Genomic DNA, 144,179 nt, shown 5'->3' with positions numbered 1-144,179 from the left:
ACTGAATACGTTTAAGAAAAAGTATACCATTTTGTCGTCTTTTGGTTAGGCTTCTTAGTTTTTCTTTATTTTCATATCAAATAAACAGTCAATTTAAAATACCTTGGAATTAATTTGTAAATGCGTGGTTCTTGTGTACAATAGTTTTGAATGTATGTGACTGCATGTGTGTGTGTGTGTGTATGTGTGTGCGTGTGTGTGGTGTAAGTGAGGGACCATATGTAAAGAACACAATAGAAAATAAATTTAAGGTAAAGCCCCATACACCCGGTCAGTTGGTGATGTGTGTGTGTGTGTGTGTGTGTGTGTGTGTGTGTGTGATTTGGATTGTTAATGTAGCTTTAACAATTTTTCAGTCATATCGCTCCGATGTCTGCAGGATTTAAACTTGCAATCTTCTGGTTACAATTACACATACACACCATGGTAGCTGACCAGCGTGATATGATGAGAAGATTTGAACTCTGCCCTTACCTGCTTATGGTTACAAATCCATAGACTCATCAAGGTAGGAGACACTGGGTGATCCAGTAACATAATATTTAAACTCACACCATTGATAAGACAAGTCCAAATAATGAGTATGCTAATCACTGAGCCAACACTCAAAGAATGGATAGTGCATGACTTAGAACCATTAGCAAAGTGTTTTTCTGTTTTGCTGCATACAAATATTCAGCACTACATAAGTATAAATTGCCATTTTTTGGTATGATATGGCATATATTGACATCATTCAATCATTCAATATATTTTGGTATATATTGCCATCTTACAGCATGGTATGGCAACACCAAACCAAATCATCATGTTGCTAGGCCATAAAACACCAAACCAAATCCTCTTGTTGCTAGGCCATAAAACACCAAACCAAATCCTCATGTTTCTAGGCTATAAAACACCAAACCAAATCCTCATGTTGCTAGGCCATAAAACACCAAACCAAATCCTCATGTTGCTAGGCCATAAAACACCAAACCAAATCCTCATGTCGCTAGGCCATAAAACAACAAACCAAATCCTCATGTCGCTAGGCCATAAAACAACAAACCAAATTAGATTTTATAAATTCTAAAATAAAAGAGCCTTACCAAAGTAAGGTTAACGATGTAATAGTATAAGCAATGATCAAAATATATTATGCATACTGCTATCAAATTCAACATTATGAAATTAACATATATTACATTAAATTGATCAAGAGTTACATGAATAACTGTGTACACTGTATACGCAATATTGTACATTGTGAAATTGAGTCAGTATTACACATGTAATACTGTATATGGAGAATTTAGTGTATAATATGCATGTAATAATGCATATGGGAAGCTTAGTGTATACATCAGATGCAAAATTGTATATGGGGAATTTTAGTGTATATTACATATGCAGCACTGTATAAGGAGAATTTTAGTGTACGCTACACATACACTACTGTAAAAGGGGAATTTTAGTGTATACTACACATCGAATAATGTATATGAAGAATTTCAGTGTATACTACACATGCTATATTGCATATGAGGAATTGTAATGTATACTACACATGCAATACTGCATAAGGAGAATTTTAGTGTATAGTATACATACAATACTTGATATGGAGACTTTTAGTGTAAACTATACATGAAATATTGTATATGGTGAGTTGTAGTGTACACTACACATGCACTATTGTATATTGGGAACTTTACACTACACCTACAATACTGTATAAGGGGAATTTGAGTGTATACTACACATGCAATACTGCATAAGGAGAATTTTAGTGTATAGTATACATACAATACTTGATATGGAGACCTAGTGTACACTATACATGAAATATTGTATATGGTGAGTTGTAGTGTACACTACACATGCACTATTGTATATGGGGAACTTTACACTACACATACAATACTGTATAAGGGGAATTTGAGTGTATACTACACATGCAATACTGTATAAGAATTTTAGTAATACTACACATGCAATACTTTACATGGAGAATTTTAGTGTACACTACACATGCAATACTGTACATGGAGAATTTTAGTGTACACTACACATGCAATACTGTATAAGAATTTTAGTAATACTACACATGCAATACTGTACATGGAGAATTTTAGTGTACACTACACATGCAATACTGTACATGGAGAATTTTAGTGTACACTACACATGCAATACTGTAAATAGGGAACTGTATAATACACACGCAACACTGAACTTGTGGAAATTCAGTTTACAGTAAACTACATACAATACTGTATATGGGGAAATTTGCATATGGTATTAACATCGTATATGCATATGGTATTAGCATGGTATATGCATATGGTATTAATATGGTATATACATATGGTATAAGTATGGTATATGCATATAGTATAAGTATGGTATATGCACATGGTATTAGTATGGTATATACATATGGTATAAGTATGGTATATGCATATAGTATAAGTATGGTATATGCATATGGTATTAATATGGTATATACATATGGTATATGTATGGCAATTGCATATGGTATAAGTATGGTATATGCACATGGTATTAATATGGTATATGTATATGGCATTAGTATGGTATATGCATATGGTATAAGTATGGTATATGTATATGGCATAAGTATGGTATATGCATATGATATTAGTAATGATATATTCATATGGTATTAGTTCTGACACTTTATTAGTACCTATCTAATGTGAAAGGGAGCAAAATAATGTATATGTGTATAATGATCTGAAAGCTGACTTAAAAATGTTTAAAAACATGCAAACTGCTGCCAACACGCATATAGGAAACCAAGTGTTTTGAAAATTCTAACACAAGTGCATTTGATGTCTGAATCACAAATGTGCAGTCTTATGGGTCACAACAAATTTGCTGTTCAGTCGAAGACTGTTTATGAAAAACTAAGTTGAAAATAAATCCATTAACAATCAACTAATAAATGTTACGAGTTCTTAACTGTGGAACCATGTAACACTTGCCCATTTTGGGGAGAATATCAGAAGACAACAAATCATGACTGCAAAAACGGCGTGATTAAAATTTATTTGGGGAAAAGGTTGTCATCAGTTGATGAGTAGTTCTTTTCTCTTAAAATGGTGCAATTTATATGTTCTACACAAGCAATCATATCAATTAAAAAGAGATTCTAACCTTTGGATGTATCAAATGCAAGATAATTTACAAGTGTATTAACATGGTAGTCATATGGAAAATCAGAATCTTACTATTCTCATACATGCCAACCCCAAAACTAGGTAAGTATAATTATTGCTGATATAAGTGGCCTAAAAGCATAATCAGAATGTAAAACTAGTGTAAACTATATTACCTGCCATAATTAGTGTAGATTTCATGAAAAATGTACATTCGTTAGGTACTAGACTGGTTCCAATACACTTCAAAATTAATGTCACAAATTTATTTTTCTTTCACTTTGTGAGCACCAGAAATGCTTAATCCATATACTGTTGAGTGAAAGATGTAATTAGATGAAAGAAGGCATTATGCTTATGCCAAAGACATAATGATTAGCATGTATTTTAGCGACCTTGGCCATCTAACGTCCTGGGTGTTATATATGCTATATTGTTTTAATAACGCTATATTGTGTTTGTGTTAGGACTGGCCATTTTATATATTTTAATTTGTATCTATCTTTACTTTTTTATTTACATACAAGTAAGAAAAATGTTGAAAGTCATAATAGTTCTATAAAATTATGTGTCTTGGTCTAGTAATTCACTTCTAAAATGTGACGAGACCGGAGTTTTTGTTTACAGTATTATATATATTGACATATTTTCTTCATTGCATCTCTGTATACATAAGTATTTGCCCATTCCTTTCCCCCCATAGTAATTGTATACTGTGAGAGGGATTAGAAATCACTCAGCACTGTGTCATGGTTAACGGAACTAAATACAAAAGTCTTGACAAAGCTGGATTCAGTAGTGATGATAACACTTCTTGTTCAGCAGCTTAATTACCCACCAGATGTAGTAAATACCTAATAAAAGAGAGAGATAGCTAAGTCACCAATAATGTCAATAGGGCTGTATAAAAGGGGGTTATCTCCCTTGGATTTACCGGTGCAAGATACTTGTCAAGTTTATTAGGTATAACAGTACCAATTGAACAACCCAAAGTGGGCAGAGCTTAAAGTGTAGAGAATATTGTATTTAGAAATATACAAAAACACTAGCTGTGATTGGTGCATTATGTAAGAGTTGTACTTTCTGTTAGGCTTTTAAAAAAATGTTGTCAAGAATGTGAGATGATGTTAATTCATATCTAGATCATATTTTATATTTTTTGATTTTTTAAAAATGTTGTACACATGGCTGAAACTGTCTCTTGTGACTAGATAACTCTTAACCCTGTCTAGTTCCAGCAGAGTTATATATCTTAAATGCAACATAGTACATGTACCTGGGTTTGTCCTTGTCAAACTGACACTCTAGCATTGTTCTGATACTTTGTGACATGCATGCTGAGGTAGGATAGAAAGTATATTTATTTCACAAAACCTTTTCATTGAGGTATATAGAAAAACAACTGGTACCATGATACCATCAAGAAGTTTACTCCTCTGGATTTACCACTGCTTATTTGAAATCCGCTGGATTTACAATTGCTTATAGAAGTTTATAAGCACATTGATCATAAGGTTAGAAAGGTACAATAACTCTAAATAAAAGAGGTTCACTCCCCAGGATTTGCCACTGTTTATAAACATTTTGGTAATATCAAGTGTTAGAATGGTGTTAGTCTTTTCAAAGACCAAATTGGTCCAGGATAAATGTACCCTAAGTACATTTACAGCATGTTGTCACACCATTGGTGTTAGAATGGTGTCAATCTTGTCATCAACTATCTTGTTTACAGGATAAATGTACCCTAAGTACATTTACAGCATGCTGGTCATACTGAGTGTTGGTCTTATCAAAGACTGTCTTGGCTACATGATGAGTGTACTGTAAGCATGTTTACAATATGTTGGCAATACTGGCTGTGAGAATGGTATTAGTCTTGCCAAGATACTATCCTAGCTGCAGGATGAATGTACCATAAGTATGTTTACAATATGTTGGCCACACTGACTGTTAGAATGGTACACTGGACAACAAATTTTTACAAAAGTCATGTTACTGAAATAAAATTAGTCAATTCTTATCAATTTTTATGTGCTGAACACGAATATGACAGTCAAATTGCAAAATTGGCTCTAGTTTTTTTGTAATCTGCAAGAAATTAATGTTTACATAACGAAATGCATTCCAATAGTAAAAGGTCAACTGTAATAGCCTACCTATAAAAAATCAAGTCATTGACTACATCTTAGATTTCTTCGCCTGTCTCTTGTACAGCTGTTCGGGAGCATCTCTGAGGAGTGTCCAGCAGTAGTCAGCCAGCATTGTAGTGGACCATTTTCCCTGGTATCTTTGTTCCATTGTTGCGATATCTTGATGAAAACGTTCGCCGTGTTCATCACTAACAATACCACAGTTGCTAGGAAAGAAATCCAAATGGGAATGAAGGAAGTGAATCTTTAGAACATATTGCAGCCAAGTTTCTTATACTTCATCAACATGTCTTCTACTAGTTCCTTATAGTTTTCTGCCCTAACATTTCCGAGGAAGTTTGTAGAAACTAGGCGAAAAGCATTCCATGCTTGTTTCGCGTCACCTTCCTGCAAGTTGTTGAACCGGTCATCTTTGAAAAGCTCTCGAATCTGAGGACCCACAAAAACTCCCTCTTTAATCTTTGCTTCGCTGAGTCGAGGGAATTTTTCATGCAGGTATCGGAATGCTGGCAAAGTCCGGTCAATGGCTTTCACGAAGTTCTTCATCAAACCTAGTTTGATGTGAAGGGGTGGTAGCAAGATTTTCTGAGCCTCAACCAGAGCTGGGTGTTGGATATTCTTCTCTCCAATGGCTACATTCTGCCTGTGAGTCCATTCCTTCCTCATGTAGTGCATTTCCCTTGCTCGGCTATCCCACTCGCATAAGAAACACATGTATTTTGTATATCCTTGCTGCAGTCCCATTAAAAGGGCAACTACCTTCAAATCACCACAGAGGTGCCAGCTGTACTTGTTATACTCAATGGAATTCAGTAGCTGCCTTAAGTTATCGTATGTCTCTTTCATGTGGACAGCATACGCTACTGGAATAGATGGAAGAATGTTTCCATTGTGCAAAAGCACAGCCTTGAGACTCAGTTTCGAAGAGTCCACAAATAGTCTCCATTCTTGTGGGTCATGAGTGATTTTTAAAGCATTCATGAGGCCCTCAATATCGGAACAGAATATCAGATTACTTTCCTTTCTGAAGAAAGGCTCCAATTGCTGGTGGCGCTTTCGATATGCAGTAATTGTGACATCTTCTTCTAGAAGATTCCATTGTTGGAGTCTTGATCCTAGCAATTCTGCCTTGTTCTTTGATAAGTCCAAATCACGAATCAGGTCATTTAGTTCTTCCTGTGTTATTCTGTGTGGGGTTGATGATGCACCACAGTGAAAATCTGGATCACTGCATGCTGATGGACCAGGAGAAGAACAGGTCGACTCACCTTTGTCTTCGTCAGATGAATCAAGAGAATATTCTGCTGGAGGTTCTGGAATAGGAAGTCCCTCACCATGTGGAACTGGTCTCAATGCAGACGGAATGTTTGGGTAGACTATTCTCGACTTCTTTCGCTTCGTTATTCCGCCAGAAAGAGGAGGAACCAAGCAGAAGTAACAGTCATTTAGGTGGTTGCTTGGCTCTCTCCACACCATTGGGACTGCAAACGGCATTGATGACCTTTTGCAATTCAACCACTGTGAAAGCTGTGTTGTACATGTAGCACAGCATATATGCGGAGCCCAAGGCTTGTCTTGGTCACCAACCTTGCATCCGAAGTAAAGATGATATGCCTTCTTCACTTGAGAATTGATACTTTTCTTCTGGTTGGCAAATGTCACTTCCCCACAAATATAGCAAAAATTGTCCGCGGTATTAACACACTTTCGAGGCATTACTGTTCTTTATTGTACGTAAATGGATAAAATAATAAGTTTTATGTAACAGTAGCTTGAACTGTCTCGCACAACGTCTAAAATATTTTAAATGCTGAACCTATCTGATTGGGCTTTATATAGTACACTGCTTACGTCAGCTTCAGCAGCCGCCTGGCATTAGTATAATAGGCCTACACATGTATAGTACACTGCTGACATCAACTTACTTCAGCAGCCGCATGGCATTAGTATTGCATTGCATCAGAAAATGATGCAATCAACTGTGGATGATGTGAGCATGATGGTATTATGCAATGTTACATCATTATTCCGGATGTTGCTGCAGTCCTACTGGAGAAATTTACACAGTGAAACATAGAAAATGAGGTATATGAATATCTTCAAAACGAGAGCCAATACAAATTTTTCACGGTTATATTCGTGTTCGGCACACCAAAATACTACAGATTAGGGCCTTTTCAAGTCAGTAATGATTTCACTGTTGACCAGTGGTATTAGTCTTGCCAAGAGACTATCCTAGCTACAGGATGAATGTACCATAAGTATGTTTACAAAATGTTGGCCACACTGACTGTTAGAATGGTATTAGCAGCAGAGAGACTGAGCCCACCAACTATTCCGTCCAACAAAACACTCTATCGAGAACACTTTTGATAGAGGGTCTTATTTCACAAAATAAACCCTCTATTCAGAAAACTATGATAAATAAGCCTTCTCTGCTGACTAGAAGAGTTATTTCATGAAAAATAACTAACTATATAAATACTTCTTGACTCCGGGTCTACTAGACGAAACATTCGGTGGCTCAGTCTCTCTGCTGCTAGAAATGTAAAAAAATTTTAATCCTTCAGGATTTCTGCTGTAAATTAAAAATTTAAGTTAACAATAATGGCCAACATTGGAGAAGCACATTCCGCTAAACTAGCTCGAGAGCGACTAGAAGCAATAAAAAAAATTTCTTCCTGTACGAGATAGTGTAAGACAAAAGTTACAAGCGCGGCAACAAACACAAGTTGAATTTGCGACAGGTGCAGAAGAATTATTTAAACCCGTCACAACAGCTACTGAAAAAGCTGCGGCGGTCACTGAAAGAGCTTTATTGGGAGATGAAAAGGGTATTCTTCCAGTGCTAAAACAAACCGCTACGCAGGCTGAAAAAAATGCTAGAAGAACCAAACAAACAAAAAAGATTTTACGAGATCTTCCAACTGATATAGTTGCAGCTCAACCTCCACCCACCGTTGTAGCTCAACCTCCACCCACCGCTGAAGAAGGTACTGAAGTCGCCAAAGCTGCTGCGCCCAAAGCAGCAAAGGAAATTGTTGAACTAACTGCAAAATTTAATCCGGTTTTTATTAAAGCCTTTAAAAACATACCAAAAGAAAAATTACCTGAAGTGATATTAGATGGTTTATATAGCAAAGATAAAGTTTTAAACGAGAAATATAAGTCCACGACTGATGACAATTTTGTTAAATGGGCGTATCGTATATAATACAACAAGAAAACGGTCAAATCTAACGATTCAACATACGCACAACTTATAAAGGCAGTGAAGAAACTTGACAAAAGTAGACAACAAGGGCTTCCACCTCCCTATTCGCTGCCATTGGAGGATCGTCCAGATGAAAAAGATGATGATATTCTCAAAGATCTTGGCTTATATGGAGCTACAGGTAGTGGTCTTGGTGGTCACATTACTTGTCCTGATAATATCATCAATGATGTATCACGGCTAGAAGTTCTCTTAGGAGGAAGGCGTGCCGGAAATAACTCACTAGAAATAATTAATGAAGCAGCTGATATCTGTCAGCGATTATTTCAAGGCGGCATCATAGATACTCACATCTATCGAGAACTTATTGATGAACTCGTGGACAGCGATTAGAGAAATAACAATTAAATAAAATGATCGTCCACAATTCTCATCGTAGACCAGTCATGGTCAGGGTGGTAAATTCACGAGTACCCGTATACAGGATGACTTATGGAAACGGACTAGGCGATGTTGTCAGGGGTTTATTCGCGAGGATGGCACCTAAAGCAATACCGATCGCAAAACAATTATCAATGAAAGCTATTGATGTTATCAAAGATAAAGCTACTGGCGCTGTTGGTAGCGCTGCCAGTAAAGCATTCCTGGCAATCAAGGACAGACTAGCACGACTGATACGTAGAAAACCTCCGCCGGTAAAATTACCAGCCACCGCAGACATGCCAGCAAATGTTAGTAAAGTAATAAATGAAGCCGCAAATCAAAAACTAACGGCGCTGATAAATCCTGAACAAATAAACACAAGTTTGGTGGCGGGACGTGGTCTTCGTTTTAGACGATAACTTTTACAATAAAATGTACAAACATGAATCCGATCCAGCATTCGACATAGACGAACCGGTTCCTAAAAATGAATCAGTGCGTGATTATCAGTATTACTCTTATGACGCACGAGAACCAAATAAACGAGAACGAATTGAACTTCAGGTTCAGGATACAAGTAGATATTTCCTGCCCGCTGAAGCATTTATTGAAGTAGAAGGTGAAATTATAAAAACCGATGACACAGAATACGGACCCAATGTTAAAATCGGTTTTCTCAATAACGGAATTATGGCCTTGTTTGATAGTGCTATCTACATGATTGATGGAAAAAATATTGAATCAATTCAGAAGGATGTCGATGTTGCTACAACAATAATTGGTCTAGCAAGATATTCTGATGATTATACAAGATCAGCTGGTCCATCAATGATGTTTGTCAAGGACACTTCTAATCATCCTAACAGTGATCAGTACAATATTAGACGACCAAGAAACTTTGCCGATAACGCTGATGCTGATGTGTGGCCGGTGGTTCGTGGTGCTAATGCAGAATTTAATTTAGGTTTCGCTACACGCAGACAAATGTTGAAAGGTAGTCGTAGAAATTGTTCATGCGCCATTCCGCTGTCGCATATCTTTGGATTTTGCAGAGATGTCAGAAAGGTAATTTTTGGAGCAAAACATACGGTCGTGCTTGTTAGAAAAGCCGACGACAATGATGCGCTATGGCGACCTATAGGTGACCCTGGTAAGGTAAATATAACAAAACTATCACTGTGGATGCCGGTAATGACTCCTGCAATTGCTGAAGAACAGCGACTGCTTTCTTTTATGGATCAAGGTGGTAAAGTGTTGTTATCGTGGCTTACAACAACCACAGATAGTATTCAAAGTACCAATAACGGTTTATTCACGTGGCATATAGCATCACAGCAGGGGTTGCCGCGCCGCGACATATTTTCATTGCTCTTCAGGATGTTGCACGGGTGGGTAATGAAACACGTTCGCATATGATATTTGATCAACTTGGTATCACTGACGTTTCTCTGAGAATAAACGGACATCAAGAACCGTCTGAGAACATACTGTTAAATTTTGGTAATAATCATGTTGCACGTGCATATCAACGATTGACGAAATATCTAGCGCGTGATCTAAATATCGATACTGGTTTGCAAATATCACAATTGGATTTTATCTCTCATTATCCAATCTATTACTTCTCGTTAGAGCATCTTGTTTTGATATACACTTTCGGGCTACCGTGAATAGAGACGTAGGAGTTATAGCTAATTACAGAGCAATCGCGGTCATACTTTCCGATAAAGCAATGTTGCTTGAAGGTGCTGGCGGCCGAATGATACTCGTTGATGCACCAGTAGAAAACTTGTAGTTTTCCGAAAATATGTAACAATTAGATCAATCTCGTATTAAATAAAATATCATACAGTCATGTTAATGCCACTCTGACTCCTGGTCAGGTGAAGAAATTACAATCGAAGAACGCAGGCACATGTGGGACAACGATAACACTAAAAAAAGATCAGATTACTGGCGGTCCAAACAAACTGTCATTGACTAAAACCCAACTAAATCATTTCAATAAAGCAAAATAAGCAGCGACTGGAGTTCGACTTGATTTCTCTCCTGCAGCTGTCAAAGATATGGTTAAAACCGGCGGTATATTTCCTCTTCTCGCGGAAATACCAGCACTGATAGCTGCTGCTGCCCCCGCAGTCGCAAAAGCAGCCGCGTTAGGAGCAGTTGGAACCGCTGATGGAATGGCACTAAAGAAAGCCACAGGAAAAGGATACAAAAAAAGGGACGCGGGCTAAGACTTCCAGGAACTCCGCCATCATGGTACCCAAAACGGTTCTGAATAAAAATGCTAGCATAAAAACACAAAGTGTTTTCACTCCAATGTCAAATTTTGATTTGCTTGATGCTGTTAAACAATTAAATATAAAGAACTTCAGAGGCGTCTTTATGCGAGATCAATTACCAACACGACCGAATAATCCAGAAACCGGAATTATTAATCTTGATAACAGTGATGGTCCAGGAACTCACTGGGTTGCTTACGCGATCGATCCACGTGGAATTATCTATTTTGATTCGTACGGGCTAGCACCGCCAGTTGAGTTTCTTCGATATACAAAAAACATCCCCCTGACAGGGAAAGTTTGGTATTCAACGTTGCCAACACAAACACTGACCGATCCTCCGATATGTGACCGTGAAGTATTAAATGTTCTTGATGCGATCTCGAAATCAAAGATTTCTCCTCACAAAGTCGTGCATGAATACACGTTGAAATCACAGATGTGATTTCCAAATTTAAACAACCCCATAACTAATAATGGTTGATATTTACGGAAGAACAAGCAGAACAAAGGAAGAAAAAAACGATATCGATTTATCAAAATATGCGACCAAAGATGAAATTGATAATCTTTTAACGTTAACCGGAATAGACCCAGATGAGGTTGTAATTTTTCAAGATCGACATGGCAAGCTAAAAACCAGTAACATTAAGTGGAATGACATAATTCGCAGGGTCATTGGAGCTACCACGGACAACATCGTTGTATTCACTGACAGCGGCAGAATCAGAGATTCGCTGATATCAATTGCGGCGCTTCGAGATGATGCACGAAAAGCCGCAGGGGAACGTGTAGCGAAGAACGGTGATACAATGACAGGTGAACTCAGCATGAACGGTAACAAAATAACCGTTTTAAGAGATCCAACATCCCCGGAAGATGCCGCAAACAAACAATATGTAGACACGAATGTCCAAACAAGCACTAGAGCCATTGACAGTAAACTAACCACGTTGCGGGCAGAGTATGATGTTCACGTAAACGCGTTTACAAATCTCCGTAGAAACTCTAGAAAAACTAATGAAACCGCAGATGAGTTCTTTGGTACTCCGCACACCGTTGATATGAAGCTTTCTGATATCAAACAAAATCTTACTAATAACGCCAACGATATCAATAAGATTAATGTCCGGTTAGGTGTAGTTAGATCAGATAGAAGTTTTTCAAATCAAATCCAGATAGTACAAAATGACATTAACACGATCAAACAAACACAGCAAGATATCGTATCGGGCATTCCTGAGATCGTTAACAAAATCAGTCTGATTAAAGTCCCCACTGGAGTTACCCCGGGGCATATCACCAACATCGTATACACGGTATCATCTGGATTTGCAACATGGTCTAAACAAAATAATACTATCAAATATACAGCAACAGCCACTGGTGTGTATAGACTGTCTGTGTTCAGTGCCGCTAAATTTGAAATCTTCACAACATATCCCTAGAGACATTCCACCGACAAGTATTCCGGGGTTGTGACTATCATATTAAACAAGGAAACCGAAGAAACATTTATACTGGAAGCCGCAGACAAGAAATTAACCGCAACATCTTACTGGTGGTGTTTGGAATTTGTAGTTGAAACGCCTCAATTGGTTACCGCGTAAAATAATAAATGCAAAGTGTTTCGGCATCAACGACAACAATAAATGCTCAGCAATATAGGTATGATCAAGTACGCGAATGGCAATCAACGCTAAAAAACACTATTGACAAATGCGCAACAAAGACACAAAAATACAAACGTCGTGTAACCGTGTTAGACACAATAGTGTATTCGGTATCCGCGGTAGTTGCATCCACGGGTGTGTTATTATCAGCGCTAACTCCGGTGACAACTGCAATCGCGATTACAATTACAATTCAGCATCAACGACAATTGCAGGAGTTGCTAATATAATTGCGAAAAAAATATCCTCGTGAGCGTTAACAAAATTGCACGAATATGAAAAGTTAAACAACGCGGCCACAAGCACCTACTCGAAATTGTCGTCGTTGATATCATCCAGCCTTGACGATACAGTTATATCCGATTCCGAATTCACGTTGATGTCCAGCGCATACAACGATTACACAAAGAACTTTGATTTGAAAATGATGAAGATAAATAATGACGGAGATATTTCAAGAGATAGCCGCAAACACAGCTCCGGTAAAAACATCAATGATAACAATATCTTCGACGCAACCAGAGTTTAATATTAATTTTCCAACTGCGATTCCAGTAAAAGAAATCGCACTGGCACAATTACGAGTATATCACAGTTGGCCCAACATCAGGTCGACATCATTTCACGGACAGTTGGAAGATAATTCATTTGTATTTTCGTATCAGAATAAACCCGACGGTACTCCAGATTGGGACGTCATTCATTTACCAACAGGGTCTTATCAGATAGAAGAAATCAACAAGGAAATACAGCGTCAAATGAAGCGTATCACCGGAAAAGAAGCAAAAATATCAATAACCGTACACGAGTCAACGTTGTCAACGATCATCGAAGTCGCTTCACCGGGTTACGCCGTAGACATTTATAACAGTTCAATCAGAACAGTATTAGGATGGCCTGAAAATCCACCACCGACAACACCGATGCCACCAGAACCAAAAAAGTCTGATTATATCACTGACGCGCAGTCATATCACGGAATTACACCGTCATACAAACAACATCTGGATGATATAAAACGTTCATTGTTTGGCCGGATTACCCCCTTTAAAGATGGCGACGATATTGAGTGGAATTTTGAGATAGCAAAATTTCCAGGGGGAGAATTATCTCCTCTTCGTCTAAGCGAAATTACTGAATATTTTAAAATTATTAATCAATTACATAAAACACAACTAGCGCATCTACGGCAACGCTTCCAAGAACATCTTGGAAATGTACACATTTCCGATATGAGTTCACGCAGCGAAATTATTAAACAAATTGAGATATTAAATCACCTTGCCGCAGATATGGAATATATTAACCAGCGAGCAATTCAGGTAGTAATTTACAGTAACCCCGTCATTAAACAACTATTTTTGGTCAGGTACTCGCTGACCGAAGCCACATTGCCGAATTATAAATTTCCAGGATACGTTTTCCCGGTCATCTTGAAAAAATTTGTTACTGATATCGTCGATGAATACTTCGATGACATACTTGACCAACACAAAAAATACTGCCACCGCCAACTACCCTCAGACACGATAATTCCACAGCCAGCGATGGCAGACATATTTCTCCGGGAATCGTAAATATCACTGAAGTGGTCGCGGTCAATCTTGTGTGTGACGCAATCGATGGCAGTTACAACATAGACACAACAGTATCAAATCGAGCCCAGCAAGGGTTTATACTATACTCATTTACTCCTAAAGAACCACCTGGGTTTTTTATTGTACAAGAGCCAATCAATCCAGTATTTCTACAGTGTTTAAATCCAATGCTGACAAGGATAAATTTTAAAGTCACTGACCAACAGGGTAGACTTTTGGACCTGAGAAATGAAACTATTAGTATTAATTTGCTGGTGAAATCGTGAAACGATTTTCAAGTCCTGAAACGATTTTCAATTAATAATATCATATCATAATAATGTCCAAAAAATCTTCGATTTTCAGGTCAAAAACTTCCCAGAAATACAAAGTATTTCCGACAAAAATATGATGATGATGATGAAAATGTCTCTGACATTTGCACCGACAGTGATGAAAATGTCTCTGACATTTGCACTGACAGTGATTTTATTGTTAGTGACAGTGATCTCTCTGACAGTGATTTTATTGCTAGTGACAGTGATGAAAATGTCTCTGACTGACGACAGTGATGTCGGCAACAATAATAGTGCCATCACCATCAGTGGCAACGCCAGTGTCACAATAAATTATATTAAATGATAAAAAAAAATATAGCATGTATCAGCACGTGAAATGTTCCATATACGACAAACAAACACTTGAAGAATATATCAAAAAATTATTCAGCGGAGCGTCGTCGATTTCATCAGTGATGAAATTAGGTGAAGTTAAAATAGTTATTGATAAATACGGCAATGATGATTTTTTACTGACAGAATCGCAGTTGAAACAACTACAAGAGAATCATATCATAGCGATCACATGTTTTCCAGACAAAATCATGAATTATGCTCACTCGTGTATTTCACGGGATCATCTTGATAAGATACTGCAGTAGAAATGTCAAAGACATTTCCAGAAATTCTAAAGAATTTTCAAATATTATATATATTTTTTTAACACCGACAATTTCGCTGATTTTATAGGGTATTTGCTAGTAGCAACCAGAGAAAATGACAATTTCACTGATTTTGATAGGTATTTGCTAGTAGCAACCAGAGAAACTGTCCAAGTTGCTAATCTTGATAGGGTATTTGTTAGTAAAAACCAACGAAATCGGACAATTGCATAATTTTATTATATATATATTTTTTAACACTGACAATTTCGCTGATTTTGATAGGGCATTTGCTAGTAGCAGCCAGAGAAATTGTCCAAGTTGCTAATCCTGATAGGGTATTTGCTAGTAGCAATCAGAGAAATTGTCCAAGTTGCTAATCTTGATAGGGTATTTGCTAGTAGCAATCAGTGAAATCGGACAATTGCATAATTTGGACAGTAAAAAAAGTAATATTTTTTTTTACTTTCGATTTCACTTCCAAGTAAATCAAGGTATTTGACTTCGTCAATGACGAAATCAAGGTGAGGTATTTACTTCCTCGTCAGTGACTTCGTCGTTGACGCTGTCAGCTGACATACAGTGTTTCAATTTTCGGACGCGATTATTTATTATCTTTTTAGTTTCATACTCGGCTGCCAGTGCCAGCCTGATCTTTTCAATTGCACGAGACAATGGAACAAATTCATTTATTTGTGCTTCTTCTATGCTGGCCAGTGATTTATACAAATTATTTTGAATCATCTTTATGAATCGATATTGAGCAGGAAGAATATAACGCCCTGCGCATTTAGATTCATATAACGATTCAAAATCAGACAGAATTGTTTCAGGATTTAGTGATATATTAAATCCTTGTTTTTCTAATTTTTTAATGGCATCAATCACATTATTGATATTTTCGTGATTCATATTTATATATATTTTTATATATTTAAAATATAAAAAAATAAACAGCAGTCATTGATGAGCGGTTAGTCTTATACTGGCTTATAGGTCTCCACGAGGTCCTTTCAGACTTGAGATTTTTTACTTCCTTGATTTTGTCATTAAAACACTTTGTCAAGGTGATTTTTTTATTTTTCAGATTTTTTTTTATCTCAGTCTTACAGAGCTTTTCTTATAGCTTCTCGGCATCCTCGTGATCGGTTCTTTTAGCCATATTTTGTTTTTGACCGTAGAGCTTATGCATCCAATGACTACTGTTTATTTTTGGGGGCTCCAAGCGAAAGTGAAACTGTCTGTGTGCGTACCCCCCCCCAAATCTAATTCCCAGGGGTAAAACGTACCCCCACGATTAGACGTGGAGGACATATGCACACAAGGCCCCTGCTGGAGCCCCCATCTATTATAAAAAAACCAAATGGGCCCGTCGAACAATATGTCCGTGACGAGGATTCGAACATGGCATTTGATAGCGTCGGGACGAAAGTCAAACGCGTTACCATTGTGCCACTGTCTAATCTGATAATATAGGATTTAAAAATTATTATATACCAATCTACCTGTTGTGAAATTTATACAGGTAGGTTATTTACTTCCTTGTGCAGAAAATCGTCTGCTCGTTGTGTTACCTGTAAAATAATATACCTCTGTAGTGGTAACAGACAGTTAACAAATTCTGAATTGAATTTTAAACACTGAATTTAAACACTGATTTATGAAAATACTGACAAAGGCGAGACTGACGCAGTGTGTATACAGTTGGATGTAAAAAAAAATACCGCGCTCGATAAAGTTACCTGTCAAGGAGTGTTGCGCAACACTTCCTGACAAGGGGAAATAATTGTATAATTGACTTCAAAAATCCTTCGGATTTTCACGCAGTCGCTGTAGAGTTATCTCTGTTTGGAAAATCCTCGGATTATAGTAAATTACCTAACAATAATGAAAAACAATTTTCTGCTTATTATATGTTTTTGACAACGCGGATTTATGTATTTTTTCTGCGACTCTTCGTACTGAAGACCTACAAATACCAAAATGCTTGCCAGGTGCATATGTCGATTGAAATATTATTTCTTCATTTGTATTTAAATTTATGGAAACAACCTTCTTGGCTCTTTTATTGTAACAGCCAGTATTACCAGCCCTACAATTTTCGCTCTGCGTCACAGCTCTCAGATTGGACAAATTATTATTAAGTTTCTGTCCATCAATGTGATCAATTACAAAACCGTCTTTGATCTCTCCGCGGAAACACTCGAACACGAACTTGTGATTATAATGGTTTTTACCCCCAGCCCTAAATCTTAGATAACCAGAATTACTAACAGCACCAACTGGTTTTTTCAATCTGCAATGTCTAACTATTCCCTCGCGTGATGCTTCATAATTTTTAACGGTTGGATGTCGAACAAATTCTTGGCTATTTATATAATAATATATTTGTCTAATTTATAATTTGTCTGAAAACTTAGTTATATAATCACTCTCGGATTTCAGTGCATCTCCGTTATTTGTTTTATTGTAGTATCGCTTGAGTTCACGGTATCGCTTTCCTCCGCATCCCGCACATAACTGTGTTTTACCTCTGACCCCAATGCCACATCGCAGGCATGGTATGGGTCCTGTGCTTCCTCGTTTGATGCTTTGTATATGTTCACCGCAGAATTCCTTCCTGCAGGGCTTATTACAGACTGTTACGGATCCAACTTTTAACCACTTGCAGTTATTCATTTGTATATATATATATATATATATATATATATATATATATAATATTTCTTATTTAAATATTTGTCTTAAATATAATATGAAGGAGTTATTTGGCGCCGGGAGATTCGATCTTGACAGACTAAACAGAGACTCACGACGACGGAATCTAACTGATCTATTTAATATTATCAGGGAGGGTATAAAAGAATTCCGCGACGACGGCGCATCTCATGTATGGTCGTCATTTAAAATTATCCGTGACAAACTCGACCCTGTCCTTGCTAACGGAAAGACCATTCTGTTAAGTAAAGATTCCAAACCAGGAATGCTGACCGGGATTGATAAACCATATTACTCTCGAGCGTATCCTGTAACCGCAGTCATTTATGGAATTTATCTGGTAAAAAAAAACAAAAATTGATAAACTCACCCCGATGAAAATGACTTCGTCGTTGACAAAGTCAATGACTACGTTAAATTGTGTAGCCGAGCGAGTAATGGAACATTTTAAAAACGCAAAACGAGGAAACGGTTTAACCGATCTGCGACGTGAAAAAATAACAGCATGGGCTGAGCAAGTCAAGGATACTGGGGCAACAATAAATGATGTTGCTGTGCTATTAAGTAAATTAAAATTTTCAATAACAGTAAAAACACTAACCGGGGAAATATTATATAATTCGAAGCATTATAAAAAGTCAGGATCACCGATTGAAATTATTGATCATAACTCTCATGCCTGGACTGATGCAGTTACAATATTTCCACGAGATCGTGTTGTCAAATTTTATTCCGGAAACATATTTGATGTTATTTACACGCTGAGTAAAACCGACCCTGTGTCAGTGTGGTTATTTAAGAGTTCCGAAGATAGCGAATATGATCAATTTGTAAAACCCAACGGTGAATTATACCGGACGGAGTCGTTGCAACAACAAATGAAAAAACTCGCAGAGAAATATATGAGAAACGCAAGCGTTTCTGAAGACATTGAGCAGTTATTGGTTAATTCTTTTACAGTTCCAAGTGTTGCCGCTCACGCCGCCAGAGAAAGAAATTCGTGGAGACCAACCAGAAGTCAGTTTCTTTCGGATATACAATTAAGTTGTGTCGAGTATGGACATGGCGGGTTGTGGAATACCCGGTATGACTACCGGGATATGATTTCCGTGGATATGATTGCTTGCTACCCAGGAAGCTTTCTCGGGAACGGCGAGTGCAGCGAATACTTTAAGCGATTTGGACATCCCACGAACTTGATGACACGAGTTGCTATAAACGGTCCTTTACCCGACTTTGATTTGACAGGATTTGCTCGTGTGACTTCGTTTGAATTCGCCGTGGGACTTCATCCGTGCTGTTATGTTTGGTTTGGCAGACACTTCAGTGAAAAGCGCTGGGTACCAATAGTGTTATTGCGATATATGCTTGACAGCCGAATACTGGTATCGTTGACTGTCAGTGAAGCAATCATATCATATCAACCACAGACCTCAGTTTGGTTGCCAACACCGGAGCGTGTCAGTGTAGATGAAGTTATCGGCGAGTATGCACGAGAGAGTCCAAATACCCCGATGGATGTCATTATTAAAGAAGCTCCTAAAGTTCTCAAGATCAAACATAGCAATAGTGAAAAAATAGCAAAAGATCTTGGATGAAGAATAATCGGTAAATTTACTCAAGGTGCTGCATATGATCACAAACTACATCACTCGCGACTGATTATCGATGATGCTGAATTGGATTTTATAATTGCTGACGCTGTTGCGAGAAATATATTTTGTAATCGGGAGAATGTGTTCTTGTCCGACGGGAAAAAGTTGGGCACAATTGTAAGTTATATCAATGGAGAATCGCCTCAGTACACACATTTAAGATCTTCAATGCTGGCTTATGTTTCTATAAATTTGCTATCAATGATAAATCGATTTCCTGACACCGCAGTTAGAGTTGCAACGGATTCATTTTATATCAATAAAAAATATTCAGAATTATTGGCTCGTTTTACAAGCACTGATGAATCATGGAGTTCGTGGAGAATAAAAGCGGAGATGTTACACGAATATTGTGAATCTGCTGATGTTGCAATTAAGGATGATTATTGTAAATCAGAAATGTCAGAAATGTCGACGACATTGACAAAGTCAATGTTGCCATCTGTGTATGATCCAATCACTAGACACAAAACCGTTTATTTAAACGGGCCGGGTGGGTCTGGTAAAACAACTCGAGCGATTGAATTATTTGGAAAATCGGATATGATTGTGCTAACACCCACACACAGGCTTGCCAGAGAGATGAAACAGCGAGGAGTCAATTCTTGTACTTATCACAGCTTTTTCAAATACAGCGGTGGTGTGTGGACGTCAGATCGAATGGGAACAAAATATATTCTTGAGAAAATAATTTGGGATGAGATATGTACGGTGCCGCTGGAAACATTAAAAACATTTCTTGATTGGCTGCTAACGAAAAATACTGCAGTGATTATGTGCGGCGATCACGGTCAACCACCTCCGTTTGTCGGCGCATCTCCACATGATTGGTTAAAAGATTTTGTTGATTATTACGAAGAAGTGTCTGATGATCATAGAGCACTTGATGCACGTTGAAAGAATTTAAAACATTAATCAGATTACAACCGAATAAAATTCAATGTGAAATTATGCGCGAGATGATTCCTGAAACTTCGATGAGCAACTTTTGGAGCTCGTGGAAACCAGACGATTTGATAGTAGCAAGTAGAAAGATAGTCAGAGACACACTTCAACAACAACTATTTCAATTACAACAAGAAAAGTTTCCAATGCTGCCAGTGCTGTTATGTTATAGACCAGCTGATACGCGGTTACAGAATATAGATGTTGATATACCAGGGCGCCTGACTGCGTCAGGGATAGAGAAACAGAATTTAGTATTGAATGATATTGTGTTAGTTGATATTAATGCTGTCAAAGATGCACTAAAAATGAATAAATCCCCGTGGACGCTGGGATACGCAATGACAATTCATTCATCTCAAGGACTAACTATCAGTGATACAACTGTCTGGATTGTTGATGATCGAATCGAATGGTCAAACTTAGTATACCTAGCGGTGTCCAGAGTCAGAAGAATATCTCAACCGCGAAGAATTGTCTTGGAAGATTCAATAGCTGATAAAATTAATAATGAAAACAACAGCATCACCAATGGTGATGTAATAAAAAGAAAACTCGCCGGTTACAAACAGAGTGACAAAAAAAATAATCGCGATTTCGACCTTGATGTTGAATTTATTATTGAGTTAAAACAACAGCAGAATAATCACTGCGCAAGTTGCAATTGTATAATGCTATGGCAGTATTCGAATAAAAATTCAAAACAATTTACCGTAGACAGAAAAGATAACAATCGCGGTCATGCACGTGATAATATCATGTTGACCTGTCTTGAGTGCAATCGACGTCGGGGTGCTAGTTAAGTGATCGCGGTGGTAATTGTGTATCCTCAGGAATCACCTGGAATTGCTCACATGTGAATCCACGTTGAGGAGCAGTTGAATCCAACCTGTAGATTGCTGGTCTACCAGTGGATCTTGTCACGGTGGTTATCTTGTGTGTGGTAACACTCCAGATAGGATCAGTTGCTCTTTTTTTACCACCTTCAAATTCACCGGGCTCATATAAATATCTAACTGTAATATTACCCAGTATTGGCTGCACTGAAGAATCACGTCATACGGGTATATGTTTTTTTGTAATTGCGATGGCAGGTTTCATGTTGGTCATTCGTGTGATCTCGCTATTTAGCGCAGCTATCACACTTGGTAACCTTGCAACCCATTCACGAGATCTTTTATCTTGAATGAATTCCTTCGCGTATTGATATCCAAATAACCGCTCAGCAAGTGTTCTATTGAATCGCTCAACAATTGCCTGATTGCGATGAATTTCAGTATGCCCTCGTCTGATGGTGACGTTATGTTGTTTCATCAGTGATGATACTGCACCCTGAAATTCTTTGCCAGGATCAACTTGTAATAAATTTGGCCAATGTAGACCACGTTGATAAATTTGTTTAAACGCAGAAGCAACCTCAGATGCTGTTTTAGTCGTTAATGGTTCAGCATCTTTGTATCTACTGGCAACATCAACTACAGTTAACGTGTACCTGTATGTACGTCTTCGGATAGTATCATGTGGCAGAAATAAAATATCAGCCTGATGAACCTCATTTGGCACACTAACATCAAAATGTGCAAAGTGAATTTGTTTAGGACGCGGTAGATAAATTTGCCATATTGCCTGTCAGGATAACCACTTTTTAGCAGTAACTTTTGTAACTTTTGCTGCTTCAGCGAGTTTACTAATTGCTGCGCTACCTCTCCAATATCCGCTTGGGGAATAATAAATCCACTCCATTATATACCAGCACCTAGCGCTAATTTACCTTTCATTGCGGATTTTATCAACCAGGATGCTAACTTTTCTTTGAAAGATTTATCAGGGATGGCATTTAACGCATAAATTAATTTCACATCCGCGAGATGGCACTGTTGCAAATCCTTACTTCGGTAAGCTACATCATGAGCATGACACGCCTTATCAATAGCGTTTATCGGATACTCACCTGGATTGGGCTGATCCTGAGCATCAAGTCTGATATCAAGTTGGGTTCCTGGACCACAGTAATTATATCCTGGAAGATGTTTTTCTCCTGGGTATTTAGCCCACGGTGTTCCTGGTAACTTGGCTAACTTGGCTGCGATATCACTGCCTTTTTTTTTTTTAATAAATCTAAATTTTTTTATACCACATCGTTCACACTTGCCTGTAAGCGCTTGTCGATTATTTTTTGTTGTAATTGTTGTCATATCCGCAGTTGGGGTATGTGCTCGGCATTTCACACAATATAAATTCATATTATTTTTATAATATATCTAATGGAGATTACTGACTTTTCTGCGTCAAAGCGACGAGAGCCAATTAAACATAACTCAGTGCCACCAAATTCAATTCAAATGATTATTATAGGCCCATCTGGATCGGGTAAGACGCAGTTGTTACTTAATTTAATAATGAAGTGGATGAAGTGGGATAAATTATATTTGATAGCCCCATCTGTGGACGATCAGCGATGCTACAATGTGTTAAAAGATTTTAACGAAAGTGCAAAATCGATAAGTGAAGAAGATGTTGTTGATTTTATAACTGATATCAATGAAGCACCGAGTATTGATGATATTGATGGGAGTATTAATAATTTAGTTGTGTACGATGATATCATGCTGGACAAACAATCAAACCCTGCCAGGATATTTTCACGCGGCAGACACAAAAACATGGACGTGATTTATGTAACTCAACGATATACACAAATACCAAAAGTGATCAGAGATAACTGTAACGTTCTTGCGGTGTTCAACGGTGTTGACGTACACACATTACGAAATATTCATCAGACCTGGTGCAGCGGTGACATGGACATAAATAAATTCAGAAATTTCTTTAGTCGTGCTCAGGCAAAACCACACGGATTTGTAACGATAAATTTACATGATCCTCGTACACAGTATCGAGTTGGGTTAGATACAATTTTTAGTTAGAAATCCTGAAGGATTAAAAATGTTTACATTTCTAGCAGCAGAGAGACTGAGCCACCGAATGTTTTGTCTAGTAGACCCTTGTATCGAGAAGTATTTTTATAGTTAGTTATTTTTCATGAAATAACTCTTCTGGTCAGCAGAGAAGGTTTATTTATCATAGTTTTCTGAATAGAGGGTTTATTTTGTGAAATAAGACCCTCTATCAAGAGTGTTCTCGATAGAGTGTTTTGTTGGACGGAATAGTTGGTGGGCTCGGTCTCTCTGCTGCTGTATTTGTCTTGTCAAGGGACTATCCTAGTTACAGGATGAATGTACCATAAGTATGTTTACAATATGTTGGCCACACTGACTGTTAGAATGGTATTAGCCTTGCCAAGAGACTATCCTAGCTACAGGATGAATGTACCGTAAGTATGTTTACAATATGTTGGCCACACTGACTGTTAGAATGGTATTCATCTTGTCAAGGGACTATCCTAGTTACAGGATGAATGTACCATAAGTATGATTACAATATGTTGGCCACACTGACTGTTAGAATGGTATTAGTCTTGCCAAGAGACTATCCTAGCTACAGGATGAAAGTACTGTAAGTATGTTTACAATATGTTGGCCACCCTGACTGTTAGAATGGTATTAGTCTTGTCAAGGGACTATCCTAATTACAGGATGAATGTACCATAAGTATGTTTACAATATGTTGGCCACCCTGACTGTTAGAATGGTATTCGTCTTGTCAAGGGACTATCCTAGTTACGGGATGAATGTACTGTAAGTATGTTTACAATATGTTGGCCACACTGACTGTTAGAATGGTATTAGTCTTGTCAAGGGACTATCCTAGTTACAGGATGAATCTAAGTAGTAAGTTTCATCAGAATCTGTTAGCAGGACTTGGAGATGTAATGATAACAAACCATAACACAAATGTGCAGATAAATGCTAAAAAAAATGTACCAATCCATTACTCCTGTCTACTCATTAGAATAGCAACATATGTAATATATTGGAATACTGACATGTGTAATTTATTACAACATTGATATCTATAATTCATTAGAATATTTACATGTATATTAATCAGAATATTGACAACCTAAAAAAGGATATTGATATTTATAATTCATTAGAATACTGATATCTATAATTCATTAGAATATTAATATCTTTAATTCATCAGAATATTTATATCTATAATTATCATATTTACATGTATAATTGATCAGAATATTGACAACCTAAAAAAGGATATTGAAATTTATAATTCATTAGAATACTGATATCTATAATTCATTAGAATATTGATATCTTTCATTCATCAGAATATTTATATCTATAATTCATTTGAGTATTGATATTGATATCTATAATTCATCAGAATAATGATATCTATAATTCATTAGAATATTGACACCTATAGCTCATGAAAATATGCTATCTATAATATTCAAAATTATTCTTTCAGATCTAACAAGGGGCCCCGAGTGGCCAAGTGGCCGAGTGGTCTAAAGCGCTCTCAGTTACGGATCACTGTCATCTCACCTCTGTCTGCGTGGGTTCGAGTCCAGGATTCGGCAAATGTGGATATGTGAGAAACATGCCAGTAGCTTCTCGTGGGTCAGTGGTTCTTCCCGGGTTCTTCCTTCACCATTAATACTGGCCGCCATGCATAGCCTATCATGTGCTGAAAAATGGCGTTAAACCCCACAACAACAAAAACAATCAGATCTGACAAATATACTAACACTTTTGAATAAAAAGCAAGTATCTTGCTGAAATTTGGGCACAGTATAACAAACCATAAAAAACATCACACTCAACATGTTTTTTGGAAAAAGTCTTAGTTTTTCTGTTTAATATCCAGTTTCCCATTTGTATGGTTTTATTTTCTGAATCCCCAACATGTGTAGATACTGCCTCCACATTGACCAGTTTGACTCAATGATCAATGCACAAAGATCACTTGGTTTCTGACTCAGGACAATATCTGCGACTTGTTTTGCTTCATCCTCTGTATTAATCATCTCGGATATTGTGAGATCCTTTCTTGCAACAACTAGTGCTTGTACATAGTCTCCTTCTACAGTGGAACTGAACACATTATATATGGGAGTCAGAAACGGTGAGAAAGTTAGCAAACTGTAGCTGCATAACAATCGAGCAAGCCGACCATTACCGTCCCCAAAAGGATGTAATGTCAAGAACCCAAATAAAAACAAAGATGCACACTTGAATGATAATTTTAACTTCTCTTCTTTATTTCCTTCACTGTCTGGGATTTTACCAATTTCATCTATCATATCATTGTATTTATCCACAAGCATCTGGATGGCTGCATCGGCTGATCTGTCTGTGGCAAAGTGTGGGTAAACATGAATAACACCATTGAAATAAGCCTGTCTCTCATTGGTGCTAAACTTTCCTGGTCCTGTGCGGTGATCATCCATTATTTCATCCATAAGAATCTTGTGTGTTTTCAAAATACAAGTTTCAACATCCAGCAATCCTAAATAACTCCTTATATCTTCTTCATCCATCTGAATTTGATGCACTTCTTTCGCTATATGTTTGTATCCTCTATACAGATTTCGTGTTTCTTGTTCCTCTTTGGCTGGTTTACTGGTCTGACATATTGATTCATAGGTAGCAGAAATTTCATCTTCTGTATTTCCAAGACTAGGGTAACATGGCAGTTCAAACATTTTGACATTTCTAGATAAAACATTACTTAAAGTTTTTCTTCTCTTTGCATTATCTTCACTATCAATTGAATCTTGGCTGCTTCCAGAATCTACTGAAACATGTCTCTTAATCCCTCTCCCCTTTTCATCTAACTCTAATGCATCTATTAAGTTTATCATTTCTTCAGTTTTTCCTGCATCTCGATATCCAATTTCTTCCTCTTCCTGAACATTTAGAAGAAACTTAATCAAAAGCTCTCTATCAGCTTTGTCTTTTTCTTGTCTGCCAACTTTATTGTTTGACAATGCTAAGAAATATTTCTTTCTGTACGTCAGAATCTCTGAGATCATTTGTGAAATTGGTGGTATTTTTTGCCAATCATTTTCTTTTACCCTTATCCTCCATTCTGGATTTTCTGTCGGCTCAAAGCCCAGGTACCTTTTACAATTAGCCATATTTATATCTGAAAAGGGAACAAGGAATGACATTATAACAATATTATGATGTAGTAAGACTTTTTGAGAGAAGTTCCGAATATGGTCTCCAATAAAGCACAGAATAACAAACTAGCAATTTTAAGGGTCAGAGTGAAATTCTAAATATGGCCTCCAAAAAGCACAGAACAAATAACTAACAATTTTAAGGGTTAAATTGAAATTCTAAACATCGTCTCAATTAAAGCACAGAACAACAAACTAACAAATGTGAGGATTCAGCATAAAATACTACTTTGTATAATGACCAGATGGTGTAATGCATGTAAAGGATGACATGGTATGATGAATGCAATAGACCTCATGGTATGATGAATGCAATAGACTACATGGTATGATGAACGCAATAGAACACATAGTATGATGAATGCAATAGACCACATAGTATGATGAACGCAATAGACCACACAGTATGATGAATGCAATAGACTACATGGTATGATGAATGCAACAGACCACATAGTTTGATGAATGCAACAGACCACATAGTATGATGAATGCAACAGACCACATAGTATGATGAACGTAATAGACCATATAGTATGATGAACGCAATAGACCACATAGTATGATGAGCGCAATTGACCACATAGTATGATGAATGCAACAGACAACATAGTATGATGAATGCAATAAACCACATAGTATGATGAACGCAACAGACCACATAGTATGATGAACGTAACGGACCACATAGTATGATGAACGCAATAGACCACATAGTATGATGAACACAACAGACCACATAGTATGAACGCAATAGACCACATAGTATGATGAACGCAATAGACCACATAGTATGATGAATGCAATAGACCACATGGTATGGTGAATGCATGTCTGTGTGACTTGGAATTTTAACGTAGCTTTAATAATTTTTCAGTCATATCGCTACAATGTCTGCATTGTGTCATTTTACAATGATGTCTAGCACTGGGGCATCATGCCGCATGATGTCCCACCCAGTCACATTATCCTGACACCAAGCCGACCAGTCCTAACAATAGCCTCTTAATGCTGAGCGCCAAGCGAGGCAGCTGTTAGTACCATTTTTGTAAGTCTTTGTTATCACTCGGCTGGGGATGGTATGATTAATACAACAGACCACATGGGATGCTGCATGCAGTTCCAGATTAAAGCCTTCCAGGGCTCTAAACACTGAAAATATTATGGTGCCACCTCCCCCATTTCCTATAAAATGTGAAACAAAAAACAAAACAAAAAACATTAAAAGCTAAAAGGTGGGAAAATACCTATGTTACCATCATTCTAAAACAAGATATTCATACATAGTTCATTCAATCATCAACAATGAATTTTGGGGGAGGTACCCCTGTTGGGCTGATGCCCTAAGCAATTGCTTAGTGGCCCTGGAGGCATGTAAGGGACCAGATGGTATGACGCATGTGTGTGTGTGTGCGATTTGGATTTTTAACATAGCTTTAAAAAAATTTCAGTCCTATCACTACGATGCTGCAGTGAGGCAGTTTATAGTGATGTCCAGCATTGGGGAACCAAGCCACAGACATGTAGCACAATGTCCCCTGCCAGTCATATTATCCTGACACCAGGCTGACCAGTCCTAACCCTTACCTCTTAATGATGAGTGCCTAGCCAGGAAACAGTACCATTTTTATTAAGTTTTTGGTATAACTCAGCTGGGTTCAAACCCACGATCTACTATATCTGAGGCAGACCCTTTAACCACTAGGCTACTGAAGCAGTCGATACGATGCATGTAATGGGTCACATGGAATAATGGACGTAAATGACCACATGGTATGATACACGTGCATGCAATGGACCAAACGGTGTAATGCATCGAAGGGATCACAAGGAGTGATGCAAGTAATGGACCACATGGTATTTTACAGGTAAAGGACTTCACAGTAAAGTGCATGCAACCAGTCAGACAAGTATGATGCATTATGAGCTCAATTGGTATGATACATGTTGTTGTTGTTGTTGTTGGGTTTAACGCCATTTTTCAGCACACGATAGGCTACATATGGCAGCCAGTATTAATGGTGGAGAAAGAATCCAGGGAAAACCCCGGAAAAAACCACTGACTCACGAGAAGCTACTGGCAAGCTTTCTCACATACCCACATTGGCCGAATCCAAGACTCGAACCCACGCAAACAGAGGTGAGATGGCAGTGATCCGTAATGGAGAGCGCTTAAGACCACTCAGCCACTCAGGGCCCTGGTATGATACATGTAAATGACCACATGGTATGATACATGTAAATGACCACATGGTATGATACATGTAAATAGCCACATGGTATGATACATGTAAATGACCACATGGTATGATACATGTAAATGACCACATGGTATGGTACATCTAAGGTAATTGCAATTAATATCCTAAATGTCCTGAGTAAGTGCAGTTCAATAAATATCGTTGTGATGTATGCAACATAATTAATATCTTGAATGGATTAAGTAGGTGACAAGCAATTAATATTTTACATGCACTGTTTAACTGCAATGAAATTAATATCTTACATGCAATAAGTGCTATGCAATTAATAATAAATGTGCTGAGAAAGTGCAATGTAATTTACTATCTTAAATGTGCTGAATAAGTGCAATGCAATTAAGATCATAAATATACAAAGTGTGATGCAAATAATATCTTAAATGCCTAAATGCAATGCAATTAATTTTGTAAATTAGCTAAGTGTAATGCGATATCTTAAATGCACTGAACAAGTGCAATGTGATTAATATCTTTAATGTACTGAATAAATGCTTGAGAAATCTCTCTGATGATCCTGTCTTTAAAGCAAGATGAGTGCCCTGCAAACTACACTATTCATGCAACTAGAGACAACTAGTACTCTGCTGTTCATGCAACTAGAGACAACTAGTACTCTGCTGTTCATGCAACTATAGACAATTAGTATTCTGCTGTCTATACTGTTCACATGAATTATATAAATGTCGATGTTGTTATTTCCTCATCTTAAATATTATTTTTTGTTCTAAGATTAAATAATAACATATTTTAACCAAAGCCTATTTAAACATGATGCTCTATACCTTAATTATCGCCATCAAAATTTGTCTAAAAATTACTGATCACCACAGAAATTTATAATGGCAGCAAGGTGCTAAACTGGGTCAAGAAAAGAACAAGTCTGGTTTAATCTTCACATCATACAGTACTAGTATAAATGTTTCTTTTTTCTAATGTTTTGATATCATAGCATGCACAGTTCAATCTGGTTTAAACTGGGTCACACCTTTAGGTGGCCAAAGTCCAAAACTGTCAGTGTACTTTAATACTGACTGATGAGTTTTGCCATAATTGTTCCTCAAGGCATGTAATGGCCTTCACAAGGAATATGGATGTATGTTGATCCAAATAAATTGAACAATTTAAGGGTATGTAGAATTAGATTTTAGAGAAAAGTCCCCACTCAGTGAAATAGTACTGAATGCATACATAACCCATATGAATTTTGCTAAAGCCCAAGACCACCAATACTCTGCAGACTGTACTGTTCATATTGCTATGTACCTGTCATCCAAGACAACCAGTGATTTCATAAGTACTTTACTATTCATGTAATCTTATCCATGGTTCGTAGAGTCCCAGGGAGATGTTTTAAGAACTTTTCAACAGTTCAGAGAGTATTATTTCTTACAAAAGCATACAAACATGCGGCACCCAAAAAACCCTAAACATACAAATATGAATGTGCCACAAAGGCACACTACTCTAACTGATAACTATCCATGTTGTTGTCATCTGATCCACATAACTGTGTCCAATTTTAATATATACAGAAAATATATATTATATTGTCCACAGCGAAAAATGGCGACATATATTATTCACTTCTAATGTGGGTTTTTCTTTTATTCAAACTTTGTGGAGTTTTTGGGAAATAATTACGTAATTTTGAAGGCAGCACTCAAAAGCTAGGCAAACCATGGTATTGTCCGACAACCAAATTTGACGCTCCTCTGTTTTGACATAGTATCATAAACTCAGTGTTTGAAAGGATATGCTTATCCTTGACATCACAAACACATAATTTTTTTACAATGATCAACATCCGAATCATGCAGACAGAAACATTTGTCGAAATCCCATTATTCTCATTTGTCAAAGGAACTCAATACATACCATGAGAAAAATACATTTCAATAAGTCTCTTTTCTCCAAACAACAAGACGTCATACAAAAAATGATCAATTATTCTTACGACAAATAAACTTCCTGCCACAATAAGCACCAAGTCTGCAATTTAACATGTTAGACATGTTTCATACAGCTGATAAATGCATCAGTAACACTGTTTAGAATCAGCCTTTTGGAGAATCTAACTTACATTAACCAATTTACTATTTATAAACTGGTCTGATAATGATAAGAATTAAATACATGAAAATAAAACTTCCCCCTATAACATTATGTCTTCTGTCTTGGATTATTTGCACTTTTACAGAAACAAGTTATAAAGGTTGCAATCCAGTTTTAAGGTTTAAAAAATACAGTACATGTACATTCAAAGATTGAGGTTCTATACATTAACAATGCCAGTTAAGTACTGGAAAACAATCATACATTAAATCCAGTCTTTTATATTTATATGAAAACAGTTTTATCATAAAATAAGCATTATTTTTTAATTGTTTTTGTGCTCTTGCGACAACAGCTGTTCCAAAATGAAGATTATGATAAATATAAGAAAAACTTCAGAGATGCTAAATAATTTTGTAATGTCATGTTTCCTATAAACTTGATGCTGCTCTGCAATATTTTATTTTGTCCGGTCCATGTGTACAATAGTGTCACAGGAAAAAAATAGACTTATGCGATGTGCGTCAAAATGGGTGACATACTACACATGATCGTGATGACAAGGGGTCGTCTGGATGAAACCTCTTTAAGAAGAGTATGAGGGAATATATTATTGTCAATTCATACCCATGCTTTGCTGAAACAACTAATCCTTCCAAAATATTGAGAGATGTCATTATGAAAGAAGTCTCTCTCTGAAAAGATGCAATTTAGAGCTTTACGTTTAATGCGTCAAAACCGGATGTAATTACTTAACGATCACCAAAAGATACTACACTCCTATTTTGTCTCTGTTGATAACCACCATAGTGGACCTTACTCGTTACTTACTGAAGTGCAAATAAAACCAAACCGGTGGCGGTTAGACAGTTTTACACTTTCGGTTCCTTGCCGCATGCACACACACCAGTATCACCCTCCCCCCACCCAACCCCCGTTTCGTTTTCTTTTGCTATTGCAGAATACTAACCATGAACACACGCCTGGTTAAATCCAGCAATCATCAATTACATCCAAAAATTATTACAGCAATTCTGCATTAAGGAATATGCAGTGTTAACACCCACTGGATTTTAAATTATTGTGCAATACAAGTAATGCTAACAGTCGTTATGTGGCTCTAACAACCTCGTTTTGCAATCGGAATCTCGTCTGCATTTTCGATAACGGGCGAGTAAAGATTCATTTCGGGTGTAAAATTTGAAAGTTTGTCTACTGGGAACTGTACTGGTTGGAGAACAATTCTCGCCATTTTTTCCTTTTTTTTTTTAATCATCCACTACCGACATGAACTTGCTCTTTGGCAGTATATAATACATAAAAGCAGGGCCTTTAACAATATATTTCCTCGTGTTAAATGTGAAATCAGCAACATGAACGGTTACGTGGGGATCGTTAATTAAAACGGTGTTGGTGTAAAACTTTACGGGAGAGTCAGTACCAATTGTCACCACATGTTGAAAATTAATGATCTACTCACACATGGTTATTAGTCTGTATTTTTTCTTTCATTAAAAGAAGATATCGTTATTTCTGATTAAGTCATTCTTAATTTGTGTTGCTTTGTAATTCAAATTAATATTCTTTACCAGTTATGAATTACTGTATAACAGGAATGTATGTAATTTTACTTATTCACCGGTAAAAAGAAAACGAGATTTGTTGTAAACATCGTGACATGTAAAGGTCACATTAATGTCAACTTCTCTGCAGTTTTACTAAATATCTGGAAATAATTACGTTTAAAAAGTCAAAGATATTTAATTTCACGTATAATTACATGTAACATGAGTTTATTTCTGCTGAGAATTCTTTGTAATTTCACGGTGAACGATGTAAGTAGTCTCATCATTTTTGACAGCAGTTTTGTGCAATTAGCAAGCTGGATAATTATAAATAATTATAAAAGCTATTGACAAGGAACCCATGAAAGTAAATACACAATTAAAAACATGAGTCGAATAAAATTATTTTAATATTTTCATAATATTTTGGAGAAAATGTATAATAACAAAACACGAGTAAACCAATTATTATAATTTATCATTATTGTATCATAAATAATTAATTACTGATTCTGTTATTGTCACAAATAAAACTATTTTTAATTGTTCATGCACAGGATGCTGATGAATTCTGTTTCATATTATTTAGGAAAAAATATAAAAGCTACACAACATTAAAGAAATTATTATAAATTGTCATTATTGTAGCATAACATGTTTTTAAATGATTTATTTATTAATCCTAATATAACTATTCTTCGTTGAATTCTGTGTCATCTTTGCCAAGGTTACCTCTTCATGAGCATATATTCCAACACAGGACTGGTAATACCACTGTGGACACTTACTACATTGAACCCATAATATATACATAGCCTCATCTTCAACAGTCTCATCATCAGACTCTTCCACTGCTGGATCAGAATACTTACACACACCACATATATCAAAATCAGAACTAGAGTTTGTTTTCTTTTCTTCCAAACATTTTCTTGACTTAATCATCTCTTTATTCTCTTGCTTGTGAAATTGTGAGCCTTTTCTGCTTTACCGATGACACAGCAGATTGAAGTTCTTCAGTTCTGTACCTCTTTGGCATTGCTAAAAATAAAATTAAGTAATTTATTTCTTGTCTTTACTGCTACAAGATGTAATCCTTTATCTGATAGGTTACTACACGATGCAACGCTGTAGGTTACTGCACGATGCAACCCTGTATCTGATTGGTTTTTCATTAAAATGTAGAATGAGTTTGCGTTTTTGGACTAATACGATTTTTTTAAAAATAGTATTACAGAAACTGCTATACCCGATTAGGTTTAACGACTATGTGTATGTGTGCCACTTTTAATTATATCTACCCTCTGTCTTTGCTGATTTCAAGTGTTAGCACACCCATAACATTTCATGAATTTAAAAGAACTGTGCCCAGTTGACCTTGAAGTGTTGATCACTCTTACCAACTTTTGTATTACCCTCCAAAGAGTTCATACAGTTAAGTGATAGGTCAATAATATTCAGCGGTCACATGGAAATTTACAGTTGCTTTATAAAGCGGTTTGATTTACGTAGTTTCTATGACTGAACCAGGGACTATTCAACATTTATGTGGAATTGGGGTGGAAAGTGGATATTGTAATTTGAGAGTTGAGTATACTTTTTTGATATGATATAGAAATGACAATATTGGCCAAGAAAGCTTGATGACATACAAAAATATATGTATTTGTTTCCCGAGTAATTTAAAGGCATTGTTTAAAATTGTAAGATTATTGGAGGTTTAAGATGGAATTATTTGAGCTATGAGATAACGTTATTTCAGCTATGGGATCATATTTCTCTAGCTTTTTTTTTTTAAAGAAAGACTCACTTTTCATCCTCAATTTGTCACAGCTTATTTGAAGACACACGGTATGCTACTTAAAGGGAAATAACCTTGTATGGTTCCAGCGAGGCATTCCATTTCATGCATTAGTCGCCTCCCTTCACATCCTAATTACTGGAGCTACCTATCGTGTAGATATCTTGCATACAACACATACTTAAATGTGCGCAGATTTAAGCATATTTGTAGATTGAAATCTGAAATGTGCTCACATGAATTTTTAGAAGGATAAGCAAACCATCATCATCATCATCATCATCGCTGTCATCGTCTGTGAGACAAGTAAGTTACTAAAAAGATGTACTTGCTGTTTGTATCTTAAACATTACTTTTGTAACATTTTTGTATCTTGTAGATATTTTTCAATTCATATCTTCCTACTCTACTACATAAATACCTATCATAACGTTCCAGTTTTCTTCAAATTGTCTTAAAGTTGCTGTACTATTCTCAGAATAAAGAAGAAAATATACGCAGTTATAAAGACCTGAAATGTTTGCAGAGGTAGGGAAAAGCTGGTTGAGAAACAATAGTAAAACACCAAAGGAACAATAATAAAATGTAAAAAAAAAATATATTTTTTTACACAAAAAAAACAAAAACAAAATGCCACAAAGACGTAGAATGTGTGGGTTTCATTTTTTTTTTTTTTTTTTTGGTCTCCAGGAATTGTGGCGATGGTAGATACATTTCAATTACCATGTCACCTGGTGGAGTGGGGTTGTATTTCGAAATATTGTTTACACAGGAGATGATGGAGTGGGTGATTTTCCGTCATCTCCTATACAAAGAAACTGGTGGGGTGGATAGTTGTTCCGACATATTCTATGCAATAGTGCTGATGAAGTGGATGGTGTTCTGCCATATCCAAAGTAAGGGAGCTATTGGAGTGGATGTGTTCCACCATATAATATGCAAAGGAGCTAATGTAGAGGTGAATGTTCGCAATTTCCAACACAGTGATGCTCGTGAAGTGGAAAGAGTCTCACATATCCTATGCAAAGGAGGTGGTGGCCTGGATGGTGTTAAGATATATCCTATACACAGGTGTTATTCGAGAATATGGTGTTTCGCTCTGTCGTATACGAATGAGCTGGTGGAATAGGATGTGTTCTAACATATCATTGTATTCTGCCATATCCTTTACAGAGAACTGGTGGAGTGGAAACTGTTTTTACATATCCTATGCAAATGACCTGGTGGAGTGTTTTGTTTCTCGCCATATTTTATGCACATGAGCTGGATGAGTGCATTGTATTCCGCTATGGCTTGTACAGATGAATTAGTGGATAATGTAGCTGTGGGGTGAATACTATCTTGTGAATAGTTCTTGAAACTTATTGATCTCAAAACAGAACCGCATATCTTAGTATTCTTTAACATAACTCAGAATGAAGACAGAATTATAAAAAATCTCAGAATCTTAACTTCTCTACTCTACTAACGAGCTACTTTAACATAACAACTTTATACACAACAAAATACAGTCACACTAGTTTAGCTGTGCACTGTTCATTTTTAAAATACTGGATAAGTATCGTCCCTGTTTGACTTACCTAATTTCCTCTGAGTTAGGCATTCTTTAGTGTTTTAAATTTATATAATACTTGGTAACATGAATGTTAAGAAGTATTCAATCAAATCCATTGTCAAAAATCTTAAATATTTTTATTATATTCATATTACGTTAACTCTGACTGACATATTTCAGCTATAAAAATAGAACATATAGTTGTTGACAGAAAAAAGATCATTGTTCTAACTTCCTTCTTGTTTATATTCCCTGTAACGAATCAAGTTTCTACATTAAACGATGTACATACTCTATGAAATATAGTAGTGTTTTATGTTGCAAGACGCACTACTATGGTGGCGCTCTTCGGTTTCGTAATTTGCAGATTTAAACCTCTTAAGCAAAGGAATTTTCCCGGTTGTCCTCACTGGTTATACGGACTTTTTATAAAAGACCTTGGTGTATGATTGATGGGTGTAATTTGGGATATTAAGTTTGCAGTTTGGTTTTACTTCAGATGTGCATCTATCAAGAAACTGCTAGCTCCGTATGGTCATTTTCAATTCCTGGACTTAGATATAAATTGTAAAAACAAAATGAGCCGAAAACGTTTTTAAAATTGTATATATTTGGTAACTCATGCATTAAAATTTCAGAAGCTGTTATTATCTAGCCTGACAAAATTAATTATCTCCGTTTTGATAACTGCTAAAGATCGCGTAATTAAGGCTAATTCGGGTTGAATTTTCGAGCACATCTGAGAAGTAATTTTGGTTAGCTGTGTGCTTCGAGAAAGTGCAGTCTCTACAATTACAAAATGTAAAGAAATTTAAGCTACAGTATATGAAAGTAACATAGAGGTATCCAAGCATTCTCTCCATTGTACATGTAGCAAATGCTAACAACTTCACCTTACACCTGTCACTCTCTCAGAACTTTATAACAGAGCGCCGTCTCTAATGTTGGATATTGCAAGACCCATTACTCTAACGTTTAAGCTTTCACGGCCCACTAATCTATCCTTGAGTCGTCAGTACGGATTGAAAGCTGGCCAGGTTTATGCATGTTTGACAAATAAAGCTGCAACGTCGCGTGCCATTTTTATCACATTATACGACACGGATTACAGTCAACCAATTGTAGTATAATATACGGTCTGCTTTACGTTTATATTCATATTCAGGCAATGAAATGACAAAATAGGGTTTAAATTTATTCAAACTTTAGAAAACGTGAAGGATTATATTTAATAAAATTATATAGATTATTACCTATCCCGCTGTGACAATATCTTTTTACCCGAGACCTTCATTAATTTAATCTCGAGTTTAATTTAGCATTATGACAATAAATCATAAACGAAGCGCTATACAAGTAATGGGTCCTTGTTCAAAAATAAGACATCCTGTCTCGAGGTATTTTGAGTTTAATCTGAAATCAATTTTTCGCATATCAAGTAGCAATCACTCCAGAATAAATTTTCTTCATATCAAGTTGCAAGTACCCTGAAATAAATCTACTGCTTAGAGCGTATTAATTGCGAATATCTGGAACATGTTTTTAACACTCTGTGTGTGCATGTATGTGGGATGGTTGGGGGTGAGGATAGATTTCTTAATAAAGTCCTCAAATCCATACCAATCTATAAATTTAACTTTTAATAAACGAACAAAAAGTGTTTATTTCTTCATTTGATTTATTGGTTTTAATCCATATAGTTCATCGGATTTTGTTGACTAACCGTTTCCTGATTTTGGGGGGTTTAGGAAGCGGGTAAAGTGGCGGGAGGGAGATCCAAACCACACGAATTCCTATTTTTTTTTAAACATCAAATTAACGTTGAACTGTTATAATCTGAATACACAATTCGTTGTGTGAAATTCTATCTAAAATATTGTTTGCTCCTGCTATTTGTTCAGTGTAATTGGATTAAGCCGTTCAGTGTAATTGGAATAAGCCGTTCAGTGTAATTGGATTAAGCCGTTTAGTGTAATTGAAATAAGCCGTTTGGAGCAAGTTGGATTAAGTACTTTGTCGGAACTCATCATGTTAATATCTCCATTTTAAGCCACCGTATAATGTGGTTCAGTATTTTCATAAAATAAGATTTGAAAAACAGTAGGCTAATCTGTATGGATAGTGAACACGTGACCCTTAAATTACGAATATGACACTCTCTGTGAACACATGACCCTTGAATTACCAATATGACACTATCTGGGAACACGCGCTATTGAATTACCAATATGACATTATCTGGGAACACGCGCTCTTGAATTACCAATATGACACTATCTGGGAACACGCGACCCTTGAATTACGAATATGACACTATCTGGGAACACGCAACTCTTGAATTACCAATATGACACTATCTGGGAACACGCGACCCTTGAATTACGAATATGACACTATCTGGGAACACGCGACTCTTGAATTACGAATATGACATAACTGGGAACACGCGACCCTTGAATTACGAATATGACACTATCTGGAAACACGCGACTCTTGAATTGCCAATACGACACTATCTGGGAACACGCGACCCTTGAATTGCCAATATGACACTATCTGGGAACACGCGACCCTTGAATTACGAATATGACACTATCTGGGAACACGCGACTCTTGAATTGCCAATATGACACTACGTTACAGATTTAATTGTTATAGGTCTAGACAAAGTAAAAGCACAAAAAAGCACTGAAAGATTGCTGTACATTTTCTTATGCTACAGACTGTGATTAGTATTTATTCAAAACAGTATATATATATGTATATATATATATATATATATATATATATATATATATATATATATATATATATATATATGGGGGGGTTAAAAAACAATACTGAGAAGACAAAAATGTAATAAGAAAGGAAAACGGAGGGGGAATAAGCATAATGAGAGGAAAAACAACGGAAGAGGGTATAACATTTTTAAGAAAATATATACAAAAAAGAGAAGGCATGAATCTGATCAGAAAATATACATCACAGAAGAGGTATTATGCAAAGCAAAATAGGCACTACAGAGATATTATAAATGCTAATTAAAAACGTTCAGTCAGAAAACACCCTGTGCGTGTGTGTGTGTGTGTTACAGCCCATGCATAGTTCGATCAGATCGATATCATATCTTGATGCTGGGCAAATACATTCATATATTTGGAAAGACCGTTAAACTGTTTTCTCGATATAGCATTTTGCTATTCAAGAGATATATTTCAGTGCGCTTGCTCTTGACAGCGCATATGGGTTTTTATTTGTTTGTATGTCAGCTCATGAGTCTAATATATCAAGGCAACTATTGAATAGGGTGTAGACAATAATGTCCATGCTTGGTACGGTATATATGTTAAAAAAAGAGAAACTTGTAGACATATTTTATGAACACAGAGAGACACAGCAGCAGATTCACAGAGAAAATGGATTTAATATAAAGAGAGAGACCAATAAATGAACGCGTATGGATGGCTGAAAGGAGTGGTATAACCAATATGAGTGGATGCAAGGAGTGGTATAACCAATATGTGTGGATGAAAGGAGTGGTATAACCAATATATGTGGATGAAAGGAAAGGTATAACAAATATGTGTGGATGAAAGGAGTGGTATAACCAATATGGATGGCTGAAAGGAGTGGTATAACCAATATGTGTGGATGAAAGGAGTGGTATAATCAATATTTGTGGATGAAAGGAGTGGTATAATCAATAAGTGTGGATGAAAGGAGTGGTATAACCAATATTTGTCAATGAAAGGAGTGGTATAACCAATATGTGTGGCTGAAATGCGTGAGACATTCGATATATGCATGCGTAGTTAAGTGGGATACTATACGTACAATGGGAATTAGCATTACGGAGACCCCTGGGACAATATACGTACAATGGAAATTTAACATGGCGAAAAATCGTGGGTCAATATACGTACAAGGGGATTTAACATGGAGAAAAAATCGTGGGACAATATACGTACAATGGAAATTTAACATGGAGAAAAACGCTGGGCCACTTTAGGGACAATGGGAATTTAACATAGAGTTTGGGTCTGTCTAGGGACAAGGGAAATTAACATGGGGAATAGAGTTTGGGCTTTTGGGATTTTTTTTTTTTTTTTTTTTTAAAAGTTTTTTTAAATTTAAATTTAAATTTAAATTTAAAAAAAAGGGGTAGGCAATGGAAAGGCTATCTCTTTTCGAGAAATATGGCTGGCCCTGAAAAGGGCCTTTGGGTTTATGTTAATGTATTCATTAACATAAATGGTACCGCATTGGTCTTCTTCTTGTCCTTAGGCTACGTCTCACTGTTGGTCCGTAAATCAGCACTCTTTTCAGGCATCCTTGTCTTTCTACGTAGATCCTACGTATCCACAGGCTGGTGTTTGTCCTGTGGACAACGGCCCACTTGGATCGGACATACATGGGTATGTCCGTCCGGAACATCATGGAAGACACAAGCGTAGATGATTGCACATCGGTCCACATCTTGAAGCGACGAGAACAGGTGAATCAATGCACTGAACTGCGCTTATTTATAGGTAGAGGCAGGATTGAAACGGATTGAGTTCATTCACCAATCCAAACACGCGTTACAAAATTCAGTCAGCCCGCATCCAATCCGAAGAGAGTAGTCTGTGACGTCAGTTGGTCTATATAAATTCGCTAGCGCTTGTGTGCAGTCAATCTATGCGACAGTGATTCAACATGACGGAAACTCAGAAAACGATCCATTGGGGTGCACCAGCAGGGGAGACTGCCCAAGGGAACCCGGACTTACTTTCAGAAGAGGTACATTGGGATTTTGTGGATTTTCTTACCTCGCAAGAATTTGTTCCGGAACCTTCGTTACCTTCTTCATTACCGCAAGTGGAGAATTTTAGACAGAGACAGAAAGAAGAATTGGAGAAATTTATGCAACGACAAAAGGAAGCGGAACAAGTTTTCTCCTACAGCAACAGCAACAGCAACAAGAAGAGGTAAGAAAAAAACAACAGCAACAACAGCAAGAAGAAGTAGCAGCAAAGAAACAAGAGGGTGAAAATCAAACGGCTACGGTACTGTTGGACATTTTAGCGGAGTTAAGAAGTCTGAAACAAGTGTATCAGACTTCTTTATCACGACCGAAGAGAATACGACCTTCCCGAGCTAAACACGCCAACCCTGTGACTAAGCCTGTCGTACCACCCTTAGTGATTTCAACCCAATCATCAGAAGTAGGCCTTGGCCGTGGCAAAGGCTTAAGGCAGTTAAAGTTGATTGGTTAAACTCACTCCTACACCATAAAGAAAAAAGGCCCTTTTCAGGGCCACCCACATTTCTCGAAAAGAAATACAATTTCAATTTGCCAATAACTCAAAAATAAACCCACCCATTTTACCCTTATAGTACGTGTCTGTGTATGAGTGCGTGAGTGTAGCTTCTTATTTTAAAATCAAAACTCAGAGACACTTACCTTATATCATTCATGTATTCTTTTATCCATTTTTTACAATCCAATTCACAATTCACCACAGAACACTTTAAAAAGTTCGTACACTTCTTCTTTTTCATTATTTAGTCTCTCTGTTTTTTGAATTTCTTCACCGTTTTTTCCTCATTTTCTTCCCTTCTTCTTTTCTTCTCCTGTTTCTTTGCCTCTTTTAAATAGAATTGTCTTTTTTCTTCCTCTTCTTCCTCTGAAGAATCCCTCTCTTCTTCCGAAGAATCCCTCTCTTCTTTTGAAGAATCCTTCTTTTCTTCTGACTCCTCTTGTTTCTTTTTTGGGCAATCTGGAGACCAATGTCCTTTTTCTTTACAATAATAACAGGTATCTTGACTTTTGTCTTTTTTAGCCCCTGTTTTTGTTCTTTTTTGACGGTCTAGACACTCTGAAGACCAATGCCCTTTCTTCTGACAGATATAGCAAGTATCTTGACTTTTATCTCGAAAGGAAGGAGAGTAGTCTGTCGGCTGGTCTGAAGAGAATTTTCTAATGACCCCTCGCAAAGCTCTGACGAAACGTTCCATCTGGGTAGTCTCTTCCATCGTTGTGCTCAGCTTGAGAGTGAAATGAATAGTGAAAGGACAAGACACACACCCTTTTTATATACGCTGGTTTGCCAAGACTATAAATTAGTCTATGGTGTTTAAACTTGAGTCATTTGACGTTTTGCACTCAAGATGAAACGATCCCATTCATTCGAGAAGAAAGAAGAAGAAGAAAGTAAGAGGCTGAAACGTGATCTATCGCCTCGTACCAGGGCTGAAATCTTGGCACAGATTCATGCCAGTGATTTTGAAGAGGACATGAGTGAACCAGAATTTGAAACCTCTAAACCAAGTTCGTCACCCTTAGTCAACCCTGAAAAATACTATTCCATTCGAGAGACGGAAAAGCGCTCCTCTAGAAAATTTAGAACCACGGCTTACACCTACACGGTGAAGTTTAAAGATTTCAAGGCCGACGTACCCTTGGAGAAAGCAGAAGGGTTCATCACCGAGATGTGGGATTCTTTGCTCACCGCACTCAAGCGACAATGTCAACCCAAAGAAGACGATCGCTTGACACTATCCATAGATCACGACGGTTTGAAATCCCCTGTTTGGATCGAGTTTAGCAGACCTGCAGAACTAACCCCTTCCAAAATCATGGACAATATTCAACACGTACAACAATCTAATGACCAGTTTGACATCACCGATGGTAAAGCCACACTGAAAATGGCCCACGTCTCTCTTCCTCAAGGGACAGGACGCAAAAAGATGTTATTGGTGAACGAGCTTCGCAGCATTAAGCGTAGTCTTGTCCAAATTCACAATCCTCATGACCAGATGTGTTTAGCCCGTGCCATCGTGGTGGGACGAACCTATGCCAACAAGAACGACACGACAGAATGGAAAAGAACCTGGAACACTATTCAACGATCCGATCGAGCCAAACAACGAAACGAAGCAGAACTCCTGTTGCAACAAGCTGGCCTGTCCAAAGACACACCCTGTGGCATTCCTGAGATGCAAAAATTGCAAGATGCCCCAGCTCCACGCTACACCTTGAAAGTGCACCCTCAAGAAATGCGCGGGTCTCTGTTGTTTCGAGGCCAGGATTTTAAGGACGGAAAATACATTCATGTTTATCATCACGATGACCATTTCGATACCATTACCAGTATCACCGGATTCCTGGGATACGGTTATTATTGTGAGAAATGTGATTATGGTTATAACAATCGAGAGCAACACAAGCATTGTGGATTGAAATGCCCAGGATGTTTGGCCTCTCCACCCTGTCTGAGCGAAGAACCAGTGCCTTGTTCGACTTGTCTGCGCACGTTTGTCAGCCCTGCCTGTTACCAGCAACATTTGAAAACACAAGGTTCACAGAAGAAATGTGCTTGTCAACTCCTGAGATTGTGCCCTACGTGTGGACCAGGCATACTTACCAACAATGCCAAGGCACACGTATGTCGAGGAAAGAAAAAATGTCACAATTGTCACCACATCGTGGACTTGGAACACGAATGTTACGTGCAAAAATACCAACCCCCACCAGAGAAAGAGGACGGTCACAAGAAGAAAGGCAATTTCATCTTTTTCGATTTCGAATGCATGCAAGAGACTGGCATTCACATCCCTAATTTCTGCGTGGCTCATCGAGCGTGCGAGAAGTGCATTCAAGAACCTATCTTCAGTCATTGCCCTCACTGCAGCAAGATTCCTGGAGGACGTGAAAAAATCTTTCGGGGACCAAACACGTTAGCCGATTTTGCCCAATGGGTCTTAGACCCCATCGACAAGACGTGGAGCCAAGAGGACATCGAACGTTACGGAGATTGTCATCGTCATGCCACGGTGATGGCTCACAATTTCTCCGGATACGATGGACAGTTTCTTTTGAGGTACTATACGGAACATGGCACCGAACGTCCTAAAGTGATTTTGAACGGAGCCAAAATCATTTTCATGCAAGTGGGACAAGTACAGTTTAAGGATTCGATGAGTTACTTGGCCATGCCTTTGAGCCGAATGCCTAAAACGTTTGGAATGACAGAAATGGCTAAAGGGTACTTTCCACACTTTTTCAATACGGAAGCCAATCAACATGCTGTTCTACCCCATTTGCATGAGGCTCACTATTACGACCCCGACAACATGCGTACCGAACAACGAGAAGCTTTCTACGCTTGGTACCAAGCTCACGCCTCGGACCCTTTCGACTTTCAGGAAGAAATGTTAAAGTATTGTCGTTCCGACGTGGACATTTTACGGCGTTGCTGTGGAAAATTTCGAGAACTGTTCATGGAACACGGAGGGGTCGATCCTTTGAAAGAAGCTTGCACCATTGCCAAAGCGTGTTCCTTAGTGTACCGCCAACGATTTATGCCTGAAAACACCGTGGCTGTCATCAGTCCTCAAACGACCCACTATGTCAAGCGTCAATACTCGGTCAAAGCCCTACGTTGGTTACATTACTTGTGCGACAAGGAAGACAAATGGATTCAGCATGCCCGCAACGGAGGAGGCGAAAAGACCATCGGAACGTATTCGGTAGATGGCTGGGACTTAGAAAACCCCAAGATTGTGTACGAGTTTAACGGTTGCTTATTTCACGGATGTCCCGTCTGTTACCCTGACCGTGACACTAAAAATCAGTTTTTGCAACGAACCATGGAAGACTTGTACCAGGACACTTGTCAGCGACGCCTAAAGTTAGAACAGCAAGGATACCAAGTGGTGGAAATGTGGGAACACGAGTACGATCACCGTTTGAAAACCGATCCCGAGTTTAAACGCCTCGTGGAAAGTTACCAGTTCATGGACCCGCTGAACCCGAGGGATAGTTTGTACGGAGGAAGGACCAATGCCACCTGTTTGCTGTACCAAGCCGACGAAGAGAAAGGAGAAGAAATCAAATACTTGGACGTGTGTTCGCTGTATCCCTACGTGTGCAAATATTGTCGCTTTCCTGTAGGGCACCCGCAATTGTTCACGGAACACATCGACCTGAAAAACATTCGACAATACGAAGGCTTGATCAAGTGTAAAGTTTTGCCTCCCACGAACCTATACCATCCCGTCTTACCTCACCATTGTCAAGGCAAACTGATGTTTCTATTGTGCCGTACTTGTGCCGAAACGTGCAACCAGGACCAACCTTGCCATCACAGCCAGGAAGAACGTGCCTTGACGGGAACCTGGGTCAGCGTGGAATTGTTCAAAGCTCTGGACATGGGATACCAACTGTTAGAAGTGTACGAAATTTGGCACTTTCCCAAGACACAACAGTACCACAAGGGTGACCCTACTCAGAAAGGCATTTTCGCCGACTACGTGGATGCCTTTTTGAAACTGAAACAAGAAGCCAGCGGCTATCCTTCCTGGTGTCACACTCCCGAAGACCAAATACAATTCAAAGAGAAATACTACGCACAAGAAGGCATCTCTTTAGACCACATCGAAAAAAACGAAGGCAGGCGATTGTTTGCCAAAGTGATGTTAAATTGCTTGTGGGGTAAAATGGCACAACGACCGTGTTTACCCAAGACGGAATATTTGACAGAACCTTCCCGCTACTTCCAGATGATTCACGACAAAAACAAATACATGAAACACGTGGACGTCGTTCGAGAGGATTTGATCTTGGTCAATTACGAAGAAGATCTGGACTTTGTACAAGACGACCCTTTTGGAAATGTCATCATTGCGGCTTACGTGACAGCTCATGCTCGCTTAAAATTGTACGAAGCTTTAGAACTGTTAGAAGAACGCGTCCTGTACTTTGACACGGACAGTTGCATTTACATCCATCACCCGATTCAACAGCACCCTGACATCGAAGGAGACCGTTTAGGAGCCTGGACAGACGAGCATCCCGACGACAAGATTCTAAGTTTCGTCAGTGGTGGTCCCAAAAATTACGGCTACGAATACCGGGACAAACAAGGAGAAGTGCACACGACGTGCAAAGTGAAAGGACTGACTCTGAATCATCGTACCAGTCGAGTGGTCAACTTTGGGGTATTGAAAGAAGCCTTGCAATCGGGAAAGGATGGAAACTTTAAAGTGACCACCTATCAACCGAACAAGATTGTACGTTTACCCACTCACCACATCGTCAGTCGACCCTTGGAAAAAGTCTATCAAATTGTATACCAGAAGCGTGTGAGACTTCCCAATCACTTCACCTTACCGTACGGTCACGTCGGTATTGGTCTGTATATGAAAAGGAACCCTAGGCAAGATCGATAGTTCATTGTTCATTGAAGTAACTTACCATGTCGTTGACGAAGAAGAAACCAGATTGGTTAGGAGTCAAATGTTGGACATCACCGAGACCAGGGTTTTGAGGCTTGGACACAAGAGGTGGCCCAGTATGCACGAGAGTTATTCAAGGAAAAAAGTTACTTTTCAACCTGTGTTAGTGACGGTGCCAGAAGAACCCGTCACCCAGGATAGGACTGTCGTTGACAGGCCTGAAAGACCATTTCGGGAGGACACTTGTGTGACCTTACCCCCTACTATAGAACTGGTTAGAACTTTACCCAAAACATGTTGTACAGACACTTGTGTTTATTCCACGTTCATGGTTATCATGTGCCTTTTATTCTTGTACTTAAGCCTTTGGCTTTTATGCATTTTTGTCTTTCGTATTCATGTTTGAAACATTCAATAAACGTGTTCTGAAAAAGTATATAAACTCTTGTCTTGTTTGTTTTCGTGTCACAAGTGACATTTCTCACACCATGGCTACCTCTGCTGTCTCTGCTCCCTCTTCCTCTACTGTCAAAGTCATCGACGAACACTTAGATCGTGCCAGTTGGGAGGCTTTGTATCTTCGCCATCCCTTTAACATGCTCATTGCTGGACCTAGCGGTTCAGGCAAAACCGAATTCGTCAAACGTTTGATCGAACATAAACATCATTTGATCGATCGACCCCCTCAACGAATCGTGTGGTGTTACAAAGAGTGGCAATCGGCGTACAGCCTCTTGCGAGAAAGTCAAGGCGATTCCATCGTGTTTGTGGAAGGCATTCCTAAAGAAGACGATGGCATCGTCTCTGACTCCCGTCTAACCCATTTGGTCATTTTTGACGACATGTTAGGAGAAGACGAAGAAGAAATTAAACTGTGGTTCACGCGCAAAGGGCATCACCGTAATGCCAGTGTCGTTTACATCACCCAAAATTTGTTTCAACAAAGTAAAGCCCATCGCACCATCAGTCTCAATGCGCATTACGTGGTCTTGTTTAAAAGCCCTCGAGATAAATCGCAAGTGCACGTCTTAGCCAAACAGTTAGGAACGCCTTGGCTGACTCAGGCGTACGACGATGCCACTCAAACTCCACACGCATATTTACTCGTCGATTTGAAACCTACGACCCCCGAGGATTTGCGATTTCGTACCCACTTGTTTCACCACTGGTGCCAAGACGGAGGGCCTGTCCTGTACACGTCTCCGTCCTCGACTTCATTTCACTCCCCATAAAAAAATCTATAAAAACCTCAGACCCTTTTTCGTCTGTCTCACTCTCAGTGCGAACATGACGTCCCTTCAGTCGCATCTTCCCGTCAAATTGATTCGTGCCTTGTACGGCATCAGTCGAGAAAAAGATCCACAAGCACGAGCTCGTGTCTTAGAAGCTAGTCTCAAAGAAGTCTTACGATGGTTCACGGTGACGGCACGTCAATTACTCCAAGGAATCATTCAGATTCCTCATCAAACCAAACGCTTTTTCGATCGAAACAAAGTCGCTTTGGTCCAACTGGCCGATCCTCGCATCGACACTCAAACCAAAAAACAAATCATTTTGAAACCTGGAGGGAGCGGTACTCTAGGAGGGGTCATCATTCGCTCACTCTTAAGATGGGATCCTAATGCCCCCAAAGTTATCCCCAAGACAAAAGTCCAACGAAGCCCCAAGAAGAAAAAGACCAGGTTCCCAAGGAGAACTTCTCCCGTGGCAGGACCCTCCTCTGACCAGACACCACCCCGGAAAAAGAAAGAAGCCCCCAGAAAAAGAAAAGTCCACAGAAAACTAGTCGCAAGAGAGGCACTTCGGCCAGGACGCAACCTTACACTCGCAAACCACGACCTACCACAGCGGTGACTGCGTCTCCGGCAGCTTCACGGTTGTCCACTTCTCCGTTAATGACACCCAGAACTGAAGAGTACTTGGAGACGTTGATCACACCAAGAACTTCTCCGTTGATGACCCCCAAAAGAACTTCCCCAGTGGCAGGACCTTCCAATTTAGTGGCAGTGGCTGCTGCTCACAAAGTACCTTCTCCCAAAATCAAAGTTCAAGAAAGATCGGGCATGTTACAAAGTTTACTGGATTTGTCCAAGCAAGAACTGGCTCGATTTAGTCCGTTGCGTACCCCTGCACGACGTGTCATGCCTGTCCTCAAACTAATACGACGTAAAGACAATCAGTGGCGAAGCGTTCCAGTATAAAAAAGGCCTGTGACCAAGTCGGGTATCAGTGTTTTTTCGGTGCTCCTGAAGACTCAAAGATGTCACCTTCCAGAAAACCCCAAGGAAAGAAAAGGAAAGGACTGCCACCACGTTTAGCCAAACATGGGGACATGTTATCTATCCTGTCCAAAGCTTCTCCACCCCTACGAAAAAAACTCATTCAAACAGCCTCCAAAGAGGTCATCGATACCGTGTGCGAATGTTGTTTGAACGTTTTGAAAGGCACGATCCCTTTGTCCAAACACCAGAAACAATGCTTAGGCAAACATCGTCACGCTCTTCGCCAAATGGTTCAAAAGAAAATTCCCATTCGTCAAAAAAAGAAGATGTTAGTGCAACGTGGAGGTATTTTACCTCTCTTGTTAGGCCCCATACTGAAAGGAGTCTTGGGAACCATGTTGGGAGGACTGGTGGGAGCAAGATAAAAAGGCCTTCGGAAGTTCCAAGATCTCAGAATCGACCCCTGACAACCCCATGGAAGGACGAAAACTAGCTTTAGTGCCTTACAAACGATGGATGGAATACCATCGGTGGCAAGAACAACACACCCCGCATTTACCTCCCAATCCCCATTTGAGCGAGATGTCCCAGTTACAACACGAATTGCAGTCCTTGATGGATCGCCAAGATTTGTCCGAAACAGAAAAATCGCAAAAGTACGGTCAACTCTTGCAACGACTGCAACTCTTTCACCAGAAAGCTTTAGACGAAACAGCTCTACCCACTCTGAAAGATTTTAAGACCTTGATGAAAAGTCCAGCACCATCACCAGTACCAGTACCAGTACCAGTACCAGTACCACCAGTACCCGTGACCAAGACAGAAAAAGGAGAAGAAGAGGAACGGTTTCAAACTCCACCAGAAAAAGTACGCAACTTAACAACACCACCTACCTCCAGAACTGGATGGATTAAAAAGATGATGGCCACCCCTTCTTCCTCACAAGAGAAAAAGAAAGTGAAAACAGAAGTGAAGACAGAAGTGAAACAAGAACCGATATCCCCCGCTCAGACATCCTTCTCCTCTTCGACACCTATTGCTGGCCGCACACGCAAAGCATTGCAATCCAAGAAAATACCCCAAGAGAAAAAGAGTAGCATCCTCCAAGAGTGGGTGTCTTATTAACACACCAACCAACACAAAAAAAATGGAAAAAGTCTTAGCCAGCATTTACTACGATCCCTCCCATCCTGCAGGTTACGCAGGAGTTCAAAAATTGTATCGTGCTGCCAAAACGCGACTGAAAAGTCTCCGTTTACGTCAAGTGCAACGATGGTTACAAGAACAAGCTACCTACACTTTACACAAACCCATTCGACGCAAGTTTGCCAGAAGTCGCACCCGAGTGGAAGGCATCGATCATCAATGGCAAGCCGATTTAGCCGATGTCTCTCATTTGGCCAGCTACAATCGTGGCTACAAATATTTGTTTTGTGTCATCGACGTCTTTTCCAAATTTGCCTGGGTCGTGCCCTTGACTTCCAAATCGAGCAGCGAGTTAGTGCGAGCCCTGCAACGGGTGTTGAAACAAAGCGGTCGTCACCCTCTTCGATGGCAAACGGACAAAGGCACCGAATTTCTGAACCAAGCTTTCCAAAAAGAATTAAAGAAACGTGACATTCATTTTTTTACCACCGAGAATCCCGAAACCAAAGCCAGCATCGTGGAACGTTTTCAACGCACTTTGAAAGAACGCATGTGGAAATATTTTACGCATCACCACACTCTGAAGTACGTCGACATCTTACCGCACCTGGTGCAAGCGTACAACCAATCTTACCATCGAAGCATCGGACGTGCCCCGCAAGACGTGACTCCCGACAACGAAGTGTTGGTGTTTGAGCGTCTGTTTGGTACGTCCCCGACGATGGCTGTCCCCGAGAAAAGTGGAATGTTGGCCGTAGGAGATTGGGTGCGCATTGGCAAAACCAAACGCACTTTCGACAAAGGTTACTTACCTAACTGGACGACCGAACTGTTTCGCGTCACTGGACGAGTGCATGGCCGTCATCCTGCCGTCTATAAATTGGAAGACATGAACGGAGAAGTGCTCAAAGGAACGTTTTATTTGCCCGAGTTACAACGTGTCACCAAAAAAGAAGACGACGTGTACGACATCGAAAGCATTCTCGAACGCAGAACCCGTAAAGTGGGCAAACGACGTGTCAAAGAAGTCAAAGTACGTTGGAAAGGATATCCACCCAGTTTTGATTCTTGGATCGACGCTTCGCAAGTCATCGACTATAAAAAGAAGTGACCATCATGCCCTTTCACACAGACGCAGCTACGTCGACCACTCCTCCTTCACCTAGTTCTTCTGTGCAAGATTTACAAAAACAACCCTTGTGGCTGTGGTGTGGAGAACGTGTGCCTAAAACGCAAATCGTCTTTTTCTGCCAAATCTTCGTGGTGTATTGTGTCATCGGGGCAGCCATTGCCAATTTGAGTTTGCAACAAGGAGACAAACAATTGTGGACCATTTTATTGAGCAGTTGCATCGGTTACCTGCTTCCTAATCCCTCCCTGAAATTCTCCTCGAACGGGAACCCCGGGAACCTTGTGTCCAGTGCCAGTGCCAGTCACCACTTCAACCACAATCAGAACCCCATTTTAGACGGAGACACGCCTCTGACGTCCAGTAACCCCTCGGACAGCCACTGAACTCTGGAATTATGAGTCACCAAAACCAATTTTACTTAACTTTACCCAGTGACAGTTCCATGGAGGTGTTTCCCAAGAACACGTTGTGCTGTTAGACGGCCAAATTACCTCAAGCCATCCAGTTAGATCACGAAGCCCATTGGGAAGTGGCTTTAGTAGAAATGATTCACCCGACCCAAGTCATCAATGTCCTTCCCAATCAAAATTTTTTTGATGTGGAAGTTCATGACGAGCAAATGCAACAGTGGATGGATAGCAATGTCAAATATGACAAGAAAACCCCTACACAAAATCAAAAGTACACCACCTATCACTTGTTCATTCCCCCAGGCTATTATTTTAGTGGTCAACATTTGGTCAGCACCATAGCCTCCAGGTTTAATGTCGTGGTTCTGAAAGCTTTGGAGCATGTCAACAAAAGTGTCACCATGGAGTACCACAAAGCAGCTCGTCGCTTCTTGATGAAATTTGAACGAAGTAAAATCATGTCCATTTTATTTTGTCCTGAATTGTTTGACATGTTGGGCGGAGACATGGACATGAGAAAGACCATGCTCAAGAAAAACGAATTACCCATCGTTTACGACAACGAGTCTTTTAGCAAGTTATTTCGTGCCCCGGTAGAACTGAACCAAGAACTGAATTTGATGTTCGTGTACTCCGATGTGGTGGAGTACAACGTGGTGGGACACACCTCCGTACCGTTACTGTGTGTCATTCCTTTCAAAGTGGATTCTGCCACGAACGCTGACGAGGAAGGTGGAAACACTTACCACGTCCACCGCGAATTTGTTCATCCTCACTATTTGCCGGTCAGCAAGTCGTATTTGGACACGATCAACATTGCTATAAAAGGAGATTTGGGACAAAATATTCCATTCACCAAAGGAAAAGTCACGGTGAAACTCCATTTTCGAAAACGGTTCTCTCACGACTCGTAAGTAAGTCATGTATCCAGTGTACCGAGGGGTTGCTCGACAGCGAGGACACGGCTTAGGAGATATGTTAAAATCAGCCTTTCGTTCGGTGGCCCCGGTGTTGAAACCGATGGTGACACGCGGATTGCACGCCTTGAAAGATGCGGCACTGACGCAAGGCAAAGAATTTCTCCAAAATGTCATCATCGACAAACAAAACCCTAAAGAAGCCTTCATGAGGGCAGGCAAAAATGTCTTGCTGCAAACGGGCAAAGACATTTTAGGCCAACGAGAAACACCTATAAATGCCCTGCACGCTACCGAGTCAGGCATTCAGCAAGGACAAGGCAGAAAGAGACGACGAAGAAAACACCCTTTCACCAGACTTCAAGCGAGAAAGGCCAAGAAAAGAAGAACCGTTCGAGACTTAGACGTTTTCGATTATTGAGAAAAGAGACAAAAAAATGATGCACCGAGAATCTTGTGCTTGTTCCAAGACGGAACTGGACCTGTTTGCCATGCCCCCTACCATGATGACCATGCAAGAGTCCCAGTGGGTGGAATTTCACCCCGTCTCCTCACTGACCGATTCCGCTCCCATCGAGTTTGAAATCAAAGGACAGCCCGAAGATTACATCGATCTGAATAGCAGTTACTTGTACCTGAAAGTCAAAATTCTAGATAAGACTGGAGGTGCTATAGACGATGAAGCAGTAGCTCCCGTCAACAATTTCATGCATTCCTTGTTCAGTGGAGTGGACTTGTACTTGAATAACAAACTGGTCAGTAGCAGCATGGATACTTACCCTTATCGTGCCTACCTGGAAAATCTCTTGACGTACGGAATAGATGCCAAGAACACTCATCTCAATGCCTGTGTGGTATGGGAAGCTGACGAACCTACCAAGTTTGAAATATTGGAAACTGATGAAAAGAAAGACAACAATGATGGATTTGTAGAACGAAGAAAGAGAATCACGGGAGCCGACACAAGTTTAGAACTGATGGATCGTTTGCATTTGGACATGTGGTTGCAAGAAAAGTATTTGCTGAACGGGGTGGATGTCCACCTGAGACTGAATCGTAGCAGTGCCGCTTTCCATTTGATGGCTGATAGTGACGGTTACAAAACCAAAATCCATCCTAGAAGCCAGACTCTACGTACGCCGTGTGGAAGTGTTACCTAAAGTGGGAAACGACATCAGTCAGACGTTGAGCAGAACGACCGCCAAGTATCCCATACGACGCGTGGAAGTGAAAACCTTCACCATTCCCAAGGGACAGCGATCCATGATCGAAGATCATCTGTTCCAAGGACAGTTACCCAAACGTTTGATCGTTGGTATCGTCGAGAATACAGCCTTCAACGGAGCTGCCGAAAAAAATCCTTTCTACTTTCAACACTTTGGCGTGTCCAAAATCGAAGTCAGTCGCGATGGCAAGACCTTGTGTACCCGACCTTTCGAACCTGACTTTACCAAGAAGAATTACTTGAGATCGTACTTGTCCCTGTACGAAGCCACCGGACAGTTAGGAACCAATACCAGTCACGGTATTACGTACGAGGATTATGCAGGAGGCTACGCTTTGTGGGCTTTCGATTTCACTCCAGACCAAGGCAGCGACGAGGGACATTTCCATCCTATAAAATCCGGCCAGATTCGTGTGGAAATTCAGTTTAAAGACCGAGACCCTGATGAAACGGTGAACGTCATCCTGTATGCAGAATTCGATAATACCATAGAAATCAACAGTTTGAGAGAAGTCATCCTAGATTACTAGAAACCATGGAAGACTGTTATCCCTCTTTACCTAGTGGAGAAACTTTAAAGATGGAATGTGATGAGACTGTGGAAAAAATGTTGTGTTTTGAAAAAAAAATTGTTTGATGTTATGATGTTGGATTATTGTTAAAAATGTTAGAGTTGTTGTTTAGTGTTAAGTGATTTTTGAATAAAAAATGTTGTGTTTTGAAAAAATTGTATGATGTTATCATGTTGGATTATTGTTAAAAATGTTAGAGTTGTTGTTTAGTGTTAAGTGATTTTTGAATAAAAAAATGTGTTTTGAAAAAAAAATGCCTTTGTCTTTTGTTTAGCTATAAGAATGTTGGATTGATGCTCTTTCATTTCTTACTATCCCTCTCATGACACTCACTAAACGTTGCGACTCAAAAACCGTGTGGGGGATGTTTTCCTTCACGTCCGCGCTTTGACTTTAAGAACCGGGGTTGTTTCCAGTCTAACCATCCATTGTCGACTCATCCTCCTACGAAGATGTGCTCCAAACTAGCTAAGCTCAACGAAGCCTACGTGAATTTGCATAGGGTCAGACACAGTCTGATACCGAAGCCAGAAGAAATAGAGAATGTGAGAATGTTAAAAATCACTGAAGACCTGATAGAAGAGCTCTTCAGAGAAGAAATGAACAGGGAAAAAGAAGAATGGACAGAGAAGTACAGACTTCAGAGACAGCAGCAACAGCAGCAACAACAACAACAACAACAACAGCAGCAGCAGCAACCTGAACCTGACAGAGGCTTTGTCGATTGCCGTATCGACACCAAAGAGTTCTTCTTTTCTTTCCGAAGAAGCAGACCTATCGCCAGAAAGTCTATCCTCAGAGGACATCGCATTCTTAGAAACTAAAAAAAGAATGCCATAGCAAACGAAAAAACAGCCCTTTTCAGGGCTACCCCAATACTCTAGAAAAGAAATAACGATCGATTTGCCAATGTGTGTAGGTAGAGTAGTGTGAAAATAAACACTAACTCTTTTTTAAAAAATGTGAGGGTATGTGTTTGTGTGTTAGTAAGTGCTTAAGTAAGTTGGTATGAATAGTAGATTAAAATCATGGTTTTTTTTGGTGTTTGAGGTGTATATTTGGAGTTAGATTGGATTGCTTTGCGTATGTGGATAGTCTAATGAAGTGATTTATAAAAAATTTTAAAATAGTGATGGGTAGCATAAAAAAGTGAGTGAGTGTTTCTTTTAGGTCCGCGCGTTGTTGTTTTTGGTCATGATGTAGGTAACATCAATTTTATGTTTTTTAGGGGATGTTTTCCTTCACGTCCGCGCTTTCACTATAAATTGAAACTCTCTGGGCAGTCTAGCTACCCTTGTTGATTGATCAACACCAAAAATGAAAACGAGACTGTCTAAACTGTTGGAACTTCATGTGCATCTGGAATATGCCAGGCGCCTGTTGAATGAACTGGCCGCGGAAGCCATTGTGGAGGAGGGAAGGATAAGAGAGGAGGAGGAAAGAAGAAAAAAAGAAGAGGAGGAGAGAAGATATAAAGAAGAAGAAGAAAAGGAAAGAAGATACAAAGAGGAGGAGAGAAGAAACAAAGAAGAGGAGGAGGAGAAGGAAAAGAAGAGAAGAAGAATAAATTTCAGAATCCCAGAGAGCGAAAATTGGGATTCTGAAGCGACATATCCTGCCTCTGCTCTCTCCCCCAAAAAAGTAAAAAGTAACTGGGGGATAAGATGTGTATGTGGCGCCAGGCCTGGAAGGTGCCACCATTAACCAGGTGTCCATGAAGTTCCAAAAAACAGCCCTTTTCAGGGCTACCCAATACTCTAGAAAAGAAATAACCATCAATTTGCCAATGTGTAGGTAGAGTAGTGTGAATATAAACACTAACTCTTTTCTAAGATAGTGTGAGGGTATGTGTTTGTGTGTTGGTGCTTGTAAGAGCTAAGGTATGTTTGTGTGAATAGTAGATTATGGGTTTCTTTATTGTTTCTTAGCGTATGTGGAGATTATAGTTTGGGTTTTGTAACCGCTCACGTACGATTGTGTGGATAGTAGATTATGGATTTTGTTTATTGTTTCTTAGCGTATGTGGAGAGTATAGTTTGGGTTTTGTAACCGCTCACGTACGATTGTGTGGATAGTAGATTACGGATTTGTTTATTGTTTCTTAGCGTATGTGGAGAGTATAGTTTGGGTTTTGTAAGCGCTCACGTACGATTGTGAGGATAGTAGATTATGGATTTTGTTTATTGTTTCTTAGCGTATGTGTTTGTGTGTTTGTGTTTGTGTGTTTGTGTTTGTACCCGCTCACGTACGATTGTGTGGATAGTAGATTATGGATTTGTTTATTGTTTCTTAGCGTATGTGGAGAGTATAGTTTGGGTTTTATTATATGAAATTAAAAAGTAGGGGATGTTTTCCTTCACGTCCGCGCGTTGTTTGGTCATGATCTAGGTAAGATCAATTTTACGTTTTAGGGGGATGTTTTCCTTCACGTACGCGCTTTAAGTATAAGAACCCACAGTATTCGTCGTTCAAACCATTCTGCAAAGAATAAAAAAGAAGATGGCTTCTAACCAAATGGACAAAATACAAACATTACAAGACGTTTTAGACAACTTAGGAATGATGGAGCAGATGTTGATAAGACTGGTTGAAGACCATTATTCCTATAGTCCCCATCGTGTAAAGATGGAAATTAATAACTTAAAAAAGGTAAAGGACAAGATTAGTGGTGTCATGAAAGAGATAAAGGAGGAGAAGGAGGATGAAGAGGAAAGAATAAGAATAAGCAAATGGAACGAAAAGATTGAAAAAGAAGAAGAAAATGAGAAGAGGAAGAAAGAAGAGGAGGAAGAGAAGAAGAAAGAAGAGCAGGAGAAAAAAAAGAAAGAAAAGAAGAGAAAGAGTGTTGGAGATAAAATAAGAACTTGGTGGAGAAAAAGAAGAAACTAGAAGCAGAAGAAAACCCAAAGGCCCTTTTCAGGGCCAGCCATATTTCTCGAAAAGAGATAGCCTTTCCATTGCCTACCCCTTTTTTTTTAAATTTAAATTTAAATTTAAATTTAAAAAAACTTTAAAAAAAAAAAAAAAAAAAATCCCAAAAGCCCAAACTCTATTCCCCATGTTAATTTCCCTTGTCCCTAGACAGACCCAAACTCTATGTTAAATTCCCATTGTCCCTAAAGTGGCCCAGCGTTTTTCTCCATGTTAAATTTCCATTGTACGTATATTGTCCCACGATTTTTCTCCATGTTAAATCCCCTTGTACGTATATTGACCTACGATTTTTCGCCATGTTAAATTTCCATTGTACGTATATTGTCCCAGGGGTCTCCGTAATGCTAATTCCCATTGTACGTATAGTATCCCACTTAACTACTTGCATGGATCAAAGTAGTGAGACATAACGGGTATATATGAGTGAAAGGAGTGAGACAAAACCTATGAGCATCGGTCAAAAGAGTGAGACATAACCTATATGTATGGGTGAGGAAGTGAGAAGTAACTTATATGAATGTGTGAAATGAGTGAGACATAACCTACACGTATGAGTGAGACATAACGTGTGCATATGGTTGAATAGGAATGAGACATAACTTACATGCATGAGTGAAAAGAGTGAGATGAGAACAACCTATACATATGAGTGAAAGGAATGAGATATGACCTAATGGATGTGTATGGATGTAAGGAATGAGACATAACAGAAATAAACAAAATATGCATATGATAGAAATAACGGATGAACGGCATATCATTCTATTTTTATTTTTTATAATTTTTTTGAGGAATCAAATATATACGAAATTCAACATTCCTATTTTATTTTGCAATTTAGAAATACTTTGGAAAATAAGAAAACCGATTCCACGCTTAGACGGATTTATAACAAGCCACTTTCTAGAGAATACTCGTCTCGTATCGTGAGTAAACGGTCACCGGTCGCCCATTCTAGCTCTACCTTTTTTTTTTTTTTTGTTCTAATTACATCAGAAACTGAAACTTTGCTTGAATGTACTAAGTACATTTCCTAGAATTTACAAGAAAGGGTGTAAAGTCTTTTTAACATAATTTTGCAAAATATCTATTGTGTGTTCCATTTTTATCGACGTCCCCATCAATGTCATTGTTATATTTCAGTGAACATTTGTTATAGCATAGGCGTGAGATCAATATTATTTCTTAACACCGAGTAATTAGCCAGTTACTAGAAATATACTTCATAACTTACAGTATTCGTTGAGATTTTATGGTAGCATGGATTGGTTTCGTAGAAAAGGCCCTCGAAACTTCAAATCATGATGAATTCATGAGATATATTTGGTCTGTTTGTTTAGTAATTTATATATTATAATTCTCTGTATCAGGTATTTGCGTCATGTTTCATATCACGAATGATAGAATGCAGGTCTACGGCCTAGAAAAGCGTACTGATTAATCATACAAGTGAAATTGGAGTCTCGCGAGTGTTAGGTATTTCGTTCTTGAGAAGAGAATCAGGTATGGTATCAGCGCGTTTAAGAACCTTTCAGCTGATACATATTGTTGTTTTGAGGTCTTTGGAAATAGGAAAAACATGGACGTTATGTCTGTCTATCGCAGATGATGTTTGCTTTCTTTTGATACTGAGCCTCTGTAAAAACCTATGTCTCTTACAATATGTAACAACATAATATTTGCCAATGTACATTCTAAAGATACTTTGAATTTAATTTAAATCAGTTTCCAACCGTAACAAAGTACTAAACTTAGCAAGTAGCTCTTTTCGTTTTACAATATATATATATATATATATATATATATATATATATATATATATATATATATATATATATACCTAGACAAACTAACCCCTCCCTTTCCCAGCATGAACAAAATGAACTATTTATGTTATGCAGGAAAAGCAATCTCGCTGAATTATTTGGACTTAAATGCTACATTGAAACCTTCGTCATGGAAATCAAACATGGGCGTGAGCTAGGCGTGGCCTCTGACCCACGAATACAAACGAGAAAGGTGGGTTAAAGGAGGAATACAAATTACATATTTCTTATACAATTTGAGACGGTCTTTCCAATTAGAAACTCGTGTTGTGGATACATGTGTACCATATGTGGGATACAAGTAAACTTTTGGTTCATAAAGATAATAGCACTGTTTCTTTGTCGGTTTAAAAAAAAAATAAATAAAGAAACATACAGATTCCATGCAACACCTGAGGCCACAGTAAAAGCACAATAGATATATTCTCTGATACGTTGGCTCTGATTGTCGAGTAGATTGGAACATCTGGTTACCTCTTAATTCGTCATTGATTGGTTAAACCCCTTCAATTGTCGGATCTTCAATTTACATCCACCTGCTAGCAGCTATCACTCTATTATTGTTGATGCCGATGACCTATCAGGCTACCATGCCTAGGATTATCTACGACCTCTCAAGTAATTACACACATAATTATATATGACCTTTCAAGTAATTACACTCAGGATTATTTATGACCTCTCAAGTAATTAAACACAGGATTATCTATGACCTCTCAAGCAATTAAACACAGGATTATCTATGACCTCTCAAGTAATTACACACAGGATTATCTATGACCTCTCAAGTAATTACACACATAATGCTAGCTTCTCTGTTTTAAGGCAACTTTGGTCACTGATGGTCTACCACAAAGATAATTTTCTCTATATAACATTTACAGATTTCAAAAGACAAACCAGATTAGTCAATAGGAAATACTTTATAAGCGTAATATTGGATTTGGTACTTTGTTAGTTAAAGGTTCCATTATATGTAAGAACTTCTACTTCTTTGCGGTATGCAGAAGGGCTTGGATTGGCTTGACTAATCTTCTTCTCATTATCCTTGACAAGTAGCAGGAATATTCGACAATAACTTGGTTTGGCTTGACTCATCTCCTTCTCGTTACACATATCAAGTAGCAGCAATATTAGACAATAATTTGGTTTGGCTTGACTCATCTCCTTCTCGTTACACATATCAAGTAGCAGGAATATTCGACAATAACTTGGTTTGGCTTGATTCATCTCCTTCTCGTTACACATATCAAGTAGCAGGAATATTCGACAATAACTTGGTTTAGCTTGACTCGTCTCCTTCTCGTCACACATATCAAGTAGCAGGAATATTCGACAATAACTTGGTTTGGCTTGATTCATCTCCTTCTCGTTACACATATCAAGTAGCAGGAATATTCGACAATAACTTGGCTTGGCTTGACTTATCTCCTTCTCGTCACACATATCAAGTAGCAGGAATATTCGACAATAACTTGGTTTGGCTTGATTCATCTCCTTCTCGTTACACATATCAAGTAGCAGGAATATTCGACAATAACTTGGTTTGGCTTGACTCATCTCCTTCTCGTTACCCATATCAGGTAGCAGGAATATTCGACAATAACTTGGTTTGGCTTGACTCATCTCCTTCTCGTCACACATATCAAGTAGCAGAAATACTATACAACAACTTGCTTCCTTTCTTTTATCTCCTTCTCAATCAATCAGTCATTCAATCCATTGCATACAATTGCATATAAAAATCACCAACTCACATAATTACATATAGAAATCAGAAACTCGCACATACTGACACAGTTACATCAAGAAAACAGAACATCACACATAATCACACAAGTTGCATATATAAATCAAAAACTCACATATTCACGCAAATTACATAGAAATCAGAAACTCCCATACACACACCAGTTACATATAGAAATCTGAAACACGCACATACTCACACATGTTACTTACAGAAATCAGAAACTCGTATACTTATAAATGGGGATTCATTCAATCTATTAGTGTTCATGACGATGGTACATCAGCCATGCATACTCAGGGATATTTACTCCAACCTAAAATATTCTACAGATGAATAGGTCATTCGTATAGCCTCCAGCCTAAAATATTCTACAGATGAATGGGTCATTCGTATAGCCTCCAACCTAAAATATTCTACAGATGAATGGGTCATTCGTATAGCCTCCAACCTAAAATATTCTACAGATGAATGGGTCAATTCGTATAGCCTCCAACCTAAAATATTCTACAGATGAATGGGTCATTCTTATAGCCTCCAACCTAAAATGTTCTACAGATGAATGGGTCATTCTTATAGCCTCCAACCTAAAATATTCTACAGATGAATGGGTCAATCGTACAGCCTGCAACCTAAAATATTCTACAGATGAATGGGTCAATTCGTGTAGCCTCCAACCTAAAATATTCTACAGATGAATGGGTCATTCGTATAGCCTCCAACCTAAAATATTCTACAGATGAATGGGTCATTCGTATAGCCTCCAACCTAAAATATTCTACAGATGAATGGGTCATTCGTATAGCCTCCAACCTAAAATATTCTACAGATGAATGGGTCATTCTTATAGCCTCCAACCTAAAAAATTCTACAGATGAATGTGTCAATTCGTATAGCCTCCAACCTAAAATATTCTACAGATGAATGGGTCATTCTTATAGCCTCCAGCCTAAAATATTCTACAGATGAATGGGTCATTCGTATAGCCTCCAACCTAAAATAATAGATGAGATACACAATAAAATTATCAAAGTTGAGAATTAAGATAGGCATCATATTATTTATAGGAATAATTATAGAATGAAGCAAGCAATGCTCTGCACTCAAGTTATCTGTAATGTAACCAAGCTTGATAATGTTTAGTTCGTGTATTCATTTGCCATAGTTTCATTAGTTAACCAGTAAAAGCAAAGCAAGCAAACAAACAAGGAAGCAAACAAACAAACATTCCAATTATTTGAAAAATTTATTTAAGCCTCCTGCAGAAAATATATCAGCTGATATAAAATTTCTGTAGAATTCGGAGTCATTCGGTTCATATCCGAATGGACTTTCCCTCCTTAGTAAATGCCGAACAAATTCTTCAACAGATATATCATAAAGATATGCACCAAATAGAAAATCAAACTTACTGAGAATATGCGACCGAAACAGATCCCCCACGTTTTTGTTTCTGAACACGTGACAAGCTTACGAGCAGTATCATGAGTGTACGGAGTAGCTTACGAGTAGTATCATGAGTGTACGGAGTAGCTTACGAGTAGTATCATGAGTGTACGGAGTAGCTTACGAGCAGTATCATGAGTGTACGGAGTATTGTACCGATGACAATTAGGAAGTATCATACTGTGAGGAGTTATAAGAAACATGGCTGTAAGTTTGATAAGTTTAAACTATTTGTTTTACCTAGCTATTCGCCCAAAAGATGACCGATTTATTACAATGGTTTATATGTTTAATTCTTTGAAAGCGTGAGTCGCTAAAGCATCTCTGTTTCAATCCATTGTTCTCATATATGTTGTCTCGTACGTAGTGCTTCTATTTTTGCAAAAATACAAATAATGTCTTTCCATTAATCGCTTCTTACGTCATCGACGTAAATGCATCTTGAAAATTTCGCATGGCTTGAATCTTAATGTTACATTGCTCCATATTAGAGGAACCATACTAGAAAAGTTCTTCATTTTGTTAAGTTAAAATAATTTCTTAGCCAAATTACTGGTCAACCTGTAAAGCGTGTGTCTGTGAACAGTTTGATATTTAATAATGCACAGTGAGATACCTGTACTGGTGTGATACTAAAACCATTATGTTTCTTTAGATATTGAATACAGTACGTTCCTTATTTGAAATTTTGCATATTTAATTATTTATCTTGCAGAAGTATCATGTTTAACTATGAAATTATATACTTTATGCGTGTGTTAGGCACCGTCTGTATTCTATTTAATATTAAATCCGACGATATAATTCAAACGATGCCGCAGTTTGAATGAGGGTTCGATTTACCAGTATACGAAAGCCGCCAATAGGTCATTGATCTTAACATGGATTAAGTTCTATTCAGTATCGAGCTTACAATTCTGTCTTGCAAGGTAACAAAATCAAATTACTATCTGACATATACCTGTCATTCCATGTCATTATATGTCGTAGGCTGACGTGATTTATATGCATTTTTGTCAGTGTTACGTTCACCCATCCCCCAAAAGTGAGAGTTGAAAATTAATTTCACCCATTTGAAAGCTGTACACACAAATAGCTCAAATACATGTCAACAACATCAGGTATTGTACACAATGATCAACCGATAGCATTATTAATGGTAAAGTCCGTTTGTACGAAATGTAGAATAATTGCGTTGCTTTTTATGCGTAGATTTCTTACACGGTATGGTCCTTCCTTCCTCCCTTCTTTCATTATTTATTTATTTATTTACCAAGCTTTACTTTATTTCCCATTTCTTTCGTTTTATTGGCAGAACAGATCTTTTACCCGAGTCATCAGTCTGTTTTTGGTGATCTTCAACTAGAATCTTGCGTAACTCACAAATGTAGGCCAGCTAACGGTAAATAGTCCATAATGCACTGTGGGTTGATAAGCCACGTGACCATGAATAGTGTACGATACTTAATAGACTGAAATACCAACTGTGCATCGTTGGCCAATAAGTCACATGACCGTAACCAGTGCAAAATATGAGGACGGCAGAGTGGCTAAGCACTACATAATGTATTGTGGGCCGAGAAGACACATGGCAGCAAACTGTGCACAACGCAGTGTGGGTCGGGAAGCCACGTGACCGTGATTAGTGCACTTATCTTGTAGGCAGAGAAGCCAAGTGAGACAATATTCTTCAGAGCAGCGTGGACTCAGAAGCTACATGACAGGAAACAGTACACAATGCATTGTGGGAAGAGGAGTCACATGAGACTAAACAGTGCCCAACACATTGCGGGCTGAGAAAAAGCTGATAATTGTTCGAATGTTTTTGTTTCTTTATGTGAAAACCAACATAATCTATCGATAACTAGTTTCCATCAGACCGTCGATGAAAATTACAAATGAGAGCCATATTGAACGAGAACAAATTATTTATATGTCGTAGCAACAGCCAGCCATTCCGCTTTGCAAAAATACAATAATTATTACAATGATTAATATTAGATAATTTCATTATCTGAACCGATAAACTACTGAGCATTCATGTTATTCGTTGTGCTACAACTGAGCATTCATGTTCATCGTTGTGCTACAATCGAGCATTCATGTTCATCTTTGTGCTACAATTGAGCATTCACGTTCATCGTTGTGCTACAAATGAGCATATATGCTCATCGTTGTGCTACACTTGAGTATTCATGTTCATCGTTGTGCTACAATTGAGCATTCATGTTCATCGTTGTGCTACAATTGAGCATTCACGTTCATCGTTGTGCTACAACAGAGCATTCATGTTCATCGTTGTGCTACAATTGAGCATTCACGCTCATCTTTGTGCTACAATTGTGTATTCATGCTCATCGTTGTGTTACAACTGAGCATTCACGTTCATCGTTGTGCTGCAATTCAGCATTCATGCTCATCGTTGTGCTACAATTGAGCATTCACGTTCATCTTTGTGCTACAATTGAATATTCAAGCTCATCGTTGTGCTACAATTGAGTATTCATGCTCATCGTTGTGCTGCAATTCAGCATTCATGCTCATCGTTGTGCAACAGTTGAGCATTCACGTTCATCTTTGTGCTACAATTGAGTATTCATGCTCATCGTTGTGCTGCAATTCAGCATTCATGCTCATCGTTGTGATACAATTGAGCATTCACGTTCATCTTTGTGCTACAATTGAGTATTCATGCTCATCGTTGTGCTACAATTGAGCATTCACGTTCATCTTTGTGCTACAATTGAGTATTCATGCTCATCGTTGTGCTACAATTGAGCATTCATGTTCATCTTTGTGCTACAATTGAGTATTCATGCTCATCGTTGTGCTACAATTGAGCATTCATGTTCATCGTTGTGCTACAATTGAGTATTCATGTTCATCGTTGTGCTACAATTGAGCATTCATGTTCGTTGTTGTGCTACAATTGAGCATTCATGTTCATCGTTGTGCTACAATTGAGCATTCATGCTCATCGTAGTGCTACAATTAAACATTCATATTCTGGATGCTGTGCAATGTGCTTTGAACTTTAACACTGTTGAACATCCATATTCCTCGCTACGACGAAACGTACGATGAACCTATCAAGTTATTGAGCTTGAGTTTATACACATAATGAATAATCTGGCGTTAAGTTAAATTTGTTATAATTTTATCTTGCTTTTCGTTTTATTTTGTTTTCGTTGATTTTGTAAGTTTATACAACGTTAGACTCTATAGACATATAAAGTAAGTATGATTAACGTAATTGTTGTGACACGTGTCTTGAGTATTGTCCGGCAAAGTAAGTTGGATTTAATGCAGCAAAATAGTGTCAAGAACATAAACTTTGAAGACTACTCATGGCAGCATCTACAGCAAAATGAAATATAACTAGTTCTACTCTAATATTTAGCCAACAGAATATGACTGGTTAGTTTTATTTTCCTTAGCATTCTGGTAGTTATATGGTTACAGACGCTGATTCCAAACATACTTGTGATTTTAGTTTATAACTTTGTACAAAGAGTCAAAGGACAAAGGAACAGAGCAAAGAAACACTCCGACAATCGCCATTTTGAAACAAGCTTCCTCTCTAATTAATGAGGCGGACGATCTTGCCACTTGTGTCACATTCTTGGTCGTTCCTCTCGATATTCGCTTAGCAAAACTCATTGCTCGCATAGTCTAAGTAAACTCGTACAGAGTCGCTCTTAATAGTTGTTCTAATTTTAGTTTTACCTTGAGATCTTTCTCAAACTTTCGGGTGTACACTTTCCTTGATTGTGTATGGTGGGAGATGAACTTGTCAGTTTTATAGGTATCAGACGTACTTCTCATGTAGAGATAAGCGGATTACATTACTTGAAAGTGCTTGGTATGATAGCCATACAGCTGAATATTAATGCCAGTTAGTTAAAGTAGTTATTAATTACAGAGGAACTTCAGTTTCCAGTCGGTGAGTTGATTATGTATGTATCACTTGTCATATAATTGTTTTAATGTCATTTTAAAATATAATTTTGACTGACCATTTTCATTCATTGTATATATGTTGTAATTCTTAGCTTGAATCACGTAAATATCATTGATAAAACTGATTTTAAAAAATTGAACTCGAAACAAAGTACTACATCACCGTTACTATCCTTTATACATATTGTCTGATATATATATATATATATATATATATATATATATATATATATATATATATATATATATATATATATATATTTATACATATGTGTGTGTGTGTGTGTGACATATATTTATTCTGTGGACACACACGAATGCATCTATGATTTCATCTTTCTTTCTATCCGGCATATATTTCTTTCACTCTGTTCACTCTATTTATCTATCTAGTTTGCTAGTTATTAGTATTAAAGAATGTTGACTATTTATTTTATAATGCCGAAGAGGACGAAGTATACTTTGCCTTATATCAGAACCATCAGAAGCCCCTTGTCTATTATCGTGTCTAAGACATGAGTCATATGAAAAAACTTGTCTATTATCCTGTCTAAGACATGAGTCATATGAAAAAACTTGTCTATCATCCTGTCTAAGACATGAGTCATATGAAAAAACTTGTCTATCATCCTGTCTAATTTATGAGTCATTGAAAAAACTTGTCTATCATCCTGTCTAATTTACGAGTCATATGAAAAAAACTTGCTTATTACCATGCCTAATTTATGAGTCATATGAAAAACCTTGTCCATTATCCTGTCTGATATATGAGTCATATGACAAAATTTGTCCATTATCCTTTCTGATATATGCGTCATATGACAAAATCTTGTACATTATGCTGTCTAATATGAGTCATATGACAAACTGTGTCTATTATCCTGTCTAATATACGAGTCATATGAAAGAATTTATCTATTATCCTGTCTAATATATGAGTCATATGAAGAAAAAAAAAACTTGTCTATTATCCTGTCTGATATATGAGTCATATGACAAAATGTGTCTATTATCCTAATATACGAGTCATATGAAAGAATTTGTCTATTATCCTGTCTAATGTATGAGTCATATGAAGAAAAAAACTTGTCTATTATCCTGTCTAATATATATCATATCAAATAAAATTGTTTATTATCCTACTCATTTTATTACTGACCAGCCACAGAATCAAAGAATTAGAAAATAAATGCCATTGATCCCAATGACTTTAATAAAATTATATTATAAATTAATACAGAATACAGATATCCGTAACAGTATAAGACCTTCTCTGCACAGCTAACATTTCTATATTCCAGGTACATTTTCTAATAATTAAAATGTTTGAGGGTGGTATTTTATATCTTTTGGTTTAAATATACGACAAAATGTATCGACCCACCCCAGAAATAAACAGTAAAAAAATAAATATACTAATGATTGCATGAATAAATACCAAACTAAAATGACAAATTTAAATCGTTTGTAAGCCACTAAATATATTTGCAATGTATAACTTTTTTTTTACATGAACACGTACGTAACGCCTATATATGCACACAAAAATATAAATATGTTTAAATATTGACCTTAACCCACTTGACGTGTACTGATTATTTGCTGACTACCTTAGGGCTGGTTGATAGGGGAATATAAAATTAAGAGGTCATTATTGATTTCTACGAGTGGAGATTGTGTTTAGTTATTTCTTATTTTGGCTTTCCTCTCTTTCCGATAAAATTAGTATACGTTTGTGGAAAGGGAAAGCTTCTAAACCGTAATATTGGCAAAAACAAACCGAAGAGGTAATGAAGTGTAAATAAAAATGTACCATATTCTTAGATCATAATGATCCTTCTTAATTAGTATTTAAATCAAAATATCGCTTGTTTCCTGTCAATTCCGTATTCAAATTACATAGATTCGTATGAATGTTTGCCGGGTCCCGTGCGGAAGAGTGGTCTAAAGCGATCGCCTATACCAATCACTGTCATGTCACATCCGTCCGCATGGTTCGAGTCTTGGGCTCGGCCAATTAGGGTATGTGAGAAATCTTGCCACTAGCTTCCCGTGCAGAGGTCGATTTTTCTGGGGTTTTCCCGAGTTGTTCATCCACCAGAAATACTGGCCGCCATGTACAGCCTATAAAGCCCATATAAATGGCGTTAAACCTTAAACAACAACATGAATGTTTGCACTACTTTTGTGTCGGATTTTATGAATCCATAGAGAAGATTGTGGTATATGATATTCACCATTAACACATTATGAAGCCCACACTTTATTTTGTCAGCGTGCATTTAAGCTTCAAATTTAATAAAGTTAAATGCAAAACCATACGAATATACACATTCATAATTTAATAACCTGTTTATATTCTTCTCTCGCCAATACAACTAATAAAACAACATTGTACTCGGCAAAAAGTCTTCATAATAATTTTTAAAAAGTGGTAACTTATTGAATGAATGCCCTGGCAGAAAGAAAAAAAATGCTTTATTTTAGATTGGATACAACTTAAATGTGAAAAAACAAACTATATAAACATATCTACACAAACATATCTCAATCCCGTTTTGTAGGATCCACCGACTCACACCTATCACGTTATTAGGCTCCACCATTGCACCCCATCAGGTTATTAGGATCCAACAATCCACTATTAGAAACCACCAGCCCACCTCCCATCCATATATATATAATTTGATTTTTTTTTGGTACAGTATTACTCCTTTTATGATATTAATTTATAAGTTATTCTCTTTCTTATAATTGATCCTAAAGAGATGGAAAATATTCACAGTTTGCAATATAAAAACGTTTGCTGGAGCTCGACAGAAACGTTGGATAAACTGGTAAACGTTTTCTGTTCTATGAGCGATGGGTTGGAGTTAGCAAACGTTTGATTGAGACTGATGGAAGGGTTGTAGTTAGCAAACGTTTGCTTGAGATTGATAGAAGGGTTGGAGTTGGCAAACGTTTGCTTGAGATTGATGGAAGGGTTGGATTTAGCAAACGTTTGCTTGAGATCGATTGAAGGGTTAGAGCTAGCAAACGTTAGTTTGAGGTCGATGGAAGAGTTGGAATTGGCAAATGTTTGCTTGATGTCTTCACATATTTTTATTTCATAGCTAACACATGAAGGCACTTAAAAAAATAGGTGACAACATGAAGGCTATTGGTTTGGTCTCCGAAATTCTTGGATTTTAGGGACAAAGTGCAACAGGTTGACCCGCGGTTTCTCAGTGGATATTGTGCCGGACTCGCGACAGAAAGAATGCGGGTTCGAATCCTACCAGATGACCTGCCTGTGTCAGCTACCGTGGTGTGAATTTGGGCAAATCACTTGATTACAATTGCCTCGGCACTAATTAACCTACTTGTGTTGATGTGCTGGAAAGCACCAAAGTAGAGAGGAATACTGAGGTAGTGGGAGCGTCACCACTCTTATACATCCCCGCCCCCCGGACCATGGCTTAACTACCAAACGTTTTCCGAAATCCTGAATCAACAAAATTTGTTATGCCCTTTGTTTCAAAGTAATGAACGACTTGGTGCAGGAAAATTAGAATTTATTCAAAAATGGACATGGAAAACATTTGGGAACTCTTCCAATAAACACAGAACTAGAAACCAAATTAAAATAGACAGATATGTTTTTTTGTTTCAAAATCAGCTTTTTGGATTCCAGCGTTAAACTAGTATTTTCAATATGGAAATTGTTTAATTTCCTTCAGCTCACGCATTTATAACACATTGCAAACAGGTAAAATGACTATTTGATGCTAATGGGTGTATTGCAAACTGGTTTAATGTATTACTTGATCTCAATTGCTAATAATTATATTTATTATCCTTCTAATCTGACACTATTGCACGCATTTTAAAAGAATCTAATATGGGTTCAGCTGTTTATTACTTTGGGTATTTCTAGCACAATAAGAAGCTAAGAAAATTGTTGAAATGGATATACAGGTGGAATTGAACAGTTTCTTTACACGCCTAACCAATCATGCAAATATATACTATAAGTTAATTACAAGTGTTATTGAGAAAACAATCCAAAGCGCCTGAACGGATTACGCTAACGCCCAGAGTAGCTACATTACTAAAACGTGTCCAACTACAATTATAGATTTACACTCCTGCCCTTTTGATGTTAAATGACGCATTGTATACCCCTGGTCTTTAAAGGACAACTATTTATATATGGATGTATGTATGTACCTATGTAATTGTATGACAATTATATTTTTGAATTCACGTTAGCACATTCATGGCGTTGTAGAACATATCAGTTAAGAAACCCTTTAGTAAGATGAACCCTTCCAAATAAACATACGTACTGGGTCATTCAAGTTGCATGCTTTCAAATAAATACAAATACGCAGTCCTTGAAAATAAACCTTCAAAATAAAGATAAATAGTCCTTCAAGATAAAAGGCAAAGTTATAAATATGCTCCTAAAACATAACGGTCTGAAAATGGTTTAACATCAAAAAAGTCTGAAAATGGTTGTAACATATGAAGGTCTGAAAATGGTCAAAACATATGAAGGTCTGAAAATGGTCAAAACATATGAAAATCTGAACATGGTCAAAACATATGAAGGTCTGAAAATGGTCAAAACATATGAAGGTCTGAACATGTTCTTAACATATGAAGGTCTGAAAATGTTCGTAACATCTAACAGTCTGAAAATGTTCGTAACATCTAACAGTCTGAAAATGTTCGTAACATCTAACAGTCTCAAAATGGTCGTATTATATAAAGGTCTAGAAATGGTCGTAACATATGAAGGTCAAAAAATGGTCGTAACATCTAACGGTCTGAAAATGGTCGTAACATCTAACAGTCTGAAAATGGTCGTAGTTGTTGTTGTTGTGGGGTTTAAAGCCATTTTTCAGTATTAATGGTGGAGGAAGAACCCGGGAAAACCCCGGAAAGAACCACCGACCCACGAGAAGTTACTGGCAAGCTTTCTCACATACCCACAAAGGCCGAACCCGAGACTCGAACCCACGCAGACACAGTTGAGATGACAGTGATCCGTAACGGTGAGCGCTTTAGACCACTCGGCCACTCGGGGCTCTGAAAACATAACGGTCTGAAAATGGTCGTAAAATTATAACGGTATGAAAATGGTCGTAACATTATAACGGTATGAAAATGGTCGTAGCATATAAAGGTCTGATGGTATGAAAATTGTCGTAACATATAAAAGTTTGAAAATGATCCTAACATATAAAGGTCTGAAAATGGTTGTAACATTATAAAGGTCTGAAAATGGTTGTAACATTATAACGGTGTGAAAATGGTCGTAACGTTATAACGGTATGAAAATGGTCGTAACATAGTGGTCTGAAAATGGTCGTAACATATAACGGTCTGAATATGGTCGTAACATGTAACGGTCTGAAAATGGTCGTAACATCTAATGGTCTGAAAATGGTCGTAACACTAGAAATGTCTGAAAATGGTCGTAACATCAGAAATTTCTAAATATGGTCGTAACATATAGCGGTATGAAAATGGTCATAACATTAGAAAGGTTAAAAATGGCTGCAATCATCATGAAAATAAACCCTTCCAAATATGAGTAAATATTGTCTTGCACAAAATAAAATATAAGGTAAAATCTACACATTTTTGTGGGAAAGTATTTCTTATAATACAAACTCAAACGTACGTAAAACAGAATCAAAATTTGTAATATAAACCCTATTTCCTTCAAAGTCAACGATTTTGGTGGAATTGCAACACCAAAGTTTGCTTTAAAGGTCAAATATGAGTAAAATCTTTAATTATCATTTTCTAAGTTTCGTTTTTAATTATCATTTTTAGACTTTGAAAACAATTATGTGTAAATAAAATTATTCAGCCTCGGTGCATTTTATAACCACCAAATTGCCAAATGAAGCACTAGATTTAGGGTAGAGTTAGATTATCCCCAGTTATGAACTATATCACCCCATTTATCCTACACCCTGTTTACTGTTGTGTGTGATGACATTTTTAACAGTAAATTCAAGTGAAATGAGGGGCCCCGAGTGGCCGAGTGGTCTAAAGCGCTCACCGTTCCGGATCACTGCCATCTCACCTCTGTCTGCGTATGTTCGAGTCCAAGGCTCGGCTAGCGTGGGTACGTGGGAGAGCCTGCCAGTAGCTTCTCGTGGGTCGGTGGTTCTTTCCTGGGTTTTCCAGGGTTCTTCCTCCACCAGTTATACTGGCCGCCATATATTGCCTATCTTGTGCTGAAAATGGCGTTAAAACCCAGAACAACAACAACAACAAGTGAAATGACGGTTTTGTGATGAAGTCATACGAGATTTCAAAACAATTTCCAATATTGACGGTGTTCTACCACGTCTAACTTGGATTCCGTCCAACCATGTCCAACCTGAATTCTGTCCAACCATGTCCATCCTAGATTCTGTCCAACCATGTCCAACCTGGATGCTGTACAACCATGTCCATCCTGTATGCTGTACAACCATGTCCATCCTGGAATCCTGGATGCTGTACGACCATGTTTAACTTGAATGCTGTACAACCATGTCCAACCTCGATTCTGTCCAACCATGTCCAACTGGATACTTTGCAATAGTTTAATTCCAAGTATATTTCAAGTCATCAAATGATTACTAATTCTTCTAAAGATAGAAAAGGGATAGAAAAACCGATTTTAGCAAGAATTTCTGTGTCACCTTGTATCAGAGAGCATATCAAGTAAAAGAGAAAAAATAAAAGAGCTCTGATAACTGCGTAAGTCTGATTCATCGGATACAAAAATTGAAATTGAATGAACGTATCTTCATTTCCAACCCTTTATTTACCGAATAAGTAATAAGTAAATAAAAGTAAGTAAGAAGAAACAATTGCACCATGTACTATATCAAGCGCTGCTAATGTTGTGTCAGGAGATAACACTTGTCTATTTTGTTATGAAACAACATTATGTCATGAGATAACGTTTGTGTATTTTGTTATGAAACAATATTATGTCATGAGATAATATTTACGTATTTTGTTATGAGATAACGTTATGTAATGAGATGACATACATGTATTTTCAATACATTTCTAACAATCAATGGGCTAGTAGTGCACCATATTTTAACCGAAGGGAAGAAACAAAATACATGAATTAGAACACGAACGAACGAGAGAAAAAATTATTACATATTTTTGTACTGTTTTATTCGAATGTTTAACATCAAATGTATATTCATGACGCAATGTAATTTCTGTAATCCTTTATGCGCATCTTAATCGCATGTCTTTATTACCATTTCAAGTAGAAACATTTAGCAGGAATATATATATATATATATATATATATATATATATATATATATATATATATATATATATATATATATATATATATATATATATATATATATATATTATCTTTTTTGTATATGAAAAAAACAATCTGGTAAACAAGACAGACACAGAGATTAAGGGTTTCATTGTGCGTTGACCTGCGTTAAAATTTAAATTCGTTGACTGACGTCTTCGTCAAAGTACTTCGTAAATTTAAACACAGCGGCATGCGAGTTTGTTTGCTTACAATTATTGCGTATCTATATTCACCCGGACTAACATATACCTGTGTACATATACTTATAAACTTCATTCATTATTAGAATAAGGTAGGAATGCCTTGATTTAAGTTGTGTTTTGACAAGCACAGCACACAGCTGAGTTATAGAATTGAATGAATATATTTTGCTCCATTTATGATTTAAAGGAATGCATATATATATATATATATATATATATATATATATATATATATATATATAATGTGTGTGTGTGTGTGTATAATAATAATAATGAGGAGGAGGATTTTGTATAGCGCCTAATCTTTAGAAGCTCTAAGCGCTTTACAAAATTAGACAACACCTATAAGATAAAAAACATATAATGGTATGATTACAAAACCAAACACCATTAAATTAGAAAACATTTTTAAAAAAACATGCTGAGAATATTTAAGGTAGGAAACATGATTAGGTCTTTAAGTTTGTTCTTGCAGTCGAAATAAGTGAGTATTAGAGCCCTCTTGAATGTGATCACTGTGTCTTTGTGTCTAAGTTCAGTGGTCATTTATTCCACGTTGCTGGGCCCTGGTATGCAAAGGAACGCTGTCCATATGTCTTCATTTTCATAGTGGGAATAATAAGCATACGATTGTCAGAAGAGGAGCATACGTATATTGCTGGTGTGTACACATGGATGAGGTCGGATAGGTATGTTGGACTAGAGTTCGACAGTGAAACGTAGCACATAGAACACATTTTGTGTTTGATTCTGGATCGAATGGATAGCCAGTGTAGGGTACAGAGCAGCGGGGAGGTGTGTTCTGATCGTGGTACTCTAAGTATGATTTCATCAGCTGTGTTTTGAACTTTTTTAAGTTTCTGGGGCAGATATTGAGATGAACCAGACATAACTTAGTTACAATAGTCCAGTCTTGAAAGTACTAATGAACACACAAGTGATTTAGTGTGAGAAACTGAACGATATTTGCGAATTGAGCTGATGCGTCTCAGCTCAAGATATGCAGCCTTGCATATGTTCATGATATGTTGGTGCAATGTGAGAGTACTGTCGAGAGTAACAAATAGGTTTTGTACTGACTGTGTGAATTTAATGTTGGTGTTGCTGATATTCATTGTTTGAGGTAAGGGATGTGAATGAGAAAGTCTTTGTGTTGTGATCCAAATGGCCTCCGTTTAATCATCATTCATCTGCAGCTTGTTACATGTCATCCATGATTTCACATCAGAAATGCACCTCTTTACACCTTGGATGGTAGCATCAACTTCAGTTGGGTGGCTAGATTTGTATATTTGGGTGTCATCAGCGTACAATTGGGGAGACACTGGATGATGATCTATGACACTTGAGAGCGACTGAGTGTACAGAATGAAGAGAAAAGGTCCAAGAACAGACCCCTGTGGAACTGTGGGCTGGAGTGTATTCCATTTGCAGATACAATTTGTGTCATGTTGACCAAGTAGGACTCGAACCACAGTAAGGCTGTATCATGAATGCTAAATACGTGCTGGAGACGGTGAAGTAATAAATCATGGTTTATTGTGTCAAGTGCTGCAGACAAATCAAGGAGGGTGAGGACTGTAATCTTTTCGCTATCCAAAGCAGAGAGAATGTCATTAACTACTTTTAGAAGAGTAGTTTTAGTACTGTGGCAAAGGCGATATGCAGATTGTACATTGCTAAAAAGACTGTTTGAATTTAGATGAGATACAAGCTCGAATAGGACAACCATTTCTCTGTGTGTGAGAGTGTGTGTGTGTGTGTGTGTGTGTGTGTGTGTGTGTGTGTGTGTGTGTGTGTCCCTTTGGTGAAACTAATAAAGCCTGTGTTTGGCATTGCAGTGCATCTCTAGTGTCTTTCCTGACGACAGCAAATGACGAGCAGTGAGTTAGCCGTACTCATCAGTACGCTTTTTTATATTTCATATTAAAAGCAGATATCCTCAAACCGGACACCAAAATAATATCTGTATTTTTATTATGACGCTACCACTGGTATTCAACTAATAAACGAACCGCTATCAAGCCTATTAGATTAGGTGATTGATTCGGTTTTTATCATTCAGGCCCTTGTTTAATAGTAAACAAAAGACATCTAGAGTTCTAGTTTGTGACTGATGTTTTCAAATTAAATCGTTATTGTTAATATCACGCTGAAATTTATTCTTGCCATTTCTTCCACAATTGATTTTGAGAAATTATATGAAAAAGGAATTTAATAATTGAAAGACAAGATGAAAGATGGAACCCAAATAAACCTGATTTTTTCACCTACCATAAACGGAAGTCTCTGTATGAAGAATATACTTTTTTTTCTTAATTATGCATGATAATTTACGTAGTGAACATCTCACTACATCATTGATCATACCTGTACAGGTGTGACTCATATTTGTATTGAACAGTAATTTGTTGAAAAAAATAATTAATTGCGAATCACTACCTTATCTCATACCATAATTGATATGTACATTTTATATTTTATTTATTAAACTATTGAATAAACATTTTCGACGCATAGTTGCTAATATTTATTTAGTAGGTTTTATATTCATAAAGGGTTTAGTAGCATTTTTTATCGTTACATTTTTAGACTTTAGTTTATAATCGTCACTACATTACTGTACAGAACTGAGGATATGTGCTACGATAATCTACATTTTTGCTTTTAACTTTCTTTGCTATATTTTAGTGATTATGAGTTTATTATTGGTAGTATGTGTTGTAAAGATATTTCTCAACGCGAATAATTAATTAATTTATAGGCACAGTCCTCATACGGTACAGTATTCTAGAGACTTTATGACAGCAAGTATCATTTTTTTGAAAAATCGACCATCCCTACATTCCCAAAAGATAATTATCTGGATATGTGTCGATGCTTTTAGTACTTTTAGAGAGGAATACAATTTTGGGTGAAATATTAATATACGGCTTGGAAAAGGATTGTACTAACAAGTTATTCAAATGCGAACAAGAAAATAAAGAACAAAAACAAATTATGCATAATTATCAAATTTTCGTGATGTGTGGTTAATAGATGATTAGGGGCTTTGTAAGTGTAGTGTTTGTTCGTATAAGCACTTTTCAGTTGACAACGCCTGTTGTTTTAATATCATTGGAAATAAGAGAAATATTTACTAACGCAGGTGTTTAATTCTCGCGGTAGTGAAGCCCTTTGCGTGTTACATTATTGTGGTGAAATGCGGGTATATGGCATACATGCATTACATGCATGCATGCACACATACGTACGTACGTACATGCAGACTACATACATACGCACGCACGCACGCACACACACACACATACATACATACAGACATACATACATACATACATACATACATCCATACATCCATGCATGCATCATGCATGCATGCATGCAAACATACATACATACATACATACATACATACATACATACATACATACATACATACATACATACATACATACACACTCATGACAGAATGCCGGTCCACCGATCATTGCCGGCGTGAATGGTTGCATAATATTACAGAATACGGGTAAGCATATGCAAGTTAAAACTACCAAAGATCCAATTGTAGGTGATGTACAGTCATTATCACTCCAGAAGTTCTGATCGGATTTAGCCCAAATTTCGGAGGTGAACTTATTTTCCAACAAAGAAGCAAGTCTTTAAAGCATTAATCTACGTATGACGCTAGTAATTTTCTTATGTTATTTTTCGCGCGGGTAGGTGGTATGAGCTCCATAAATGAGTTGGGGTGACTTGTGGAAAATAATGGCATTATAGATTGAGCGTCAGCGTATTACAATAATGACTTTACCTAACCAACATAGAGTAGCAATAGACGGCATGTTAGCAATAAGCCACTGATTTGAAACCGCAGATCCGCTTTAAAGATAAAGGCACTGGGAAAACATTAATGGCTTTTTCCATTTTTTAAGTCAACACTTATCCAGATAAGAACGTGAATTATTTGCAGAAAAACTCAAATACATAGAGATCTTAAGTTTTACCTTGAAGATAATTTATTTATAAACATTCTTCCACTTCTGGAAATTGGCTGTCAGTTCATGCATTGAAATGTACAAATTCAAAACACATTAATCTCTTTACAATACGTCATCGTCATTATATATTGACAAGTATACATTGTCGAATAGCAGTTTATCATAATTAGTTCCTTCACAGCTGTATATAAGTAATTATATTTAAATGCATAGTTATGAAAGTTGTAGCCAAAATTGCACCATATCGCTAATACAAAGTGTTAAAAGTAGTGAATGGGGGCACTTTACGGACAATGGGAATTAGCATTAAAAACACCCTTGGGGCACTTTACGGACAAGGGAAAATTAACATGGAGAAAAATCGTGGGGCACTTTACGGACAAGGGGATTTAACATGGGAATAAATCGTGGGTCACATTACGGACAAGGGGAATTTAACATGGGAATAAATCGTGGGTCACTCTACGGACAAGGGGAATTTAACATGGGATTTTTTTTTTTAAAAAAATTTTTAAAAAAATTTTTTTAAAATTTAAATTTAAATTTAGGCAATTCAAAGACTATCTCTTTTCGAGATATATGGCTGGCCCTGAAAAGGGCCTTTGGGTTTTCTTCTAATTTCTTCTTTTCCTCCACCAACTTCTTATTTTATCTCCAACACTCTTTCTCTTCTTTTTTTTCTCCTTCTCTTCTTTCTTCTCTTCCTCCTCTTCTTTCTTCCTCTTCTCATTTTCCTCTTCTTTTTCAATTTTTTCGTTCCATGTTCTTATTCTTATCTTTTCCTCTTCATCCTCCTTCTCCTCCTTGATTTCCTTCATTACATTACTAATCTTGTCCTTTGCTTTTCTTAAATTGTTAATTTCCATCTTTACACGATGGGGACTATAGGAATAATGGTCTTCAACCAGTCTTATTAGCATCTGTTCCATTATTCCTAAGTTGTCTAACACGTCTTGCAAGGTTTGCATCTTGTCCATTTGGTTTGACGCCATCTTCTTTGTATTCTTTGCAGAATGGTTTGAACGATGAATACTGTGGGTTCTTATACGAAAAGCGCGTACGTGAAGGAAAACATCCCCCTAAAACATAAAATGGATCTTACCTAGATGATGACCAAACATCGCGCGAACGTGAAGGAAAACATCCCCCTACTTTCTCATTTCATATAATAAAACCCTAACTATACTCTTCACATACGCTAAGAAACCCATAATCTACTATTCACACAAACATACCTGAGCTCTTACAAACACAAACACACAAACACACAAACTCATACCCTCACACTATCTTAAAAAAGAGTTAGTGTTTATATACACACTACTCTACCTACACACATTGGCAAATTGATCGTTATTTCTTTTCTAGAGTATTGGGTAGCCCTGAAAAGGGCTGTTTTTTGAACTCCTGATGCACCTATCTAATGGTTGCACCGTCCTGGCCTGGCGCCACACACGCATCTTCTTCCCCAGTCTTCTTTCACCTTTCTTCTGGGAAGCGCAGAGGGAGGATGATTCGCTTCAACACCCCAATCCTCTGTCTCGGGAATATTGAACGACATCCTCTCTTCTCTTTTCTTTTCCTCTTCTTCCCTCTCTCTTCTCTCCTCCTCTTCCTTCTTTACTCTTGCTTCTTCTACTATAGCCTCCGCTGATAGTTCGTTTACTATGCGCCTGGCATATTCCAGGTGCATCTGGAGTTCTAACAGTTTCACTATTCTGCTATTCATTCTTGTGTTGATCAATCAACAAGGGTAGCTTGACTGCCCAGCGAGTTTCAATTTATACTGAAAGCGCGTACGTGATGGAAAACATCCCCTAAAAACATAAAATTCATCTTACCTAGATCATGACCAAAAAAACAACAACGCGCGGACCTAAAAGAAACACTCACTCACTTTTTTTATGCTACCCATTACTATTTTAAATTTTTTTATAAATCACTTCAATAGACTATCCACATAAGCAAAGCAATCCAATCTAACCCCAAATATACACCTCAAACACCAAAAAAGACATAATTTTAATCTACTATCCACACCATCCTACTTTATCACTTACAAACACACAAACTCACAATCCTATACACTAACACATACCCTTACAGTTTTTTTAAAAAAGAGTTAATGTTTATTTTCACAATACTCTACCTTCACATTGGCAAATTAATAGTTATTTCTTTTCTAGAGTATTGGATAGCCCTGAAAAGGGCTGTTTTTTGTTTTGCTATGGCATTCTTTTTTAGTTTCTAAGAATGCGATGTCCTCTGAGGATAGACTTTCTGGCGATAGGTCTGCTTCTTCGGAAAGAGAAGAAGAATTCTTTGGTGTCGATACGACAATCGACAAAGCCTCTGTCAGCTTCAGGTTGTTGCTGCTGCTGCTGTTGTTGCTGCTGTTGCTGCTGTCTCTGAAGTCTGTACTTCTCTGTCCATTCTTCTTTCTCCTTGTTCATTTCTTCTCTGAAGAGCTCTTCTATCAGGTCTTCAGTGATTTTTAACATTCTCACATTCTCTATTTCTTCTGGCTTCGGTATCAGACTGTGTCTGACCCTATGCAAATTCACGTAGGCTTCGTTGAGCTTAGCTAGTTTGGAGCACATCTTCGTAGGAGGATGAGTCGACAATGGATGGTTAGACTGGAAACAACCCCGGTTCTTAAAGTGAAAGCGCGGACGTGAAGGAAAACATCCCCCACACGGTTTTCGATTCGCAACGTTCAGTGATTGTCATGAGAGGGATAGTAAGAAATGAAAGAGCATCAATTCAACATTCTTATAGCTAAACAAAAGACAAAAGCATTTTTTCAAAACACAACATTTTTTATTCAAAAATCACTTAACACTAAACAACAACTCTAACATTTTTAACAATAATCCAACACTATAACATCAAACAATTTTTTCAAATCACAAACATTTTTTTCTCAATTCACAATCTACTTTAAACAGGGCTGACAACGTTGTGAATGAAATTGTGATTTCCACTGTTGGAAATCATTAGGCCATTGATGGACACTACGTTTCCTAGCTTGAGACAAAAGATAAACATAATGGTCACAAAACCATCGATCTACTTTCACATCATTTCTAGCAGAAGAACGAGGATCGAAATGAGTCACTAAATGTTCTAAGGAATAGCCCAGGCTCCGATGATGCAGAAAATACACACAGTACTGTCCACACACCAAGGAATCTGTGCCTTGTAATTTCACATTATTGAATCGGGTGGTTTGAGCATTTCTTCTCATAAAGTCGATGATATCGTCTTCCAAAGGGGGCAATCCATACGAATCGAAATATTCCACACATCCTTCTTGAGGAAAGTAGACGGCTACCCAGTGGGTTCCTGGGAGATGACTGTCGTCCGTGTTGATCACGTAAGCTTGATGGTCTTTAGGTTTGCGATGAGGGAGTTCATCTTTAGCACAGACGACGGGATTCCAAGAAGACGTATACGAACTGTGGTTCAAAAGGTAATAAAGTTCCCAGGTATCCATTGTTTTGTGTTTGTTTTTTTCTTCTTCACAGGTAATAATACGTTGTCAATTCGATCCTGACTTTTTGCTTGAAAATGTCTGAGGAATAAACGGTTATTCGTTCTGTTTCCTCACTCTGATTCAGGAGAGCTTCGATACGATGGATCTCTTGAGTGGTTAATGGTGGACAAGAATGTTCACGCAAGTCTTTATACCACTGGTGCAACACGTCTTCGTTCGAGATGAGACTCCAAGCTTCGTCCAGATACTCGTCCAATTTTTCTTCTTGACTTAACATCAGGCATTTATCGTGTTGAATTTGACTGGGATGATCGTTTTGACATCCATAGCAATTTTTCTTGATCAATTCCGTCATTTTGTCGACCAAGTGTTTGGCAAAACAGGAGACTAAATGGGCTTCTTGTTCTGGCCATCTCGACTTCATCATGACAATTTCTTCGTCTTGGGATTCTCCTTCCACGGTCTCCTCACATTTCATGTCCAAAGTTTCTTCACTTTGTAAAGAGGGATAACAGTCTTCCATGGCTTCTAATAATCTAGAATGACTTCTCTCAAACTGTTGATTTCTATGGTATTATCGAATTCTGCATACAGGATGACGTTCACTGTCTCTGGCAGAGGATTTGCAAACTGAAGTTCCACACGAATCTGGCCGGATTTTATAGGGTGGAAATGTCCCTCGTCGCTGCCTTGGTCTGGAGTGAAATCAAACGCCCACAAAGCATAGCCTCCTGCATAATCTTCGTACGTAATACCGTGACTGGTGTTGGTTCCTAACTGACCGGTGGCTTCGTACAAGGACAAGTACGATCTCAAGTAATTCTTCTCTTTAAAGTCAGGTTCAAAAGGTCGGGTACACAAGGTCTTACCATCGCGACTGACTTCGATCTTAGACACGTCAAAGTGTTCAAAGTTGAAAGGATTTTTATCGGCAGCTCCGTTGAAGGCTGTATTCTCGACCATACCAACGATCAAACGTTTGGGTAACTGTCCTTGAAACAGATGATCTTCGATCATGGATCGCTGTCCCTTGGGAATGGTGAAGGTTTTCACTTCCACTCTTCGTATGGGATATTTGGCGGTCGTTCTGCTCAACGTCTGACTGATGTCGTTTCCCACTTTAGGTAACACTTCCACACGGCGTACGTAGAGTCTGGCTTCTAGGATTTTGGTTTTGTACTCGTCAGCATTACCCAATAAATGGAAAGCGGTACTGCTCCGATTCAGTCTCAGGCGAACATTCACTCCGTTTAGCAAATATTTCTCTTGCAACCACATGTCCAAATGCAAACGGTCCATCAGTTCTAAACTCTGTCCATCTTTGATTCTGTCTCTTCGTTCTATAAATCCCGCATTGTTGTCTTTCTTTTCATCAGTTTCGAATGTTTCAAACTTGCCTGCTTCGTCAGCTTCCCATACCACACAGGAATTGAGATGAGTGTTCTTGGCATCTATTCCGTACGTCAAGAGATTTTCCAGGTAGGCACGATAAGGGTAAGTATCCATGCTGCTACTGACCAGTTTGTTATTCAAGTACAAGTCCACTCCACTGAACAAGGAATGCATGAAATTGTTGACGGGAGCTACTGCTTCAGTGTCTATAGGACCTCCAGTCTTATCTAGAATTTTGACTTTCAGGTACAAGTAACTGCTATTCAGATCGATGTAATCTTCGGGCTGTCCTTTGATTTCAAACTCGATGGGAGCGGAATCGGTCAATGAGGAGACGGGGTGAAATTCCACCCACTGAGATTCTTGCATGGTCATCATGGTGGGGGGCATGGCAAACAGATCCAGTTCCGTCTTGGAACAAGCGCAAGACTCTCGGTGCATCATTTTTTTGTTCTGTGTCTCAATAATCGAAAACGTCTAAGTCTCGAACGGTTCTTCTTTTCTTGGCCTTTCTCGCTTGAAGTCTGGTGAAAGGGTGTTTTCTTCTTCGTCGTCTCTTTCTGCCTTGTCCTTGCTGAATGCCTGACTCGGTAGCGTGCAGGGCATTTATAGGTGTGTCTCGTCGGCCCAAAATGTCTTTTCCCGTTTGCAGCAAGACATTTTTGCCTGCCCTCATGAAGGCTTCTTTAGGGTTTTGTTTGTCGATGATGACATTTTGGAGAAATTCTTTGCCTTGCGTCAGTGCCGCATCTTTCAAGGCGTGCAATCCTCGTGTCACCATCGGTTTCAACACTGGGGCCACCGAACGAAAGGCCGATTTTAACATGTCTCCTAAACCGTGTCCTCGCTGTCGAGCCACCCCTTGGTACACTGGATACATGACTTGCTTACGAGTCGTGAGAGAACCGTTTTCGAAAATGGAGTTTCACCGTGACTTTTCCTTTGGTGAATGGAATATTTTGTCCCAAATCTCCTTTTATAGTAATGTTGACCGTGTCCAAATACGACTTGCTGACCGGCAAATAGTGAGGATGGACAAATTCGCGGTGAACGTGATAAGTGTTTCCACCTTCCTCGTCAGCGTTTGTGGCAGAATCCACTTTGAAAGGAATGACACGTAGTAACGGTACGGAGGTGTGTCCCACCACGTTGTACTCCACCACATCGGAGTACACGAAGATCAAATTCAGTCCTTGGTTCAGTTCTACCGGGAAACGAAAATACCTGGCAAAAGAGTCGTTGTCATGAATGACTGGTAATTCGGGGCTTTTTTTTTGTTCTCCTGTCTTCCTCAGCTCCACGTCACCGCCCAATATGTCAAACAATTCAGGACAAAATAAGAAAGACATGAATTTTTTGGACCCCTCAGAAAATTTCATCAGAAAGCGACGAGCTATTTTGTGGTATTCCAGGGTGACACTTTTTTGGACATTACTCAAAGCTTTATGGAACACGCCATTAAACCTGGAGGCTATGGCGCTGACCAAATGATGACCACTGAAATAATAGCCTGGGAGAATGAACAAGTTGTAGGTGGTTGTTTTAGTTCTGTCATCAGAGGTTTTATTGGTATATGTGCCAATCTTATCCAACTCATCTTGCAATTGTTTGTCATGAACTTCCACCTTAAACCAATTTTGCTGGGCAGTGATATTGTGGACTTGGGTTGGGTGAATCATTTCCACTAAAGCCACTTCCCAATGGGCTTCGTGATCTAAGGGGATGGCTTGAGGTAATTTGGCCGTGTAACAGCACAACGTGTTGTTGGGAAACACCTCCATGGAACTGTCACTGGGTAAGGTTAAGTAAAATTGGTTTTGGTGACTCATAATTCCAGAGTTCTGTGGCTGTCCGAGGGGATATTACTGGATGTCAGAGGCGTGTCTCCACCCAAAATGGGGTTCTGGTTGTGGTTGTTGGAGTGGTGACTGGCACTGGCACTGGACACAACGTTCCCGTTCGAGGAGAATTTCAGGGAGGGATTGGGAAGCAGGTAACCGATGCAACTGCTCAATAAAATGGTCCACAATTGTTTGTCTCCTTGTTGCAAACTCAAATTGGCGATGGCTGCCCCGATGACACAATACACCACGAAGATTTGGCAGAAAAAGACGATTTGCGTTTTAGGCACACGTTCTCCACACCACACCCACAAGGGTTGTTTTTGTAAATCTTGCACAGAAGAACTAGGGGAAGAAGGACTAGTCGACGTAGCTGCGTCTGCTGTGTGAAAGGGCATGATGGTCACTTCTTCTTTTTATAGTCGATGACTTGCGAAGCGTCGATCCAAGAATCGAAACTGGGTGGATATCCTTTCCAACGTACTTTGACTTCTTTGACACGTCGTTTGCCCACTTTACGGGTTCTGCGTTCCAGAATGCTTTCGATGTCGTACACGTCGTCTTCTTTTTTGGTGACACGTTGTAACTCGGGCAAATAAAACGTTCCTTTGAGTACTTCTCCGTTCATGTCTTCCAATTTATAGACGGCAGGATGACGGCCATGCACTCGTCCAGTGACGCGAAACAATTCGGTCGTCCAGTTAGGTAAGTAACCTTTGTCGAAAGTGCGTTTGGTTTTGCCAATGCGCACCCAATCTCCTACGGCCAACTCTCCACTTTTCTTGGGGACAGCCCTCGTCGGGGACGTACCGAACAGGCGCTCGAACACCAGCACTTCGTTGTCGGGAGTCACGTCTTGCGGGGCACGTCCGATGCTTCGATGGTAAGATTGGTTGTACGCTTGCACCAGGTGCGGTAAGATGTCGATGTACTTCAGAGTGTGGTGATGCGTAAAATATTTCCACATGCGTTCTTTCAAAGTGCGTTGAAAACGTTCCACGATGCTGGCTTTGGTTTCGGGATTCTCGGTGGTAAAAAAATGAATGTCACGTTTCTTTAATTCTTTTTGGAAAGCTTGGTTCAGAAATTCGGTGCCTTTGTCCGTTTGCCATCGAAGAGGGTGACGACCGCTTTGTTTCAACACCCGTTGCAGGGCTCGCACTAACTCGCTGCTCGATTTGGAAGTCAAGGGCACGACCCAGGCAAATTTGGAAAAGACGTCGATGACACAAAACAAATATTTGTAGCCACGATTGTAGCTGGCCAAATGAGAGACATCGGCTAAATCGGCTTGCCATTGATGATCGATGCCTTCCACTCGGGTGCGACTTCTGGCAAACTTGCGTCGAATGGGTTTGTGTAAAGTGTAGGTAGCTTGTTCTTGTAACCATCGTTGCACTTGAGGTAAACGGAGACTTTTCAGTCGCGTTTTGGCAGCACGATACAATTTTTGAACTCCTGCGTAACCTGCAGGATGGGAGGGATCGTAGTAAATGCTAGCTAAGACTTTTTCCATTTTTTTTGTGTTGATTGGTGTCTTAATAAGGCACCCACTCTTGGAAGAGGCTACTCTTTTTCTCTTGGGGTATTTTCTTGGATTGCAAGGCTTTGCGTGTGTGGCCAGCAATAGGTGTCGAAGAGGAGGAGGATGTCTGAGCAGGGGATATCGGTTCTTGTTTCACTTCTGTCTTCACTTCTGTCTTCACTTTCTTTTTCTCTTGTGAGGAAGAAGGGGTCGCCATCATCTTTTTAATCCATCCAATTCTGGAGGTAGGTGGTGTTGTTAACTTGCGTACTTTTTCTGGTGGAGTTTGAAACCCTTCTTCTTCTTCTTTTCCTTTTTCTGTCTTGGTCACGGGTACTGGTGGTACTGGTACTGGTACTGGTACTGGTGATGGTGCTGGACTTTTCATCAAAGTCTTAAAATCTTTCAGAGTGGGTAAAGCTGTTTCGTCTAAAGCTTTCTGGTGAAAGAGTTGCAGTCTTTGCAAGAGTTGACCGTACTTTTGCGATTTTTCTGTTTCGGACAAATCTTGGCGATCCAGCAAGGATTGCAATTCGTGTTGTAACTGGGACATTTCGCTCAAATTGGGATTGGGAGGTAAATGCGGGGTGCGTTGTTCTTGCCACCGATGGTATTCCATCCATCGTTTGTAAGGCACTAAAGCTAGTTTTCGTCCTTCCATGGGGTTGTCAGGGGTGAATTCTGAGATCTTGGGACTTCCGAAGGCCTTTTTATCTTGCTCCCATCAGTCCTCCCAACATGGTTCCCAAGACTCCTTTCAGTATGGGGCCTAACAAGAGAGGTAAAATGCCTCCACGTTGGACCAACATCTTCTTTTTTTGACGAATGGGAATTTTCTTTTGAACCATTTTCCGAAGAACGTGACGATGTTTGCCTAAGCATTGTTTCTGGTGTTTGGACAAAGGGATCGTGCCTTTCAAAACGTTCAAACAACATTCGCACACGGTATCGATGACCTCTTTGGAGGCTGTTTGAATGAGTTTTTTTCGTAGGGGTGGAGAAGCTTTGGACAGGACAGATAACAGGTCCCCATGTTTGGCTAAACGTGGTGGTAGTCCTTTTCTTTTCTTTCCTTGGGGTTTTCTGGAGGGTGACATCTTTGAGTCTTTAGGAGCACCTAAAAACACTGATACCCTACTCGGTCACAGGCCTTTTTTATACTGGAACGCGTCGCCACTGATTGTCTTTACGTTTTATCAGTTTGAGGACAGGCATGACACGTCGTGCAGGGGTACGTAACGGACTAAATCGAGCCAGTTCTTGCTTGGACAAATCCAGTAAACTTTGTAACATGCCCGATCTTTCTTGAACTTTGATTTTGGGAGAAGGTACTTTGTGAGCAGCAGCCACTGCCGCTAAATTGGAAGGTCCTGCCACTGGGGAAGTTCTTTTGGGGGTCATCAACGGAGAAGTTCTTGGTGTAATCAACGTCTCCAAGTACTCTTCAGTTCCTGGTGACATCAACGGAGAAGTGGACAAACGTGAGGCTGCCGGAGACGTTGTGGCAGGTCGTGGCTTGCGAGTGTAAGGTTGCGTCCTGGCCGAAGTGCCTCTCTTGCGACTAGTTTTCTTCTGTGGACTTTTCTTTTTCTGGGGACTTTTTCTCTGTTTCTTTTTCTTGGGGCTTCTTTTCTTTTTCCGGGGTGATGGTGGTGGTGTCTGGTAAGAGGAGGGTCCCGCCACTGGAGAAGTTCTTCTTGGGGACTTGGTCTTTTTCTTTTTCTTCTTGGGGCTTCGTTGGACTTTTGTCTTGGGGATAACTTTGGGGGCATTAGGATCCCATCTTAAGAGTGAGCGAATGATGACCCCTCCTAGAGTACCGCTCCCTCCAGGTTTCAAAATGATTTGTTTTTTGGTTTGAGTGTCGATGCGGGGATCGGCCAGTTGGACCAAAGCGACTTTGTTTCGATCGAAAAAGCGTTGGGTTTGATGAGGAATCTGAATGATTCCTTGGAGTAATTGACGTGCCGTCACCGTGAACCATCGTAAGACTTCTTTGAGACTAGCTTCTAAGACACGGGCTCGTGTTTGTGGATCTTTTTCTCGACTGATGCCATACAAGGCACGAATCAATTTGACGGGAAGATGCGACTGAAGGGACGTCATGTTCACACTGTGTGAGACAGACGAAAAAGGGTCTGAGGTTTTTATAGATTTTTTTCATGGGAGGAGTGAAATGAAGTCAAGGACGGAGACGTGTACAGGACAGGCCCTCCGTCTTGGCACCAGTGGTGAAACAAGTGGGTACGAAATCGCAAATCCTCGGGGGTCGTAGGTTTCAAATCGACGAGTAAATAGGCGTGTGGCGTTTGAGTGGCATCGTCGTACGCCTGAGTCAGCCAAGGCGTTCCTAACTGTTTGGCTAAGACTTGCACTTGCGATTTATCTCGAGGGCTTTTAAACAAGACTACGTAATGCGCATTGAGACTGATGGTGCGATGGGCTTTACTTTGTTGAAACAAATTTTGGGTGATGTAAACGACACTGGCATTACGGTGATGCCCTTTGCGCGTAAACCACAATTTAATTTCTTCTTCGTCTTCTCCTAACATGTCGTCGAAAATGACCAAATGGGTTAGACGGGAGTCAGAGACGATGCCATCGTCTTCTTTAGGAATGCCTTCCACAAACACGATGGAATCGCCTTGACTTTCACGCAAGAGGCTGTACGCCGATTGCCACTCTTTGTAACACCACACGATCCGTTGAGGGGGCCGATCGATCAAATGATGTTTATGTTCGATCAAACGTTTGACGAATTCGGTTTTGCCTGAACCGCTAGGTCCAGCAATGAGCATGTTAAAGGGATGGCGAAGATACAAAGCCTCCCAACTGGCACGATCTAAGTGTTCGTCGATGACTTTGACAGTAGAGGAAGAGGGAGCAGAGACAGCAGAGGTAGCCATGGTGTGAGAAATGTCACTTGTGACACGAAAACAAACAAGACAAGAGTTTATATACTTTTTCAGAACACGTTTATTGAATGTTTCAAATATGAACACGAAAGACAAAAATACATACAACCCAAATAGTGATGTACAGGAATATAAAACACATCAAAACAATCAAAGTGGAATATAAACAAGTGTCTGTACAACATGTTTTGGGTAACCAAGATGTCCTAGGGACAGTGTGTAATGTTCTTACAGTCTCTACATGAGGTATTGTCACACAAGTGTCCTCCCGGAATGACCTTTCAGGAATGTCCATGACAGTCCTGTCCTGAAGCGAGTGGTTGTTCTCGGTGACGGGTTCTTCTGGCACCGTCACTAACACAGGTTGAAAAGTAACTTTTTTCCTTGAACAACTCTTGTGCATACTGGGCCACTTCTTGGGTCCAAGCTTCAAAACCCCCCTTTTTCCAATCACGAACATCTGTCCAATGAGGGTGTAAGTCACAAGCTACACACACATCGTCATACACGTCTTGGGTAGCTAAAAGTTGACGAATCTTTTTTTCCTGTTGAGGTCGAGAAGTATCCAGATGAAACCGCAAGGCTTTGAGCAAAAGGAGTTTTTCGTGACCATTTAAGGCCATGGAGGTGGTAAGTACTGATCGTAAAGAGTCCACAAAGAATCGGCTTGTAAACGAAATCCCAGAAAACAAGTCACTAAGACACACACCACTTGTCGTCCCAAATTGAATGGATACAGTTCTTGCAATAATCGATGGTAATGATCCACAGTTTGAATATGGTCATTGAGTTCCTTCCACGGAATCTGTTGGATTACATACGACATAAGTCGTGGCATAGCTACCTGTTTTTATAGTCTCTTTGTTTCGAAAAGAATACACGTACTTTCTAGCCAGTGATGTTCGTTTTCCAGTGGGTAATGTAAATCTTGCATACTGTAACCGAAACGTCAGAGTTCGATTAGAAGTTTCCTCTTCCGCTAAGTAGATTCCACGTAAAATATGTTGGTAATCCTTTACCTCGTCTTCCTCAATGGGTTGCTCTAGGTGAATCTCGAAGTAACCAAAATGATCAACACGTGAATCATCGGGGGCCTGGAAGTATTGAACAAGGTCTGACCACTGAAACAATTTCTGACGAATCAGTTCTCTTATACCCTTCAGGTACCAGTGGTTAAAGATCTGGTGACGTAACGGATGCAATTGTTCTTTACGTTTCACTTGTATTTTGACCAGTTCTCGATAAATGCGTTCTCTCAACTCCACAGGCAAAGCACGAATGTTCTCTAGCAAAGTATCCATGAATAGGTCATACTAATTCCTCTTTGGTCTGACACAAGAAATGTACTCTTTGCACAAACATGGTTTCACTTCAGTGTCGAATTTAAATCGTTGAGTCACTAATCTACACATTACAATTCGTTCAGAAGTTTCCTCTTTCACCAAGTTGACATTGTGTTTAAGATGTTGGTAATTCGTTAACTCTTCCTCTGGAATTCGATGCAGTACGTTTACAATGATGTAACTACAATCGTCCATACCAAACCAATCCTTTTTAAAACTAGAGGATCGTTGATCAATGTCTGTCCGATGGAACACTTTCAATTGAATCAGTCCTTGTATAGCCTTCAGGTACCAGTGGTTCAAACACCGGTGACGTATCGGATGCAATTGTTCTTTACGTTTCACTTGTATTTTGACCAGTTCTCGATAAATGCGTTCTCTCAACTCCACAGGCAAAGCACAAATGTTCTCTTGTAAAGTATCCATGAACAGATGATTATGGTAAAAAGTTACTTCAATGTCTCGGTCCCACTAAAGGTAAGTAATGACAATTCGGTGACCATCGAGCATGTTCTACGTAGGCCGAATCTTGCGGTTCCCAGTGGTGAAGTGACACACCGCAACTGAAGCACTTGACTTTATCTCCTTCGCCCAAGTAGAAAAATCCGGCTCTGGCTAATTCTTCGGGGGTCGGTCCTCCCAGATACTTTGGCCATTTTCCTTTGAACGATTGAAGACGATTTTCAAAGTCGCAGTATTCCGACGAACGCACAGGAAACGAATATTTGTTTTTCACAGGTTCGTTTCGATGAGGGTTGGGTGACAGGAACAGGAGTTTGCTCAGGGCTGGATGACATCCGTAGGGGGGTAGACGTGAAGGTGGACATTCCCCTTTAAAACGAAACCCAGTAAAATGTTCAAGAGGACGAGCAGCATCGCTTTCGCATCCCACAGGTTTGACACGCACAGCATCACTTTCCATGACAGGGGTAGGGGCACTAAAGTTCCCATGATGCTTTACGGCATCGCTCAGGTCACAAGGTACAGCATCGGTCCCATCGCAAGGCTCACAATCGCACTCGTCTGCAAACTCCGTTACGCAATTACAATGGTAACCACATGGACAATCGCAGTTTCCTTCCGGACATTTTCCGTCGCAATGCATGGGTCTTATCCATCCAATATTAGTCACACTAGAGGAAGATACAACTTTTTTACAATCCCCAAACTGGAACGATGTCTTTTTCAAAGTATTCATCTTGTTCGCTCGGTCTTGGTAGTCACAATGAACTATCGATCTTGACCATAGCCCCCTTTTTATACTAGTCTCAATGCAGTCTCCAACTTGTACATCTTTCCTTTTTTACGTTTTTTATGTCTTGTTTCGGAAGGTACCGTCTCTAAGGTACCGTCAACATTGTACCGTAGTGTGATGGGTGGAAAGGCCATAGAAAGGTAAGGGCAGTGCGGAGACCATCGAGTATGTTCCAGAATAGCTGAATCTTTATAGATACATAGATCCATTCGTAACTTCAGTCCGCAAGCAAAACACTGTACCTCGTATCCCAATCCTGACTCAGGTCCCAAGTAGACAAATCCTGTTCTAGCTAAAACATGCGAAGAAGGTAATCCTTCCCTATCCGTAGGCCATTTCTGAAACGTGTCCAATCGACGGGCACAATCACAATAGTCAGGTAAGAAGACTGGAAAATGGTAGGGTTTGAACTTGGAGTTCTCATCGGGTTTCTCACTCGATTCTTGCTGTGGCGAAGTCATCTTTCTGGTGGGGTAACTATCCTCTTACAACCAATGTTTTATACCAACGTGTCCATACGGTAAGGTGAAATGATTGGGAAGTCGAACTCGCTTCTGGTACACGATTTGATAGACTTTTTCCAAGGGTCGACTGACGATGTGGTGAGTGGGTAAACGTACAATCTTGTTCGGTTGGTGAGTGGTCACTTTAAAGTTTCCATCCTCTCCCGATTGCAAGGCTTCTTTCAATACCCCAAAGTTGACCACTCGACTGGTACGATAATTCAGAGTCAGTCCTTTCACTTTGCACGTCGTGTGCACTTCTCCTTGTTTGTCCCGGTATTCGTAGCCGTAATTTTTGGGACCGCCACTGACGAAACTTAGAATCTTGTCGTCGGGATGCTCGTCTGTCCAGGCTCCTAAACGGTCTCCTTCGATGTTAGGGTGATGTTGAATCGGGTGATGGATGTAAATGCAACTGTCCGTGTCAAAGTACAGGACGCGTTCTTCTAACAGTTCTAAAGCTTCGTACAATTTTAAGCGAGCATGGGCTGTCACGTAAGCCGCAATGATGACATTTCCAAAAGGGTCGTCTTGTACAAAGTCCAGATCTTCTTCGTAATTGACCAAGATCAAATTCTCTCGAACGACGTCCACGTGTTTCATGTATTTGGTTTTGTCGTGAATCATCTGGAAGTAGCGGGAAGGTTCTGTCAAATATTCCGTCTTGGGTAAACACGGTCGTTGTGCCATTTTACCCCACAAGCAATTTAACATCACTTTGGCAAACGATCGCCTGCCTTCGTTTTTCTCGATGTGGTCCAAAGTGATGCCTTCTTGTTCGTAGTATTTCTCTTTGAATTGTATTTGGTCTTCGGGAGTGTGACACCAGGAAGGATAGCCGCTGGCTTCTTGCTTCAGTTTCAAAAAGGCATCCACGTAGTCGGCGAAAATGCCTTTCTGAGTAGGGTCACCCTTGTGGTATTGTTGTGTCTTGGGAAAGTGGCAAATTTCGTACACTTCTAACAGTTGGTATCCCATGTCCAGAGCTTTGAACAATTCTACGCTGACCCAGGTTCCCGTCAAGGCACGTTCTTCCTGGCTGTGATGGCAAGGTTGGTCTTGGTTGCACGTTTCGGCACAAGTACGGCACAAGGGAAACATCAGTTTGCCTTGACAATGGTGAGGTAAGACGGGATGGTATAGGTTCGTGGGAGGCAAAACTTTGCACTTGATCAAGCCTTCGTATTGTCGAATGTTTTTCAGGTCGATGGGTTCAGTCAGCAATTGCGGGTGCCCTACAGGAAAGCGACAATATTTGCACACGTAGGGATACAGCGAACACACGTCCAAGTATTTGATTTCTTCTCCTTTCTCTTCGTCGGCTTGGTACAGCAAACAGGTGGCATTGGTCCTTCCTCCGTACAAACTATCCCTCGGGTTCAGCGGGTCCATGAACTGGTAACTTTCCACGAGGCGTTTAAACTCGGGATCGGTTTTCAAACGGTGATCGTACTCGTGTTCCCACATTTCCACCACTTGGTATCCTTCCTGTTCCAACTTTAGGCGTCGCTGACAAGTGTCCTGGTACAAGTCTTCCATGGTTCGTTGCAAAAACTGATTTTTAGTGCCACGGTCAGGGTAACAGACGGGACATCCGTGAAATAAGCAACCGTTAAACTCGTACACGATCTTGGGGTTTTCTAAGTCCCAGCCATCGACCGAATACGTTCCGATGGTCTTTTCGCCTCCTCCGTTGCGGGCATGCTGAATCCACTTGTCTTCCTTGTCGCACAAGTAATGTAACCAGCGTAGGGCTTTGACCGAGTATTGACGTTTGACAAAGTGGGTCGTTTGAGGACTGATGACAGCCACGGTCTTTTCAGGCATGAATCGTTGTCGATACACTAAGGAACACGCTTTGGCAATGGTGCAAGCTTCTTTCAAAGGATCGACCCCTCCGTGTTCCATGAACAGTTCTCGAAATTTTCCACAGCAACGCCGTAAAATGTCCACGTCGGAACGACAATACTTTAACATTTCTTCCTGAAAGTCGAAAGGGTCCGAGGCGTGAGCCTGGTACCAAGCGTAGAAAGCTTCTCGTTGTTCGGTACGCATGTTGTCGGGGTCGTAATAGTGAGCCTCGGGCAAATGGGGTAGAACGGCGTGTTGATTGGCTTCCGTATTGAAAAAGTGTGGAAAGTACCCTTTAGCCATTTCTGTCATTCCAAACGTTTTAGGCATTCGACTCAAAGGCATGGCCAAGTAACTCATCGAATCTTTAAACTGCACTTGTCCCACTTGCATGAAAATGATTTTGGCTCCGTTCAAAGTCACTTTAGGACGCTCGGTGCCTTGTTCCGTATAGTACCTCAAAAGAAACTGTCCATCGTATCCGGAGAAATTGTGAGCCATCACCGTGGCATGACGATGACAATCTCCGTAACGTTCGATGTCCTCTTGGCTCCACGTCTTGTCAACGGGGTCTAAGACCCATTGGGCAAAATCGGCTAACGTGTTTGGTCCCCGAAAGATTTTTTCACGTCCTCCAGGAATCTTGCTGCAGTGAGGGCAATGACTGAAGATAGGTTCTTGAATGCACTTCTCGCACGCTCGATGAGCCACGCAGAAATTAGGAATGTGAATGCCGGTTTCTTGCATGCATTCGAAATCGAAAAAGATGAAATTGCCTTTCTTCTTGTGACCGTCCTCTTTCTCTGGTGGGGGTTGGTAGTTTTGCACGTAACATTGGTGTTCCAAGTCCACGATGTGGTGACAAATGTGACATTTTTTCTTTCCTGAACATACATGTGCCTTGACACTATTGGTACGTATGCCTTGTCCACACGTAGAGCACAATCTCAGCAGTTGACAAGCGCATTTCTTCTGTGAACCTTGCGTTTTCAGATGCTGTTGGTAACAGGTAGGGCTGACAAACGTGCGCAGACAAGTGGAACAAGGCACTGGTTCTTCGCTCAGACAGGGTGAAGAGGCCAAACATCCTGTGCATTTCGATCCACAATGCTTGTGTTGCTCTCGATTGTTATAACCATGGTCACATTTCTCACAGTAATAACTGTATTTCAGGAATCCGGTGATACTGGTAATGGTATCGAAATGTTCATCGTGATAATAGACATGAATGTATTTTCCGTCCTTAAAGTCTTGCCCTCGAAACAATAGAGGTCCGCGCACTTCTTGAGGGTGCACTTTCAAGGTGTAGCGTGGAGCTAGGACATCTTGCAATTTTTGCATCTCAGGAATGCCACAGGGTGTGTCTTTGGACAGGCCAGCTTGTTGCAACAGGAGTTCTGCTTCGTTTCGTTGTTTAGCTCGGTCGGAACGTTGAATAGTGTCCCAGGTTCTTTTCCATTCTACCGTGTCGTTCTTGTTGGCATAGGTTCGTCCCACCACGATGGCACGGGCTAAACACATCTGGTCATGAGGGTTGCTAATTCGGACGAGACTCTTTTTGGTGTTGCGAAGGTCGTCCACCAATAACATCTTTTTGCGTCCTGTCCCTTGAGGAGGAGAGACGTGGGTCATGTCCAGTGTGGCTTTACCATCGGTGATGTCAAACTGATCATTAGATTGTTGTACGTGTTGAATCTTGTCCATGACTTTGGAAGCAGTTAATTCTGCAGGGGTGCTAAACTCGATCCAAACAGGGGATTTCAAACCGTCGTGTTGTACGGAAAGTCTCAAGCGATCGTCTTCTTTGGGTTGACATTGTTGCTTGAGTGCAGTGAGCAAAGAATCCCACACCTCAGTGATGAACACTTCTGCTTTCTCTAACGGCACTTCAGCCTTGAAATCTTTAAACTTCACCGTGTATTTGTAAGCCGTGGTTCTAAATTTTCTAGAGGAGCGCTTTTCCGTCTCTCGAATGGAATAGTACTTTTCAGGGTTAACTAAGGGTGATGAACTTGGTTTAGAGGGTTCGGATTCTGGTTCACTCATGTCCTCTTCAAAATCACTGGCATGAATTTGTGCCAAGATTTCAGCCCTGGTACGAGGCGATAGATCACGTTTCTGCCTCTTACTTTCTTCTTCTTTCTTCTCGAATGAATGGGATCGTTTCATCTTGAAAGCAAAAAGTCAAATGACTCAAGTTCAAACACCATAAACTACTTTATAGTCATAGCAGACCAGCGTATATAAAAGGGTGTGTGTCTTGTCCTTTCACTATTCATTTCACTCTCGAGCCGAGCACAACGATGGAAGAGACTGACCAGATGGAACGTTTCGTCAGAGCTTTGCGAGGGGTCATTAGAAAATTCTCTTCAGACCAGCCTACGGACTACTCTCCTTCCTTTAGAGATAAAAGTCAAGATACTTGCTATATCTGTCAGAAGAAAGGGCATTGGTCTTCAGAGTGTCCAGACCGTCAAAAAAGAAAAAAAAAACAGGAGATAAAAAAGACAAAAGTCAAGATACCTGTTATTATTGTAAAGAAAAAGGACATTGGTCTCCAGATTGCCCCAAAAAGAAACAAGAGGAGTCAGAAGAAGAGAGGGATTCTTCAGAAGAAGAGAGGGATTCTTCTGAGGAAGAAAGAAGACAGGTGAAGAAAAAGAAACAGGAGAAAAAAAGAAGAAGGGAAGAAAGCGAGGAGGAAGAAGAGGAAAAGAGTGTGACGGTGAAGAAATTCAAAAAACCGAGAGACTAAACAAGGAGAAAAGAAGAAATTAATGAACTTTTTATTAAAGTGTTGTGTTATAAATTGTGAATTGGATTGTAAAAAATGGAGAAAAGAATAAATGAATGATATAAGGTAAGTGTCTTTGAGTTGTGATTTTAAAATAAGAAGCTACACTCACGCACTCATACACAGACACGTATTAAAAGGGTAAAATGGGTGAGTTTTTTTTGAGTTATTGGCAAATTGAAATTGTATTTCTTTTCGAGAAATGTGGGTGGCCCTGAAAAGGGCCTTTTTTCTTCATGGTGGAGGGGTGAGTTTAAGCAATCAATTTTAACTGCCTTAAGCCTTTGCCACGGCCAAGGCCTACTTGTGGACTGCGTAATGTTGATGATGATAATGATTGGGTTGAAATCACTAAGGGTGGTACGGTAGGCTTAGTCACAGGGTTGACATGTTTGGCTCGGGAAGGTCGTATTCTCTTCGGTCGTGATAAAGAAGTCTGATACATTTGTTTCAGACTTCTTAACTCCGCTAAAATGTCCAACAGTACCGTGACCGTTTGATTTTCACCCTCTTGTTTCTTTGCTGCTACTTCTTCTTGCTGTTGTTGCTGTTGTTTTTTTCTTACCTCTTCTTCTTGTTGCTGTTGCTGTAGGAGAAAAGTCTGTTCCGCTTCCTTTTGTCGTTGTATAAATTTCTCCAATTCTTCTTTCTGTCTCTGTCTAAAATTCTCCACTTGCGGTAATGAAGAAAGTAACGAAGGTTCCGGAACAAATTCTTGCGAGGAGAGAAAATCCACAAAATCCCAATTCACCTCTTCTGAAAGTAAGTCCGGGTTCCCTTGGGCAGTCTCCCCTGCTGGTGCACCCCACTGGATCGTTTTCTGAGTTTCCGTCATGTTGAATCACTGTCGCATAGATTGACTGCACACAAGCGCTAGCGAATCTATATTGACTACGTGACGTCACAGACTGCTCTCTTCGGATTGGATGCGAGCTGACTGAATTCTGTAACGCGTGTTAGGATTGGTAAATGAACTCAATCCGTTTCAATCCTTCCTCCGCCTATAAATAAGCGCCGTTCACTGCATTGATTCACCTGTTCTCGTCGCTTCAAGATGTGGACCACAGTTGAGTCATCCACCCTTGTGTCTTCCATGATGTTCCGGACGGACATGCTCATGTATGTCCGAGCCAAGTGGACCGTTGTCCACAGGACAAACACCAGCCTGTGGATACGTAGGATCTACGTCGAAAGACAAGGATGCCTGAAAAGAGTGCTGATGTACGGACCAACAGTAAGACGCAGCCTAAGGACAAGAAGAAGACCAATGCGGTGCCATTTATGTTAATGAATACATTAACATAAAACCCAAAGGCCCTTTTCAGGGCCAGCCATATATCTCGAAAAGAGATAGTCTTTGAATTGCCTAAATTTAAATTTAAATTTTAAAAAAATTTTTTTTAAAATTTTTTTAAAAAAAAAAATCCCATGTTAAATTCCCCTTGTCCGTAGAGTGACCCACGATTTATTCCCATGTTAAATTCCCCTTGTCCGTAAAGTGACCCACGATTTATTCCCATGTTAAATCCCCTTGTCCGTAAAGTGCCCCACGATTTTTCTCCATGTTAATTTTCCCTTGTCCGTAAAGTGCCCCAAGGGTGTTTTTAATGCTAATTCCCATTGTCCGTAAAGTGCCCCCATTCACTACTGTTAAACCTGAAAGTTTGCAATATTTTCTTTCTCATATTTCCATTAAAAAAACAAGCGTGTTTTGATAGAAGACCAATGCGCATGAACAGTAACTAATTATAAGTCATGCACATATTGGAGTCCTTGTAATCTGTGTTGAAACGTGTCCAGTTTGAGAAAATTCTTAAATAGTCATCTGATATAAAATGCAGTTACTTTTAGGAAGATGCTACATTTGTTTGTTATATTTTAATCCATTTTGTCCTGTTTACCTTGTAAAATCTCAGATGTTGAGTAAATATAGTTTTGTCTCTATTCAGAAAACTGCCTGAACGTTTCGCTCGTTGTTAAACACACACACACACACACACACACACACACACACACACACACATATTTATATGCCTGGATGGGGTAAACTAGACAGACACGTGTACAAGTACCACTGGTACAAGTTACTCGAGTTTGTATTACATTGTTATCTAAGGCGCTACGTATCAATGAGATACAAAAAAATGTTACTGTCATCGTAGTCTTTGATGACGATGATAACAACTCTGTTCTTTTTTTTTATAACAACAACGTCTTTGTGTGGACTTCCTACTGCCGGATAGAGATATATGTGTCCTCTATATGTGTGTGGACTCGCTGCTGCCGGGTACATGGCTATGTGTCCTATATCTCTGTGTGGGCTCCCGGCTGCCATATACATATATTTGTATCCTCTATCTCTGTCTGGACCCCTGACTGCTTATACAGAGTTATGTGTCCTCTATCTCCATGCGAGCTCCCAATTTCCGTGTATAGAAATATGTGTCCTATATCTCTGAGTTGACTCCATACTGGCAGGTACAGAGCTCTATTTCCCATATGTCTGAGTTGACTCCAGACTGGCAGGTACAGAGCTCTGTCCCATATATCTGAGTTGACTCCAGACTGGCAGGTACAGAGCTCTATATCCGATATCTCTGAGTTGACTCCAGACTGGCTGGTACAAAGCTCTATGTCCTATATCTCTGAGTGGAAACGTGACTGTCGAGTACACACCCTCCAGTCCTTTAGCTCTATTTGGACTCCCGACTGCCGGATACATAACTTATTTGTCTTCCATCGCTATGTGGACTTTGGACTGGCTGGTACAGAGCTGTGTCCTATACTTCTGTGTGGACTTCCGATTGCCGGATACAAAGTTTCGTGTCCTCTCTCACTGTCTGGACTCCTGACTTCCGGGTACAGATCTATGTGTTCCATATGGCATAGTGACTTCCCAATGCAGAGCCTTTTATGTTATATATTTATGTGGACCCCTGTTTGCCCGATAAAGACCTTTTTGTACTGTATCTCTTTAAAGACTGCATAATAACAAATATAGAGTTATCTGCCCTGTGTCTCTAACTGGAATCCTGACTACCAATTACAGATCTATGTGCCCTATATATTTAAGTGCAATCCAGCTTGCTGCATAGAGATTTATGTACCCTGTTTCTCTATGTAGAATCAGGACAGGCGGATGTAGTTATGTGTCATCTATCTCCGTATGGACTCGTGAATCCCGGATACAGTTATGTGTCCTCTGTCTCTGTATGGTCTCGTGTCTGCCGGATACAGAAGTTATGTGTCCTCTATCTCTGTATGGACTCGTGACTGCCTGATACAGAGCTGCGTGCCCTATATATCTAAGCAGAATCCTGACTGTCGGATGAAGAGCAGCTATTCATCTATCTCTGTGTAGTCTCCAGATTAATGGATACATAGTGACCTGTCCTGAGGATTTTACACTCTGCATTTCAAACTTAATAAACCCTTACTAAAGTCATTGCCGTTCATTCTGTACAGTATTTTGTACCCTTGCTGTGATGCCGGACTCAAAATTGTGATCTTTTAACACACTTTCTACTATTACAGTGATGTCAGACTTAATATTCTGTACAGGTAACATTTTCCACTTTTGATTTGATATCGGACATAACATTCTGTACATGTAATATATTATATACCCATTTTGTGACATCGGACTTAACATTCGTGATAGGTAATGCACGTTGTACCCTCTTTGTGACATCGGACTTAACATTCGTCATAGGTAATACACGTTGTACCCTTTTTGTGACATCAGACAACTTTCATTATAGGTGCTTGGACTTAACAATCGTTATAGTTAATGCATGCTGTACCCTTTTTGTGACATCGGACTTAACAATCGTTATAGGTAATGCATGTTGTACCCTTTTTGTGACATCGGACTTAACATTCATTATAGGTGCTCGGACTTAATATTCGTTTATGCGTTATACCATTATAGGAACATCGGAGTTAATATTCGCTATAGGTAATGCACGTTGTACCCTTTTTGTTACATCGGATTTAAAATTCCTTATAGGTAATGCACATTGTACCCATTTTGTGACATCGGAGTTAACATTCATTATATGTAATGCACGTTGTACCTTTGTTGTGACATCGGACTTAACACTCGTTATAGGTAATGCACGTTGTACTCTTTCTGTGACATCGGATATAAAATTGCTCGGACTTGATATTCGTTCTAGGTAATGTACGTTGTACCCTTTTGTGACATCTGACTTAACATTCGTTATAGGTGCTCGGTCTTGACATTCGTTATAGGTAATGAATGTTGTACCCTTTTTGTGACATCGGACTTAACGTTCGTTGTACGTGCTCAGACTTAACATTCGCTTATACGCGTAACCTTTATTGGGACAACGGAGTTTACATTCCTTTTAGGTAAAGCACGTTGTAACCTTTTTGTGACATCGGACTTAACATTCGTTATAGGTAATGCGCGTTGTACCCTTTTGTAACATCGGAGTTAACATTTGTTAATGGTGCTCGGACTTAACATTCGTGATAGGTAATGCACGTTGTACCCTCTTTGTGACATCGGACTTAACATTCGTCATAGGTAACGTACGTTATGCCCCTTTTGTGACATCAGACAACTTTCATTATAGGTGCTTGGACTTAACAATCGTTATAGGTAATGCACATTGTACCCTTTTTGTGTCATCGGACTTAACATTCGTTGTAGGTGTTCGGACTTAACATTCGTTTATACGTTGTACCCTTACTGGGACATCGGATTTAAAATTCGTTATAGGTAATGCACGTCGTATCCCTTTTGTGACATCGGACTAACCATTCATTATTGGTGCTTGGACTTAACATTCGTCATAGGTAATGAATGTTGTACCCTATTTCTGACATCGGACTTAACATTCGTTGTAGGTGTTCGGACTTAACATTCGTTTATACGTTGTACCCTTATTGGGACATCGGATTTAAAATTCGTTATAGGTATTGCTTGTTGTAACCTTTTTGTGACATCGGACTTTCGTTATAGGTAATGCATGTTGTACCCTTTTTTTTTACATCGGACTTAACATTCGTTATAGGTGCTAGGACTTAACATTCTTTATAGGTAATGCACGTTGTACCCTTTTTGTTTCATTGGACTTAACAATAGTTGTAGGTTTTCGGACTTAACATTTGTGAATACGTTGTACCCTTATTAGGACATCGGATTTAAAATTCGTTAAAGGTAAAGCACATTGTAACCTTTTTGTGACATCAGACTTAACATTCGTTATAGGTAATGCATGTTGTAACCTTTTTGTGACATCAGACTTAACATTCGTTATAGGTAATGCATGTTGTAACCTTTTTGTGACATCAGACTTAACATTCGTTATAGGTGCTTGGACGTAACATTCGTTATAGGTAACGTACGTTGCACCATTATTGTGACATTGGGCTTAATATTCGTTAAAGGTAATGTACGTTTGTACTCTTGGTGTGACACTGGACTTTACGTTCGTTATAGGCAATGCACGTTGCGTTGTACCTTTGTTTTGACATCGGACTTAACATTCTTTACAGGTACCACATTTTGTACCTTTGCTGTGACATCGGACTTCAATTCTGTAAAGGTAACATATTTTGTGCCCTTGCTGTGAAGTACGATTTAACAGTCTGCGTAGGTAATGAATGTTGTACCCTTGAGGTAATGTTATATTTACATTTTGTTGAAGTAAACAATGTTATACCATCATTGTGACCTTGAAATTTGACCCGATGAAGGTAAGAAACTTGGTATCTTTATTGATTTTTCGGACTTTTACATTGCTCAGGTAAGAACTTGTATTGTAGCCGCAGTTATCACACCCGAAGTGTAGTTTTTATTCTTGTTTTCTTAAATTAAATAGTGTGCTTTCCTAGACCACCTCCCTTTGACACTGACGATTTTGCTGCGTGTTTTCGTGGTTCTTTTAGCCGTTCACAATTGATGGAAATGTCATGACAACCAATATCAATAATGCCTTAAAGTTCTGAGGAGGACACTTGAAAAGTCCTGAGAAAGACACAGGAAAAGTCCTCAAAAACGACACAGGAAAAGTCCTGACAAGTATAAACCTGAAATAAATGCATAAAATATGAAGCTTGGTTTAGAATGGGGCAGGTGTATGATCACTTTATTTATAGCATTTGCTTTGTGTAAAGAGCAATGTTGAGAAATAATCGGCCTATCGCGTTTTCTTAGTGGACTCATCGATTTTAAAAGAACCCGTTATAGATAATCGGGCCATCGGGCTTTTTTGGGTGAACCAACAATATTGAAATGTGCAGTTAGAGATAATCGGCCGATCGTGCTTTTATTTTAGACTCTACAATTATAAAATGGCCCGATAGAGATAATCGGCCCATCGCGCTTTCTTGGTGGACCAAACAATTTTTAAAATAGCCTGTTGTTTTTCAAAATTATGCACTATACTAAGATGTCAGGCTGGACGATTGGCCCATCATTGATTTTCTTGACCAGGAATATCTATTGCTTGTTTTGAGATTTAACATAGACAGTAGTACTTAAAGACATGAAGCGTTCATACTGTGACAGGTAAGACCACATTGGAGACTTACGTAAGTGATGATAATTTTCATGAAATAGCACGTAGAATTCTGAGGACGTGTTGATACTGACACGTGTAATTGGATATGATATACGAACGGAAGTGGTGATACCGTTACTTATAACAGACTTACGAAGATGTTGATGATGTTACGTGAAATAGCACGTGGAAGTCTTATCTTTGACTTAGTACTTACATTACATTTAAAATTATTTATTATATTATTTTTTTTCCAGAGTCAGTGAGAGGGGATATCAATTTTCAAGACTATATTCTCACCCAGACTTTGAAAAGTAGGTCATTTCTGCCTGGGTGGGCGATTTCAGAGGCACATAATACGCATCTATACCCATTCACTGCCGGCACACGTATCGTACATGTCTGGAATACACGAATAAAGTGTGCATATTCATATCAAATCAAACAGAAGCAATAAAACTAATGGACTGAGTGAAGAATGACGTTAAACTGTTCAACTCCTATTTTATTCAGGCCATGATTTGGTGCGGCAACTGAGGCAGAAAAATGTTCCTCACGTATGATGATGACCAAATGACACGGAATGAATAATTTAATTATGCACACATATCAAAGGAATTCAGCCGTACCTTGTCCGTAATCACTCCAGGACGTACGTATAAAATAAACCATACCGAAAAGACTACATACATATGATGTGACCTGGATTAAAATATATATTTTCAATAGCTTTGACTTATTCCGACGTCATACAAATGGGATTACTGCGATCGCGTGTGACATTTCTAACCTTGTTGTTCTGGAGAAACTGGGTATATTCTACAGGTGAGAACAAGCGGCAATGATACGAAGAGATTGCTTGCAAATGTAGGAAATATTATACAAAATGGATTAAATTCGATCAGACACGGAATACAACGCACGCACACATGTACACACTCACATACATACATACATACATACATACATACATACATAGATGCATACATATTTTGACGTGCATAGTTAATAGAAAAATGACATATTGTTTACATTGTCTAAAAGTACTATAAAAAATTGTCCCAGATTAAAAAAATAAAAAAATTACGCAGTAGCGCAGTTTTGTTTACGATCTAAAAATACATTCGAAGAACAGTAATAATATTTTGCTTTTATGGTCAAATTGGTCACATTTGGTAAACGACAAGATCAAAATCTCCAATTTTGTTCCCACAGTGGCAAATGTACGCAAAGTACAGAAAGCGGAAAAAATATGAACCAAAAACGTGATTTGACAAAGAAATGATGGAAAATATACAGAACTCAAAAACGCAAAGTATCTTTTTAACGAATGATGCATTTGCTTAGTAGGTACAACGAAAGCACGAAGGAATAAGACTTCTCATGAGTCGGGTTATCATTACGGTACATTCTTAAAACAATAATATTGTGTAAATCTACCAATATACAGGTAATGTGTAAATCTACAGGTAATGTGTAAATGTACCAATATACAGGTAATGCGTAAAAGTACAACTATACTGGTGTTAACAACTATACCACTGTATGTAAACTTCCCTGTCATAGTGCAACTTTACAAATAAGTAGGTTTTCACTGAATAATAATTTCATTTTTCCTTTCTGAAGCTGCTATCATAGGCAAATTGTGATGCTGTTTACCCTTATAAAGATACCAAAGTTTGATACTTCAACAAAATAAAATAATATAAAAACAGTTTACCAGCTAAAATTCAATATAAGATACGAAGACAGTCATTTTAGCAAAAGAAAGAAACCAAGAAGCAATATAATGTACCTCCAACTAGTTTCCACCTGATTTTCTTTCAGAATGAGTTTATAATTATATTGACTGTTATGTATTGTTTATTATATTGTATTATATTATATTATATTATATTATATTATATTATATCATATTATAGTATACTATATTATATTATATTATATTATATTATATCATATTATATTATATTATATTATATTATATTATATTATATTATATTATATTATATTATATTATATTATATTATATATACCTTATTTACTCCACCTTTCCCTACCGTGCAACCCCCACACGACAACATTAGTGGATAATGAAGCGTCCAGATAGATAGATAGATAGATAGACGTATGGCTTCAAGGTGACAATTATATATCCTTTAAATTGCTGATCGTAATGTCGAGCATGTTGAGTCTAGATTTATAAACAATTGTAGAGTATGCATAGATTACCCTTCCGAACGCGGTATAATGGGGTAAGCATCTGCCACATAGTTCGATAACGTTAAGAAATATAGTTACGTCGAATAGACATCACTCTGAATTATGATTCTGACATTTTGTTTTACAGTGTCTTACGTTTCCAATAAACTGATATTTCATGAGAGGATGTATTTCCTATATGCAGTACGTACACCTTTGTGAACATCCTGTCGGGTTAATCCGTACAATAATATACATGGGGTTATCATAAAGGGCTAATCCGTATAATAATATACATGGGGTTATCATAAAGGGCTAATCCGTATAATAATATACATGCGGGTATCATAAAGGGCTAATCCGTATAATAATATACATGCAGGTATCATAAAGGGCTAATCCGTATAATAATATACATGCGGGTATCATAAAGGGCTAGTACGTATAATAATATACATGCGGGTATCATAAACGGCTAATGCCCAACATATTTAGAGACATTCAGGTCGATATCATTAATGCTGGACAAGATCACAAGATGATACACATATATCAAGAATTTTTAGCAGGTTTTGATCATGCAAAATATTTTGTTAACACCAATCTGGGCAGCTTTCCGTCGTGCAAATCACGAAAAGGCTAGAAAATGTCAAATTGATAAGGAAGTGATGTAACATTATAGAGCACATTGTTCTAATTTCGACAATAAACGTTTTTGACGGAATTCTTTAGGTTTCGTCATCTTGTAAAATTTATATTTTACATATTTCTTTTAAGATATAAAATAAGTTAGAATAATTCAGAATATTAGTGTTGGTAAATAATGTTTGCTATGTGAACAATCGATTATTTTTTTAAAATATGGGAAGTTGCAAGCAACTTTTACATTTTGAACGTTTTTGGAACATTAGTGTGGAAATAAATTTGCCGAATACTATGGTTAATCATCGCTATTCGCACATCAGTTTAAGTTAACCGTATTGTTTCAGGTGGAATATCCTACCATTTCCTCATTTCCAATAAGTCAAGGAAAGAAAAAAATATTCGAATGTAGTTGTAAGTGTGCACATACTTATGATGGGATTTAGTATTTCGCCTCAAGTGGAGTACACCGAATATATTGCAACAGTAAAGGTAGTCGATATTCCGAATATATCTTTGTCTTCTTCCGCCGCCATATGATACTCTATGAAGAAAAGTAGTCCCTATAATGTAGTTCCTAATGGTGACGACTTATAATTCAGATATATTTATTGACTTGATGTAAAAGACCAAGGATCTTCCAACTGCGTGTTGTTTGGCCGAATCAGCTTTCGTATAGAGAACTCAAATGTTGAAGCATTCCAATACAATCTTAACACACTCTGGCATTTCCATCAATGATTGGAAAAACTATGAAATACTCATGCAGCCTCCATTGATGTACATGGACCTATTTTTACCAAATAAGGTCATAAGCACATAACGCACCATCAAAGCGATTATTACAGACGACTCGAATGAAATGGATTATCCTTCGAGAATTGTCTTTTACTGAACTTAGGCAAAAATTCGGTAATAATGTTGGCATAATATTGTTGACATATTTATATTTTACTGAAGTATTTTAGTGTGTAACTACATTTTCTGTCATTTTCAGGCGATTTTCCAGTGTTTTTGCTGGGTTGCTTCATTATAGTGTCTCAGTGTTAAATGTATGTAGAAAAAAAAGAAATATGATTTCCCTGCATACCACAATACCAAAGAGATGCAATGAATATGGAGTGTGTGTGTGTGTGTGGTTGTGTATGTTATTTTCCTTGTGATTATCACAAAAGCAACGTTCATATTTTTCATATCTTTCTAGGAATAACAGGTTATGTTAAACATTGTCACTGCAATATGGCCGTACACACCAGAAATGTATGTTATTATGGCATCACACGAATAGATGGATGGATGGATGATGTGTATGTACGTATGTATGTATGTATGTATGTATGTATGTATGATTTGCCTAATCTTACCAAGGAAATGGTAGCTAAGTGCCTTTTCCAAGGAAACACCTAGGCATCTAACACTTGATGATCTGTGCGGGGATCGAACCCGTGATCTCTGTAGTACGAGTCTGACTCTCTACCAAGTGCTTCGGCTTCCCTAGGTTTGAGTTCGTAGTACAGCGAAACGAAAACGTAAGGAATTGGATCCACGAAACCTTGGTGTTGTTGGCCTTTTAATGTGGACCGTTGATATTCTTCACATACTATGTGGTTCCAAATTAACAATTCATCTCCTGTATGATGTAAAGCAGCTTATAACATTTCAAGGAATGTAAAAATGTCACTTCATCATATTTACCCAATCTTTAGTTTTCAGTATTATATTTCCTGGTTTCTGTTTGTCTTTGCAAATAATGAAGATAGGTTAACCCAAATTCTGTCAGTTTAATCCTCCAAGAAATATTTCTGAGGTCGAACTTTCGGTAATATGTACTAAAGATAGAATATATATCTCTAGGTGCATGTGTGCGCGTTTGTAAGTGTATGTGTGTACGAGTAAGTATGTGATTGTTTGCGTGTGCGGTCAATGAACATTTATTAGGATATGATGCTATATGTACGTTTCTCTTATCTTTGGTCAAGGATCTTCGTCTATTACAGTTATTACTGTTTAGATAGAAAGATAGAGTGGGTAATATATTGCCTAAATACAGAAAATAATATACAACATTCTGCCGGCAGATTGTCCATATGGAGACAGAGTTGGTAACTGCGTTGTAGAACTGTGCTCTTTTTATACCGACCCCACTGAATGCTGCTTTACGTGTAGAACAACAACGACGATAACAACGACGACAACAACAACGACGACGACGACGCAATCGTTAGCAGGAAACAGTGCAACGAATTCTCCATCACAATCGTCCACAACAACAACGACGCCGCCATCGTCAGCTGTAAACAGTACGAGTTCTCCATCACAATCGTCCTCAGCAACAATTACGATGCAATCGCCAGCAGGAAACAATACAACGAGTTCTCCATCACAGTCGTCCTCAACAACAACGACGCCGCCATCGTCAGCTGTAAACAGTACGAGTTCTCCATCACAATTGTCCTTAACAACAACGACGACGAATACACCATCGCTAGCAGGAACCAATATCACAAGTTTTGCGTCACAGACGTCTTCCAATCAGTCAACAAGTAAGTAGTACATATATCTAATATATTTTATGTTTATTATATTTCAACTATACTTTTTAGACAGGATTTTGTGTACTTTAAACCAAAACCATTTTAGTTTGATTACATGTTTAAAATGTAATTTTTTAACTTTCTTTCCGAAACAGCTTTTGTTTTATTTGAAACAATTACATTACATTTAATATGCCTTATGATATATAAACAAGGCAATGGGTCAAGTAGGACAAGATTGATTTTTAAAATAAACTTGGTTGAAACATCTCCATCGACAGCAGCGTGTGTACATTAAATTCTATTCTTGCCGCTGTTATCTACCCGCAGAGGTTTCCCTAAATGTTTCCATTTTAAAATGTGCTGGTAAATGATTCACTCCAGGGCAGCTCAGCAGACTTCAACTAGACAGATTCTAAACCTTGAAGATATATATATATATATATATATATATATATATATATATATATATATATATATATATATATATATATATATATATATATATATATATATATATATATATATAGTTTTACATTTACATACGTCCAAGTTATTACTGAATGTATCCATTAAAAATTATTAACTCATCTTACCGCAGTGTAATATTTTTAACACTTTTGAAAAGGACCTCTCTTTCGAATATAATATTGCTAGGCATAACTATTCAATAATGGTCGCCTTTCTCATTGTCTCTTCCTTTTTTTGTATTGGACAGAACTCTTAATTTCCAAGTGGAATCTTCGAATTTGTTTCTTTTACTAGAGAATGTAAACACAAAAATAAATGGTAGTAAACATTTTACATATAGCATATGGCTCAAAATAGTACAGAGTAATTTCCGATCTTAATTATAGCTGTTCGGCCTTAAGTCATGTTTAGTTGTTAAAAATGCGAAATACAAACATCAGAGCGTGTTCAACAAATAACTCGAATATTCCCCAAACGACCAAGTGTGAATACTTGAATAGCATAAAAATGTATTTGGAATTTTAATTTCTACAAGAAAAGATCAAAAGGTGTCCACCGTTAATATGGTAAGTACTTATCAAAAGAAACGTCTTGTATAAATAGTGCCCAGCCCTACGGATTCCCTTAAGTGTAACTCTGACCCTCTTGTAACGCTGTAATTTGCATAAATTACATTAAATTGGGAAAATTGCGTTGTTGCTATATTTTTGCTTTGTTCATACACTAATTTGTTTTCGTTTAGTTATCGTTTTCGTCTGATGCGAATTGATTAGAAAATTGATTTCACGCAGAGAGATGCTTTTATTCTTATCTGTTATGGCACAGCTTTGGTTGGACGTACATTGGTTGTAGGAGACACAGTTTTGTTTAAACGGACGTATGTATCTTAGTTTAAAAGGCACGACTTTGTTTGGACTAATCTAACCCAGTTTATGTGGCATATCTTTGTTTGGACGTCCCTCAATTTCAGGAGGCACAACCTTTTTTGGAGAAACATCGGTGTAACGTCGCCCTCTTAGTAAGAGGGGTGGTTAATTGGGTTTGGCTGGCGTTATCTAGAGGATGACCTCCCGCAATAGTATAGCCCGGCGGGAGTGAAAGAAGAATGGAATTTCATCAGAGAACTGAGCGAAAATACTGGGGAGAAATAAAACAATACGAACCCCCTTTGACAAGAAAATAACAAATTTAATTAGAACAAATTAATAACGGTAATTCCAATTCAAGTTAGATTACATCAATAGAATTTAACATATGTGTCTGATATGGATTTATTTCATCATCATAACGAAAGGTGAAAAGAGCGCAATGTCCACGACCGATTTGCATCACCTTCCTGTCTGGACCATATCAACGTCTCCTAGTTCATCCTTTCTAAGCTCTGTGCTTTGCTCCTTCATGGACTTATTGGTCCTTTTTTATTCTGACCTCGCCCTTCTTTCTTACGCTGTACTCATGTCTTCAAACTGTCTCGTCTTTTTTTCAGAAAGCTGTTCCTTAAAGTACAAAATTACCCCATAATTATATATACCCCATTCTCTAGAGGTACATACAATTTACTTACGTTATTCAGAGCATGTCGCTATCTACACACCGCGCAAATTCTCACTTTGTACGGTAGGACATTGACCTCGCCTTCCAGCGGCAAGTCTTAAATTACCACGTGAACGTCAACCAAATATTACAGTATATTTTTACATATGCTACTACATGTTCGATTACTATTGCATGAAATTCACAAATGTAACTCACGACAATCCTTACCTACAAGATTATCTAAGCATTACAAAATCAGATATAATTAGGTAACTATCATTAACTCGTGATATCTGTATCGTCCTAGCAAACAAAGGAAGTTTTTTTCATATAACCCTATGAAATCCTACACATATGAACATTTGGATTTAATGCGATCAACTTAACCAATGAATTAATAACTGTATAATTAAGAAAGTAAATTGCATAATAACTCTAGCATCAACACTTTCCATGAAATTGAATAAAATTAATTAATAACAACTCTAGCATCAACACGTCTCTATGAATTGAATAAACGACACATAATATTGAAACCTATTCATAGCAAACATATTTGCATAAAAAAAACAATCAAATAGAATATTACGCGAAGCTAAAATTGCGTACCTTATCGCTGTTTTGTTTCATGACTTGTGCGTCCTAGCACTAAACATGTCTTTCTTTTTATCCCACGACCATCTGGTCCCTTTCTTGTTTCACGAGGAAAGCACTAATCTCTTTATTCTTTCCACGGTGTCGAGGAGATTTTCAGACTAAAGAATTTCGACTAAGGTCGTCACTTTAAAGTCTGATTGCTCTAAAGTGTACGCCCTAATTTATTCTGCCCAATTGTAGGCAGTGGTCCCTAATTATTTCTAAAGATATAATTCCTTTCATCAGGTTTAGACAGCTCAGAATCTGTGTACGACAGTGCGTGACAACTTCCCTTTGAAAATATAAGTGGACATAGGTTCCTACCAAGCGGTTAGGGTTGGTAGCTCAAATGTTTACTTCTAAGTACCGTGTTAAGATACCCCGGTTAATTTCGCTGAGCCAGAATGATGTCCCTTTGAAGTTTACACTGATAAGGGGGACATGAAAGAAGAAAGTCGAAGTGATACCTCACAACGACTTTTCTGGCTTAAATGCGATAAAATTTTAATGCTCAGTGCATTCAACTTTAAGATTTTATGTGATTCGAAATTCGACACTTTAACAATCGGTTTCAGGAAAACTCACTAACGAAGCGGGTCACTTTTATGGATGATATTTACATCTTTATAATGGGGGATGACTATTCATTATTGGTGTCAGTCGATGATGACAGTAGTTTTTTTGCAATGAGGGATTACTGTATTACTGACATTGGGGATGGCTGTGCATTACTAGTCTAATGAGGATAACTGGAAATTACGAATGAAATGGGGATGACTATATAATAGTACTGTAATAAGTATGACTGTACATTATTACTGAAATGGTCACTAGATGTACGTTATTACGGTAACGGTTGATGAATGTACGTTACTAAGGTAACGGTCGAAGGATGTATGTTATTACGGTAATGGTCGACGGATGTACGTTATTACTGAAATGATCGATAGATGTACGATATTACGGTAATGGTCGATAGATGTACGTTATTACGGTAATGGTCGATAGATATACGTTGTTACGGTAACGGTCGATGGATGTACGTTATTACTGAAATGGTCGATTAATGTACGTTATTATGATAATGGTCGATGTATGTACGTTATTACGGTAATGGTCAATGGATGCACGTTATTACGATAATGGCCGTTGGATGTACGTTATTACAGTAATGGTCGACGGGTGTACTTTATTACGGTAATGGTCGATGGGTGTACCTTATTGCGGTAATGGTCAATGGATGTACATTATTACGGTAATGGTCGATAGATGTACGTTGTTACGGTAATGGTCGATGGATGTACCTTATTACGGTAATAGTCGATGGATGTACGTTATTACGGAAATGGTTGATGGATGCATGTCATTACGGTAACGGATTTACGTTATTCCTTAAATGGTCAATGGATGTACCTTACTATGGTAATGATCAATGGATATACGTTATTACGGTAATGGTCAGTTGATGTACATTATTGCGATAATGGTCGATGGATGTACTTATTACAATAATGGTCGATGGGTGTGCCTTATTACAGTAATGATCGATGGATGTACCTTATTACTGAAATGGTTGATGGGTGCATGTCATTACGGTAACGGTCGATATATTTACGTTATTCCTTAAATGGTCAATGGATGTACCTTATTACGGTAATGGTCGATGGATGTACTTTATTACGGTAATGGTCGATGGAAGTAGGTTATTACTGAAATGGTCGATGGCTGTACGTTATTATGGTAATGGTCGATGGATATACGTTATTACGGTAATGGTCGATGGATGTACATTATTACGGCAAAGGTCGATGGATGTACCTTACTACGGTTATGGTCGATTTTGTGTACCTCATTATGGTAATGGTCGATGGATGTACGTTATTACGTTAATGGTCGATACATGTACGTTATTCCAGCAATTTTCGATGGATGTACATTATTACGATAAAGGTTGATGTATGTACCTTATTACGGTAATGGTCGATGTGTGTACCTCACTACGGTAATGGTCGATGGATGTGCGTTATTACGGTAATAGTCGATGGATGTACGTTATTACTGAAATGGTTGATGGATATACCTTATTACGGTAATGGTTGATGGATGCATGTCATTAAGGTAATGGTCGATTAATGTCCGTTATTACGATAATGGTCGATGGATGTAGGTTATAACTGAAATGGTCGATTGATTAAGTGATTACGGTAATTGTCGATGGACGTAACTTATTGCGGTAATGGTCGAAGGATGTACCTCTTGCCGGTAATGGTCGATGGATGTACATTATTACTGAAATGGTCGATGGCTGTACCTTATTACGGTAATGGTCGATGGATGTACCGTGTTACGGTAATGGTCGATGAATGTACGTTTTTACGGTAATGGTCGATAGATGTACCTTATTACTGCAATGGTCGATGGATGTAAGTTTCTACTGAAATGGTCGATGGATGTACGTTATGTCGGTAATGGGGATAACTGTTTATCACTGATCATTACCCTCCCAGAGAGAGGTAACTTGCAACAGTGTCAAAACCAGCGTACTTTGCTTCGATGGCTTATAGGACTGATTGTACGCTGGTTTTGACACAGCGTACGTTATTACTGAAATGTTAGGGATCATCATGTTAAGGATACTGCTGAACAGACTAAAACCAGAGGGTGAACAGATCATTGCCGGGAGCAGGTGGGGTTCAGTGTAGAGCGCAGCTCAACAGAGCAGATCTTCAACCTCAGGATATTGTGTGAGAAGTACCTCCAACACCAGCAAGATCTTACCACGTCTTCGTGGATTTCAAGAAGGCATTTGACAGGGTAGGACATGCAGCCTTGTGAGCGACCATGAGACTGTATAGCATCAATGCTAACCTCATCACACTAATAGAGCACCTCTGTCTGGTCTCTCCCAAACTATTCAACGTCTTTCTGGAGAGTATCATGGAAGACGCGCTTGATATGCATACCGGGACAGTCAGCATAGGAGGCAGAACAATCACCAACTTACGTTTTGCTGCTGACATTGAAGGACTAGCAGGAAATGAGCAAGAATTAGCTAGCTTAGTAAAGGGCCTTGACAAATCCTCTGGAGCCTATGACATGGAAATTAGTGCAGAGACGACCAAAATGATGACCAACAACATCAAGGACATCAGAACTTGTATCAGAGTCCAAGGTACAAAGCTAGAAACAGTCCACAGCTTCAAGTATTTGGGGGCAACTGTAACAGATGAAGGATCGAAGCCTGAACTACTCTCCAGGATCGCACAGACAACAGCATCGCTGACAAAACTGAAGCCCATCTGGAAGGACAAGAACATCGCACTCAGCTCAAACGTCAGACTGATGTACTCACTGGTGATCTCCATATTTCTCTATGCCTGCGAATCATGGACCATAACAGCGACTTGGAGCAAAGGATGCAGGCTACAAAGATGAGATGTTTCCGAAAGATCATCGGCGTCACATACAGGGACCATGTCACCAATGAAGAAATGAGGCAAAGGATAAGACAAGCCATTGTGCCTAACGATGACCTCCTGATCATAGTGAAAAAATGGGAACTGCAGTGGTATGGGCGTGTCTCACGATCATCAGGACTTGCCAAGACAATCCTACAAGACACTGTACGAGGAAGAAGAAAGAGAGGCAGGCAAATAAAGAAGTGGGAAGATAACGTTTGAGAGTGGACAGGCTTGAAACTGAGCGACTCACTGAGAAAGACGGAAGATCGAGAGGAATTGAGGAAGCTGGTTGTCAGGTCTTGTGCGGTGCCCCAACGGTCTTCCAGACTACGGGACTGATGATGATGATGATGATGATGATGATGATGATGATGAATGGGGTGGAACCGTAACTGTACATTATTACTTTACTTGTGGATGACTACATTGATATTGCAATATAGATGAATGTACACTATTCTTGCAGTGGGGAATGACTAGTTATTCATGCAATGGGGGATGAATTTACAGTGTTACTGTAGTACATCTATATTTCTAAAATATACGAATTCTTCCTGCAGACCAAATATTTGAAGTGTTCATTCAGTTAGACAAAAAAATCTCTTGAAACTAAAAATAAAGAAAAACAAGAATGACCTGGGGGGAAAAAGCTGTCGCACTTTATGGTGGGTTTGACTTTATCGCAATCCACACAAGCCTGGACTTCCTCGGGATGCAGTTCAAAGGGACTATTATGGCGATCGCTAACACAAACATATTAGTTTGTTTTAACCTATAATAAACGCGAGTTTATAACCTATAATAAACGCGAGTTTCTTAAACATAAATAAAGCAAAGATAAAATCTAGCTTATCCTGTAAAATCGAACATCGTTACTCGAGCAATGCACAAGGTTGTCATGACGAAGGAACAATCATAACATTTTCACTCACCTTCTAGATGAGATTGTCTTCCTTTACTTATTATTATAAAATTTGTGTTTAAACTATATACCTCGAGTCATGTACATTAATAAATAGATGAATAACATGCAGGTGCATCATAGTAGACTCTGACATATATATATATATATATATATATATATATATATATATATATATATATATATATATATATATATATATATATATATATATATATATATATATATATATATATGTGTGTGTGTGTGTCTCTGTGTGTGTGTGTGTGTGTGTGTGTGTGTGTGTGTGTGTGCGAGCTTAAAAGTAAGTTTGAAGATAAAAACATGCGAAAAGTATATTTGTGGGATGTCGCCTCGAGTTTCGAACTCACAACCTCTTGTTTGCCAGCCGATACACACAATCAGACACGTTTAAAAGTAAGTCTGAAGATAAAAACATGCGAAAAGTATATTGTTGGGATTTCACCTCGAGTTTCAAACTCGCAACCTCTTGTTTGCCAGCCGATACACACAATCAGACACGTTTAACTTTAAGATATACCCGGATCTAGTTATGGTATGAGACATTACGGACAGTAGCGAACGCTGGGCTCGTGTTGACGAGGGACCTTGTTTTGGATACACGTAGTGGTCATTTATAGTTTCAATCTTGTTATTCAAAGACGGTAATAGTAACCTTGGAAAATTACTCATGACAATTTGATTGTAAGAATCCTATTTCTTGCAACCCGCGATTAACCAAATGTTGATTCCCTTTCGAAAACAAATCGATCTATATATAAAGCTTGATTTAATATTAACTTGTCCCTTGTCATGAGTGACACATCCGTAAACTATTTCAATTCATTTCCGAAATTATCTGAGTGCAACATAAATACCGGTATGACACAAGACTAATTTCACGATAATTTTGTATTCTTGATATGATTATCAAACATCCGCTTACCATGATCATATATTATAAAATATAGCTCACTTGGGTATATAGCATGATTTATGCCGTAGAATCTAGCTATATATGCAGATGTTAGAAAAATGTAAGAAGAAAAAAAAACAATACAGAAAAGTTATAATTGTTATGTGTTGGAAATATTGCACATTGAGTATCTCGAGCCAAGTTCTTTTGTTTATCTAAACACATGTACTGCTTATTGAGACGAACATGTTAATGGGGGCAATGGGGTGGCCTGTCGACCCTAAATACACATGTTCTACAAATGAGAAAATAGAAACATAAAATCATTTGATATTATTACTTTATTATCACAATTAATTGATGGATGCCATATGAAACAAACTGACAATAAATAATAATTATCTGTGATACGATCAAGTTTTAACTGGCATCAGCTCTCATTTGGAAAACATTATATGGCAGGCAACGGTACGATACAGAGCAGTACAGTATATCTTCTGTGTACAGTTCTAACGAAGTACGTAGTGTCATCAAGAAATTTCTAATTCATTATTTTCTTGGAAATTTATATTTACTGTCCTGGAAATATGACAAGTGTTTCTGTCACGAGTGCAGTGATGAGCTACATGGAAATCTATTTGTGGAATAGCACGTGGACTGATGAATGAACAACTCTAGCTGGTTATTGCAGTTTTCATATGCAATCGCATTATTATATTTGATTCAACAGGTGCGGATTGTAGATGTTCGACACCGTTAGAAGAAACCAGTCTGACATAACACTCGTTTCGGTTTTTTGCAGGCTTTCCAGTAGCACTTAAGGGAATTTGGTTTTGTCACGTGACCCGTGACGAGTACTGCTGTTTGTTTGGAGCTCTATCAAATTGCTCGACGAGTGTGTGCGTGCGTGTGTCAAAATGTTATGTATGGTGTTGGAGAAATCTTGAGTTATTGTTGTTGTTGGATATCATAGCAACTCCGCCAGGCAGGGCAGAAGACTTCAATGGATTTTTTGTAACAGTAGGAGCTACTGTTAAAAAGATAGGAGCTATCGTGGAGACACTATGACTGAGACGACAAGTCTGAGATAACCAGACTGAAATAGGAAAAGTAAGGCTAGGAAAACAGATAAACTTATATGTCTCATGAGGGATGAATAACCGTCTAAACGTTTCATTCTGGAGTCTGACACAAAACGGTAATCATCCCTACCTCATTCGCATCTTAGTTATATTCTCGTCTTTCTGATACGACTGAATACATACAGTTTTGCTCCAAAGTATTTTAAAACACGTGCCAGTTGCTAGCATATCTGTACATATTATCCCCTGAACACGTTCCTAAGGACGTGATCCAATGTGTTCCAGATATGTGACGAGATAGGTATATGTGCCTGTTTCATACCAAAACCTGTGTCTTTATATTCTTTGCTTTATCTCTTTGCAGGTGCCGGTGTAATTGCTGGTTCCGTCGTAGGGTCATTAGCTGGAGCTAGTCTAATTGTTGGAGTTACTTATGCGGGTATCCAGTACATCAAAGGGTATTTATTTTAAAAATTGTGGCAATTTCAGCTACAATTCAATGAATGTACGTTGCGAAGGACATTGGAACACCAGCCTAATAACTCGGTCATAAAAGACGCTCTAGACAAAATAATATGCTTTAAAAGATACTCACTGACTAAAAGAATTTCTTTTGGAAAAGACAATCATGAACGAAAATATATAACAAATTCAGTGAGGAGTAAAAAATGTATTCTTCTTTTATCGATAGGTGAGATCATTAAAGAATAATGTTTTTACGAGGAATATCATAAGTGAAAATGGGTCGTTTATAAGAAGGTGTTCTCTATATGAAAGTGCCCTATAAGGCTGGTTTCACTATATTTGGAAGCACTGAAAGCCTAACCGAAAACAAAATAAATAAATAAATAAATAAATAATGATAAAAATAATAATAACAACAACAGCACCTATGCCACCACCACATCTACTACTGCACCTGCCACTACTACCACTTTACCACTTACTTTCATTAAGATAGGGCCTACTGCCAGCATTACAAATACAGCTGCTACACTTAGTGCTACTGCATCTAAAGACTCTGTATTATTTTAATTTCAGAAAATGAAGATCAGTTACTGTAATGTATGTTTATATATATATATATATATATATATATATATATATATATATATATATATATATATATATATATATAAAACTAAAAATAAAAAAAAAAAAAACAAGCTGAAAAGACAGCAAGAAAGAAGGATAAACAAAAGCTTACTCTGGAGCTATACCATCGTTTCCCGTAGACGGACGGATGCCAAGCAAAATATATATATATATATATATATATATATATATATATATATATATATATATATATATATATATATATATATATATATGCTTTCAGGCAAATAAAAAAATGTTCATTTGATAGGCAATATGACAAAAAATTTCAAATAAACACAAAGCACGAACCCACCCTCCATATATATAATTCTCTTTCTATCTTTTTCTCTCTCTCTCTCTTTGCGCCAAGAATATGTGGCAGATACATTGTTCATTGAGATTTTACCAGTTTTTTTAATGTGTTTTTTTTTAATTATTACCGTCTAGCGAAGCCAGTTTTTTGTTGTTTTATTCCTATTGAAAGAATTAATTTTCGCAGCATAATTAACAAGGAAGTGAGATATTAATCTGACCACTCTGGTAATATCCGCATCTAACGATGCTATTGATTAGGATCGACAACAGTGATGTCTCGGCCACATTCGAGGAAAATACTGCCTTCCAAAAGCATCGACTGCTCCTGTGCTATAGACTTTTTCCGAAACTGCATTAGAATCTTACACTATTGGAGGGACCACACCGCGCACCGTTCCTACTCAAGTCAGAAACTCTCTGCAATCAACAGTATATTAAATGGTTATTTTGAACATAATCAGGCGCTCTCTGAAACGAGCTATATTAAACAAGTGCTTTTCGAGGCCTACGCAACACAGAGTTGTTTATTTTACGTTCCACAATAATTATTGTGCTTTATCAGAAAAGACAGCATCAAATAACCTTTCATTTTTCTTTTCAGCAGACAACTCCGGCGAGTGGTAAGTTTTCTGCGGTACAAAAAGCCATTAAAGATAATTGAAATGACGAAAATAGCAATGAAAATAAAAACTGTTGTTGTTGGTTTTATTTTCAGAAAAGAATAGGGTTATACCAGTAATTTATAAGAATAGAGAGAAAACACTTTCTGCCACCGTTTGATGCCAACGTTTCAGACCTACCTCCACTTCCCAGCACAATTTAATATAAATCTCCACATTGCAGAACATTGCCGTCAGAGCAAGAAGTTCAGATAAAAATACTCCAAGCAGCTATTAAATATGAACGATACCCGCACATTACGGCTGCAAAAGTCTGTCCCTTCTAGTCCCCAATGTATAGACCTGACTGACTCATTCGGATCACTGTCCAGTATTCCCAAAATTTGTGGTAATTTATTTTTCGTTGGCATATTTAAGGCGTGCTCCACTGTTTAGATTCATTGAAAACTGATAATAATAAGAAAATAATGTGCCAAGAACATAATGAACACATTGATTTCCTAAATATTACTCCTATTAAGAACAGTTCTTATATTTTCTTGTATTTTCATATTATAATCTAGTGAATCATTTTTGGCAGCCAATTTTTGTCTTCGATTCACAAAAGGAATTGGTGGGAAAATGGTCTTGTTTGCCTGAATATGGCAAATTTAACACTGCAGGGGCTTGTTATATCATGTATAATTTTTCATAACATGAAAAATGGATAAAAGTCCAAGACAAGCAAAAAATAACAATAAGTGAAACTAAGGGTAGTGATCATTTCATAGCGAATGTGTAAGTTGGGGTTTGACGTGGGCGGTCAGTGCCTCATTACCAAATAGTCTGAGTAGGCACTGGACTTGGGGTCCCGCAACGACGGATAAAAATAATATTGATAAAACGTTTAAGGAGATAATTTGCGAGGGTGATTAAGGAAATAATTTGCGAGGGTGAGGGCCCAAGATTGCGACTGACTAAGGGCCTCCACATGGTTTATTCCGACACTGGGGGCAGTAAACCTGGAGCATGGAATCCATCTTATGTACAAGAATGGTTTAAATGTTTACTTACAGAAGTAAATAAACTCACCTATGTTCACAGAAGAACGTGGTCGAAGACCGGTCTCCACACTGACAGAAGTTTATCCAGCCATTGCATATATTAAGACGGCAAATGTGTTATGCAATTCCGACTCTGAATGAAGTTTATTTACATATTCTGTAGTCTGCTGTTCCAAGTCAAATACTGCAAATATCCCGTCACAGATACATTACAGTAAATATGGGAATTTCTGCACCCAGGAAACCTTCTTTCAAATGAATATTTCAACAGTGTAATGTTTAATCGTGAAAGTGATATGTTAAGTGACGTAAAAACGGACCTTATACTGTATTGCAACCGGTACTGTATCAAACAATGTGACCACAAGCATTGGCATTTTGTTGAAAAACGACTTTGCCTGTGTAAAATGTTCTGTTTGTTCGGAAGGACGTTTCTTCTTTGACTTACAGATTGTAAGAAAAGGATAATCTACTTTTAAACGTTAATACTAGTTAAACTTTGGTTGGGCTATTTTGTACGCACAGCAAAGTAAAGGTGCAATGTCTGCCAGAATGAACGAATTATTCGTTCTTCTTTCTATCTAAAAATAATCCACTGAAATAAAAACTAATAAAAAGAATCTTAAATGGGTAATAATTTAATATTACATTTATAAACCTCTTTGATTAATATCCAGCTGTTGCGAGCCTTGGCTGTACATTACTCAACTCATTAATAAATGCAATATTTAATTATCATCCATTTTAGACCCTCCCTCTCTCTCTCTCTCTCTCTCTCTCTCTCTCTCTCTCTCTCTATATATATATATATATATATATATATATATATATTGACCCGATTCAAGTTCAGTACATTTTGGAGTTTTGCAGAAATATATTACATGCATGCGTTCTGTGTTAAACACATGCAATGGGGTGAAACTGTTTTGTATCTATTCAACTGTCTCCACTTGATTTATTATATAGGTTAATAACGGGATTGCTTTGTCCAATAAAATGTCTATGCATATTAACTCACGCCTTTTTTAAATTATTATATTTCTTTTATATTCTTCTCATCAAATATGGCGTTAGCGTGCAACCTACCTTGGTCAACACCTGACCTCAGGGTTTAGTTCTTTTTTAATTATAAAGATAGTTACAACCGAGGAAAAGATTTGTGTAATGAATTAATTTCTATTCTTCGGTATTGTATTTTCCCGGTTTTGTGTTGATTCTATGTAAATAAGCCATATTTTCGTTGGCCGAATGTCTAGCGAAGCTAAATAAATCACGCGGTTGTTAGCATGTTAGGTAAGAAATAATTAAATTCCGCCTGTTATGAAGGCCGACAATCTCTCTCTCTCTCTCTCTCTCTCTCTCTCTCTCTCTCTCTATATATATATATATATATATATATATATATATATATATATATATATATGTATATATAAGAGGGCCTCGAGTGGCCGAGTGGTCTAAAGCGCTCCCCGTCACAGATAACTGCCATACCACCTCTGTCTGCGTGGGTTCGAGTCTCGGACTCGGCCAATGTGGATATGTGAGAAAGATTGCCGGTAGCTTCTCGTGGGTCGGTGGTGTTTTCTGGGGGTTTCCCGGGTTCTTCCCCAACCATTAATACTGGCCGCCATGCATAGCCTATCTTGCGCTGAAAGATGGCGCTTAACCCTATATATATATATATATATATATATATATATATATATATATATATATATATATATATATATATATACTGCGCTGTTTTCATGAACTTGTCGTTTTTGTGTAAATTGTTCGTTTGTTATAAGAGGTTATGTTTGCAAAATTCTTTCTGACAGTTGATAGCATTTATGTTGACAGGGACCACATTCATTAATATGGTTGTTCTTGCGCTGTTCTCCTTCTTATAAAATAACAGAATAACCGATGTCGTTCTTCAGAACTGCAGACCCAAAAAAAGCAATTGTCATTGTCCAATCCTGATGTCTTTATGTGTGCTAAACCACTAACCCACATGTATTGACTATAGCCAGAAAAATAAGGAATAATTCTTTCCCTGCAAAATATTATAGATTAAGCATTTCTTCAGATGACATTGTCTTAATCCTGTATTCCTCGTTACAGCGCTCACTAATATAGCACGGTACCTACTTATTAAACGAGTATTGTCATTGGTTCATTTTCATTGCGTAGTATCAATATTATGTATAATGTACCCAATCATAGGATGACTTCACTAAACCAATTTTATTAGGTGATATCAGTACTATATACAGTATACCCTACTATAAGCCTGAATCACCTATAACGATTTTGACTTCAATGGCCCACTTGAACGTAGTTGTAGTGAAGGCTTACTGAAGTAACATTAGGAACTTATGTGACTGTGAAGTAATTAATCTACAGAAGAGTATTACATAACACAAATTAGGGAATGACAAGGTTTTATTATTCAAACTTTTGTTTATCTTTGCCATCTGTGTTGTTTGGTAGGGCTGGGAAGGGGTGCTCCAAATATATTATTTTAATTGCCAAAGAAGTCCCACCCCAGACTCGATATTTTAGGGAGTGAAATTAGTGATAGAGAGTGGTAAGGCTCCGAGCCCTCAGTTAGCAATGCCGACAGGTAAATTATTGAGAACATAAAAGGTGAAAACTAAAAGAATAAAAATAAAATTCAATATTCAAATGATAATAATTTCCCAATCACTCTTCTTCCTCTCGACCAAGTAATAGCCTGTTGCATCCTTTGATTTATAGTGTGAGATCGCTTTTCCACCTATCCGTGTTTTCTGCTCATCTGTATCCTTCCTATCCCGCAAATGTCTTCTCTCCTTCCGACTTCCTGCCTTACTCCTTCTCCTTGACTGCTTCTTCTCCAATTCCACCTCGACACCTGTATCTCATCCTCCTTGACTCTGCCCTCCGACTAGCCTTCGATTCACAATAGACTTCTCCACTAGTCTTTATTCCGCCTCTCTCCTGGAGACTCTGGACTAAACCACACCGGAAGTCTGTCCCCTCAAAGCTCCCTGTGAAAATACAAGGACGTTAGCATATTTCCTTAGCGATCTCGTCTCACACTAAACCAACAATTAATCATCAGATAAAGGCTATTACATTTTTCGGTCACGCATTCGTGCACATCGAAATACCCATACGTTCTTGTATGGTAAACAACGTCGTAATAAAGGCACGGTATCAACTACTTATCATACAGACATCAAAAAATTGCGTCACATCAGTATATATCTTCTTAATCTCATTATACTGAAAAATAGCACAACAATCAGATGCATTTCTGTACAATACACTCCCACAAGTGTACACAAATATTAAAATATCCACATTAACTAATTTTACATACGGCAACCATTTTCCAAAGTTACAATTCAATTCAACAGTTGCAAAATCTAGAATATCACATGAATGAATGCACTAGTTTACTACGAAGTAATCAAATAGCGAACTACAATGTTAATTCTAATCACGAGCTAACAATCTACATAATTATTTACATAATCATTGCTCATTTCTCAAATACGAATATAAATTAAACACTACAAAGGTAATTATACGTACGAACGATTCCAGTAATGAAGTATACATACTACATATAGTTACGTCAGCAATTCCGTAATATTCTGCAACAATCGAGCAATAACTCACTGACCTTTACGAAGCTTTGTCTTTCCTTAGAATTTCCTAAGATTTCCCGCCAATTTATGAATGGCTTTCCCAGAGTTATTGTTTTAACTTTCCAGCACGATCTTCCACAATTACTGAAATTTACAGTCTAAATTACTCAGTCAAATTCAGATTGAAATGGTGGCCCGCCCTCTCAATTCCCATTGGATATCGATTCTACCCTGTTCTAATCAGCTTAGCAGACAATGTTCCGGCCGTCTGTCAACGTGGTGAGATTTACGACGCCAATAAGGGTTCCTTGTTCTTGAACGAAGCTTTCAACGTTCACGTGATTTTTGACACCCAACAAAACTGGCTCTGATAACAGTTACGAACATGACCACTATAGCCACGAGGTCTAACATATATACATGGCTTCTAACCAATTCCTTAGTTCTTGCCTTACGTAATCATGGACAGGCAACGTGACACCATCTTTTTGTATATCGTATTATTGCATATGCATTCTTCATTACAATTATTACATTCTGGAATTCGTTTTCTTTCTCCTGCATTTATTTAATCAATCATCTTTACTCATGTATAACGTTACATACAATTGCAAAGAACGCAGGTTGTTCAACAGAATAGAATATTAATTGCACTAAAATAGCAATAATTCATTAAAATTGTATTTTCGTTTATTTTAAAGAAAGTATACACTCAAGCGAAAACCTAAATAATTTACAGTGATCTTCTTTCAGTAAACATGTGCATAGATTTCGATATAAGCATGCATAATATCAGAAGGAATAACCTCATCAAAATATTGTTTTATCTCGCTGTTTTTAAAGAGTGTCATTTTCATATTTCTTTGTTTCAGGACATTGCATGATATCATAGTCGCAATTGTGCTAAAAGGCCATGACCGTCACTGTTGTCTTTCCAACTTGTCAGCAAATCGGAAATCTTACTAACGATTTCATCGACCATCAAATGAAACAAACAAGCTGCATATGTATTTTATTTCCAATGACACGCCGATCCTCGGATAGAAAAAGAAAATTATATCGATGGAAGTCTCTGAAAAAGTGCTCGCTTATCAATTATTCAAGAACTGGAGCATTTTACAGCCTTCCCTACAGACAATGTGGCCATAGATAATCTACTTTTGAAATTATTATTTTATTTCAACACAACTATTGTCAAATTACGCTCTTTTTGTGCAACATTAAAGTGTCCCTTTAAGTGATACAATGATTTCAAGTTTCCAGTAATAATGTCTAATTAATAACGATGAATTCTGTGATAATCTTAATGATGCTGCTATATCCAACAATCTAGGATTTGACTCGAGCCGGATTCTGTGATAACCTAAACGACATAGACATCTTAACGACCGAGAATTGGTCAGGCGCCGCATTCTGTGACAATCTTAAGGGCACTGATATCTTTAGAACCTAGGCTTTGATAGGAGCTGGATTCTGTGATAATCTTAACGACACTGACATCTTAACGTCCTATTCTTTGATGTGAACTGAATTCTGTGATAATCTTAATGACACTGACATCGTAACGTCCTAACCTTTGATAGGAGCGGGATTCCGTGATAATAGTCACGACGGGGACATCTTAGCGTCTTAACCTTTGATAGGAACTGGATTCTGTGATAATCTTAATGACACTAACATCTTAACGTCCTAGCCTTTGATAGGAGCGGGATTCCGTGATAATGGTCACGACGGGGTCATCTTAGCGTCTTAACCTTTGATAGGAGCTGGATTCTGTGCTAATCTTAATAACACTAACATCTTAACGTCCTAACCTTTGATAGGAGCGGGATTCCGTGATAATAGTCACGACGGGGACATCTTAGCATCTTAACCTTTGATAGGAGCTGGATTCTGTGACATTCTTCACAGAATCTGACATCATAATGTCCTAACCTTTGATAAGAGCTGAATTCTGTGATAATCTTAATGACACTGAGATCGTAACGTCCTAACCTTTGATAGGAGCGGGATTCCGTGATAACAGTTACGACGGGGACATCTTAGCGTCTTAACCTTTGATAGGAGCTGGATTATGTGACAATCTTAACAACACTGACATCTTAACGTCCTAGCCTTTGATAGGAGCTGCATTCTGTGATAATCTTAATGATAATGACAGAGCCAACGACTTAATCTTTGATAGGAGCCGGATTCTATGATAATGTTAAATACACTTTGCACTCTTCACTCACTCCAACTGACAACGGGAAGTGAAAATAATGCAAAGTCTCTCCAAGTATAGACCTAACAGAAAGTCTTCATCCTCATCTGGGACGAAGAAAATACATAGACACTGATTAACACACACAAGCTCGCGCAAAGCAGAACAGCAAATATTTACAGTTTAACATAAAGAAAATTATGAACAATTTTAAAGACAATTAGTAAAACAAAATGAAATAACGAAATATCTGGAATGGTTGTGTTTAGTCTAATGCGACAGTTGAGATCAAACTATATTTTTTTTAAAATAAATAATAAAGATTTACCGTGTCCGCTGTCATCATTCATTGATATTCAATTTAAGATTGAAATATATTATCAGACATGGTATATTACGCAACACGGGTCAATGATTAATGATATATATATATAAACTTATATTGAACCACAGGAAAGCAGTTTCTTTTTTCTTAACGACTCACGGTATTAACTCAGGTCCTGTAGTCAACAGATGGAAACACCATGATTTTAAAATTTCATTAACCTTAAATTTGTAAATGCTCATGATCAAATCAAAGTTTTCAGTATTGACCCATACAAGATGCAAACAGCTGTGTGGAGTAAACCATATGTTCCCTTTTACGCTTAGATCTGCATCTATCTGAAACATGTGTTTTTAATTCCGGGCCAAAAGAATCGGGCGCGAACTATAAAAGTGCAAGTGAGTCTTGCAAAGTCGAGTTTGTACAATGACTGACATTCCATCAATCGAACATTGTCTGTATCTTTTCCTGCTACATAAAACAGGAAAAGCTCTGAAAACAAACTCTACTAATTGTCACTATTCATTATCAACCAATCATTGCCCTCCAAACTCATATATATTTTTTATGTTTAACCGTTTCTTGATTAGTTCCCAGTTTCTGGCATAATTAATACCGTGAGCCCTGTACCTTTATATCCCAGTTATAAAATTTGCCCTACGATAAACGATATTATTATTTACGTTATAAGGAACGGTGGTGAAAAGTATGTATGTATGCATGTATGTATGTATGTATGCATGTATGTATGTATGTATGTATGTATGTATGTATGTATGTATGTATGTATGTATGTATGTATGTATGTATGTATGTAATATGTATGTATGTATGTATGTATGTATGTATGTGTGTGTGTGTGTGTCTGTGTGTGTGTGTGTGTGTGCGTGCGTGCGTGCGTGCATGGATGCATGTATGTATGTATGTACGTATGTATGCATGTATATGTATGTATGTATGTATGTATGTATGTATGTATGTATGTATGCATGCATGCATGCATGCATGCATGCATGCATGTATGTATGTATGTATGTATGTATGTATGTATGTATGTATGTATGTATGTATGTGTGTGTATGTATGTATGCATGTATGTATTTTTGTATGTATGTGTGTGTGTGTATGTATGTATGTATATATGTACGTACATACGTACGTACGTATGTATATATGTATGTGGGTATCTCGTATGTTTTAAATACATATCAATACCATAACAGTAGCGGCTATGCGATGCCCATTAGAGGTAAAGCTACAAAATTAGTCACTTTCTTTTCTAGATTATATTCTTTAAACCCACGTTACCCGTGTATTCGTATCTGCAGTATCCAGTATTTATAGCCACGTTAATCCGAAACCTCTAGCCCACGGTTGGTTTGTTTAACCCACCGCTCAATTTGTTCATGCCAATTTGCTCATCCTTAATATCCTCTAGTGATATATTATTATTACTATTATTATTATTATTATTATTATTATTATTATTATTATTATTATTATATTGTTGTTGTTGTTGTTGTTCATGATTACGTTGTTACCTTATGTCTTTTGTTTATGCAGTATTTAACGTTTAGGTTTTGCAGTAACTTAGATTGACTTTTATTTAGAAGAGATTACGTTTCTTAACTTTTAGAGGGAGATAAATTATTATTTTGGACACTTTTACCTTTTCTTATGTTATATGGTAATATTTCATGTTGAAGTTTCATTGGAAGAGTTTATCGACGTACGTTTTTTCTGCAATTCTTTATAATTGCTTTGAGTTGTATCGTTCATCGGCAGTCACATTTATTCCGACATGTCCTTACACCGTCATACATACATGTGTAAGTACATACATAGATGCATAATACATACTTGCTTTGCATCAACCTTCACTTATAATGTAACTACTTTCACGCAAGGGGGTTCAAAACAAAGCCAATCTGAAGCGTTAACCTGACTTGTGGACGATATTTCCACAAGTTTCATTGACCTTAAGACAACTAAAGGGTACTTAAAGGCACAATTGCTATAAATAATTTTATTATCTAATCACATATTGACCAAACATTACGAATCTTTAACTTCCCATACGCGTGGGGTTTCCTGCGTCGAATTTGTATGACTCATTAGTAATTTTGTTGGAGCCGAAGATTATTAGTTTTCGCCATGCACGACGAAAAACGACCCAAGCGCATATTACAAAGAATTATTCGGAATACTAAGCACTTACAACCCTGATCCACTACAGCAGGCAGTCTCATGAACGCTGTGCATTATACCATATCCTCAGAGAAATAAGCTATTTACGAGGTTTCAAAAATGTCTTCAAAACACCGACTGCCCATCATCATCATCATTGGCGACTCAGTCTCGAAAGACCATGCAAAGAGCGCCCTTGGGGTGTTGTCTGTCTCTGTTGGCATCGTCTGCTGTGGCAGTGCAGGCCTATACGTGAGTGACAGTCCCTATTGCAGTTGTTGCACACATACTGGGAAGTCTGCATTACTGTGGTTGCTGCCGCGTTCTTCTTTCTCTTACGTTTCTCTGCCGCCAACTGGCCTCTCCTCGCATCAGCGACTGATATGCCATTGTTTACCATCAGTCTCCAGGTGTCTCGGTCCTCGGCCAGCTCTTCCCAGCCATCCGGTGAAACGTTGCATGCCTTCATGTCCCTCTTGCATACATCCTTGAAACGGAGTGAGGAGCGTCCGACTCTTTTCATGCCAGTGGCCAGTTGTCCATATAGTATGTCCTTTGGCAGCCTTCCATCCTCCATGCGTCGGACGTGTCCTAGCCATCGAAGGCGGCGTTTGCTCAGCAGGGAGTACATGCTGGGGGTACTTGCACGCTGCAGGATCTCGCTGTGTGGAACACGGTCTTGCCAGCTGATTTTCAGGATGCGTTTTAGGCACCGTATATGGAAGAGTTGAGCCTTCTTGCCTCATGTAGGTACTCCAGGTCTCACTTCCATATAGAAGGGTGCTGAGAACGCAGACCTGGTAGACTCAGACCTTGGTGTCATACGGTGCCATACGTACCTCGGGATAAGGGACAAGAAGTGCTTGTAATAAGTAAATATTTGGTATGGTTATTATTATTTGTATTTTTTAATATGTTCCACGATTGGTCAGGCGACAAAATTTACTTATGAAAACGGCAATCGTCTTGCAGTTACTTGCATATTCTAAAATTAATATTACCTCCTGATGTCGAGAAAAATAAACAAGATAAATTTACCGATGAATCAATATTTGTGGAAATATGGACAAACCTTTCGACCATTACGTCGATAACGGGAGGTCAGAACTTACTCTTTAAACTCATTGTCACTGATTTGTTTGCAAATTGTCTTGTCAACTACAAGTATAAATTTGCATATGATACGATTAGCAATGTAAGTATGATTCAGTTAGCAGTGTGGATATGATACAGTTAGCAGTGTACTTATGATAGTTAGTAGTGTGCTTATACTGTTAGCAATGTACATATGGTACAGTTAGCAGTGTACTTATACAGTTAGCAGTGTGCATATGATACAGTTAGCAGTGTACATATGATACAGTTAGCAGTGTGCATATGATACAGTTAGCAGTGTACTTATACAGTTAGCAGTGTGCATATGATACAGTTAGCAGTGTACATATGATACAGTTAGCAGTGTGCATATGGTACAGTTAGCAGTGTACTTATACAGTTAGCAGTGTACATATGATACAGTTAGCAGTGTGCATATGATACAGTTAGCAGTGTACTTATACAGTTAGCAGTGTGCATATGATACAGTTAGCAGTGTACATATGATACAGTTAGCAGTGTGCATATGATACAGTTAGCAGGGTACTTATACAGTTAGCAGTGTGCATATGATACAGTTAGCAGTGTACATATGATACAGTTAGTAGTGTGCATATGATACAGTTAGCAGTGTACTTATACTGTTAGCAATGTACATATGGTACAGTTAGCAGTTTACATATGATACAGTTAGTAGTATACATATGATACAGTTAGCAGTGTACTTATACAGTTATCAGTGTAAATATGATACAGTTAACAGAGTACTTATACAGTTAGCAGTGTACATATGATACAATTAGCAGTGTACATATGATACAGTTAGCAGTGTACATATGATACAGTTAGCAGTGAACATGAATCTGAAATAATTAACAGTATACTACTGAAATAATTAGCAGTGAACATGAATATAAAACCATTAGCAGTGTACATGAATATGATACAATTAGAAGTGTACATTGATATGATATTCCTTGAGATCAAAACAAACAGTTCTTCATACATGCTTCTGTGCGAGCGTTTTAATATCAACTAACTCACTTATAATTTGGAGATTTTACATTTTGGGCCATGCCTATGGGTGTTCTTTACACGTGCACAACACTGTTTGATTTAGAAATGCGCACAATAGCCGATACTCAGCATATTTCAAATTCGCAAATGAATCGAGGACCATATACACGTTCAGCACATGCTTCCAATGATCCCTAATAGTCTCGTCTTCCAGATAAGGTATAACCCAGTCGAGGTACAATCTAGCTAAAAACGCTGACAATTATCACGTGACAAGATGCAAACGATATCCGCTTCTAACGATTTCGGGTAATTGATCAGAGTATTTACGTTAACCAGTTAACAAAATAACACAAAGTAATTATTTTTTGAATAAAAATTAAGTTTATACATGATCCATAAACCAAATACTATTAATAGATTGAAGTGAATTTTGTTATGATGAAATACATATATAGCATTGACCAAAAACTAAAAACGTCATTACGTAAAACGATCAGGAAACGGCACCCAGTTACTAAAAGTCAATATAACAATACTTGATAAACTGTAAAATATGAGGCTACGTGAGTGTTCCCCCCCCCCCCATTAAACATTTATTGAAATAACTTCAGTATTAAGAATTGAAATTAGAAGTCTGCGGAGGTAATTTATATCCAATAATTTATGTTGCCTGCCCTTGTTCCAGAGAACTGTTGAGTAATTAATACATTTTTATGATAGCTGTGTACTTTTTCATTCGGATACTTTGTAACAAGCCGTTCTTTGTGTATATCACAAAGATTTTGTATGTTTGAATCAATATCGCCTACGTTGAACTCGTTTCCAGAAGAATAATGTCAGAACGATACATCTCCTCACAACAAAAGACACAAAGACACGAAACATCTTTTCTACACATCTAATGTATATATCTAGACAAGCTTAACCCTCCCCTTTCTCAGCTTGAACAATTTCTCTTTGTGTCATGTGAAAAACAATCTCAATTGACAATTTAGAATTAATCATAACCTTCGATCCTACGTCATGCAAATCAAATATGGGCGTAAACTAGGCGTGTCTGCGAGCTTCAAATAAAAAATGGACATACTGAAGACGAAATACAAACGGAATATATAGTAGCCATATTATCCCAAACACTAGTGTACTATTGGAAACTTGCATCGATGTAAGTGTGTACCTTATATTCATCCGGTACACTGGTTTCCATGACATTATGGTCGTGCCACACATCTGACTAATCGGCAAAATGTGATTGGTAGGACTACTCGTTTGCATATGCATTGCATTAAAATCCGCTATGTTTATTCTGACATTTTATCCAGTGTTATAAAAACCATTTACATGTTTATGTGACAACTTCATCAAAATATTTGCATTATGAAATTGATGAATTCGTACATGTAAATACTTTTTATTTGCCCTACTCAGTTCGACAATCTTTATATTTGCCCTATTTGGTTGGGCAAGCATTCTGATACCCTGATATTCACTGTAAATCCTAGTGTATGTCTCTGTCCAATAATATATTTTTAATAGCACTCTGCATTTTTGAGAAAAATCACTTGAATTAAATAATTTGAATAAATAAATTCCAGCCCAAATGAATTTCGGGACAGAACAATAATACAAATTGACACTGCTACATCTTAAAACACGAATGAATAATTTTTCCAGTAACGAGATTACATAGTACTCTACTTGACCTCCGGCCACAAGTAGCATTTTCTAATAAAAACTATTATGTAATGGAAACTTTCCATCTGAAGGGTTCTATATGTTTACAGGATTAAATATTAGTTATAATTAAAAGATCTGTTACAGAATTATAATATAGAACCTAGAACATGTCAGGTACGCAAGTGAAATCCCAGTGACCTAGACCCAAACCCAAATAAACATATTTACTTCTATTAATAATGATCCTAATGTCACAGAATTAGGCACAAAAAATAACTTGGTTTTGCATTAGAACTATTTGACTTTTTTTCGTTGTACATGCGTACAGTGTTATATAGGGTGAATAAGTGTTTTTCCAGGTAAGCGACTGTACTAACATGTATCTCGCCGGAAATTACTTACGACGAGGGACATTAAAAGCATGATATGCACGGGTATTTTACCCTGACTACTACTCACTCTCCAATGGATTTAAGGAAGATCAATTTCTAACCGACACACTGGTCGTTTTGGATCTCGTCAAGGAGTGTACGCTCTCCATTGTGCTCTCCAGCCATAGCGGTAAGTGTTAAATTTATACTTCATTTGATATGCGAAGCTTATTCAGTTTGTAATGTCATATCGTGTAATGATGCATTTATTACAACGCAGATTTGAAACGTTGTGAACTTTGAGTTACAAGTTGCTATTAGAGTTTAATGTATTAGCTTATATCCTGAGATTTTTCAGAACCCATTATGATAACCAGTTTGGTTTTATTGTAGCTGTCTAGAGCTGTCTGAAGCTGTCTAGATCTGTTTAGGACTGGCTGTAGCTGTTTAGGGTGGTCGGAAGCCGTTTAGAGCTGTCTGGAGTTTCCAGAGTTTTTAGGGCTACGTGCTGTCGATACGTATGTATGTATGTACGTATGTATGTACATGTGGTGGAGCCACGAATGTAGATGTAGCTAATTTAAGGGTGCTGTATACTGTCTATACGTGTGTATACGTATGACTGTACATGTGGTGGATCCGTGAAGGGTGCGAGCGGGCGATAAGTGTGGGCCAACCCAAAGACTCGGTAAAACTGTGCGGCTCATCAGATTATGACTCGTACGACTGTACAAGGGTCAAGAAGCATGTTTGTTCCAATTGTTGTTTCCATTGGGTACATTTTCATTTACATGAGATTATTTTGAATCTTAGTTGTATTTCAGGACATTGTGTGAATCTCACTTACAGTGCATAACATTATTTGAAACACATTTGAATACCTTGAGATTATTTGAATCTTAATCGTAGTCCATACGTGAGATTATGTGAATCTCTCTTACAGTGCATACTATTATTTGAAACGTATCTGTAGTCCATGAGGTTTATTGAATCTGTATTTCATACTGAATGCATATTTTTGCTTCATTTTCAATGTGTGAATGTTTGTGTAGAGTGATTGTATCAATCGTATGTTGAGAGCATGAGAGAATCATTGTATTTATACACCATATATTCTTTTTAAATTCATTTCATAAATTTCCATCTTTCACACATTGTGTTTGTGTTATTCATTTAATCCAAACCCACTCGGTTTCTATTCTGCAACACCTAATATTAAACCCATACAAATAAAGAATATTGTATGGGTTGTTTACTGAGCACAAAAAATAATAATTCTGGTCATGTAGAAAATAAACTTGAATTTCAAGATCAAGTCCAATATACAACGTTACAATGGGCCCGGAGTGGTCAAGTGGTCTAAAGTGCTCAGCGTTAAGAATCACTGCCATCTCACCTCTGACTGCGTGAGTTCGAGTCTCGGGCTCGGCCAATGTGAGTACGTGAGAAAGCTTGTCAGTAACTTCTCGTAGGTTGATGATTCTTTCCGGGGTTTTCCGGGTTTTTTTTCCGCCATTTATCGCATGTTCTATTTTAAGTGTGTGTTTGCTTGCTTGCCTTTCTTAACACATTGAACCTTAATGCAATTTTTGTGTACATTATTCAGTGGTGTGTAATCTGACGGTATATGAATCTGTCCACTTGGTATGTATTGTAAACACTCATTGAATATATCTGATATGCAGATCGATATACATTGTTTGAAACAGGGACAAGTTTTCGATGTGTTGGTAAATAAAAGGAAGGACTAATCTAAAAGGGCGGTGCACAGAGATACAAAGGTGAGTTTAGCATGAATTGGTCATTTTCCTCAACATACGACACATACAATTTTAAGACTTTAGAAATTATTACTTTAGCTAATGGAAATAAATTTGCACTTTTATTTTACTTTCACTAGCTTACTAGCTAATCGACTCCAACGCTTAAATGCAATAGAAAATTTGATTTCCTAGCAAATTATGCTAATAGTTTCACCAGTGTCACTATAAATTAATACCTATATTATAACTTTCATTACGTTTTCATTTCATACATTGGTCCAGTGATGTAACCATGTATCTGCTATCTCATTCATCAGTTGTTTCGTGGCCAGCTATCCATCCGTCTGTGTAACAAGCTAGCTAGCTATCGGTCATTCCGTCTGCGTCACAGGCTAGCTAGCTATCGGTCAATCTGTCTGTGTGACAGGCTAGCTAGCTATCAGTCAATCTGTCTGTGTAACAGGCTAGCTAGCTATCTGTCAATCTGTCTGTGTAGCAGGCTAGTAGTTATTCCTAAGTATGTTAATTACCCATTTGTTCCCTACTCCACGTTCCCAGTTCATCGTGAAAATCAGTAATATACACAGTAGGAATATATATTTAAGAAAACGTTTAAATAAGTGAAAATATGTTGTACACTATGCTCAGTTTCTCGGATAGCCTCTGTATAAACCGTAGCTAGACGTAGCATAGTTACCAATAATGTCTAGCATAGTTACCAATAATGTATATATACGTGTCTGCTGTGAAGTGCATACATCTTGATAAAATAAAGAAAGATGCCTACGTAACCATTGTAGACAAGGAAATATTTGTAGATATTGATTTAAATCGACTCAAGATATCAAGCTAATCTTGAAAAGGTAACTCAGTATCTAGTATTACGGACTTGTTACGTTAAGGTTCCTAATGCAAACATGTCAAGCAAACAAAACATCTCTAGACTACATATGGCTGTCAAAGAAATTGCAAAATAATGAGTATATCGTTCTTTCATTTGTGAGTTCAGTAGTGTAATGTTTTCTACAGGGAATGATTAACAGCCCTGTCATTCATTACTACCAGGAAAGAACGCACGTTTCTTAAGAAGAGCAATAATCCGTATTTCTAAATAAAATGACTGATTTGCATTGATAATTATTTTAACTTATCGTTATTTGTTACTGCATTACTACTTTACTAACAATACTATAACTATAACTATAACTATCCACTTGGGATATCTGAGCTGACGCTATCAGTCCTAGGCGTTACACTAACTTCCTCTGATCTGAGCTGACGCTATCAGTCCTAGGCGTTACACTAACTTCTTCTGATCTGAGCTGACGCTATCAGTCCTACGCGTTACACTAACTTCTTCTGATCTGAGCTGACGCTATCTGTCCTAGGCGTTACACTAACTTCCTCTGATCTGAGCTGACGCTATCAGTCCTACGCGTTACACTAACTTCTTCTGATCTGAGCTGACGCTATCAGTCCTACGCGTTACACTAACTTCTTCTGATCTGAGCTGACGCTATCAGTCCCACGCGTTACACTAACTTCTTCTGATCTGAGCTCACGCTATCTGTCCTAGGCGTTACACTAACTTCCTCTGATCTGAGCTGACGCTATCAGTCCTACGCATTACACTAACTTCTTCTGATCTGAGCTGACGCTATCAGTCCTACGCGTTACACTAACTTCTTCTGATCTGAGCTGGCGCTATCAGTCCCACGCGTTACACTAACGTCTTTTGATCTGAGCTGACGCTATCTGTCATAGGCGTTACACTAACTTCCTCTGATCTGAGCTGACGCTTTCAGTCCTACGCGTTACACTAACTTCCTCTGATCTGAGCTGACGCTATCAGTCCCACGCGTTACACTAACTACTTCTGATCTGAGCTGACGCTATCAGTCCTACGCGTTACACTAACTTCTTCTGATCTGAGCTGACGCTATCTGTCCTACGCGTTACACTAACTTCCTCTGATCTGAGCTGACGCATTCTGTCCTAGGCGTTACACTAACTTCCTCTGATCTGAGCTGACGCTATCAGTCCTAGGCGTTACACTAACTTCTGATCTGAGCTGACGCTATCTGTCCTAGGCGTTACACTAACTTCCTCTGATCTGAGCTGACGCTATCAGTCCTACGCGTTCCACTAACTTCCTCTGATCTGAGCTGACGCTATCAGTCCCACGCGTTACACTAACTACTTCTGATCTGAGCTGACTCTATCAGTCCTACGCGTTGCACTAACTTTTTCTGATCATTCAATACAATACTATTCACTTATACATTCACACTTAAAACGACCACCAACGTTTTGAGAAGGTAAAACAAACCCATCTATTTTTCAAAAATGTTTAACTATATTGCAGGTTTATAAATAACAAAATAGACTGTCTTGTGAAATCAGTACATAGATCATAGATATAAAATATGGGCATGTGTAACAGGAAAGTGCCCATTTTGTTGTTGTTGAGTTTAATTATAGTGGCGTGCGCACAATTGTGCATGTGCCACTTTTTCTGACTGCACCGCAGCCTGCTAGTTGTTCCTGGGGAAGGGAATGGTGCCACCTCTCCAGGCTTTTATGGATTCAAGGAACACTGATAGTTTGGCCTCAATATGTTGGTCCATAAAGGTCCCTTACAGTTGAATGGTTGGCTGTCATTAGTGGGAAGAAGAGCTCGGGAACGGTCCTGCTTGTTTTACATTGCTAGTTTCTTGTTGCAATTTGCCTGGTGTTTCTTGCGAAAAAAAATTTCGATTTTTTTTTTCTTCTTCAAAATGTTCTAAAAGGGCGGGGGGTCTATGCTGTTTATAGAGGTTCTTAGTAGAAATCATGTATGAAGAGAGATTTTCAAAGTTATTATGGTATTACTAGTCGAGGTGTTTAGAATGTGCTTCCTACGTTATGTTATTTATAAGTTTTTAGATAATGCCTCTTTAAGTTATTTTTTAATTAATGTTTTTAGAGATTGAATGTTATTTATACTTTATTTAGCAAGGTACCGGAGTCCTAGCCGATTACACGGTTCGTTAAGGACATCTAGGACCGGAATCCTAGCTGATTACTCGGTTCGTTAAGGACATCTAGGACATCCGATTTTGCGGTTTCCTTAGTGCTTCGTAAGTGAATTATTTATTAATACTTTATAAAATTGAATGATATGTTATGGGTTTTTATGTGGTGGCTTCTAAATTTTTTTTAGCTAGTTACTGGGTCTTTTGGTTTTGTGGGGATAGTAATTATATTTTGTTCCACAGTCCTGCTGAGTCTATAAATTGATTTATATTTTTATATGCTGATTGTTTATTTTTATTAGAGTCTATAAGTAACTCTGGGTATGTGTGTGGTGATCCAATTTCTTTTTGGTTTTTGATAAATATTTTCCGAGCGGGTTGATATTTTGGGCATATTTTGAATACGTTGTGTAGATCTTCGGTGGTGTGGCAGTTAAAGCAGTTAATGGTTGCTGGTTGGGTCCTATAAACCTTCCAAAACTGCTTGCTAGTTTAGTTTTTCCACAGTTATTATCCTGTTTATAGTTTTCTGTTCTAAATAGGTACCCTTAGGTAGCTGTATGTTCCTATCTACGTTCTTTTTTTTTTTTTTTTTTTTTTTTTTTAGGTTTCATGGTGCTTTTTACCTTCGGTGGAGGAGTTCAAAAATCTTGCCATGTTTGGTCTATATATGTTTGTGCGAAGTTTATTGCTTCTGTAGAGCTATAGTTAAGCTTGATAGAGTTTTTATCTCCTTGTATGGTTTTTGCAACTTTGTCTGCTGTTTCGTTGCCAAAGATTCCAATGTGCGACGGTATCCACATGAGCTCGACTAATTTATGTACTGTGGTGATATCGTCCATTAATTGGCATGCTCTGTCGAGGTATTGTTCCCTAGAGCGTGTATTGCGATTTTGGATCGATTTGAAAACGCTTAGGGAATCGCTTATAATGACTGCTTTAGGTATTTGGTTGTCTTTGATCCATTATAGTGATTCAAGTATAGCCCAAAATTCAGTGGTGTAAATGGAGCAATAGTCAGGTAATCTGGATCCCGTTTGTATATTGAATTCAGGGATGACTATTGCTGCTGCTGTTCTTGGTGAGTTGTTTGTTTTTGATCCATCGGTATATATTTTAACATAGTCCGGGTATTTTTGGTTGATTTCGTTTACCAGTACAGGTTTTAGTAAATTTTCTTGTCCTTCTTTATTACCAAATTTGGTAGCTGGAATGCTAATCCTTGTTGGTTTTTGTAACCATGGTGATTTGTTCTGGTCTGTATTGTTTGTTACCTGTTTTTTTAGTAGAGGTATCTTTTCTCTTAGTTCAAGGATTACTTTGCCACTTGGTGTGGTGGGTATGATTAGGGGTTTGAAGACAGTTTTACACTTGGTTATAGTTATTTTGGTGGGATGGTTGTCTGGGTGGGTATCTAATCGAATGGAGTATCGGATGAGCAGTTCTTGCCTACGTAATTTTAAGGGTAGTTCTCCTGTTAGTGTTTGTAATTCTTCTAATGATGTTGAGGGGAGTGTTCCTGTGCATAATAGTAAGGCTTTTCTCTGGATAGTGTCACGTTTTTGTAGTACAGGTTACTTAGCCGAGTTATATGCTTGGCAACCGTAATCCAGTTTTGATCTAATTAGGGTTTTATATATCGTGAGGAGAGTTTCCTGGTTGGATCTCCAGTCAGTCCCTGTGATGTTCCTGAGTAAATTGAGATCTTTGTTTCAATTATGTGTGAGTTGTTCAATGTGCTGTTTCCATATGAGGTGGTTGTCAAAGAACATTCCTTGGAATTTTACTACTGTTACATATTTGATTAATTGATTTTGTATATAGAAGTTTGGACAGACTAGGTTGTTATTTCGTTTGGGGGTGAATATGATCGCCACAGCATTTTTCATGAGATATTTTGAAACCACATTTGTCCGCCCATCTCCCTATGTTGTCTAGGCTCTGCTGGATTTCTTTAACTACTGTGTTATTGGCAGGATTTCCATTCCTCCATATGCCACTATCATCTCCAAATTGTGACAAGTTTGTTTTTGCGAAGGCTGCATTGAGGTCAAGGTCGTTTACCATTAGGTTCAATAGTAAGGGACTTATTACACTGCCTTGCGGTTTTCCATTTTCAAGTGAAAATTCTTCCGAATGGGTGTTGCCTATTCTTGTGGTAATTTTCCGGCCTGTGAGGAAATCGCCAATCCAGTTGAACAAGCGTCCAGTTATTCCAAATTGGTTTAATTTGGCCATTAGTCCATTGGTCCATACTAGGTCGAACGCTTTTTCTTGGTCTAAAAAAACCGCTATGAGGTTGCGATCGGTTTTCCTATGTGCGTTAAAAGCGAGTTTGATGTCTGTTTCCAATCTGAGAAGTTGGTCACTGGTGGACCGTTTGTTCCGAAAGCCACATTGATTTATGGAGAGTAGGTTATTGGTTTCTAGGTGGTGTTTTAACCTATTTGCGATTATTGTCTCCATTATTTTGCAAATATTGTTTGTAAGGGAGATCATTACCTAGCTTGGGGATTGGTATTAATATGGCCTGTTTCCATTTGGTGGGTAGTTGGCCTTTATCCCATATCCTATTAAAGAGTTTGATTATAGCTATTGTTATATTGATATGTAGATAATGTAACCTAACTGATCCTTACGAGGGGATGTTTCGTTTTTGGATCGTAGGGCTATCTTCCATTCATGTACTGTGATGTCGTTATTTAGGTGAGATTTTTTTGTTACTTGGTCTTGAAACATTTGAGGTTGGGTTCCCTCCATTAGTTTTTTGTATTCTTGAAAATTTCTGGTGTGATTATTGTTGCTACTCATGTTCGAAGAATGCTTCGCTAGGAGGTCTGCCTTATCTTTATTTGTTATGGCATTTTTAATTTTTGGGGCTGAGGTAGTTGCTTTCCCTTTTAGGGCTTTTATCTTTTACCATATTTGTTTTGAGTTTGATTTTAGACTCAGTTTAGAGCAAAAGGTTTGCCATAGATTAATTTTAGCAGTTTTTATAGTTTGTTTTAGTGCTTTTTCTTTATCTTTATATTGCTGGAAGTAGATAGAATTGTTGGTGGGTTTATATTTATTTAAGGCCCTTTTTTGTCTTTATGTGATATAATGCACTGTTTAGTCCACGCTGGTACAGGGTTTTTATTTTGGATATTAGTTGATATTGGGATGCATCGATTAGCTGCTTCTATAATTGTGTCTGTTATGTTATCATAAAATACCCATGCAAAACATATATACACAGTAATTGTAATGGGCAATGGCTAATGAGCGTGTTTTCTTATCAACTTTACCTCACTCATCGTTAATCTTGGGTCAAACTTTAATGTTCGTCAAGTTCACGAACGTTAGGGGTTAAGGTTGTTTGTTCTTGTTTGATCACACAGTGCTCAGTAAAGGACAACTCAAGAAGGAAGTAGGTCAACACTCAACAGCTTCATTGTTTTCCAAGAGATTGTAATGCAATTGCCACCATTGCATTGCATCTCTTCTTTCCATAGCTGCGACTATTTGCAGAATATATCAATTTTGCACATACGATGCAATCCTTCCCTGAGATTACGTTTTGTCTGAGATATATAAAAACACGGGGGTGACACTGTATTTAGACGGGAGTTAATATAGAATAACACTCCTTTAGCACCATACCTATTTCAAATATCCAAATGAAAGAATATTAATGGTACTTTATTTTACTTGCAATGCTTTATGGTTTGTCCTTTTCTTGTCTGAGGAGAGAAAAACTATTATACAGTAATGACATTGCATTTTAAGCGTTGCGCTTTTTTTTTTGGCCTGTTGATTATAGATATGGTTCAGCTTCTATCGCCACTTATATTTTAGTGGCAGTGTTTCATGTGAATTTTAAACACGAATCAATTTTTCCCAGTTATAATCAAGGATCATAAAAACACGCAATCAACGAATTAAAATTAAAGCAACCTTGTTAACTAACAGCCAAAACAAGCCAAAGAGAGCGTTAAAATGTGATTTAAATTATGAATCTGGCATCTGTTCTTCTGCTCTTTAGGGAGCAATCCGAATCAAAAGCCTTGTGAGCATATACATTTCGATTACACCCTCGTCCGTCCTCTCTCTCTTTGTGAGTAGTGAATGGGGACACCCTAGGGACTAGGGGAGTTCCATGTTAAAAAGGCAATATCCACTCTGGGGACTATGGAAAATTTAACATGGGAGAAAAAAATATCCACTCTGGGGACAAGGGAATTTAACATGGGAGAAAAAAATATCCATTCTAGGGACAAGGGGAATTGAACATGGGAGAAAAAATATCCATTCTAGGGACAAGGGGAATTGAACATGGGAGAAAAAAATATCTATTCTAGGGACAAGGGGAAATTAACATGGGATTTGTTTTTTTTTGTTTTTTTTTAATAAAAAAAGAGGGTTGGCAATAGAAAGTCAGTCTCTTTTCGAGACCTATGAGTGGCCCTGAAAAGGGCCTTTGGGTTTATGTTAATATGCCCTTAACATAAAGGGCATCTGCGGCATCTTCTTGTCCTCAAGCTGTGTCTTACTCGAGGGCCATAAATCAGTGTCCTCTTGAGGCAACCTTGTCTTTCCACGTACACTCTTCGTATCCACAGACTGGTGTCTGACTTGTGGACAACGGTCCACTTGGATCGGACATACATTAGCATGTCCGTCCTAAACATCATTGAAGACACAAGCGTAGAAGATTGCACATCGGTCCAAATCTTGAGGCACCGAGAACAGGTGAATCAATGCAGTGAACTGCACTTATTTATAGGTAGAGGTAGGATTGAAACGGATTGAGTTTGTTGACCAATCCAAACACGCGTTACAAAATTCAGTCAGCCCGCATCCAATTCGATGAGAGCAGTCTGTGACGTCACGTGGTCTATATAGATTCGCTAGTGCCTGTGTGCAGTCAATCTATGCGACAGTGATTCAACATGACGGAAACTCAGAAAACGATCCATTGGGGTGCACCAGCAGTGGAGACCGCCAAAGGGAACATGCACTTACTTTCAGAAGAGGTAAATTGGGATTTTGTTGATTTTCTTACCTCGCAAGAATTTGTTCCGGAACCTTCGTCACCTTCATTACCGCAATTGGAGAATTTTAGACAGAGACAGAAAGAAGAATTGGAGAAATTTATACAACGACAAAAGGAAGCCGAACAAGCTTTTCTCCTACAGCAACAGCAGCAAGAAGAAGAGGTAAGAAAAAAAACAAGAAGAAGAAATAGCAGCAAAGAAACAAGAGGGTGAAAATCAAACGGTCACGGTACTGTTGGACATTTTAGCGGAGTTAAGAAGTCTGAAACAAATGTATCAGGCTTCTTTATTACGACCGAAGAGAATACGACCTTCCCGAGCTAAACACGTCAACCCTGTGACTAAGCCTACCGTACCACCCTTAGTGATTTCAACCAAATCATCATCATCAACAGTACGCAGCCCAGAAGTAGGCCTTGGCCGTGGCAAAGGCTTAAGACAGTTAAAGTTGATTGCTTAAACTCACCCCTACACCAAAAACCAAAGGCCCTTTTCAGGGCCACCCACGTCTCTCGAAAAGAGATACACTTTCAATTTGCCAATAACTCAAAAAAAAAACAATTTACCCCTATAGTACGTGTCTGTGTATGAGTGCGTGAGTCTACGTCCTTTTTTTAAAATCAAAACCCAAAGACACTTACCTTATATAATTAATTTATTCTTTTATCAATAGTTACAATCCAATTCACAATTCACAACATAACACTTTAAAAAGTTCATACACTTCTTCTGTCTCATTGTTTAGTCTCTCTGTTTTTTAAATTTCTTCACCGTCACAGTCTTTTCCTCTTCTTCCTCCTCACTTTCTTCCCTTCTTCTTTTCTTCTCCTGTTTCTTTTTCTTCACCTGGCTGCTTTCTTCCTCTGAAGAATCCCTCTCTTCTTCTGAAGAATCCCTCTTTTCTTCTGACTCCTCTTGTTTCTTTTTTGAGCAATCTGGAGACCAATGTCCTTTTTCTGTACAATAATAACAGGTATCTTGACTTTTGTCTTTTCTAGCCCCTGTTTTTTTTTTTCTTTTTTGACGGTCTGGACACTCTGAAGACCAATACCCTTTCTTTTGACAGATATAGCAAGTATCTTGACTTTTATCTTGAAAGGAAGGAGAGTAGTCCGTCGGCTGGTCTGAAGAGAATTTTCTAATGACCCCTCGCAAAGCTCTGATGAAACGTTCGATTTGGCTAGTCTCTTCCATCGTTGTGCTCGGTTTGAGAGTGAAATGAATAGTGAAAGGACAAGACACATGCCCTTTATATACGCTGGTCTGCCATGACTATAAATTAGTCCATGGTGTTTAAACTTGAGTCATTTGACGTTTTGCACTCAAGATGAAACGATCCAATTCATTTGAGAAGAAAGAAGAAGAAAGTAAGAGGCAGAAACGTGATCTATCGCCTCGTACCAGGGCTGAAGTCTTGGCACAAATTCATGCCAGTGATTTTAAAGAGGACATGAGTGAACCAGAATCCGAACCCTCTAAACAAAGTTCACCAGCCTTAGTCAACCCTGAAAAGTACTATTCCATTCGAGAGACGGAAAAGCG

General features: G+C 38.3%; 2 protein-coding genes across 4 annotated transcripts; one reads left to right on the top strand and one right to left on the bottom strand.

Moving 5' to 3' along the window:
- Positions 1 to 24,630: 24,630 nt before the first annotated feature.
- On the bottom strand, positions 24,631 to 32,551 carry LOC149789812 (uncharacterized). Its single transcript, XM_089971803.1, has 2 exons — positions 32,137 to 32,551; positions 24,631 to 26,816 (listed from the first exon to the last, which is right to left on the bottom strand). The coding sequence occupies exons 1-2, from the start codon at positions 32,168 to 32,170 to the stop codon at positions 25,525 to 25,527; spliced, it is 1,326 nt and encodes a 441-aa protein (XP_089827929.1). The 5' UTR covers positions 32,171 to 32,551; the 3' UTR covers positions 24,631 to 25,524.
- Positions 32,552 to 65,571: 33,020 nt separating this feature from the next.
- LOC149789811 (uncharacterized) lies at positions 65,572 to 126,476 on the top strand. 3 transcript variants are annotated; one of them, XM_089971802.1, is made up of 6 exons: positions 65,572 to 65,844; positions 103,106 to 103,673; positions 107,771 to 108,235; positions 117,615 to 117,708; positions 119,268 to 119,283; positions 124,819 to 126,476. In XM_089971802.1, exons 2-6 carry the CDS (start codon positions 103,604 to 103,606, stop codon positions 124,828 to 124,830), a joined length of 657 nt encoding a protein of 218 aa, XP_089827928.1. In that variant the 5' UTR covers positions 65,572 to 65,844; positions 103,106 to 103,603; the 3' UTR covers positions 124,831 to 126,476. The 3 variants fall into 3 exon arrangements, with proteins under 3 accessions (XP_089827928.1, XP_089827927.1, XP_089827926.1); XM_089971801.1 differs by having other exon boundaries at positions 65,577 to 65,831; positions 119,265 to 119,283; XM_089971800.1 differs by having other exon boundaries at positions 65,577 to 65,844; positions 119,265 to 119,283.
- Positions 126,477 to 144,179: the final 17,703 nt, after the last annotated feature.

The sequence above is a fragment of the Sinohyriopsis cumingii genome, chromosome 10, assembly GCF_028554795.1.
Source record: "Sinohyriopsis cumingii isolate HCF-2022 chromosome 10, ASM2855479v2, whole genome shotgun sequence".
Taxonomy (NCBI): Eukaryota; Metazoa; Mollusca; class Bivalvia; order Unionida; family Unionidae; genus Sinohyriopsis; species Sinohyriopsis cumingii.
This window is presented reverse-complemented; position numbering and strand designations above follow the sequence as displayed.

Bases quoted from the DNA above. Each gene is read 5' to 3' on its own strand.
- LOC149789812 (XM_089971803.1), bottom strand. From the start codon at position 32,170: ATGATTGCTGGATTTAACCAGGCGTGTGTTCATG. The intron at 26,817-32,136 runs GTTAGTATTCTG...TTCCCTTTTCAG, and splicing joins TAACCAGGCGTGTGTTCATG to ATATAAATATGGCTAATTGT.
- LOC149789811 (XM_089971801.1), top strand. From the start codon at position 103,604: ATGGGATTACTGCGATCGCGTGTGACATTTCTAACCTTGTTGTTCTGG. The intron at 103,674-107,770 runs GTGAGAACAAGC...TTCTGCCGGCAG, and splicing joins AAACTGGGTATATTCTACAG to ATTGTCCATATGGAGACAGA. The intron at 108,236-117,614 runs GTAAGTAGTACA...ATCTCTTTGCAG, and splicing joins GTCTTCCAATCAGTCAACAA to GTGCCGGTGTAATTGCTGGT.